The sequence below is a fragment of the Poromitra crassiceps genome (assembly GCF_964638095.1).
Source record: "Poromitra crassiceps genome assembly, chromosome: 14".
NCBI lineage: Eukaryota > Metazoa > Chordata > Actinopteri > Beryciformes > Melamphaidae > Poromitra > Poromitra crassiceps.
In genome coordinates, this window is record NC_139633.1 from 25,691,187 (window position 1) to 25,835,365 (window position 144,179).

General features: G+C 44.0%; 5 protein-coding genes and 4 pseudogenes across 12 annotated transcripts in view; 4 read left to right on the top strand and 5 right to left on the bottom strand.

Annotated features, from left to right (window-relative positions):
* The window catches only part of LOC310789095 (ryanodine receptor 2-like), a gene marked incomplete at both ends in the record, with an annotated part of 94,003 nt that extends 73,163 nt beyond the window's left edge, over window positions 1–20,840 (bottom strand). Inside the window, 27 exons of the mRNA XM_083650691.1 lie at window positions 1–42; window positions 356–564; window positions 873–1,020; window positions 1,339–1,498; window positions 2,007–2,090; window positions 2,367–2,470; window positions 4,200–4,304; window positions 4,537–4,756; window positions 4,939–5,131; window positions 5,324–5,565; window positions 8,414–8,547; window positions 9,286–9,404; window positions 9,656–9,751; window positions 9,864–9,999; window positions 10,091–10,274; window positions 10,365–10,486; window positions 10,636–10,800; window positions 10,908–11,064; window positions 11,788–11,862; window positions 11,948–12,044; window positions 13,557–13,680; window positions 16,460–16,572; window positions 16,947–17,025; window positions 17,151–17,225; window positions 17,706–17,810; window positions 18,296–18,415; window positions 20,793–20,840. The exon at window positions 1–42 is cut by the window's left edge and continues 133 nt beyond it. Of these exons, the coding sequence (XP_083506817.1) occupies window positions 1–42; window positions 356–564; window positions 873–1,020; window positions 1,339–1,498; window positions 2,007–2,090; window positions 2,367–2,470; window positions 4,200–4,304; window positions 4,537–4,756; window positions 4,939–5,131; window positions 5,324–5,565; window positions 8,414–8,547; window positions 9,286–9,404; window positions 9,656–9,751; window positions 9,864–9,999; window positions 10,091–10,274; window positions 10,365–10,486; window positions 10,636–10,800; window positions 10,908–11,064; window positions 11,788–11,862; window positions 11,948–12,044; window positions 13,557–13,680; window positions 16,460–16,572; window positions 16,947–17,025; window positions 17,151–17,225; window positions 17,706–17,810; window positions 18,296–18,415; window positions 20,793–20,840 (3,456 nt within the window). The remainder of the gene's footprint in view (window positions 43–355; window positions 565–872; window positions 1,021–1,338; window positions 1,499–2,006; window positions 2,091–2,366; window positions 2,471–4,199; window positions 4,305–4,536; window positions 4,757–4,938; window positions 5,132–5,323; window positions 5,566–8,413; window positions 8,548–9,285; window positions 9,405–9,655; window positions 9,752–9,863; window positions 10,000–10,090; window positions 10,275–10,364; window positions 10,487–10,635; window positions 10,801–10,907; window positions 11,065–11,787; window positions 11,863–11,947; window positions 12,045–13,556; window positions 13,681–16,459; window positions 16,573–16,946; window positions 17,026–17,150; window positions 17,226–17,705; window positions 17,811–18,295; window positions 18,416–20,792) is intronic.
* Window positions 20,841–22,338: 1,498 nt separating this feature from the next.
* LOC310789096 (cilia- and flagella-associated protein 161 pseudogene) lies at window positions 22,339–23,229 on the top strand (annotated as a pseudogene). Its single transcript has one exon. The product of its transcript is annotated as a cilia- and flagella-associated protein 161 pseudogene (transcript).
* Window positions 23,230–28,953: 5,724 nt separating this feature from the next.
* actn2b (actinin, alpha 2b) lies at window positions 28,954–59,421 on the bottom strand (the record flags this gene model as incomplete). The annotated part of the gene is made up of 21 exons (XM_083650306.1): window positions 28,954–29,541; window positions 30,623–30,781; window positions 30,930–30,995; window positions 32,087–32,233; window positions 32,534–32,713; window positions 33,144–33,278; window positions 34,182–34,364; window positions 37,180–37,320; window positions 38,255–38,363; window positions 39,729–39,879; window positions 40,804–40,951; window positions 41,828–42,058; window positions 42,534–42,626; window positions 44,323–44,408; window positions 45,164–45,245; window positions 49,645–49,723; window positions 51,350–51,437; window positions 52,519–52,605; window positions 52,768–52,887; window positions 53,163–53,277; window positions 59,293–59,421. 21 exons carry the CDS (start codon window positions 59,419–59,421, stop codon window positions 29,383–29,385), a joined length of 2,688 nt encoding a protein of 895 aa, XP_083506432.1. The 3' UTR covers window positions 28,954–29,382.
* Window positions 59,422–60,964: 1,543 nt separating this feature from the next.
* Window positions 60,965–94,083, bottom strand: p4ha1b (prolyl 4-hydroxylase, alpha polypeptide I b). Of its 2 annotated transcripts, none has more exons than XM_083650492.1 (15): window positions 93,885–94,083; window positions 84,090–84,172; window positions 83,019–83,115; window positions 80,778–80,929; window positions 78,560–78,697; window positions 77,780–78,019; window positions 76,573–76,766; window positions 75,071–75,247; window positions 73,099–73,169; window positions 70,137–70,236; window positions 69,845–69,898; window positions 69,688–69,753; window positions 64,231–64,299; window positions 63,984–64,080; window positions 60,965–62,465 (listed from the first exon to the last, which is right to left on the bottom strand). In XM_083650492.1, exons 1-15 carry the CDS (start codon window positions 93,896–93,898, stop codon window positions 62,389–62,391), a joined length of 1,629 nt encoding a protein of 542 aa, XP_083506618.1. In that variant the 5' UTR covers window positions 93,899–94,083; the 3' UTR covers window positions 60,965–62,388. The 2 variants fall into 2 exon arrangements, with proteins under 2 accessions (XP_083506618.1, XP_083506617.1); XM_083650491.1 differs by lacking the exon at window positions 73,099–73,169 and adding an exon at window positions 73,974–74,044.
* Window positions 94,084–95,314: 1,231 nt separating this feature from the next.
* On the bottom strand, window positions 95,315–101,004 carry LOC310789097 (putative rhodanese domain-containing dual specificity protein phosphatase; annotated as a pseudogene). The gene is made up of 4 exons: window positions 100,996–101,004; window positions 97,856–97,992; window positions 97,324–97,462; window positions 95,315–95,971 (listed from the first exon to the last, which is right to left on the bottom strand). The product of its transcript is annotated as a putative rhodanese domain-containing dual specificity protein phosphatase (transcript).
* A 10,902-nt stretch (window positions 101,005–111,906) lies between these two features.
* ecd (ecdysoneless homolog) lies at window positions 111,907–120,916 on the bottom strand. Of its 2 annotated transcripts, none has more exons than XM_083650870.1 (14): window positions 120,798–120,916; window positions 120,484–120,706; window positions 120,111–120,228; window positions 119,893–119,980; window positions 119,618–119,796; window positions 119,269–119,461; window positions 118,599–118,727; window positions 118,313–118,438; window positions 118,056–118,141; window positions 117,826–117,929; window positions 114,221–114,473; window positions 113,442–113,509; window positions 113,162–113,358; window positions 111,907–112,916 (listed from the first exon to the last, which is right to left on the bottom strand). In XM_083650870.1, the coding sequence occupies exons 2-14, from the start codon at window positions 120,686–120,688 to the stop codon at window positions 112,689–112,691; spliced, it is 1,974 nt and encodes a 657-aa protein (XP_083506996.1). In that variant the 5' UTR covers window positions 120,689–120,706; window positions 120,798–120,916; the 3' UTR covers window positions 111,907–112,688. The 2 variants fall into 2 exon arrangements, with proteins under 2 accessions (XP_083506996.1, XP_083506995.1); XM_083650869.1 differs by having other exon boundaries at window positions 111,907–112,919.
* Window positions 120,917–121,662: 746 nt separating this feature from the next.
* On the top strand, window positions 121,663–142,774 carry fam149b1 (family with sequence similarity 149 member B1). Of its 2 annotated transcripts, none has more exons than XM_083650588.1 (15): window positions 121,663–121,849; window positions 127,235–127,351; window positions 128,635–128,779; window positions 129,214–129,362; window positions 132,024–132,158; window positions 133,139–133,303; window positions 134,126–134,304; window positions 134,621–134,766; window positions 136,797–136,915; window positions 137,434–137,667; window positions 138,288–138,417; window positions 139,879–140,004; window positions 140,791–140,872; window positions 141,615–141,752; window positions 142,350–142,774. In XM_083650588.1, exons 1-15 carry the CDS (start codon window positions 121,803–121,805, stop codon window positions 142,430–142,432), a joined length of 1,995 nt encoding a protein of 664 aa, XP_083506714.1. In that variant the 5' UTR covers window positions 121,663–121,802; the 3' UTR covers window positions 142,433–142,774. The 2 variants fall into 2 exon arrangements, with proteins under 2 accessions (XP_083506714.1, XP_083506715.1); XM_083650589.1 differs by having other exon boundaries at window positions 138,288–138,411.
* Window positions 122,669–123,673, top strand: LOC310789353 (L-lactate dehydrogenase B chain pseudogene; annotated as a pseudogene). The gene has a single exon. The product of its transcript is annotated as an L-lactate dehydrogenase B chain pseudogene (transcript).
* LOC310788775 (cysteine and histidine-rich domain-containing protein 1 pseudogene) lies at window positions 124,844–125,824 on the top strand (annotated as a pseudogene). Its single transcript has one exon. The product of its transcript is annotated as a cysteine and histidine-rich domain-containing protein 1 pseudogene (transcript).
* Window positions 142,775–144,179: the final 1,405 nt, after the last annotated feature.

Genomic DNA, 144,179 nt, shown 5'->3' on the forward strand with positions numbered 1-144,179 from the left:
GGGACGTCCCAGGGGCTCGCCTCCCTGATGGTACCACTGGGCCTGAAAGAGAGAGAGAGAGAGAGAGAGAGAGAGAGAGAGAGAGAGAGAGAGAGAGAGAGAGAGAGAGAGAGAGAGAGAGAGAGACAGAGCCAAAGGGGATTTTTTTAATCTACACTCTAAAATAATAAGGGTTGTCATACTGTGCTTAGTTAAATATTAAAGCTGGAGCAGGCAACTTTGCACATTGGTGGCTCCAAATGGCCCAGAAATCATGTAACACTGTCAGTGAAGTGAAATCATGTAACACTGTCAGTGAAGTGAAATCATGTAACACTGTCAGTGAAGTGCACGTAGCACACTGCACATTTCTCACCTTGGAGCCATCAAAGACATAGGCCTGGTCATCTGAGCCGAGCTCTCTGTCTGAGGTACAGCCCGGCCGGGCCCAGCCCACTCTCATGTTCCCTACTGTCACTACCTCAAACTCAAAGTACCACTTCCCCCGGGTCACAGCGTACGACTTATCTGGCCGGAACACTCGCCACTTCTCAGCACAGGTGCGACACGGGTCTGGCAGCGTGGCTGCGAATCCAAGAAAGGGGATACAAATATGGATAACTGATTTGCACAATTCAATTCCCAATGAATAGACTGTATGTATGCGTATGTATTTGCATGTTGACAAATGTTGCAATAGTCTAAACATTCTACCTCATATGTGTAAAAAATGCGGCAGCCAATGCACACCTCATTTAATGTTCATTTCATTACAAACAGAGCTGTAACTTGATTCATTCATTCATATTAGCACAAACTGGTTACAATAAATACAAGAGAAATGAAATGTAAGGTATAGCTGATAAGGGCAGTGAAAGGGTTTTGAGGCATACTCGCTTCCTGGTTGAGGGGCTCAAGACTGTAGCCATAGGCTAGGAGCATACAGACAGTCTCTCTGAGACCCTCCCTCCCCAGCCTCCTACTCTTCTCATCAAGAAGTCTGTAGGGCACGAGGCGTGGGCTCCGCTTGGCCTTCACATCCTGAAAATGTAGGGGCAAAGAGTCAGAACTGGTAGGTACATCTAATGGAGTAAAGTATCAATCTTTTTTGGATGCCAGAGCAAAGTGCTACTGTGTGGACTAGTGTGTTTGACTGAGAGATCATGTACTGGAAATGTATCGATTTGACTCCAGTTTGCTTCAAATCATCTCCTTTCTTTTCCATTTATATTACTGTACCATTGGAAATACTTAGAAGGTGTAACGATACATTTTGAGTTTGGCTACATCTAATGACTGAACGTAAGGACACTTCAAAAGGACAGGGTATATCAAACAAACACGAAATGCAACATAAACCTGTTGAACTCCATACGTCCATCCCTGCCTGATGCGCTCCCTGGCCCATACATTGTGGTCATTCTCAGCCAGCAGGTCCACCACCTCCTCCAGGGCTGGGCTCAGAAACACCTGGCTCAGGTCTACTGGGGCAGGCCTGTAGCCACTAGGCTGCTGATACCTAAGGAAGGAAATGGAGAGCGGACATGAATGTGTCTAGATTACAGCTGGTATTCCAAAATGACTGTGTAAGTGAATACGTGGCGAGGTTGTAGTTTTGCTTTAACAGTTATGAAAGATGAAATGATTGAAATAGTGCTTGTTGTTTATAAGCCTTTGCAGGTCATCTGTTAAAATATCTCATTCAAATATCTGACCCTTTTTTTTAGCATAGTTATACAACAAGTGCAAACCTTTAAGCACACAGCACCACTCATATCACCCTAGCCACTAATCCTATCGCCCCAGCTCTGTACTACAGACTATAACACCATTTGGACGGGATGCATCCTTCTCATAATAAATCTTGTGTCTTCTAAGTTCTTCAGCCAAGTTACTTATTTTGTTGTGGACTTGTGCTTTGGCCGTCGGATATGATGTTAAATGCATCAAATGTAAATTGAGAAAGAGACATGGGTTCAAGACGTGATGTAATCCAACATCATCTTCAACATGTCAATGTTACATACTTGGTGGGAAGCCTCATGAATGTCACTCCTTCGTCAGCGTGGTCATCAGCTAATCCGATGTGGAAACCAAGAGCAAGGAGTGTCCTCCATTGGAAAAACAATAAAACAAGCATTCACTAATCATGGAAAACAGTCCTTACTACTGTACATAGGCCATCACAGACACTGACTACAGTATATAGTTGACGTCTCTCAAGTTGAAAATTTCAGCGAGAGACAGATCATTGTATTGACATGCATCTATGTATCTGAATACGTTTTTAACTGAAAAATGAGAATCTCAAATAAAAAAATGAATAACTAGATTTAAATGACCACCGTGACACTTGTTCATTGCCTGACAGAGACAATGGAGCTCACCTCAGGGTGTCCTGAGCCATCTGGAGGTTCTGGTTCCTGTCCTGCTCTGGCAGCTTGGAGAACTCCACCAGACCGGGCTCCTGCCGCTTACCCTCATCTCTCACCTGTAAAACAGACAGGCCTACAGGTTCTACAACAAAATGACTTAGGACTTAGACTATCATCTGAACTTAGTGGGGGTGCCGATGCACTAGCAACGAGTCTAGCCACAGTGCGGGCTGGCAACAGCAAAGGAAAATAGTGTCGGTGTAGCAATGGTCCCCGATGAACAGATGAGGTCCAAGTTTTGAAAAATGGTCTCACTACAATGAAATGCTACTATGGGGACTTACATCATCACACATGAATACAAATGGACTACTTGAATCCACACGAGTCTCAGCTTTCCAGTTATACCCAATTTATGCACTTCCAAGACTGTTTAGGGACCCCAGTATGCAGAAATATTCTAATGGAATAGGGAAAAATAACACATTTATACTGCATGGGGAAAAAAAAGTTTTTTATTTTTGCCAAAAACTGAATGGGATTAGCATAAAGTGGACATGTCTGTAAAGGGGAGACTTGTGGGTACTCATAGAACCCATTCTCATTCAGCTATCTTGAGGTGAGAGGTCAAAAAAAATTAAATGAAAATGGCGGTGCCAGTTTATCCCTCGCCAAGATTTTGCCTAAATTTGGAGCGAGATATAATATATAGATAATAGATAAGATATAATATGATACCAGTATCTTCACTCTAGCTTTAAAAATGATTCCCGCCAGACTCTGAAAGACGGTAATATCGGCGGCGGACAGCAAGCCTATTATTCAAATTTCAACTGAGGGTGAAAAATATTCAAACTGAGGGTGTAATGCATGGTCTTGCACCCCCGTAGAACTGGGCCTGTACAAAAGCTCTGCAGCCTGTTGCACCAGCTGAACGGAAGTTCTGTCTTAAGTTAGGGTGTAAAGTCCACACTAACTGCTACGTTCAAACTAGTTAGTTTGACACTAAAGTTGTGTCTTTGTTTGGTTGCACCACGGAGACGTAAGGTACATCTTAACTAGTAGACCCTAAAGTCCATACTAACCAAAATAGTGTCGCAGACAATGACGTGTACAGTATCTGTGACCAATCAGTGAAAATCACGGTGGAAACGGTGTTTATTTACGGTTGTTTAAGTAAGTGGAGTGAAAACAGGACATGTTGCCCACCGCAAATTAGTGCTTTCATATTTCATCAACACTAATCAAATGAGAACGTTATTGAGTAACGTTCGTTTAGGTTCATATTAGTGTTAACGTTTATCTGTGAGCTCTTCATCAGTATTGTAGGCTATACCACCATCCTGCCTCACTAAATTGTTGCGGTTATTTTAATTTGTATGCAGTGCTGCAGCTTGTGGGAAACAAAAGCGTGAGTCATAAATATCAAAGGGTGTAATTTATCACGGAGAGCGCGTTGCGGACGCAAAACAACGATGCGCCACGGTGCCAAGTTGCAATCCGTGCCAAATGCTATTTTACAGGGGACTTTACACCTAGTAAGACGTAGGTGTAAATTTTAAGTTCTAACTTATGCCTACGTTGTAACTATTTCACTTGGTGCAACCCAAATATTTTTAGTAGTGCGTAAACTCGGACTTAGTGAGACTTTACGTTCAAACTAGCTTACGTTTCAACTTACGCACAGCTGGTGCAACCCACTGCTGACATCGTTCACACTGTTTAACCAAGCAAAACCCAAGCAAGCTGGACCCGGCGCAGCATGTTAGTATTAAGTGAAAGGGTCAATTGGTACAAAATAAATACTGATTTAACAAAAAAATAGTGTTCCTGCTCTTTTCTTACAGGTCCATGTGTCCATCCAAGATCGATCTTCTCCATCACCCAGCGCTCGTGGATATTCTCAGCCAGTCTCTCTCGGATATGCTCCAGTTGTGGGAGCAATACTACCTATACAGGATTGACAAGTGAAGAAAACGTTTATACAGTTATAAAGTACGTATACTGTTACAAGTATAGTGACATGGTAACATCAGCTGTCCACAAATGGTCAGCTTCAAATGTGATGTAAATTTAATTGGATTAAAAATAAATAAATAAATAATAATAATAACTTCGCTATAAATAAGCAATGCCCTTTCTGTGAAAGAAACAACATCTGTTTAATTGTGCTGATCCATACCTTGCTGATGTCTACTGGTGTGGGAGTGAAGGTAGTCGGTTTGAGGGGTACTGATGGACCAATGAGCTCTTGTGTCCCGTCTCCATAGTCCAGGGTGTATCTCTGACATGGCTCTACCTTCAGCTTGACTCTGGGGAGCAGAGCCTCAGAACATGGAGCAAAGCTTGGCGGGGGCAGGAAGCGGAACTCCCCGTGCCTCCCGCCAAACAGGAAACGAACCCTGGTTTCAACAAATAAGACAAGGAAGTATTGATCTCATGACATGATAGAAATGCATAGGTTCGATGCTTAACTCAACTGGTCTCAAGTCTTTCATATTCAGAATTAGTTTGATGTACTTTGAGAGAAACCAAAACAAAACCATGGAGGAGAGCTAAACACAAACACATCATCGCCACTGACTTGACTCCAGCAGAGAAGCTGACCACAGGATAAAGGAGTCCGTCGCTGTTGAAGTTCTCCAGCATGCCCTGGACAGGCAGACCGTTGACCCGGAAGGAGATGCAGGGAGCATGGAGGTCAAGGCAGCAGCTGACCACATCCTCATCTTTCAGCAGGTGAGGGAAGGGAGAGCTCACTCTGCGACCCACACAGCCTGAGATTTAGGAGGGAGACTCTTATCCTTCAGACATGTTACACCTGTCCTCTCAAACACAGTTTTTTTTAACCTTTATATTCCTACATTTTGAATTCCATTTCAATGAAAGAGTTTCCCAGAAGTGCACGGACATGTAGCACATGCACTGAATCAGCTGTTTAAATGTCTATGGTTTAAACGCACCCTCACCTGACCAGAGGTGAAGCCCATCAAAGCCGTAGGAGCAGAGGTCGTCTCCCACCCCGGCGGACCCCCAGCCGTCTCCTCCCGTGGGCCTGGGCCGGTAGCCCTCTGTGCAGGCCCAGCCAACGCGCAGGTGGGTGGGCTCAGCTGTGAGGAAATGGTCCACATGATCCACAACCAGCTCGTAGTACCACCTCCGATGCTGGGCTGAATCTTCCCCCATAGCCAGGAAGATGTTGGGCCTCATGCTTTGATGAGCAGAGCAGAGAAGCAGAAAGGAGACAAGAGAAGACAAAGAGATGGTGGCTTTCTGTGGCCTTTAGTATTCAGCATTCATGATGGCTATCTTGCTACGAGCAAGATTTTCGATTGTTATTAAACAGTCAAAATTTAATATCGATGCCTCACATCTTACCTCTAATAGTAGACGAGACCAACGCCGAGTAGTCTCGCTTGAACCCCGAGTGAATCGGCCAGTGTTGTCTTGATGATTAGTCTGTCTGCGGCCGCGGCAGATCAGGAAGTGAAATGAAACGGTTTGCGGCAGCCACTTGGGCCATAACCAGAAAATAACAAAATAACTTCCAAACAAATGTTCGCAAGAGTAGCAAGCCCCTTGTTTATGGTCTGTTGCTAGGCAGAGCGAAACGGTTGAAGGCAGGCAGCTGCCATAAACCGTTTCGTTTCACTTCCTGGTCTATCCGGCCCGCCGGACACAGACTCTATAATCATCAAGAGAGCAATCTCCGATTCACACGGCTTTGGTCTCAGCTACTATTATAGGTAAGATGTGATGCATCAATATTACATTTAGACTGTTTAATAACAATGGAAAATCTTGCTCGTAGCTGCTTTAAAGTAAAAACAAGTTGTATTGGTTGTTTGCTTTGTTTACTGTATGTTCTTTAATACCTTGATTCATTTCAAATGAATTTAGCATGATTGTTGAGAAAACCAAATGTTATAAACTTGCTCTTTGAGAGACCAAATGAATTCCTGTTGCAAGTGGAATACTAAATTCAAATCAAGACACATTTACAGTATCAACTCATGTGAAAATGACAGGTGTTCAGGTGGGGAAAGAGGGTTTGCATGACAGGGGTGAGAGAAACACTGATACAGTATGAAAAACTCCACCTGTTAAAAGCAGCTACGGGGAACTTTAACTTTCTGTTTATTGTAGCGCCGCCTGTGGACAAAAGCGGTACTGGAACGAAAACTGCATTTCCTGAACACTGAGTCAGCGAGCTTCACCACTGTTCTATTTACAACATAAGGCTAATGTCACTGCTTAATTTGCTGGCTGGAACAAAAATTCCAACCAGTTTCACATGGAGGTGACACGTGACAGACGCTCTGCCCGGACAGCGTACCAGCAATAACAATATAGAAATCGCCAATCCCCTCTCCAATGGTCTCATTTATTAGTATAGTATTCAATTAAAATGTCCGTTTCATAACCAGTTAAACGTTCCCCCGTGGCTGCTTTGACACCAAGTGCCGCGTAGTCCAGTATTGTTGTAACAAACAGAATCCCTGAGAAAGAAAGAAAAATGCATTGACTTAGCCATTACAGCTGGGAAATCACCCATGCACACACCACCTAATAACACATGATGAAACGGAAATCGCAAAGATAATTTGATAGTAGCGAAGGATGGCTATGAATCAAAAACAGGACAAACAGGTCGCATCTGGGAAATTAATGTCAGTTCACTAATAATAGCAACACTTACCTTGCCCTGACAAGAGGTCTAACAGCAGTGGACATGAAAACAAAAGTAGCAAAATTGAAAGAATGGAGAAGTCGGGAGAGAACTATGAGCTGGTGAAAGATAATGAAAGAGATGAGACCGTATGAGAAGATGGATCAGAAAGAAAGTGACATGTCCGAAAGAGCATCTCGGAGAACTGACCGAATGAAGGCGAGGAGAGGATGGAAGAGGAGAGGATGAAAAATGAAGAGAGAAAGGAAGAGAGAATGAAAGTAGAAAGTAGAGGGATTTAGCAGAACAGGAGGTCAACGTGAGCTGCAAAATGGATTGTGCAGAATGTGAAGAGTGAAAAGGAAAATGAGAGAGAAGGCCTGAGGATGAAAACAGGCTGATGGACAGAGAAAGGAAAAGAAAACACGAGACAAGGAGGCAGCTGGTGAGGAAGAAGGGACAGATGGAGAAAAAAAAGACAAGCTGAAAGAACAGGCCAAAATGTTGAGAGACAGAGAAAAGAAACGGAAGATGATGAAATCAATGAATCCAAAGTTTGACCAAAGAGGAACGGAGAGAAGATGGAAAAAGTTGGAAACTTTCAAAGAAAGGTCGGAGGTCAAAGCAACAGATAAAAAAAACCTTATGGAGACATGATGATGGAGAAAATCCCTCAAGATCATGTGATGATAGAGCAAAGGCAATAAACCATACCTCCTCAGGAAGATGTCAAATTTCTCAAATCCCCCTGGAAGAGGGTGAGAAAAGGACATAACTGCTTTGATATCAGCATTTCTGGTCTGTTAAGAGAAAAATGGAACCGGTACAGCGAACAAAGACATGACCCTGAAGGACAGAAGCAGCTCTTCAACAAAAGGATGAGCCCTATAAGTGCAGAGCGACATCATCACGGATGACATCGACGATAACATGAAATTAAAGATAATAATAATAATTCGCCTTTTGCAGACAGCCCCTCACTTTTAGTTTCTGTGTGGTGCTGATGGACAGCTTCTTTTTATCGTTAAGATAGAAAGTGCTCTGAGAACGCACGATTTGGCCTCCGTAGTGTTTGAGGTCGGATGTGGGACGCGAGCATTTTTTTGATTTTCAGGCGGGCCTCGACTCGGAAAAGGTTAGGAACCGCTGTGTTAATCGTTAGCTGTTTGAGCAACTAAAACGCAAATACTGCAGAAACAAATTGAAATGAATATAAAGAAAGAGACATAAAACAAAGAGAACCACATCTGAAATAAACAAAAATGAATTTGAGAAGCAAAGAGAAAACAGAATAAAACAGCACAGAATGTAACGGAGAGGAATGAATGGCTCAGAACAGATTACGATGGAACAGAGCAGACATATTAATAGACATCAATCCAAAGAGTACCTGTTAACCTTGTTGACCAGGCGTGTTTGGAGCAGCAGGTCTCTCTCTGGCAACAGACTGTCACAGATGAGGTTCTGGTTGGAGCGCACTGCCACACCATGGCACACACACAGAGAGCTCAGCACCTCCAGCACCTGGGACAAAACCAGTCAGCATGGCACACACAGAGAGCTCAGCACCTCCAGAACCTGGGACAAAACCAGTCAGCATGGCACACACAGAGAGATCAGCACCTCCAGTACCTGGGACAAAACCAGTCAGCATGGCACACACACAGAGAGATCAGCACCTCCAGTACCTGGCACAAAACCAGTCAGCATGGCACACACACAGAGAGATCAGCACCTCCAGTACCTGGGACAAAACCAGTCAGCATGGCACACATGTCTGTGGTGGAGTGGGGTACAGTATGGTACACTGTAGGAGTGTTATTTGCGGTGTGTGTGTCGCTTGTAATTTGCTGTAGCCTACTCGATTCTTTCGATTGTTGGGATGTTGATGTTGAGCACTTTGTTGTTAAATGTCTGCCTTTAATTGTAATGTTTTTTTCAATTGTGGTTGTATTTATCTGACTGTTGCCACAGATGCAAAGAATATTTCTGAAAGGATAAATAAATTAAACTATACTTTTGCATGGTTGCATTTTTGGCATCAATATTTCACAGATAAATTATATTTTATCGGTGCATTTCATCAGTGCAAACATTAAAACGTCCCAATGGCATACCTTTATTATTTTCTTAGAAAGCAAAATTTGGGTGAGCTACAGTACTACATGTACATCCCAGTAATTGGTTATTTTTGCTCGCCAAAGACATAAAGCATTTAGATAAACACATACCCTGCATACACAGAAAACCTCGCCTTATTACCTTATGATTGCGTCCATGTTTATCCAGGAGAGAGATGATGGAGTTGATGTGTCCTTCTTTGATGACATTGAGTGCTTCAGGACTGTCTACCAGGACACTGTGCAGAACCTCCAAGACTCCTATACATGACGGACAAGTACGACTGGTAAATAAATGTCCTGAGTATATTGTGTACAAACTATACTGAGATAACGATTGCCACGTACAATCCACGTGAATCAACACATAATAACACAGCTGAAGAATATCTAAATTGCTGCTTCTATAATAACTGACATATATGTCTACTCCACAACTAAATAATAGGGATCAACATTTGTAATAATTTGTACAAATTGTAAATCGGAGGAGTAATTGAAATCCAACCAACCAGTGGAGGCCTCCAGCCTGTCTAGCCTGCTGATCAGCCAGTCTATAGAGCCTGAGAAATGGGCACAGTTTTGACGGTTCCCTCGGATCAGTGCAGCTGAAGGGAAGAAGAACAGCAGATCAATTCACATGGAGTACTATAGAAAACATGACCTGTCTACATATACTGTATATACAATCTGTGTCTGGATATGCATCTGAATTCTCACCCAGTAGTTCATAGAAAGAGTTGAGGATGTTCTCCCACTCCTCCCCTGTGTCTCTCTGAGCAGCCTCAGCCAAATCAGAAGCGCCACTGTGTCGATGTAGACGGTCAATACAGTCCAAGGCCAAACCTATCACACCCTGAGAACAAAGAGAATATACGAGAGGGTGTAGAAAAATGACTAGCATATCACACATAGGACAAATTCATTAATTTGTCCATATTATTTACCTCCTCTTGAAACAGGTTCTGCCGGTTCTTTAGGGCTCCCATGCTGTTCTGCTTGGCCTCATGACTTAGCCCCTCCCCCGGAGGCTGGAAATAGCCAATTAGGTCGTGCAGACTAAATCTCACTATCTCCATCGGCAGACTGACAGAGGGGATGTTCCCTTGTTGGATTAAACCATCCAGTTTCCTACAACAAAAAAAGAAGGTGAATAAAGAATGTAATGTAAATGTAACGTAAAAGAGTGTTGGAGGGTCTTGATGTGGCCTACTACGGTACCTGACAAAGCGAGTGAACAGGAGGACGGCACTGCGGATGAGTCTGGCAGTGTGAGACTCTTCCCTCTGAGAGCGAGATAGGGTCAGCCCGTCGTCCATGTGACCCTCGCTGTGCATAATGGCCTAGAAAGAAGATAATTTTCTGTTTTTATCTTGATTCACACCGTATGCTATACTGTCATTTAGTACATTTACAACATACGACGAGGCAGTCAGTACAAACAATATGCCTTACACCTCTGGTAGATCAACGATGATTCATTAAGGTTCACCTTTCGCTGCGCCCCTCCCATGCGGGCGCTCATGTCATCGATGGTTTGGTAGGTGAGCCACAGGCCAGAGTCTACATGCTGAACGTAGCAAATGGAGTCTCCATACTTGATCTCTGGGGTCCCCATGCCATCCACATCCATCTTTGTGCCATAGTCGAGCTTCTCCTATCGGCAGAATAATATGTCAAGTCAAATCATATCCTATTTTAAGCCTGTATACTGAGCAGCTGCCTTGGAAAAAAGTTGAGCGTCTGTAGCATTTGACCCCTGACCTGTGAGGGTCGGAAGCAGAAGGAGGTTGTGTTGACGTCCGCCTTGTCCCGCTCCACCAGATGCAGGCCTTTCTCCTCCGTGAGACTCAAGTACCTCCCAGTAGTCACATGGTGCAGTCGGAAGGGCTGTCCCCAGCGTGTGTGGCTACCACTCCACCTGAGGAACATCAATAGCGTGGTAGTTTTTGTTGTTGTTAGTGTTTTAAGGAAACTGGCCAGAACCACTACGTTTAGCCAAGAGGAACGCAGAGTAGGGAGCGAGGATTTGATCCTAGGTCAGAGGTGGTAAATATGGTTCCCGAATCTCTATATACAATATTCACATTTTAACATTAGATGTTGAGGACAGAAATTACGAGATTTGATATCAACCCCCTTTCTAACCTTATCAACTGGTACGTTCTTGTTGTTTGACGGTAGGGTACATGATGTGACGATTTGTTATATTTGTGTTTTTGTCTTTTATTTTAAGACCCTCTGCAAACCAAATTTTACTCATGAAACAATGCAAAATTGAATTAATTGTTTTAATGGGGTTTCCACATAATAGGTTTGACCTATAGAGCTTGAACACCTTTCTGCCTATGTAAGGGGCTAAAAGTGATTTGAAATTATTCAGATTCAGATTCAGAAACACTTGATTGCCAAATGCATCACAAGGACACATGGGAATTAATTCTAGCGTAACAGCACAACTCAACAAGATAGAAAAACACAGACAGGACACAGTCAAGACACATTCAGGACATAGAACCTGTACGTAGTCAAATGGACAAACAAATATAAAAAGATCATTTTTGAATAAAAGATACGCAGCTAAAAACACCCCTCTAAAAGTAAAGTGAAAGTGAGCTGATGATTAAATTCCATGTATACTTACACAACACGCAGGATCTCCAGCCTCCAGAGAGAGCGGGCATGGCTGGACACTGCTCCAACCTCATAATGCACCATCCTGAATGGAAAAAGACGTCATTACCACAGAAGAAGAAGAGGATACCGATTTGTCGAGCCTGTACAGACAAGTCTCTTTAACTGACCTCCGTAGCTCGTCCCCCTGCTCTGTGGACGGAATGGTCAGACACGCGTCACTGTGCCCGTGGAGGAGCCGCAGTGTGTCTCCCCCTTTTAGGTATCCTAGGATTTGAGAGACCAGAGAAGATCTCCACTGAATGAAACATTTCATGCAGGAATAACCTTCATTGACCTCTTGGAAACAAGTTATTTGGTGGCTATAACTGCTACCTAAACAAGACTAATTATCGTAAGCCGCTTTCAGACATGCCTTGGAACTCGGGAGTTATCTAGAGCAGAGGTTCTCAAATGTTTTTCAGCCAAGGACCCCTTACAAGCTAGAAAATATACGGGGACCCCCTCATTCTGATTTGTGATTTTGGGCTAAGCTTAATTGTTTCCACGGTAACGTTCTTGTCTTTCAAATTGATAGGTTTCTTAGATTAGAATGGAATCCATGAACCATTTTAGATTTAGCTTTTGCAAAAAAAAAGTTTTTAGTTTTATTTTCCTTTAAACTTTTCGCGGACCCGCTGGCAAAGTGCCACGGACCCCCATTTGAGAACCGCTGATCTAGAGGGCATCCGGATGGCGGTGTATGTATGAACTCATTTTGGTGAGCTATGTGCGCTCCCCCGCGACCCTCCTATTCTGCTGCTCTATGACCAGCTCCGACCCTTGTATCAGGGGCGGATTGTTCCCCCTTCCCCTCCAGAGCTCGGTGAAGTAGCCAGCTCAGTGAGTGCATGAGGCGGGGGAGAGAGACAGAAAGCCAGCGTGACAGATTATTATTATCATATAAATAGTCGAGGTGAATGAGCGAGTGGAAAAAAAAACATCATAACACAGTTTCAGTTTTTCCAAATGAAGCTCAAACCTGCTCCGTGTGCGTCAGCCAACCGGCTACGTGCTTGCTGGATTGAAACGCTCATGGCTTTGATCTTATTTCATTTCTGCATAGCTTCGCACAGCACACACACATTTAATGAGCATTTTCGGACGCGAGGGTCGTCCCGCTTCCCAGTATTGGACATCGTTAGGTAGGGTATCTGGATCTGCTTGCGTCCATGCCTTTGATTTAACGTTTACACAGTGTTTGTGAAGATTCACGTGCAGAAATGCAAATTCCAAGTAGCGTCAAGTCAGGCAGTATAGAGCCACCATGTAACAGTGTTAGGTACAGCTCTTGCACTGAGTACCATTGGCATAACCAAAGTCTGCGTAATAATGATATTCAATAACACCCTCTTATGTATTTGTATTTGCACCAGTGTAGTTGTTCTGTTTGCATTAGTAGAAAGACACTCAACATGGCAGGAATGCCTCTTAGACCAAACAGATTGCTTGGACAGAATAGGATGGAATAGATCAATGGTTTGTCTCTAAATACTAATGCAGTGCCCGGTCGCCCCCGGTGCTGCACAGAACACGGTTTGCCTTTTTTAAATTCAAAGTTTATGAATACTAAACATGTCACGTGTCCAAATTGCGCCAAATCCAACACTGCACGTCCTTGGGTCCCCAGCAACATGGAGAATGGTTCTCGAGATATGCGAAGGACACACAGACACTCACAGACAGAGATTTTGCTGAAATGAGTGGAGAGATGTTGAGATTGCAGCAAAAGAGACTTGCCTTGAGCGACGCCGCCCCCAGAGCAGATAGGAGCGACAGTCCAGAGAGTCTGCTGGAAGGCTGCATCGACCATCAGACTGCCACTGAGGCTTCTGTTGTCGACTGCACTGCCAAGGGACAGGTGCTGCGAACAAACAAAATCACAGTGACAAAAATTGACTTACAGTAGCAACTGTAACCTCAATTCCTAATTGTTCTCCAACAATAGCTTTTTTTTATTATGCTTTTAAACACAAACACAAACACAGACACAGACAATACAAACAATACACAACACAATGGCCACAAAAAAACAAAACCTCTGAATTAGATCCTTGAGATGTATAAGAAAACACTCAGGCCATTACCATCGACAGAATACTGAACAGCCTTCTTTGATGAGAGCCTTTAATGTGAGGGCTGGGTAGTGGTACATGAAAAATGAGGTTAATGTTATCAACAATTTGAGCCCAGTAATCCTCAATATGGATACATGACCACACACCTCCAGCTCACATTCTGAGCACATTTCTGTCAGACTTGGATTCGTCCTGTGTCTAAGTTGGGGGCTAATTTCTAAATGATGCCATTTCCTGAATTGACTTACTCTGGTTCTATTTACATATCAAAATGTCTTTCGCAAATTACCGATATGTCTGCCCCACATACGTTCATCTATTGCAGGGATGTCAGAGATACGGCCCGCGGGCCGGGCAGGTTTCATCCGGGCCACGCGATGTTTTGGAATATTAAAAAAAATAAAAAATAAAATAATTATTATTATTATTAAATTCGCACCCCATTATCATGAACTACGTGTGGCTAATAAGCAAGCTAAGAGTTCATTCATAAGTTAATTAACCTGCACTACAAGGAAGTATGTCAGTAGGTCATCAGGTGTAAACAAAGCCGCCATGATGCCACGCTGGAATTGAATCGCGCATTCGGCTACCTACCAAAAAACAAGAAGGAATTGTAGGAATCAACAAGATGCTGTCGAAAAAGAGAAAGGTTGACACGGAATGCAGGCAGTTTCAAGAGAAATGGAAAGAGCAGTATTTCTTTTGTGAAGTAAATGGGTAAATGAGTCGAATTGATTTTAGTAAAAAAAAAAAATCCGGCCCCCATGAGGTCTCAGTTGAACAAATCCGGCCCTCTACCTAATATGAGTCTGACACCCCTGATCTATTGTGAGATTGAAGTCATTATTCGATCAGAGGATTGGGACTAGCAAGGTTAAGTTCAGCATCCCCCTGACTAAGAACTGATTTCTTGCTTCTCTTAAGGAGTAAAGGTTCTATCTGCGAAGTCGGACAATCAAAGAGGTGACCTTTATCAAATAGGTGGCCCAAAGTTAAAATCCCTCTATCTCTCCAGATATTAAATCCTCCATCTGACCCTGGAGCAAAATCAATGCTACATCGTCTGGGAGCCAGGGAAGAAAGTGTTTCTGAGCAACCATCTAACATTCTTATGGCCTGCCAAGCTTGCCGACTAGTTCTGATGATGATGCTATTATCCATGAACTTTACTGTAGTTACTAGTTTATTCAATCATTGAACACAATACAGGCAGACAGGACACAGACAACAGATTGACAAGCAACTAGGGCTGTCACTTTTTCCAAAAATAAAGTTCGAACGAACTTTAATTGCCCGCAAAATGTTCGAATATATTCAAAGTTTTTTGGTTAATTTTTTTTTTTTTTTTTTTTTTTGCAGGCCAGGCCACCGGGCATCGGCTCGACATGCCCGATTATGCAGTCTCCGCCTGCCGGTTACATCGTATAAATATATATAATATAATATAAAATATTAAAAGAATATAAAAAAGAAATCCTCAGCTGTCATGGTCCAGTCAGTCAGCTCCTCTCCGCTGCTGTGTTAGCTTGGACGCTCACAGTCACAACACAGCCTCACAAACTTGGCTGCATCTAACTCGAGACAATGTTTCAGACCCTGGAGACTTTCTCAGAAGAGACTAACGCGACAAATCTGGAGACTTTTTCTGACATGGGATTAACATTACCAGCAAGCAGCAGTTGGTTAATTTTGGTTATTAATAAAAAAAATAAAAAATAAAAAAATCGAACAGGTCAATTATACATTCGAACATGCCCTCCTCCCCCACATTCGAAGTTAAATTCGAATTTCGAATAAAAAGTGACAGCCCTACAAGCAACTAGGGGTGTCACGATACACTCAGTTCACGATACGATACACGATATTGGTTTCACGATAACGATACGATATTTTAACAATATTTTTTTTGCGATCAATTTGTAAGTTGAGGGGGCATCCTCCACGCTAATTTGAGTAATTTCACCATTTTCATCCTCCGTGTCTGTAACGTCCCTCGTCTGTTCAAACAAACCAATGAAAAGGAGAGCGAGCATGCAATCAGATGCAGATCAGTGCCACCCTGTTCAGCTTCTTTTTCTCGCGATATGAGATTTAATCTCAACGATACATATTGTCACGTTTTGATATCGCGATATATTGTGGGATGATATATTGTAACATCCCTACAAGCAACACATTAAGTCAAAGGAAATAAGAACAGGGAAGTGTAACACGTAGTCTGGTTCTGTGGGTCAGAAGTGAGGAGGTACAGTAGACATAAATACTATATACTATGGAATAAAGACGACAGTCCTAAATGTAATTCCATATTCAAATGATCAACTTCAAATTTAAATCAACATTATTACCGTATGTATTTATTTTGGATGTCATATAAATATGGCATGACAACCTCTATAAATAACTACTATTGTTTAATTCCATGATATAATATTAAATAGGTGACGTTTGAGGTAGTATGTATGTGCAGCATGTTGCAAATGGGACGTACTTTAAGCATGGTTTATCTATCACTAGGCATAAATAACTGTGAACCTTGACCTAAAATATGAACTGACTCACCAGGTATCTCTCTGAGGAAACGTTGACCAGTATGAGGTCATCTCCAACACGCACCTTCTCACCCTCTGACCTCTGTCTGGATGCGGGGTGGACTGTCCACCAACAGGCCTCGCCTGAACCACACGTGCACACACACACACACACACACACACACACACACACACACACACACACACACACAGACACACACACAGACACACAGACACACAGACACACACACACACACACACACACACACACACACACACACACACACACACACACACACACACACACACACACACACACACACACACACACACACAGAGAATACATAGCAGTTCCAAATGCCTTACACATCAGTTATATCACTACGAATGTGGTACTGTATAAGTTGTGTGAATATCTCTGTAGATACCAAAAAGTACACAGCATAACAAAACACAATGAGCTACTGTATTGATATTATGATTTATCGCCCATTTAAAAAGATAACCACACCAAATACCTGTTTTATCCTCTTGCAGACCAACATCAAATGCCAGCTTATCAGTTGAAGACTCGGACGATGATAAGCAGCTGAGATACTGGGATAAAATGTACAGTGGATACATATTTCAACACTAAAAACTCTTATCACATCCCCTATAATGGGAAGAAGACAAAAGTCAACTCTCTCATCTTTATTTGTGGTATATCAAGAATCGCTCACCATGCTACTGTATGAGTGTTGGAACACCACTGCCTGGCCGTAGAGAAGGGTGCGATGACCACCTCCAAGTCCTGCCTGCAAAACACAAGAGCACTCAGCACATTACAGGAAAGCAGGTGTAGTGTGAAGAGTGAACTCACTCAGAGAAGCCCTCAGAAGAGACAGAAATAGAAATGAGTAGAAATACATCTAAAACAAATAGATGTGCATAATCATAAGACAAAAGCCCAAAGAAAATCTATTTCAAATAGGAAAGAAAGGACTGCATTAGATCAGGAAGAGGAGAGGAGAGGAGAGGAGAGGAGAGGAGAGGAGAGGAGAGGAGAGGAGAGGAGAGGAGAGGAGAGGAGAGGAGAGGGGATCAGAGGAGAGGAGAGGAGAGGAGAGGGGATCAGAGGAGAGGAGAGGAGAGGAGAGGGGATCAGAGGAGAAGAGAGGAGAGGAGAGCAGAGGAGAGGAGAGGAGAGGAGATGAGAGGAGAGGAGAGGAGAGGAGAGGAGAGTAGAGGAGAGGAGAGGAGAGGAGAGGAGAGGAGAGGAGAGGAGAGGAGCTCACCCCTGCAGCTTGGTCAACCCTGTTGGCCAGCATCTCCTGCAGGGCTCGGACAGAGAGACACTGGGCCAGGACAAAGGCGCACACAGAAAGATCTGGTGGAACATTCTAGTGAAAAACATAAAGACAGAACATTTTAAGTATAGCCTCCCCATTAGGTCGATGGAGGCAATATTTGTTTGGCCATCAATGACCACCATTATCGATCATCGTCTCTACTGTATGATGTACCATCTCACGTTAAATTGAGGCGATGCAGAAGAAGACTGATAATAATAAACCAATACTGTACAAAAACAAGGCTTTCAGTCCTGCAGGTTTGAACCCCTACAGTACATATAACAAGTAATTGTTGATGTTTTGCCAAATTTTCGAAATTAAGCAAAGATTGGTTGTTTAGTGACGTCTATACAGAAGATATTTCTGTATGGGTCAAATATTTGGAAATTCTTCATTGATGCATTTGCATCATCTTGCATATTGCTTATTGAGACATCATGGACTGTGTTTCCCATCACAAACGTGACGGTCAGCTAACAAACTGCTCTGGTAATGGTGGCGAGTCGAGATGTTTCAGGTGGATCTATCTATACCTTGCAGTTGGAGGTGGGCTCAAGGCAGCAGAGTCGGCAGCCAAAGCCCTCAGCAGCAAGACAGAGCTTCACAAGCTCCTCCTGGGAGGTGACGGTGCTCTGCAAAACCACCTCATCCCCCTGACACACACACACACACACACACACACACACACACACACACACACACACACACACACACACACACACACACACACACAGTTCACAGTAACACAAAAATCACTTGTCCATAGGGCTATTAAAGATTTCAACTTTGACACATTATGTGTAAACGTAAATGGATGGATTTTTAGACTTAAGTCACCCATAACCAATATTCAATACATCTAACCTTTTCCATGCTAAACAATTTCCCCCTGAGTTTTATTCTTGTCAGTAACACACAATTATGTTATGTGGGTTGTAGCTCTTACAGGCAGGGTGACCTGTAAATACATGTAGAGCTACCATGGACTGTATATAATATCGAGCTACACATACTGTAAATACATGTAGAGCTACACAAACACTATGTACAAAAGCACAAATGCAAGCAAAAACACACACAAGCATGGAGACACACACCAGTGCTATCACGCACAACTCACAAATTCATTCTTATCATTATCTCAAATGTCGAATGAACCAGGTCAAAGGAATCACAATCTCCACAGTCTATTTACGGATGGTGTGGAGAGGGAGAACAGACGACTGGTCTCCACTGTCCAACCAGGGCTACTAACACCTCTCTGTACCCAGGCTGCATGCCACCATGCTGGGGTGATACTGCAATGTCTGACCTCAGATTCACCCTCCTCCTGACCACTCTCCTCCATATCAGCAGTGCTCTGGAATCAGTCAGTCACACGCTTCCTGTTAGGCCGGGGTCAGGTGGATTCATTCGCAGACAGACACATGACGGCCGTAAAAGGCTTGCAGGCAAACAGGAGTCAACGTGGACTGGCCATCTTTGATTCTACAATCTGAATGTGTGAAGCTGGCAGAGCTGAACTCTTATAGCCCTCGAACGTGACAACATTACCGCATGACATCATAAGTGAAATCACTAAGCTTCAACAGTGACATGTCAGCCAGGTGTAAATATGAACTTATTATGACAATTATGACATCATCACTGTTGACATCGTCTTCAACGATGACATCATTAAAACCTCCGACAGTGACATGATCACTGTGACGTCGTAACCTTCAGTGAAATCATCAATCATGACATTATCATCATCCATCATCATCATCGGTGACATCGAAGTACAGTCGTCATCATTGGTGACATCATCCAACACTTCCCCCAACGAAATGCACATACATTCAGCTCACTCAGGACTTTCACAGGAACTTCATAGAATTTGAAACTGACAGTCAGTGACTTATGTTTTATGATGCATTTCAATCTGGAATGTTCATGTAACTATGAGGAGATATCTCAATCGTGCAAAACATATTTGCACCGAAACTGGCTGGCACAAAGTGGATACCATCTCTGCTTGGCAAAGTGTGCGTGATCCAGTCTCAATCCCCCCCCCCCTCTCTACCCTGCCCCTGTGTGTGTGTGTGTGTGTGTGTGTGTGTGTGTGTGTGTGTGTGTGTGTGTGTGTGTGTGTGTGTGTGTGTGTGTGTGTGTGTGTGTGTGTGTGTGTTACATCCAGCACTCTCTCCATTATCAGAGGGCAGAGATAACAAGCTGTGTGAGAGGAGAGGACTCACAACTAGGGAACACAGATAAGATAAGAAGAAGAACCTCCGTGATCTCGCAGCAATGATGATAAAAGTTACAAAATAAAATCCATCAGTGAGCTTCCTTTACTGTACCTGGCTGTCTGGCAGGGATTAAACAAAACTATTTCAAACATAGCGAGGTTTAGAGTCTGAGATAGAGGAAATGATGTCGTTATCTGCTTTTAAGGATGCATTTTGTGCCACAAATCAGAACTCAGGAAAATGTTTTTAGATCATCGACAACCGACTTGCCTGCAACATAAGGTCACATTTTATAGGCTACTAGTAAGTTGTGTCACTAAAATGTCTACTGAGTTTCAGGTGACACAATAGTGTGAAAAGTACTAGTAGCTAGTATAGTAAATATCCAATGGCAGGGGTAGGATTAACCCTCCCAGGTCTAAGCCATTTTTTCCTATTTTTGGTGACTACAACCCCATTTTTAAACCTAAACTTAAACCCCTAGCCCAGACATTGAATATGTACTAGTCTAGACTACTTTTCACCTAGCTAAGCTAATACAGCATATTATTATGTATAAAACATCACTTTAATCAATACACATTTAAAGAACTTTTAAAGCTATGACACCATCGCTTCAAACTGGTGAGCGCCATCATCACTTAGCAGGGAATACCCACACACAGCACATGCAACAGGTGACAGGTCCAGCCCTGAGCTACTGTATAGCGTTAGCTCAATTGACTTTGAACGGACTGTAACGTAGTTTCAGGTTCATGGGGGGCCTACTTGTATTCAGTTTAGTAGCTGACTGACTCACCGTTCGCAGAAACTGGATTTCATCTTCGCCCTCGGAAGTGTCGGTCATTTTTTCAACCCAAGCTAACAAAGTGAGGTTGGGACAGACGGTGCGGCGACTAGGAGGAGGAGGAGGAGAGGAGCCAGGCAGGAGATCGGCTCCTCAGGGCCGCCGTGGTGGGCGGAACCTAAACCATATAAGGTAGGCTACTGTATTATTGTGTTTGTTTGTTTGTTTGTTTGTTTGTTTGTTTGTTTGTTTGTTTGTTTGTTTGTTTGTTTGTTTGTTTTTCCTTACATTTACTCAACTTATTTGTATCACTGATTAGTTTAAATTAAAAGAATCAGTCAATAGATAGGATAGAGTAGGCTACAAAGACTGACCAGACTGCACTACACCACAATAGAATAGAATAGAATAGAATAGAATAGAATAGAATAGAATAGAATAGAATAGAATAGACCGATATCGGCCAGGCTTTGGCCCAGGCCGACCGATAAGGACAGCAGTACACACACACACACACACACACACACACACACACACACACACACACACACACACACACACACACACACACACACACACACACACACACACACACACACACACACACACACACAGTGGTCCTTGAAGGGGCTCTAGGGGTGTGTGTGTGTGTGTGTATTTAATAAATAATCTTTCATTTCAACATTTTTCTCTTTCTTTGTGGAGGGCTGGTGCAATATTTTACCACTGGGTACGCTTGATGTATATGTACACTGTAGGAATTTAATGTTAATTGTCATCTGATTGCACTGTCTATATGTCAATATGTATATGTCTAACGCTGTGTCTCTTGATGCCCAAAAATAATTTCTCCCAAGGGAGACAATAAAGGCTTATTCAATTCAATTCTTCAGGAGGTTCCAGGGGTCCTTCAGGGGGTCCAGAGGTCCTTAAGTGTTACCGATACAGAGGTCCGCCAAACTAGATTTGATAATTGTTTTGGAAGACATAAACACAAAGTGCATGGTGTCTGCAGCACTACTGCAAGCTGGTTGTCACACCAGTAGCAATTAATGTGCAGCTAATTAAAAAAGCTGTACAAAGCACGATGAGGTGAAGCACCATAGCCTACCAGTGATTCTACACAATCACAGAGGCTGTGGTACTTAACTTATTGGCAATCATCTAGACTGTTCCTGTTGTGGTACTGACTTTTATGTTTGTGGGGATAAAAGAAAGTCCACTCACACAGTAAAGTGAGAATTAATTTCAAAATCAGAAAGGTAACAGGGATAACACTGAAGACACAAGTTTATAAATTCTGGAAGATTTGTTCCTTTACACCAGTGGAAATGCAGTATAGCTGGGGGAATTATAGATGATTGTAATTGTTCGAGTGACATCACTGGTGGTGACATCATCACTCATGACATCACCAATGATATCACTCACTGATGACATCGATATCACAATTGCTTGAGTAACATCACTGATGACATCATCATCGAGTGCTCAAGTGACATCACTGGTGATATTCTATACATAACACGAATTGTTGCCAGAATTCGCCCTGCTCAGCATGAACACTGCGAGAACGTACTGCCCGGGAGTGCGAGTCCGAAACTGGAACGAGGACCTGTGCCTGGACGAGGCTATACTGAAAGAGTTCCTGGAGAGAAAAGAGAGGGGTGAGCTCACTGTTCAGAGAGTCGCCTTCCTCAAAGAGAATATTTTGAGCCGGGTGAACCTCTCCGTATCCAAGGATGGTGGATTGTGCTTCGGAGACGTTGTGATGTTGGTGAACATGGGAGGGCTGAATAGGGAGTGCACTGCGCTCAGCATCAACGCAGACATCAACAGTCTAACAAAGGCTCCTCACCCTGTCATTCACGCCCCGTGTGGCGTCAGTGCAGGCAGAAGTGTGCAGCCCTGCACACGCACCGCCTTCATCATCACCAGTGTAGACGGCAGTCCCGAGGGATCGGCTCTACATTACGAGCAAAGCTTCGCACTGAGAACCACAAGCGGCTTCGCCGGAGGATTGTATTTGACCAGCGACCTGCGGACTTTTCAGAAGTACGCGAAGAGGTCCCGCCTCCAGGAAGTGAGTTTGGAGGAGGAGCGTTCTTTTTTGTCGTGGTGGAAGATTGTGCACTTTGACTCGCAGGAGAGGCTCGAGTATGAGGGTGAACTTGTTCCCGCGAATGTGACGCTGCTTCTCATGCACTGCAAGACCAACCAGGCTCTGGCTGTTCTGGGAGATCAAGTCCTTTGCACCACATATGGCAGTGAGTATGAGGTGACCGCCCACACCTTCTTGCACCTGGACTCTCACAGTGTCGAGAAGGACAACAATCACTGGGTGCTCTTCACCTCTGACCACGGAGGAGAAGAAGGGATTTTTCTTTTCGACACCCCGCACTCGGCGGCCAAAGCCACCGAGCTCACACAGGCACACACAGGGGTTTAGTGTAAGGTGACCGGACGTCCCTGATTTCCGGAGACAGCCCCCGTTTTTGGTGATCTGTCCCCGGCTGGAGCTGCCCCCCGAAAATGTCGCCGATTTTGTACTCGTCCCCCGAGATTATTGTCTTTCAGAGGCTCTAGTGGGCTAATTTTTAAAGGAGAATTTCGGTATTCAACCTGGACCCTAATGTGGGGTGCAGTAGGGGCATGTGGGAAAAGCAGCTGCCAACTGCAGCGATCTTGGTCAATACTGCACCAATTTCAAATATTTCTGTTCACATTTTAGTTATACATAAAAAAAAATATGAAAATAGGGTCCAGGTTGAAAAATACCGGAATCCTCCTTTAAAGCTATAGTGAAGATACATGAAACTAGAAGACCTAAGGCATCCGTTGGTCCCATGTCATGCTAGCTTGTTGGGGAGGGTCTAAGTAACGCACCAAATCAGGCTACATTTTGGCGAGGAAAAAACTGGCATGGCCATTTTCTGTGAGCACACTTTCATCATTTTTAGCTGCGGCCAGCTATGTCCTTGCTTGGTTGGTTGGTTGGTTGGTTGGTCCACAAGATCTATGTCAGTGGAGTGGATGACATCACGCATATCTGGTCACAGCTCAACAGTCATGTGACATTTCTTGCCCCGGAAGTGAGTTTCCCATTCTTCCCATTCTTCCGAGCATAAGTGTGTGCGGGTTCTATTATTATTTCTACTGAATTTGTATTTAACCCAGCACCCCTCTCAGTGATGAGCGTATTTTTTCACTTTTCATTTAACATAATCAGTGATGTCATAAATCACTGATGATGTCACAATGACAATGTCCAGTGAACTGATGTCAATTGTCCCTTATGCATAGACATTCTAACATCAGTGACATCTTCAGCAATGTCATAAATCACTAATGTCATACCCACTGATGTTGGAGGAGCACGGGGATGGAGATAGCTCCAAAGGAACAGGAATGGGCGAGGAAGACCTCCCTTTTACCTGGTTATATGCAAGAAGAGACATCGGAGACCCAAACCTCCTCAGTCCCCAGTGAACAGAAGACGTCCTTGTTATCTGGTGTCCGGATCAAGCAGGAGACCCTGGGAACGAGTGTACCCTGCCCTTCTGCTCAGCAGCCCGGCAAGACATAGCTGCAACACCCCGGGCAGGGCCTCGGACATCAGGAAACCGTAGTGTGTCCAGTCACAGCAGGTCCAGTAGATGTTCAGTGGCCTCTGCCAGCCAGTCTCTCTCCAAGGTCCGATCTGCACTCTACGAAGTTAGGATGACGCAGTTGAAGCTTGAAGACCTCCGCCAGATCAAGGATGAGGGCGATGCTGATATTGAAGACAAACAGCGAGACAAACAAGCCAAGGAAGTTCAGCGGGCCCAAGGAGTAGCTCAGCGGGCCCAAGGAGTAGTTCAGCTGCGCCAAGTAGAGACTCTCAAAGCTACAGAGGCGGCCCAGTTTCGTGCCTCTATACTTCGTGTTATGACCCTGGGGGTCATTATGTATTATTATTGATTTTTATTTTAGTTTATTTAAAATGATAAGTGACATACATAATATACAATGATCGCATATCATAATAGCCAGTGAACCACAAGCAGCAGTGATGATAAAAAACATCATCATGACCACCCCCCACCCCCACCCCCCCTACCCCAGGACCAATGACTACAACATAAAACAAAACAGGTAAGATATGGCTAGATACACTCTTTCAATTTCTCAGCTGCCAGCACCCACAAACCAATGTGGGATTCTTTAACTCCAAGGACACGATCAGTGGATAACTCCAGGTAAACTACATCAAGGAAAGTGAGAAGCCACACCCAGGGGGTCATATATGTATTTTTATCCCTATACTGTGATCATCTGCATTGTGTTTCCTCCTGTATGTTGAGTAGATAACTGCTGATGAGAGACTGATGCATTCCAGCTTGGGTGAATGATGATTGCTTGTGGTGTGAGTTTGATTGGCTGGGCCCTAGGTATATCCTGGCTGGTGATTGGCTGGGGACTCGGCACCTGGACTATAAAGCTTGCTGAGAACCGGCTATCATCGTCTTCCTCCTTGCCAGCTTCCAACTGGTCAACTTCAGTGCTGTACTTAGTGATGGGTTAACTGGATTAACTTGAGATCTGGGCATGTTGCTAAAGTGTGACAATAAATCACATTTTTGGGGCTTTAACTCTTTGTTGGCTGGTTGTGTTAGAGCTGGGAAGGAGCGGGTCTGCTTTTCATGTTACACCTGGTACCCCTATAGGCTGGGTCGTAACGTAACACTTGAGAGGACCCTGCAGCTTCATTGGCACCTCCTGGTACATCAGGCATTTTCCTGGACAGTAATCAGGCCCTCCAGTACCCACCAGGTTAATCTCTCGAGATATGTTTTATATTGAATAATCATTTTGCCAGGCAGCTAGCTGGCTGCCAGCCTAATCTGGCTGACAACCCTGAGGACAAATTGTCCATCATCAGAGACCAAAACATCCATGTCATAAGTCCTACATCAATTACATCATTAGTGATGTCATAAATCCCACACTGACTGACTGACAACCCTGAGGACAAATTATGTCATCAGTGGCTGGCAGCAAACTGCCTGGCAGTATTTTTGCAGTCAGATGACATCAATAACACACGCCTGGCATATACAGTACTGTAGCGTATTCAGAATCGTTAGACTTGTATTTTGACTTAATAGGAGGAAAATTGTGACTTAATTGTTGTGTTGTTGACTGAGTGAAAATGAAGAAGTGATGGACAATATACAAAAAGAACATTCCTCCTCTTCCTGTGGCAATAAACCACATTAGAATATTTCCTAGGTCAGATTTCTGGGAGCTGAAAGCAGAATGGGCAAGGGTGAGAAATCCTATATACCATACAATCTATTAATACAACAAATACAACTCATTTCAACAATATATCTTCTCCCAGTCATACAGTATTTTATTTTGCAGACATGACTTATCAGGTTGAAAAACTTTAATTTCAATTAATCATGAATACTTTATTGAATGAATTCATTACCTTCAAGTACAAAGTTCACCTCACTGAATTCACCAATAAGAGCCACCAAGTTTCTACAACCATTTCAAGCAAGGTGTATACTGACAGAATAGCTTCCTCTGCCCACAAACATACCACATAGCCAAACTCTCCACTGAAATGGGAAACTATCTTGCAGCAAAAGGGATCAGTATCTGAGGCAACATTGCTAATGTGATTAACAGAATAGAAAAACCTCAGTTCCATTGGGACATTGTACAATGTGGAAATGCCTTGAATGCCATTTTTCATTTCATGCTAATTTTTTTTTATACATTAACATTATGTCAACGTGCCAATTGAAATCGTGCCAATTGAAATCAACCTTCAGCATCTCAAAATCCCTTATAGCGCGCATTCCCAAAAACATAGACATTGGAAGGAAACATGAAAACAAAACATGACAGTGCTGGACTCAATCGGACATCTAATCGCTGCGACTATGTTCCTTTGCTTTATTGATGCTCCTCGAGCTTTTGACAGGATTAATCATGCCAAACTGTTTCAGAAGCTGCTTGATAGAGGCATTCCTAAGCACATTGTGCGTATACTGCTGTTTTGGTACGCAAATCAGCAAATGCAGGTTAAATGGGGTAATGTGACATCTTCCACTTAGCAATGGGGTCCGGCAAGGGGGGATTTTATCTCCCATTTTATTCAACGTTTACATGGATGATCTATCTAGTGAATTAAATGAGTGCAATACGGGCTGTCTTATGGGTAACTCTATCATCAATCACCTTATGTACGCTGATGACCTGGTCGTTCTGAGTCCATACAGTGGAGGGCTACAGCAACTATTGAAAGTGTGCTCAAATTATGGCAATGAACATGACATCATTTACAATGCAAAAAAGAGTAGTGTCATGATAGTGAGACGCCAGGAGGACAAGAAATTGGCTTTCCCAGCCTTTCACCTATCCGACAGTCATCTTTCTGTATGCCAGGAAATTAAGTACCTTGGCCACATCTTCACAGATAATCTCCATGATGATAGAGATATCTATAGACAGTGCCACAAACTTTATGCTCAGGCTAATATGTTGCTTCGCAGGTTCAGTATGTGTTCTGGTCCTGTCAAGTGTGCACTTTTTAAAGCTTTCTGCACTCCCATGTATACAGCTTTCTTATGGTGCACATATAAGAAAGGTAGCATGCGGAGGCTTAAGGTGGCCTACAATGATGCCCTGAGGATTCTACTTGGGGTCCCTAGGTGGCATAGTGCCAGTCACTTGTTTGTGACGTGTGGAATCCACACATGTGAGGCTCTCTTAAGGCATTCTATGTATGGATTCATGTCTCGCCGGGATGAGTCCCAGAACAGTATTATTGAGGATATAGTCAATCCTGGGAAGAGCTGTCTTCGGTTATCGTCCAGGCTGCGTAAACACTGGAGAGTCAGCCTCTATTTATGATCTTATGTTTGTTGTTTTTCTCTTATTTTTTTAACTGTATAATTTGTTGTGTGATGTTGATAATATGTATGTACTCTATGGACCCCCTGTGTGTCTGGAATAAAGTTTAAAGTAAAGTAAAAAAAAACAAAAAAAACTACCATAACTCTTTTGTTGATATACTGTACCAGTACTTCTAAGTGATCTGTATTTTTGATGGGGTAAAATTCTCATCACCCCCTAGTGGCCGTGGCCGAGAATCCATGTCGGGAATTAAATATTAAATATTTATTTATAACACTAATCTTCTATGCCTTGCTCTAGATAAAGGGTAGAATAATTGTGTGACTGACTATTTTCAATGTTTATTATAAAACAATATTATTCTGGTCTCATTTCCACGGTGGGCAGCCGGATGCAACCGCCTGCATGGGCATCTTGCATGCGCACCCATGACAGGCAATTAAATGTAGGCTAAACACTGCTCAGTGCTCAAGCACTCATAGCTCTCTCCTTTTAGCAACTTTCTCTCTTGTTTAGCCATACACGCTTTTCAGATCTGCTAGTTATGAGGCTACTTATCGTTAGTTTGCTCCTCTCTCTCGCTCAATCCTCTCCCCCCACGCATCCTCCAGTCCGAGTCCATGCATGTGGACTCCAGAAACTAACAGAACTACATGTAGCCTACTACTCATCTGTGGTGTCCACAGTGGCCCATGTGTATTCCATCACTCATTGACATACTAGTCGGGATATGAAAATGCACCTTCTGGTATCCTAATTATTAATGTTCGTCTAGATTTTTTCTGCACCCCCAACCTTAAAGTTCAAACTTCGCCTATGATTCTCATCTAGTTTCACTTGAATCACAGAGAACACTACCTTAGGTGTGACTTTTGTATCACACTGCACTGAAGGCTATCTCAAAATATGGAGGGAACATGGCAAATGTCTTTCAAAATGTAATATACTACATATTACTAGTTACTTTCATTTGAAAGTAATAATTTACTTTACAATATTACTGCCTGTGTAGAGTAACTCGTTACTTATTACACTACTTTTTCATTACTTTCACCAAAATAACTGCAGTAGCAGAATGACATCGCTGGCCCAGAACCATCCCGAAAAATAATTTAAAGTCTTAAGTCAGTGTAAACCGTCCAAAATTCTAAATGTTATCCTTTTCCTTTGTGATTGTCATCTACAGTATAGTGGTTGTTTGCATAAAAACACACAATTTGATTAGGAAATGATTGTATCTTTATTTAAATATGGGGTTTGATTTATTTTTTTTACTCAATTTGTAACTTGTGTTACTTGACAAAGTACGGTAACTGGTATAATATTACTGAAATCCTATTGTAACAAGTTATATGACTGAGTTACTGCTAAAAGTAATATATTACATGTACTGTAATACCGTATGTTACTTTTGTAATGAGTTTCCCCCAACACTGACTATAACAGTGTGTATTTCCTTTAGGGGGCATCTTTCATAAAGACTATGAGGAGCGGACCAACGGACATGACAATGCAAAACATGACGTTGACATACGAATGCATCGGGAGACAAATCTATAGAAATCTAATGCTTGCAAGCATATTTTAATTAACATATCTGATCCTCCCCTCATTATAGATTCCTTAAATTCATCCAAAGATGAAGGGGTGGGTGATACACTTGTGGTTGGGTAAAGGGTCATCTTGGGGGTTAAAGGTCGCTCTCTCCGTAGAGGGCGGTGGAGAAGGCAGTGTAGTCTAGCGCCCCCGGTGTCGCTCCGTGGCCGCTGTAGGGAGGCATCCTCATGATGCAGTATTCTGCCTGGTCAGGGGGTAGCTCTCTCCTCAGCTCCTCCACTAGGATGTAGGGCTGTGGTGACGGGGAGTAGAAAATGTTGATTCAGAATGCTGAATGATCTGAGTCTAATGTGATTCAGAATGCTGAATGATCTGAGTCTAATGTGATTCAGAATGCTGAATGATCTGAGTCTAATGTGATTCAGAATGCTGAATGATCTGAGTCTAATGTGATTCAGAATGCTAAATGATCCGAGTCTAATGTGATTCAGAATGCTGAATGGATCTGAGTCTAATGTGATTCAGAATGCTGAATGATCTGAGTCTAATGTGATTCAGAATGCTGAATGGATCTGAGTCTAATGTGATTCAGAATGCTGAATGGGATCTGAGTCTAATGTGATTCAGAATGCTGAATGGATCTGAGTCTAATGTGATTCAGAATAATGAATGGATCTGAGTCTAATGTGATTCAGAATGCTGAATGATCTGAGTCTAATGTGATTCAGAATGCTGAATGGGATCTGAGTCTAATGTGATTTAGAATGCTGAATGGGATCTGAGTCTAATGTGATTCAGAATGCTGAATGGATCTGAGTCTAATGTGATTCAGAATGCTGAATGGGATCTGAGTCTAATGTGATTTAGAATGCTGAATGGGATCTGAGTCTAATGTGATTCAGAATGCTGAATGGATCTGAGTCTAATGTGATTCAGAATGCTGAATGGATCTGAGTCTAATGTGATTCAGAATGCTGAATGGATCTGAGTCTAATGTGATTCAGAATGCTGAATGGATCCGAGTCTACTAGCGCTTCTATTTCAAATGCAGAGCTGTGTTGAGGGAATCCAACAGGGTAACATCGTAGTGCAGAAGTAAACTGGGTTTGTGAAAAGCTGTCTGCTAAAATCATCTTTTTCCAGTTTAAGTTGATGCACAAAGTTATAGATCATAAATAAGATGAGCTGAAAATAATGGCTAGACTAGACATGAGTCCATGTGCCAGTCTACAGACTAACACACACACACACACACACACACACACACACACACACACACACACACACACACACACACACACACACACACACACACACACACACACACACACACACACACACACACACACACACACACACACACACACACACACCTTGTCAGCTGCCAGGATCCGGAAGGATGCCACCACCTGCTCTGCAGTGTCCGTATCGGCGGTCTCTCTGGTCATGAAGTCGATGAAAGACTGGAAGGTGACCGTTCCAGTGGCACTGGGATCCACCAGCAACATTATACGGGCAAACTCCACCTCTCCCTGAGAAAGGAACGGGCAGTGGACAGCGAAGGCACAGTATGTGTCAGGTTAGAAAATAAAACCAAACTTTTTTTTAAGAATTATTTCCATAAATCTTTGCAATTGATAAAGTAGCCCATCCATCAATTTACAGTGCTTAACCTCCTACCAAGTCATAGCCCATGGAGATGAGACAGGCTCTAAAGTCATCAGTCTCCATCGCCCCATTCTTCTTCTACAGGTGGAGACCAAAGTCAGAAGGTAGAAACAGGAGGATATTAGAGGAAAAGGAGGGAAAGAGGAAATTTTTTAGGAGATGTATATAAATGTACTAACAGAAGCAAAGCCTGTTGTTTAAAATTAGCATGTCAAATTTGCATTAAACATGATTCAAGATTCAAGATATTTACTCCGTTGTACAAGTACGCACGTGTGAAATTCTTAAGCTACCTGTAGGGGGCTCCATTACAGGTCAGTGCAAGTTACTACAGTGATGCTAAGACAATGGGGAAAAGATTATTCTACTGCTGTTGGGAAACCAATTATCCGAGAGGTAAGAGAATGGACCACGTCTCCAGGAAGCAGCCTCTTGGTTTGTGTGAGTCAGTTCCAAACTTCCTCCAAGATCTAACATTGACAACTGAGAATGTTGCACCACTGCAGGGTGGACATCATGGGGGATCTATCCCAGTGTTTCCCCTACCATTCTACAGGCCTGGCGGGCCCGCCAGGCCAACGACGCCCCCGCCAGGCCAGAAGAGGAAATGCAAAAAAAAGAGAAAAAGAAATATAGAGATTGTTTTTCCTGCTCTCCCCAAAATGTCAATAAACCTTTATGGCATATTATTACAATACAACAATACTGGTGTTGACAGTCATAGAAGATGCCAAATCATTCAAAACAATAAGCATTTTGCTTTTAGGAGCATCGTGCCAGCGTGCAGTGCTGTTCCAAAACGTGTCAACGCGTGTCGTTGCCTGGGAAACGCACATCCCATAATACAACTGTTCGCATCGCATTCCATAATAGTATGATGATACTTGGGATGCCATTGCGAACATAGATGCAAATAGGTTAGCTAAAAATGTTGCGTCGCCAGCGAGGGCCCCCACCGTTGCGGTCGACGTACGTTCCGAAATCCCTCCAGGCCTGAACAATTTTCTAGGGGAAACACTGCCCTTACAGTTAGCTACAGGATCATCTCTAAATACCAGGCTACCCCCCACTACTCTGCTGATGTTCTCACACTGCATCAGCTGGGCTATCTCAAATGGATCTTAACAGAGTGCGGGGAATGGGGGAACTGTGTGAGTCCATCACTGTACCCGGTCAAAGTGGTTGAAAGAGGATCTGAACTCATTCATCTGCTGCTGGCTGATGCCCTTGGCGTCCCTGGTCAGGATCTGGGTCTCGATCTCGTTGATGGTGCGGGCGATGGTTGTGAGAAGCAGCTCCCAGCCTACACGGATGTGCTGTTGATGTGATGACAAGGCAAGCATATTGTTAACACATGAAAGAAATACACCTTATATACAGAATATTGTATATTGAAATATGAATTGAATATTGTATATCTAACTGCATATTTACATGTGTGAGAGTATCCATTGCGCCGATGTAATGAATAGCCATTGTAAGCACAGTGTCTGTATGTTTTTGAGTCTGTATTGCATGTTTGTACATATTTTACATGTGTCTGTTTGTTCAAATGCATGTCTCAGCATCTATGCATATTTGCAAAACTGTCCGCCATTTTGCCCACGTGCTGTTACCTCCATGGTGTAGTTGGTGTGTTTGTTGTCAAACACCAGTGACTCTTGGATTAGCTGGTGGTCTCCCTCCAACTTGTCAATGTTGGGCTTGTAGGCCACAATGACGTGCTCGCACTGCTTCAGCTGCGTCATCTGGTCCTCCAGTGTCCCTCCTAGCTCCAGGGCACAGCGTCCAACCTCCTGCAGGGCAGCACACACAGGACAGCCAACTTGGTTTTGGACCAGTAGATTTGATCATAGAACATGTTGGTGTAAGGATCAGTTGATTTGCTTGATTTGGGGGGGGGGGTCGATGATCTGTGTTGAAGAATAACTTCTGGAATTGTAGCACTTCATGGATGAGAATTGTATGTACATTATATTCCAATATACATTAATTTTAGTGTTCTATTATCATTACAATAACTGCCATCCTGTTGGCCTTTATGCACGCTTGGACCCCAGGAAGAGTAGTCGTTCACTTCGGTGTAGACTAATGGGGATCCTTATAATAAACAAATAATAAACAAATAAACTTAATGTACAATGAATTTGTATTTTTAGGTCGTTTTTGGTTGACATGGAAATAACCATGTGTCTAATAATTGCTCATGAAGCCTGCATGTCTAACCTCCATCCTGGTCTGTATCCAGGGTCCAATGAGATTGGCCTGGGCAGCAAACTGCCGTCTCAGCCTTTCATGGGCATGCTGATGTGCCATTTCCTCCTGTAGGGAACCATCCCTCTGAGGAACCAGCTTCTTCACCTAGAAAACACACACACATGCAGAGGGGGCCTAGTCAGTATTCAGAGAGGCTAGCGCCTCCTGGAGGGATCCATTTACATCAAAAAGAAAGTCGTACATCGCAACTGTGTGCTGAATACTCCAGATATACTGTAGCATTTTGACTTGTTCCAATAAAAAAATTATAAAAATAAAATAAAGACTAACTGCACCCCAGAGTGTTGGCTTCTAGCCTGGAAATTCAAAAAATGCCTCTAGCAAGTGAAAAAAGTATTGATTTGTGCAGCGCTGGGAGGGAGGGAGGGGGGGGGGGTTGAGACCAGACAACCGCAGAGAGACAGAGAGAGCTTATCAGAGGATTTAAACGTTATTTTATGATTGGTTCACAGCAGTTACATTCTGAAGCCCAAACAAGCGCAGCAAACACAAAAAAACACAAACTCAGTTCTGAGTCTCTTATCTGCTGTGAGATGCAGCGTTTTTAGACTCAGTTCTTCTCAGTCTCTATCCGTATCCGCGTCGCTCAGGAAACTTTCAATTCAATAGCCGGGTTTCAACCAGTAGAAGGCAGTCGCTACGCATATTTAGATATATGTAGAATTCAAATACTTTGCACTAAAATGTCAGGATTTGGACCTAAATCCATCAACACCACTACTAAATTCCCATATACTTTGGTTTTAATCTGGGGGAAAAAAGTGGTTTTGGTGTGCAGTTTCTCTATCTCTCCTAGTTCTTTTTGTGTGGTAAATATTATATGTCCAGAAATATCAAACTATATATTTTTTATATATATATATATATATATATATATATATTTTTTTTTTCTTCTGTTTTTTATAGAACAGTAGAAATGCCAAACTCTGATCTAAGACTTGATTCCCTTGGTGTAAGTGTGTATGCCAGAGTGAAAGCTGTTGCTACCTTATCCCACTTGTTGAGAAGTTCTTCGATAGTGATGGTGCTGTAGGGGTTGCTGATGTCGGCCTTGATCCCGTAGCTCTGGGAGATCTTCTGCACCTCGTTGTGGACTCCCACGATGGCCTGTCTCTCTCCGTCCGCCTCGGGGAGAGTCGCTTTGAACTGCTCATGAGCTGCGATGAGACTCTGGAAGGGACGGTGAGGGTGACAGACAGTGAAGAGAAACCGGACACTTCAACTGCAGTACATCCATTTCCTATTTCCATCAATCTGTTGAAATTGTTGATTGTTGTTTAGATTTCTTGGCATACATCACAGACACACATACACACATCACAGACACACATACACACATCACAGACACACATAGACACATCACAGACACACAGACACACATCACAGACACAATCACATGGTCTCTCAACACCAACTGCATCCTCAAGAAAGCACAGCAGAGACGGTGCCATGTCAGATTTCAGATTTCAGATTTCAGATTTATTTCGCCCCCCACACACACAAACAGTTGACATGTGGATCAACATCAAGATACAATTGTGTGGAGTGCCAGGTCTCCAAAGAAGCTACTTAAAGCTTATAGCAGGAGCCTGAGCAGGAAGACTTAACACAACTTAAATACAAGTTACTGCATACAGTATAACACAACAACAATTACACAACAGGACAATTAACAGACAAACAAAACAAACAAAACAATCCCAGATCAATGGATAAGTATAAGTATACTTATAATACATATTATTACTATATATTATATTATATATCATATACATTATATATTATATATACTATATATTATAATATACTATATTATTATACATACAGATTAAGCAGTTGTTCTTTCATTTTTTTCTTGAAAACAGAGATGGATGGAGATGTTTTCAGGCTCTCATCAAGCCCATTCCAGATCCGCGGCCCTCTATTGGTTATACTTAGACTGGTGCATTTCAGTCGTCTTTTCTTACCATAAATAAGATGTGTATTTCTGGTATTGAAAGAATGAGCGGGACGGTTGACTGGGATGAGCTTGGAGAGTCTTGGATTTAAATTATGGACAACTTGATACATCATTGTTGCGTTTTGGTGAATATTAAACTCAGCAAGCCTCAGAAGATTATAGCTATGGAAGAGGGAACATGTGGGTGCGTTGAAGTCCGACCAGGATATGGCTCGTATTATTTTCTTTTGTAAGCTTTCTAATTTCCTCAGATAACTGGGGAAGGTGTTACACCAAATAATGTTACAGTAATTAATGTGTGGCTCAAACAGGGTTTTGTACAAGATCAGGAGAGCAGATAAAGGAAGAAAATGACGGAGTTTGAAGAATAGACCAACATATTTAGACAGTTTTTTTAACAGGTGATCAATGTGACATTTGAAGTTGATTGACTCGTCTATGAGGACCCCCAAGAATTTTGTTGACCTTGCTCTTGTCAACTCCCTTCCATCTATATTGAGATGGATATGATCCACTGATTTTTTGTTAGAGTGGAATATAATGAAGTCACAAGTCCGATACCGCATGAGTCCAGAAAACGAAGCATTGGACAAACGGCTCAGTCTGACAACTCGTTGGTCCGAAAATATACATAGTTCTGCATGAGAATTAGCCATGAGCTTTTTTTTTTTTTTTTAAGATCATTCTGCATAATGTGTTTGTTTGAGAGAAACTATGGAAGATTCAATGTGAGCAATGGACAAATAAAGAAAGACAAATTTGCCTCAGACTATTCATTTCATTCTAATTATTATTTTTGAATATTAGTTAACCAAATGTGTTAATTGTTGCACATAATAATGATCAGATTTTCATTTAATTTGTTTTTGATTTTGCTTATTCATTGACTTCTTCTGTTTATCTCTAGCACAGAATTCATTTTCATTTTTGTTCCCCACTCAGGCAGAGTCCATTTTAAAAAGTTCAAAGATTGTATTGTGAATGTTGAATCAAGGCAGGGGCAGACAGCACAGGCAAACAGATAGAGATTGATGGATGTGGCTGTGTGATGACTTGACATGGTTTCTGGAATGGTTTTCTCAAACAAAGATTGAAATCTTTTCTCAAACAAACAGAAGCTCATGGCTAATTATCATGCAGAACTACGTGCATATTTTCGGACTAACGAGTTGTCGGAACAACAAGCTTTTTCACTGTCGGAATAACGAGCAGTCGACCAGCCGTCTGTCCAATGCTTCATTTTTGGGACTCATGAGGTGTCGACTAGGCCACTAGGGGGCAGTCCCCGCAGCGACTGTACTTTCTGTACACCACTCGCTGTAAAAAGAAAGCCCAGAACATCATTCAGGACACCAGCCACCCCCGCCCATGTTCTTGCTCCTTCCATCTAAAAAAAACAAAACATTATTGGATTCTGGACATCCAATCACAAACCACCCATCTCACTAACCGTTATTTCCCCACAGGCAGTCAGGTTGCTGAACAGAACCATACGCACCACACTTTGTTACTGTATGTTATCGTGTGCTCTATTTTGTGTATTGTGCTGTGTGTGTGTGTGTGTGTGTGTGATCAAGGCAAAATGTGGTCCTGGAGACACCTATTGTAGGGGGAACTACCACAGAAGCAGTTTTGCTTACTTTGCGCCAGGTGTTGTTTATATACCTGTCTGTGGACAGACTTTTGCGAACGTGATAGCGTCAAAACCGTGCAAGACGCAGTCACGAAATTTTACAGGTGTGGAGGTGACGTCAAAATGAAGGTTGAGTTTGAAAATGGGTGTGATTCGAGCAAGGGCCCCACCCACATTGGGCCCCCCACTTTACGCCCACACTCGTTTTACAGTTAGTGGCAGACACGCGTGTGTGTGTGTGTGTGTGTGTGTGTGTGTGGAGGGGGGGGGGGGGGGGGGGGGGGGGTGAGTGTGAAAAACCTATTGTATAAAATTACGTGGACTTTTCCCACAGTGTGCCAACATTACTGTGAGAAGTCAAACTGTGTGAACCTACTGTGGGCGGGGCCTACCTGGACTTCTTCGATGGTATGCACTATAAACATATCCTGCAGGTCCTCCATGGCTCCTTCCATCCAGTTGTTGAAAGGCGCCGACCTTTTGGCAAACTCCAGGAACAGCTGATCGATGGTCTCCAGCAGCTTCTCTGTCCGCTGGGAAGACCGAGCAAAATGGAGTTACATCAATCAGATGTTTTCGCTTCATAGTTCACTCTGTTATTGCTTATGATGCGACTGTTTATTATTGAATGTTATGTGTGTATGATTTGTGCTGTTTGTTTCTTATCCATGCTGGATTTTAAATACTGCACAAACACACGGCTTACTGGGAATTGAACCCAGACCTCCAAACCCAAAGTTCAATGCTTTGCTCTACTCACACTGACCTACAACAGAATCATATTCATATAAACAAACCGCGCCACCTGTTTGGATGGCTAATTCCAGGATGCAACACATTGTTATGGGGACTTGATTAGGGAGCGCCTCCCCCTCAGGGGTGAGGTGGAGAGAACACAGATCCCTGTCCCTGTCATTCAGACTAATCCCTGGCCCTCTTCCCAGGCCCTGACACAGTCACAGGTCCGGAACGCCCAGCGCGGATCAGAGGAAGTGGCTCGTCGGCTTTCTGCCAGACACATCCAGACACAGAACCTCTTACATCTATTTCCCCTTCATCCCCTCCACGCCTCCATTTTAGCCTGTTATCTGGGTCAGGGATCTTACAGGCGATCCAATTACCTCTCCCTCCTCATAAATCAGTTGTGTCTCCGCTGCTCAGATGTCATCCACAGACATTCAAACATGTACGTTTACATTAAAATGTTGATTCAGGTGACTATGGAGGCCACTTCATTGCTGCATCTACTCGTCACTATGGAACTTTAGCAACCTCTTGTGGGAGTTTACTAACATAGCATATTCAGGAAAATCATCCTCAAATTGAATAACCAATTGAGCAGCCTATGCTGGTATGGGAGATTTGAGGGAAAGTGGACTTGAATGCTTTTCCATCTTAACCAGTTCACTGACAAGAGCCCCATTTTCTTCTGATGTTTTGTGAACAACCTCGACGGTTGCCCCTCACCTCCAGCGCCTCTCTCCTCTTCTGAGTCAGGGTTCCCAGACTGTCCCACAGGTCACAGATGCTCTGGCAGCGCTGGTTCACAGCAGCCACATCATGGTAGTCCAGCTCACTGGAAAGAACAAGGCACAGACCACAATTTGTTTCAACTGTAATATTTCTTTCTTTCAAGCACCATTTTCAATGCATTTTAAAGTGTCTACCCTCTGTCTCTCTAGGCATTTGTGGTGGACCACAGAGCCAATCTCTGAGCCAGAGAAAAGTGGTGAATGTTTTCACTCTTAACATTGTGACCTTTAACTACAAAGGTCAGTCAATGTAAACTCAAGTTAAAGTAGGAACACCTAAAGGAGAACTTTAATCAAAATGGACATGCTCACTGTTTGGCACCTAGTAGTGCTGATGTCTTTGGGCTAAATTGGCTGAGGAGAAACCATGCTGTTGTTGAGGCATCTGGCCAGAGCCAGTCACCGTCCGGGGGCCTCCTGGGTCTCACTGTGCGGATTTGACAGCTATCTCATAGTGGTCATCTTTCCATTGGTTTCCCGCCCTGCTCGTAGTCAGACTGATGACAGTGAGTGATTGTGCCAGGAGGAAGCTGACCAGTCAGGAGGAGGTAGTATTAATGAGTTTCCTGGATATGTGAGACTGGCATCGACTGCCTGAGGGCAGCGCCAGACGGCTTCAGGTGAGCTGGCTTGCTCAGTGGGCCTCCCGGGCAGGGGAGAGCAGTAACCCCAGGCAGGATATTCTCGACATCCTCAATTTTGCTCTCATAAGCTCCATGCTGGTAGCTGGAGTCGTACTTGGCCGACACAGCAGACTTGAAGCCGGGCTTACGAGATCCTGGGAAGGGTGGCAGTGGGGATTTAAGGGTGAAATTAATTCTGCCGGTGTGATTTGGAAGGGTGAACTTCATTCTACTGTTTCACTTTCTGAATCTCCGCGCTCAGAGCTTTCTCCGATCCAGCTGACCCGACTCGAACCCGTGAGTGAGGAGGAGGCGGGGAACCGGGGAGGTAGCTGGCAGCAAGCAGACATACTTGAGGGGTGGTGAGCAGGGTTTGTAGCCTTGCTGCATGAGCCTCAGTTTTAGCGAGGAACTACTCCCACATGCAAATCACACCGCAGACAATTGAAAGACAACCACTCTCATTCTCATTCATCACATTTAGTTTTGTCCTTCCACCGTCCCAAGTGTGGAGATAAAAAGCAGCATATAGGAGCAGTGGTGTGGGTTGGAATCTGCTATGTGTCCTTTGTTGGCTCTATCTCCAGTCCCCACTGTATGCTGTGTACAGACACTGTATAAATTATGTATAAAGCTGAAATGCCATAAAAAAATAATATTTATAAGAAAGAAACAGAAAACATCACTGTAATTTGACTAGTTAGTTCCCCCCGTCTCTGGTGTGAACTTCTAGGCCTCCTTCATGGCACATGAGTGAAAGGCTCCGCTACAGGGAGTTGTGCGTACTTTAGCTCCTGTGCGATGGCTGCGATCTGCTCCACTCGGTCCTGGTGGGCTGCCAGGTCGCTCTCAAAAGCCTCGTGTTTCCGAAGCAACGCACGTATTTCTGTCAGGCTGGCCGTTTCATAGTCCTTCTGGGAGAGGATGAGTTCTTTACCTGAATATCACGCGCGCGCACACAACCCACGGACAAGCAGAAGGAAGAGGAGGTAAGAGAGATAAGCTAGCCTAGTACATTCCCACACATTTTTACCAATGAATTTTCTAAACTTTTCCAGAACTTTTCCAGAATATTTTACCCATTTCCATGACATTATTTCATATTTTATATAGCGATCATAGCTCTTACTCCAGTGTGCTATGCCCTAAGAAAGGGCAGTGTAGCATGGAATTGGGAATGGAATGCTTTTGTGTCTACACATACAGTAGACTCAATTCCAGTCTATATTCCGTGCCACATTTTTGCTATTATATTCTTTTATTTTCACTAATCTTGCGTCAATGCGTGAATGTCAGCATTTGCCGCATTTATCAATTTAAAAGTAATGATGCGTAGTAAAGTAGTCAATTACATTTACCCTTTCAACAGTTACCTGTGCAGCGCACTTTAAATTTGTAATACAAGGAACATATTTCACATTATTCGTTAGACATGTTTTTGAGATTAAACGAACATATTTTAAACAATAGCCAGAAACAGTGTATAATCAAACATTTCCAAAGAAGTCTGTTAATTCCAAACCATTTCCAGGGCCTGGAAAACAGTTTTTCTAATTGCATAACTTTTCCAGGAATTTCATGACTGTGGGAACCATGTAGTACTAACACAGCTTTTCTTTGGGCAGGAAGGATTATAATCTGGAAGGATTAAATATCATTATATTCCATCTCATAAGGGACACATCTGCACAAACCACATGGCTAAAGGAAACACAGAACAGAAACAGAGTGGACAGATAAGCGCAGATAAACCGAAAACTAACAGACGTGCAGACCTTTAGATCAAACAGAGAGAGATAGTAGACAAATAGAACGATGAAGCACACAGACAGCCAAACAGCCAGATGCATGCAGGACTGACCGCTGGCCCAGCTCTCATGGTTGGTGGCCTTCTGGCGGAACTTTTCAGCCAGGTGGTCCAGTCTCTCCAGCCTACGGATCTCTGTGAGAAGCCACTCCTCGTAGCCCTTCTCTGCCTGCTCCAGGCCCTGCCATGCAGTGGCTATGTCCTGTACACACACACAGAACATCAGTGAGAAATAGCTGATGCAAATTAGATGGTGGCGAGTCTTTAAAAAACATTTGGATGGGGGGGCGGGGCGTCTGGGTAGTGTAGAGGTAAATGCACTCGTCTACCACTGGACCCGGGTTCAATTCCCGGCAGCAGTACTTCCTGCTCGGTCAGACGTTCATACAGGCACAATTGGCCGTATCTGCGAGTGGGAAGCCGGTGGGGTATGTGTCCTGTCGCTGCACTAGTGCCTCCTCTGTTCTGTTCGAGGAAGAGGGGAACTGGGGGGAATAGCGTGATCCCCCCATGCGCTACGTCCTGCCCTCGCTGTCAGGTGAAAAGAAGCGGTACATGTATCGGAGGAAGCATGTGCTTTCCCCAATATCAGCAGAGGGGGTGGAGCAATGGCTGGGACAGCAGGGGGAATTTGGCCAAGTATGGTACAATTGGGGAGAAAAGTAAAAAAAAAAAAATATATATATATATATATATATATATATATATAACGACAGTTTTTTTGTCACAACCAAGACACTTTTAGCAATATAAAAACTTCACATCCCCCCCCCCCACTAATATTACAGTTTTTCTGTTCCTGTTTATTTTATTCAGATCAGTGTAAAAGATCTCCCCAAAGAAAAGAAAAAAGAAAATAAACCGTCATTTCAGGGGGAGAACCCAAACATTTGCCCTAAGATGAGACATAAACAATTATTCATTCGATAACAAACATGAATACTCCTTTGATCGCTCAATTGGGAGCTGAGCCAAAAGTGATACTCAAAACGATAACGACAGTATAGGAAGAATCTGGAGTGACTTACAGATATACTCAAAATGATAAAGACAGTAGGAAGAACTTGGAGTGACTTACAGACACCATCTTCCCCTCAGAGGGCATGAAGGCAGGGCGATTGCTGATGCGCAGCTTGGTCTGCAGGGTGTTGAAGTTGATCTCCAGCTGGCACTTCTCCTGCACCTTGGGGGGCTTGTGCATGCGCCTGTAGTCCCTGAAGTCCTCCAGCTTCCTCTGCATCTCCGTCATGGTCTTCTCCGGGGTCCGGTTCTCCAGCCAGGGAGTGGTGCGGCGGATCCACTCCAGAAGCTGGGGGACACAAAGGGCCACTCGGTGGTAAGTGAGGTGGCAAGATGGTGTCATTAAAGATCACAATGTGACCAAAAGACTGCAATGAATTATTATTATTATTATGATAATGAATAATGAATACATTATTTATTATTATTTATTTGGGAAATGGGTCTAAGGTATAAGCAGCAATGGGATACGTGAGGAGGAGATTTATGACGTTTTTGGAGTTAAAGTACTTGTTCAAATTGAACTCAATTACACCTGTATTGGGTTGTGGCTTTGAAACAGTCATTAACTACTTCAAACTAACTATGTGTGAAGCAGAGTACTGACTCTAGCGTAATATTTATAGTCTACCACACTACTACAAAATGTTCTGCAGTTTAATCTCTCTTTCAAAAGTCAAAGGTTTCAGCACAGTGTCATCATCTCACAGGAGGAGGTGCTAGTTTCAAATCTTTTTTTAAATGGGAAAAAAATAAATCTTTACCTCACTGGCCAGTCTCTCATACTCCTGCATCATCTTCTCATTCTCCTGGTTCACGCCCAGCACTTTAGAGATCCTGTTTGCAGCCGTCTCCGCCTGAACGTGGGAGAGGGAAGACACGGCAGCAGGGGAAAAGAAAGTTATATTAGCAAAGTATGGCTGGACGATATGGTTGAAATCAGTATCATGATAATCATGAGGATATTTCTCGATATCGATATATACAACGATATGGTTCATGTATGCAAAATCACATTTAGTATTATTATTATGAATACTACTACTACTACTACTAATAATAATAATAATTGATTAGATTTATATAGCACCTTTGTAGATACTCAAAGTGCTTCAGGGAGGGGGAGGAGGGGAGGGAACACAACTCATCCACCACCGATGTGTTCAGCCAGTTTGTGCCAGAAAGCACACCACACATCAGCTATCACAGTGGAGAGTTGAGAACTGACTGTGCCAATTAAGTAATGAGGATTGAGTAGGTGGCCATGATTTGAGGAAGGCCTTTGTGGGAATTGAGCCAGGGCACCGGGGTCACACCTCTACTCTTGTGAACAGTGCCAATTGGATCTTTATTGACCACAGAGAGTCAGGACCTCGGTTTAACGTCTCATCCGAAGGGTGGTGCTCACTCACAGGACAGAGTCCCTGTCTCTGCCCCCTGGGGGATTGGGGAGATTATTCATGAGACCAGAGGGAAGAGCACCTCCTACTGGTCCTCCAACACCACTTGCAGCACCAGTCACCCATGTCCCCTCCAGGTCCCCTCCAAGAAGTATCCTAGGCCAGACCTGCTTAGCTTCCCCATGAAAGCCAGTAATGCAAGAGCCACTGGTTCTAATCAAATGAATGTACATCTCATTGAACCGAATAGTAATGTTAGGCGTGATGTCAAACCAAACTGAAAATTTTAAATAATATTCTACCATACCAAATTTTATTTATTATTATTATTACCCTGTTATTATTGTTATTATCATCATCATCATCATCATTATTATTATTATTATTATTATTATTATTATTATTATTATTATTATTATTATTATTATTATTATTATTATTATTATTATTATATGATACCACTGAAAAACAATAAATAATTGAATTATTGTCCAGTAAAACAATATGCCATGCTCACAATCCATCATTCATATACTGAATCTCTAACATGATCCTCACAATGCAAAGATTTGCATATAAAAACCATGTCAAAAATGAAATTGACTAAATAATTCTACGACTAAAACTGCTAAAACTATTCTCAAAACCCAAATGGACATGAGAGAGACATATAGAGGCCATTTACATATGCGTTTTCTGTGATCAGATTGCAATCGGATTGTGCTTGACCCCTTGAAAGTACAGATGTAAACGCCCCCAAGACACATGAGGACTGATTGCGATCTGATCAGTCAAACCACCTCCGGAGGTGGTCAGGGACGCATTGTGACCAAATTGAACACAAGTGTAAATGCAATGCGTCCTCTCAATCCACATACAACAGTCACCGCTGTTTTTCTGCTGCTCTACGCTATGGAGCTTGCCTGATCTGATCGCAACAGATCTCAATATGGAAACTGGAGACACATATTAATACCAGGTGTAAATTGAATCAGGTTAATGTGGTCAAGGACTATCCGATCTTTTAAAATAAAATATATATATATAAAAAAAAATACTATCCAATCTGATCCAAAAAACGCATGTTGGTGTCAGGTGTAAACGGCCTCTAATAGCTATGTGATTTTAAAATTCAAATCGGTAAATGTCATACCTGCTCAGCTCCAGCAAAAGCATGGTAGAAGCAGGAGACGTAGGTCATGATAGCTCTCTCATCAGGCTTGGGGGTGTTGATGATATCTGTAGCATGGAGGGAGGAGGAAAAGGCAAAGTTTTACACGTTTTCTGAAGGAAAATGGAAACAGCACATCCATGTGGAGTCTGCTCTTATTCTAAGCTGCTTTTGGGAATAATGGTTTGTTTTCGATTTCATTTCAACACAAGGGCATCATCATGGCTGACTGACTGAGGTGGCATTCAGTTAGTGTTCAATGAGGGAAAAGCAAACCTTCTGGCAGGATTAAATGGAGCATCCATAACTTGAAATGATCAGGAGTGACATTTGTGGGCGTTATTATTTAAAGTCCCCATTGTATCTAAGGAAGGTGGCAGAAAAGCTTTTCTGTTTCGGGCTCCTTCTGATTGGAATAGGTTACCGTTAAATATCTCTTCTCTATCATCATTTCACTTATTTAAAAATGTTTCGTTTTCTATTTTGTCGCGTGAGCATTTGTTTGGCACCCCTCGAAAACGAGATGATACATCTCAAACGGGGGTTATCCCCCACAATACATTTCCTTCATTAATTGGAGTAAATCAATTGTTCTCAGCTTCTGTAACCCTATGTGAAAGCTGGACATATAAGTCATAATAGTCGTTTGAATTTGCTGGCTACATTTGTGTGACAAGAGACCAGTGCAAAAATAAGCCCTCCAATAATACACACGTGATGTTCATATTGTATCAGTTAGACAAACACATATCACACAGAGATCTATGTAAGAAAGTTAAAATCTTTCATCCATGATGGCTCTTGTTATTCCATACAACATTACCTTCTGCGTCCAACATTTTGGGAATGTCCAGGTGTTTCTCCGCAATGTCAAAAGCCAGGTTCAGGTTCCCCAGGGGATCATCCTATATAAAGAAACACAATGCTACATCACTGCACAGCAATGGCGGACTTAAAATGCCTCTGTGGTGACCTCTGCGCTATGGTGGACACTGGACACATTATACACCCTGACCACCTAAATGCACTTTTATTATGATATTACACATTTCAAATGTCTATTTTATTGTGTCTATCTATTTCCCCTCCCCACATGAACTGTTGACACATTTGTCATTCCTGGACCAACATTATTTCCTAGTACTCATTTGATTGGTCGCCGCAATTGTTTATTCCTGAAAACATGCGACAAGTAAAAAAAGATGTGGTTAAGATTAGGGTTAGGGTTTTCTCATCTAACCATGACCATAACCAAACCATAAGCACATTGTTGTACTTGCCTAAACCTAATGTCTTATAAATATGTGGGTGGTTCTACCAGGAATCGAACCACAGTCCTCAGATTGGAAGGCAAGCACCTTACCCATTTAGCCATAGGACCAAGCACATCCTCTCAGCTGCACTTTTTTCACACCATAACCCTGATCTTAACCACATTTTTTTCCTTGCCACACGGCGACCAATCAAATGAGTTTAGAAGCAGGATTTTCCCGGCCTATATTATGAAAAAATGTTGATCAGGTACGACACCAGGAGGTGCTGTTGATTGCATCCTTCACATGCTGATTAAATATCATCACTCTAGGACCCATGAAACCAGATTAAAACCTGTATGCATATTTTTGAAAAAATGCATTGGGTTTCAATGGGAAAATATTGTTTTTTTTTAACAATGTTTTTTTTTCCCAAATCAAGTTTCCCCCGCCGCATTCTCCCCAATTGTACGTGGCCAATTTCCCCTGCTGTCCCGGTCATTGCTCCACCCATCTGCTGATCTGGGAGAGTTGTAGACTAGCACATGCCTCCTCTGATACATGCGCAGTCACCAACCGCTTGTTTTCACCTGACACCGAGGAGTTTCACCGGCAGGAGGTAGCACGTAGAAGGCTCACGCTATTCCCCGCAGTTCCCCTTTCCCACTGAACAGGTGCCCTGACCGGCCAGAGGAGGCGCTAGTGCAGCGACCACAGACACATACCCCTAAACCAGCTTCCCACCGACCGATCAAGCCGGAGGCAACACGGGGGCTCGAACCTGCGACCCTCACAATGATAGCCAGGGAATCTACCACTCTACCGCCCCCCCCAACCAACCATTTCTCAATTATATCTTCTTCTTCTTTTGGAGATATCAGGCTTTAATCTGACAGGGTATTTGAAATTCTCGAACTTTACACTAGCGCCTCCTCTGGTCAGTCGGGGGCGCCTGGTCAGGGCGGAAGGGAACTGGTGGGAATAGCGTGATCCTCCCACGTGCTACGTCCTGCCGTCGAAGCTCCCCACTGTCAGGTGAGAAGAAGCGGCTGGCAACTGCGCATGTGACGGGGGAAGCATGGTGCTAGTCTACGGCTCTCCCCAGATCAGCAGAGGGGGTGGAGCAACGACCGGGGCAAATTGGCCAAGTACAATTGGGGAGAAAATGGGGGTTAAATCAGAAGAAATAATAAGAAAAGAAAAGAAATTCTCAAACTTTAATCATGGACGTTTGTTTTTCTCACACAAGTGAATGTGACAGGAGTAATGGCCAGCGTTTGGAAACAGTGGGAGAGGTGCTTTAGGCCAACAGCTGACAGTAAACCCTCCCGCGCTCACGGGGCAGCGTGAGTCAGTGAGAGTGCTTAGGGTGCATGGGGGGGGGGGGGGGTACAGGGATCATGCTATCATGCTGCTGCTATTGTCTTCAGCTCGGTCTCCACTGGGGCAGGGAAGGGCGACACACAAGTGACAAGGCCAGCTGCACACAGGCCAGATAGACGATGGATGGATTGATAGATTGATGGCAGGATGGATGATAGAAGGATACCCCCAAGGCCTGTGTGTGTGGTGTGTGCGCGCGCGCGTGCGTGTGTGTGGTGTGCGTGCGTGCGCGTGTGCGTGCGTGTGTAGTGTGCGCGCGCGCGTGCGTTTGTGTGTGTGCTGGTACCTCCCTGTTCAGTGGCGTTTTAGCAGCCTGTAACACTCTGAGCTTAACGTACACGCTCACCTGGAGCCAGACTCAACAGCTGACTGGCGCACGACGCAACTGTCGAGGTGTGACTGAGTGTGTGTGAAAGAGATAGAGTGACAAATAGTAGTGCAGAGAGAGAGAGAGAGAGAGGGGGGGGGGGGGGTGAGTGAGTGTAGTAGCCTCCCTAACTAATGCTTGGCAACAACCCGTGACAACGACCGCTAAATATCACAGTTGCCATTTTGTAGGCTTGTCATGTCTATTCCCATTATTCTCAATCAGGAGGGGTACAGTATGTGACAGCAGAGGTAACGCTGACCCCCGGGGCTCTGCAGGGAATAGGCTCGGGTTTCTCTCTGGGTCTATTCGGGGTCAAGACCACGTCAGGTCAGTGGGGAAAAGCACAAAGGAGTGAGAGAGCTACTCTGTTTCCAAAAACAGATGGAAATGTCACTCCTCGTTACCAGCTATAGTGTTTATATGCTATATGCATAGTGGACGGGCCCCATCTGGACTGCGTCAAGTTGGCAAAGCGAGACTGCGATCCAAACAACTGAGATTTGTGCATTCGAGGTGAACAAGCCCTTGAAGCCCACGACTAGTCAGACATTTCTATATGTTTGCTATTAGGATAGATAGTTTATTGATCCTTTGCATGGAATTGACTTTGTCACATGATGCAGCTGCATTCAACAGTCAAGACAATTGGTATGGTGAAAAAATCAGGCCGTGACCTCTTCTCATTTCTCACGTCTTTCTGCTGGGACGTTGCTTTTAAACGCCATGTGCTTTTAATTTAGGTTTTGGTGAGGACAATAATGGCACACGATACCTACCTACTGTAGGTACCTTGATTTGCTTTTGCAACATTAAGTGAATAAAAACATAATAAATATCCTTTATCAAATCTGAAATCTAGTCAATTGGGAGTTTTTGCCTTTAAGAAATCATTTAAATAATTTGATACTACCAAATCAAAGTTTGATATCAAAAGGACTTTCTTTATGACGAGTGCATCCTACTCGCCATAAAGACAAGCCGCCCTCAAATTGCATTAATCACTTGTTATGGTCACGTCTGCATCACACTGCATGCTGATTGAATATTCATGAAATGTCGTCTCTTCATATTTTAAATAGATAGTTTGTTCCTGCCTCCTGATGGTGACAAGTGTACAGTTGAAGGGATCTAAGGCGTCGGGGAGGCTACATGATGGATTCTGTCCTTGCACTTCAGTGTCTGGGCAATATATCAAGCTATATTATGGTCATCGTTATTAAGAACTATGCGGGGAAATAGAGGAGAGAGACTTGAAATATTCATACAGCATCCCTGGCCAGCCTGTCTGGCTGACACAGCACCTGTCAGTCACCAGGATGGTACCTGTAGAGACACATGACAGCTGTCACACTCCAGCCCACTGCCATGTCTGTGAGCACTAGTTTACATCATTTTATGTATTTTGCATTTAGTATTATGCAAATATTAGATCATGATCTGATGAGAGTGCTAAATCAAAAATCTAAATCCATATATCATAATGTGAAGGTAGACACACTTTGATTTACATATTATTCATCACTTCAAGCCTTTTATCTTGCAGGAAGCGTGTTTCCCCCCGTGAGTAAATCAAGCGTGGAAAGTGCTGCAGGGAACATAAAAACGAACTTGAGTAAAGGTCTGAATCAGGCTTATTATGATGAAAGGATACGAAAGTAATGAGGGAGGAAAGTTAAACTATTTGAATGCAACGATTAGGAGAAACAACATCTTGCAGTGAAGTAGACACGTAATATCCATAGAGTACATTAAGAATCTAGGCAACATCAACATTAAATGCTATTCTAACTACAGCAATCCACACTACACACAGTAAACTGCTGCACACTACAAAACATATGGGTGTGAGTGTCTCTGGACTTCACTTCTACAAGCTGTGGACCAAACACGATGCTGCACTGTTGCTACAGTACCATCCGACTCTGGTACAGCACTTGATGCGCTCTGTGTTTCTGGTTTAAGGCACAAGAACGCCAGTCCACCCTTCCTCGCTTAGAGAGTCCAAAACAGACAAACCAGGTGAGCATTGCAAAATGTAAACGTGTGCGGCGGAGAGAGGACGTGAGTCAAAGACGGCGTACGACTACTAGTCCTACAATTTTCTTCAATGTTTCACAACGCAGGTAAGACGACTTCATCTACGGCAACGGAAGTCATTCTTCTGATTCCAGTTTGTGTTCATTTCTGTTAATTGACACTGTGAAAGGGAACAGGAATGTTAATTGTGTGGAGATCAATCTGTTAGTGTTTGGGGTTGAGACACAGCATCCCGGTTACAAGTGAGGCCACACTGGACACCTTGTTGAGCTTAGAGTAGTCGATGAGGTCGGGTCTGTGTCTGTGAATCAGGGCGCAGAAGGCCAGGCCGTCCTTCCAGCTTCACCGGCCAATGAGCAGAAAGAACCAACATGTCAGACTTCAGAGGTCAAAGAGGCAAATCTGCTAGACTCAGAGGTGAGGTTGCCTCTGAGTGAAGAACTTCCCATTAACTATTTGGGCTAAAGGTGCCACAGTAACAATAAGTGTTTTGCTGGTCAGCTTCATGAAGAACTGACTACTGGCAAAATGCTATCTGATTATGCTGAAATTATGCTAATCTATCTGCTATAGAGAGCCGCAGTAACAAGTCCGGAAATCATCGATGCTAACAGTCCTGGTTCTTCACAGTTTTCGCCTATGGGAGTTTTGAATGGGTTTTTGGCGCGATGCTTCTAATAATCTCTCTGGGCAACGCTGGCTTAATCAAACGCGAACCAGTGTTTAGTAACATCATCTTCACACATGAAGACCACTTTTATGAGTTTTGAAGCTTTTATGTGCCGTAAAAGGGTGGCTAGCTAGCAAACGGCTAAATGAGACTACACTGTTGAGTCGATGGAGATATATACGTCAATAACGTCACCACTCAAAGGACGAACACAGAAATTCTCTTCCCTCACCTGGTTCAGCCCCGTTCAGCCCGGGGTAATCAGTGCACACATCCAACAACAGTCCAGGTTGAGTGCTGACGTGACGTGGAAGCCTATGCGACAGTGTGTAGTTATGGATTAGCTTAGCTCGAGCTTTTTACTTCTAGGGCTCGCATTTACGCTACAAAACTCATGAAAGTGGTGCTCATGTGTGAAGATTATCCCGCTGAACCTTGGTTCGCGTTTGATTAAACTTGCGTTGCCCACAGACATTATTTGAAGCATCGCGCCAAAAACCCATTCAAAAATCCCATAGACAGAAACAGTGAAGAACCAGGAAGTTCGGGACTTCCGCATTCAGCCTACAAAAATACGTCATCCCTGCGGCTCTCTATTTCCTTCTCCGGTGTTGTGGCTACCTTGCCGTGGCGTAGAGGCTTGTATGTCTCTGTGACTCTGAAAGCTATACCGGCGGGGGTCTAACCCCTGGCAGGTCCTACCAAGCTGGGAAGGTTTGAGAGTGGAGGCCAGACTAAATCCAGCACCTGGTCCTCCAGGTTGGGGGTTGGACGTGGGGCCAACAAACAAACCCCGTAAAAAAAGATCTTGTTACAGAAACTATGAGGATGACAACTCAAACATAGATGAATGGCGTCAGACCGTCACAGCCTTATTTCCCAATTGGGAAGAAGACGCCTAATAAGTAATCTGCAATTTTGCTAAATGTGATGCGACATCATATGAGGATGCCATTCAATTTGATTCACACCATGGGAGAGTGTCGTTTGATTTATTTATCTGTGCAAATGCTTTTCCCCTCAAGGTGTCTGGCAAGACAAATTATCATTTTACTTGGCATTTCTGACTGCTCAAAGCTAAATATCCATATCGCTGTCTCTAAGGCATCAAAGTACCATTTATGTTATCAATCCTGAATACAAATGCCCTTTTCTCTGTCTCTTTATTGAGTTGGCCTTTACTAATCATTAATTTACTTGAAATATGTCATTGACTTGTAAATAATGAGATGAGAACCTGAATCTCCTATCAACCACATAGCATGTCACTGTAATTATTCAGCATTTAACACTCACCTGACATGGAAGTTTTGGACATTGACATTCCTGTAGGGGGCAGTCTTTCTCTGGCACCACAAGAGAAGACCTTCCTTGGCAGATGTTTCTGAGGAAAGAGTGGATGACCAGAAATGTAAAGAGGTGTACACCATAGAGACACTGCATGAAATAGGCCACGCCCATCACGGGGGAAAAGCTCCATTCATTTCCACACGCCAGCGTCATTTTCCTTGAATTAAACATAGCTAAAAGCTGTGGGCTGCGCAGACAACAAATGTAAAAAATCGTCAGTTAAAGTTTTTTTGTACTCCCGAGGAAAACAAGGAAGCCATTGAGAATTGGCGAGAAGAAAAATGTGGATGTTGTCAATGAAGTAAGTTGGAGTGTTCATCTTCCGTATATACGATCTTTTTGTGCAACACCCGACCATGCACGCGACATAGGAGAACGCCATGATTGGACGGGAGTTTTGTTTCCCCCCATTTTGGGTGTGGTTTCTGAATGATGACGCACCCCGCAGTGTCTCTATGGTCTATGATTTGTTTTTCTACAATTCCCTGTTTTGCTGTATTCCAAGACGTGTCTTTGCTCAGGTGGTCACAGGTTGCATGAGACCTAAATGTACATTGAACAATTATCACATGTTGCCATTCAGCTATTGTAATTACCACATGTGGTTGCATGTCCCACACATCCTGTGGCCACAACATCTTATAGAGAGGCAAAGTGAACGTCACTTCCTGCTTCAGCACTGTACCAGAGATTTTCTTCTGCAATTTATTTTCCCATAGACATTTCGTAAAATGCTTATAAAAATAGTTTTACTTGGTCAAACCAAACGGTTCAGCTATATTTAGAATCGGGGGAGACCATAGAACATTTCACTCGGACCAAAACTTAAAAAAACAACATTAATTTATTTTTCTCTTTAAACCTGCATTTCCCCCCCGTTTTGGTCTGAGTGGAATGTGATGCAATCTCGCCTGTTTCTAAATATATCTGAACCGTTTGGTTTGAAGAAGTAAAACTATTTTTATAAGCATTTTACAAAATGTCTATGGGAAAATAAATGGCGGATGAAAATCTCTGGTACAGTGCTGAAGCAGGAAGTGGCGCTCCACTTTGGCTCTCTATAGAAAACCTATCAGTGACACCTGTCTCCCTAGATTTGAATCTTAGAATGTCACCTTCCACAGAAATGTCCTGAATAGCGAAGCGAAGGATGATGGTCCAGATCATTCCGAGAGTCATCTTTATATTACCGTCCACAATCTCTGAAAAAGGAACAATCTGTTAGCATCAGATATCACCGAAGGGTATAATAAAAAGATTAACTCACAGTCGGCCAACTGCCTTCATAGATATTATTCTATGTATTCTATGCATGTACTCTACTACCTGGAATACGTTCTTATGTGCAGGAAGGGTTCAGGTACCTTCAGCTCCAATGGAGACCAGTTTTACTCCTTTGCTTGTGATGAAATCCAGCGCTTTGTTGACGTTGGCAATCTTATGAAAACGCATCTTCCCTCTATCTGGCTTGGGTAACCGCTCTCCTGCAGATGGACCATAATGTGGCAGAGCCAATTAAGTCATTCCATACGCTCATTATTACAATATAAATAAAATAAACCACAGCAGTGACGACTACGGTGATGAGAGGGTAGGATAATGTCCACCTTTTCAATTCACTGGTACCGAGTGAATTAAAAAAAGATTGACAATAACCTATTGGCATAACATCACAAGTGATCAAGGATAGATTCTATATCAACTAAGAGTTATGATAGAAATGTCTCTTTTAGCAGGTTGAGCCGACATGCTCTCTGACCTGAGATCACTTCCAGCAGCAGCATGAGTTTGAGTCCATTCCTGAAGTCCTCCTCAATATTTTCAATTTGAGTCCCTGCTTTCCTAAGGTGGGAGTTGCACCAGGCTGTGAAGGTCTACCAGGGAAGGGAAGCTCAGGTCAATCAAGTGTGGAGTTGACAATGACAACTGTAAAATGTCACCATGCCAATCAATATATTATAATATTCGGTGTTTAAAAATACTCTGCAATTCCTGTGAGGTTTGGCTGAATTCTATGAAGTTGAGAGACCTGTAACTTCTGTAAAGCACAGATATGAGAATGAGTGGCAGAGAACAGAGCAGACAAAAACAGGTATTCATTCAGACATGGAGTGATATCCTTTCACCGCTACGTTGTTATGAATGTATAAAAACATTTTGAAAAGCTAACTCCTAAAAACAAGTTGGGCTTTTGTTCTACTTTAACTGAACATCTGTTTATACTTTTTTTATGGAGTGACAGCGTCTAGAAATCAAAGTCGAGCGATGATGGAATGTTGGTGACTTTTTCGCGATCATAAATCGTTGTGTAGTAGCCTACTATAAACTGCCCTTAACAGTACATGGATTACTTGATAAGCATTATATCCTTCTCTGCAGTGGATGTAAAACAAGCTGAAGTAGATATTAGCTTAACAAGTCTTTGCTAAAACACCACATATCATAGCATCGTCACATTTTGAGATTAACCTATGTGTAGAGGGTAGGGCTGCACGATTAATCGTATTTTCATCGTCATCGCGATATGAAAATGCGCGATGAACACATCGCAAAAGTCAGGTGTTATCGAAAAAAATAATAATAATAATAAAAAAATTACAGTGCACCTGAACGCAACATGCAAGATCCCGGCTGAATAAATGTCCAAATGTTCATGTCATTCTGGCAAATACATTTCAGTCTGGAATATGGAATATCTTTCAATAATCGTTATGACTAAAAGGCTAAAAGTAATCTCATGTGTAAGAAATTGCTGTTCTACATTGAAGTAAAAATGTAAATAATTAACTTGTTGGTTTTGGATTTCTTTTAGCTTCGAGTGCATTTTTGTTCGTATGACCCTCAACACAGGCTTTGAGAATCCCGTGCCACTTACTGATACGTATGCTTAAATTAACACACTCATATTGCAAAATGAATTTAGGCCCTCACTGTAATACTTCAGAAGTTGAATTTGAAGTTCAGCATTAATACATTTGTCATTTTTTGTCTTAGATTTACCTTTGTGTGTTATTGCAATATAAAACTACATAATTGAAAATCGATTCTCGATTCTGGAATCGAGAATCGTTGGAATCGAGAATCGATTCTGGAATCAGATCGTGACCCCAGGGAAACAGATCGGATCGTGGCTTAGCCCCTCGGAGCACCCCTACCCATTAATATTTTTGTTTATAGCATTTTTTTTATTTATCGCAGGTCATATCGTCATCGCAATATTGAACAGTGTTATCGCACATCGCAGCTTTTCCTCATATCGTGCAGCCCTAGTAGAGGGTCTGCTGACCTCTTTGTGTTCGATTTAAACTTTTTCCTACAGTGGCATAGTATACATCCTGTTTTAACATGCCAGTCTTTCCCAAGCGGACGGCGAACAATCATCAGAGCTACAGAGTTGTAATATGTGGTCCATCCATGTCTAGTACTGAAATAATGTAGACGGGTTTAGATATAGGATCATTGTCTTTTCCTCCTATTTTTACACGTAAGTCTTTCAATAGCCAGCAGGGTTCACGGACGATCAGCACTGTACCGATGGAAGTGGCCAGCAGACCGCAGAGCGCATTCCGACTGATACAAGGTGTTAAATTTAGACCGGGTCTGGTCTGCCTCATGATAAGAGACGGGAAGGAAAACGTCAAAACGTCTCGCCGTGTCAGGAGGAGTGAAAATGTCACGTGGATACGGACGCGTGCTACCGCCCTCGTGTCACTTTCGCTCACTGTTTTGGCACTCAAAATATTGTCAGCTGCAAGCAGATAGCGTTATCACAATACTTGTAGTATGCTGTTACACTCATTACTGTGTTAAGGTGCCGGTGTTGGGCAAGTTACTTTCAAAATGTAATATACTACATATTACTAGTTACTTTCATTTGAAAGTAATAAGTTACTTTTCAATATTACTGTCTGTGTAGAGTAACTCGTTACTTATTACACTACTTTTGCATTACTTTCACCAAAACACCAGCAGCAGCAGAATGACATCGCCGCCCCGGAACCATCCCGAAAAATCATTTCAACCGTCTCGAAGTCAGTGTAAACCATCCAAAATTCTAAATATTATTATTTTCCTTTGTTATTGTCATCTATAGTGGTTATTTGCATTTAAAAAAACAGTTTGATTAGGAAATGATTGTATCTTCATATAAATCAAATATGTGCTTTGATTTAAAAGAAATGCACTCAATTTGTAACTTGAGTTACTTGACAAAGTAACTGGTATAATATTACTGAAATCCTATAAGTAATAGGTTATATTACTGAGTTACTGCTAAAAGTTACATATTACATGTAATATGTTACATTTGTAATGAGTTACCCGCAACACTGTAAGGTACAGTATGGACAAAGGTAGGCCTGGATAACGGATGGGAATATAATCCCAAATTCCAATAAATAGGTCATTTCACAGATATAGCACATAGGGGGATGAATAGAAATGTCATATCTATATTGTTGAAAATGTTAAGCATAACTCCTAGAGAGCCGTGTGACTAGGCTGCAACACATGCCATCTCTGTGCTTCTACTGTAGGTGCCCAAAGCAGTGAGCTAATCAAACACATACAGCAACAGCAGCAGAGCACACAACAATGTAAAAGACATTGATCACAGTCACCACACTGTAAGGTGGTAAGCTGCCTTGATGACATTGTGCTCTGCTCACCCTCACACAGACCGATGGTCTGACTGACTGAGAGAGTGTTTCCAATTTCCACCCTGCCGATCCCTCCACACACCATCATTGAGCCGGTCCCTCCACACACCATCATTGAAAACACATGCTGCATGGCCATGCTTTGTAGTAGCCTACAAACCCACAGAACTTTATTTTAAGATCCCAGCTTTCCAAATATACCAAATTATTTATGTCACGTTGAATTACATGGAAATATGAATAAAATGATGGGGAGGGGGTGGGGGTATTGCATTTCATAGTGTTGGGTCTTGGGTTGGAATGTTTCACTCAATATAAATTATAAGCGTGATGTAAATCCAATGGAGTGTTGAAGTGAGCAGATACAGTACAGAAGATGCATGTGACATACTTTTTTTTCTTCCAACTTTGAAGCTAGTTAAGGGCCAAATTTAAGGTGGAAATCAGAGTTCAAGGGGTTAAGACCTTAACACCTTCACAGTTCTTACACAGCCTTGCACCCAGGAGGGCCGGCGTGCTAACGGGTCACCCAGCTGCCTGCGCACGCTTCCCCTTTGGAGGTCCTGCTGTGCAACAAAGGGAATATTTGAGGCTTTGTCATATAAAGGCCATCACATTCCAACCTGAGAGAGACCCCCGGCAGGGCCCGGGTGTGTGTGTGACATTGAACCGCTGCCCCTCCTGTCCTGGCTGGCCTGCTGCTGGCTCTTCATATCTGACCCTGGCTGCTGCAGTCACAGAGCCCTGCCGCCCACTTTCCAGCACGCCCACTCGCCTTTAGCAGCACTGCTGACCCCCCCCCCCCCCCCTTTAGCAGCACTGCTGACCCCCCTGACGATTACAGCTAAAAATATGTATGAATCACATCCAGAGAGGACCATCACCCCTGTCACTGAGCAGGCTGATGCCTTTTCATTGCCTTTGCACTAGGTCAGAGTCTGGCTGTATATATATACGGCATCCAGGGGATGGAAAATAAACGACGACTGAGTGTTTGACTGCAATTCCACCGTTATGATATATGAGGGGATATATGACATCAGAAAAATGCATGTGTAAAGTGCTTTGAATTGAATTTGTGTAGGAAATGTTCTGTAATAAACTCGCCTTGCCTTAATGAAATATACATCCATGTCACACTTTTTACTTGATCATTTATCGTAGCCTGGCAGCACAAACTTGGCTGAACTCTCCTCTGAGTTTATCCATTACAATTATGACTCTCATTTACACGTTTACAGCAGTGGAGGCTTAACTTTTAGCAATGCCCTTGATAAACCTGTCAGGTAATAAAAGCACACCTGATCGCATGCACTTTGGCATAATAAGAAGCAACGAGAACTACCGCAGCCAACAAGACAATAAACGCTGCATGATTCCAGTCCTTTGTGTTTATAATAGGACCACACCCCTCAGAGGTCATTTAACACAAGGATGTCATTTATCGGAGGACACAGGGGACTTTTTTCAACTCCTTGGCTCACAGCCGACTGTATTTCAGAGGCTGTACCGGGCTCATTTTTTAAAGCCAGGATGAAGATCCTGGTATCATATGAAACTAGAAGACCTAAGGCATCCGTTGGTACCAACCATACCATGCTAGCTTGTTGGCAAGGGGGCTAAATAACGCTCCAAAGTTAGGTTACAGTTTGGCTAGGGAAAACTGCCATTTTCAAAGGGGTCCCTGGACCTCCCACCTCAAGGTATCTGAATGACAATGCATTCTATGAGTACCCACGAGTCTCCCCTTTACAGACATATGCTACTCCCATGCAGTTGCTGGCAAAAACCATGCAGTTTTTTTGACATGCATTATAAATGCGTTCCCCCCCGCTCTCACTAATCTATTCGGATATTTCTGCATCCTTGGGTCCCTAAACAGTCTCGGAATTGCATAAATTGGGTATGACTGGAAAGCTGAGATATGAGCTCATTTGGGATTCATGTGTGATGATGCTAGTCCCCATAGTAGCAATTTAATTTTTTTTTTTTACTTGACCTCACTGTATAAAATGACCTATTTTGACGTGCAGGGTAATCACAGCCTGATGAAACTTTACAAGCACAAACTAGAGACATTCAGAGGATGTATGGCTTTCCTAGGGTTATTCTATAAATATAAATAAAAAATCAATAAATTAGAGAATGAATTGGGATATATCAAAATGATGAAGAAAAAAACATGGTCCTGTTTAGTTCTACATCGGATAGGGGTATCTAAAAAAATGAAAGCCCTTTTCAGGGCCTGTAGCTACTAATTGTGCATCTTTGAAATCTCCAACTCTCCAGTCATTTTGCTGCTGTGTGTTACCAAAAATACTGTTGTTTGTTGTCATAGGTCATGGAGCTCCAGTTGTTTAAAGAGCTGCAGACTTGAAAGCCCTAAAACCAACTGACAGAGTGGCTGGCAGCAGTGGCAGGACTACTAGGCTAGGCCTATATTCATCAGACGGCTGCTGCTGCTGCTGCTGCTGCTGCTACAATATTTTTGCGCGGTTTCTATAAACAAAAGAATTCCGCACCAAGGACACTGGATTAACCCTACTATAATGCCTTTTGGTCCCGAGGTTAAAATTAGATATAGCCTCCATTCTAATCCCAAGAGCGTCATCATGTGTTAGGAGCATCTGTTGACAGCTCGCATTCCGGGCGTATCAGTGGAATGGCAACAGTTTGGAGAGATGCACGGCGCGCAGAGCTATTTTAGCTGGTACCCACCGCATCCGTCCGTCAAGTCCTCTGGCTGCGTCAAGTCAGCCACACGCAGCCAGAATAATACCGGAAGTTAGGCGTTTTTGCCTTCAAAGTAAAATCGAAAAAGTGTGTTACTTGGTGAAGAAAGGAGAATGTATTTATATTTACATATATTTTTTTAATGTACGCATAATCTTTATTTTCAAATTGTATTCGGCTACTCAAACAAGTTTGTCAATAAGACCTTTATTCTGAAAATCGTTGCCAGAAGTTCTATTTTATTATTCTGGTCGGCTTGACACTGGTCCCAAGAGAGCTGTGGCGCGCCTGGCTGAATCCACATACAATAAACTAGAAGCTCACTGACACTGACAGTTTATAATATCATGTTATGAGTTCAACAACAGGAATGACGCCTAATCCAATTAATGTATTTCTAGTTCATACAAATAGCCTAAATGCAGTAGGCTAGGCCAGCTACCACATCTCAGGCTATAATCTGGTGCGTAAAGTAAATGTATTCAGTAGTTTTCTTACTTTCCTTTGCTGTTTCTCCCAGGCGGGGTCCAGCAGCATGTCCCTGTCCCACTCGTCCTCCTGGAGCATGTACTCGTACTCGTCGTAGCCGTTGTCATAGTGAACCACGGTCTCCACCTGGGTCATCATTGTGCCAAACTTTTTAATTCCCCCGAAACTCTCAACTGTATTATCCTTCAGGACTCTTTCTTTATGCTGGACGGACGGCTGGCTGGTTGGCTGTAATGTTACGGGCGTAGATCTGCTTCTTTTCTCACGCTTGCCCTGCCTTGTCCTCCCCGACCTGAGAGACGTCTGGCCCAGTGGTCTGGCCCCGGTTACCACAGTGCAGCAACGTCACCAGCAATTAGTACTGGCCAGTCACGTGGTGGCACCATCATACCCCTACCAGCTCTGCCCCTTGACTCTGACTTTTCTCTTTACTGGGAAAATGTAGCGTTTAGTACTGTTTGGTTTCTTCAATAACAATAGCAATACAATTAAAGAATTATATAGCCTATCATCAATGATGATTTTAACAAAAATCTATTCATAATCATAAAAATTTTGCCATTCTAAACTTTTACATACACTCAGGGCCGCCCAGAGAGATGGCAGTGCCCCTGGAAGGGTGGTGGCAGGCAGCCACTATGCCCCCCCTTCCCCCGCACGCGCTTTACTCATATCAATGCTGCAGCTTTCGGAGCTGACTGAAAAGTTTGTTAACAGATTATTATTTGGGTCTAAAGCCCTTGCCTGCTCCCGCTTTTTTTTGCCTTGCGATTTTGGCATCCTGAATTTTGTTTTGCTCCTGGCATTTTGCTAACCTATCACCGGTCTTGTTTTCTTTGCTATCACCTGTGTGTTGTGTGTTACACCATAAATGCTGCTGCCCCAAGCAAAATGGTCCGCCCCAAGCCTGCCTTGTTCTTCTTCTTCTTCTTTTGGCTTTCCGGCAGACTAGATGCCTTGCGGCACATTGCTGCCTCTCACTGCACTGGTCGGATGGGGGATTACATCAGAATGGCACTATTTTCCACAGGAGCACTCCTGCCCAAGCATGCCTTGTTACTGCTGCTGTGTTTTGTGTATTTGTTCGACTCCTTGCAAAAAAATAAATGAGTTGCCGCATTTTCAGGATGGGAGATATATTTTAGTGTAAAAAATTTTTTTTTGGCCTGGCTCCAATGCCCCCCCTAGTGGCGATGCCTGTGGAAGCTTACCCCTTTACCCCCCCTTATGGGCAGCCCTGCATACACTAAGAAGTTGACTGTCCCCATGTGCTCCAAAAAACAATTCTGCTCTGAAAACGGTGTCATAACATAAATACATGTGATGTTTGTTATCTAGCTATGTAGCTACTGTCTGTCGGTCAGGTGATGGATCTGTTGTTGGTCTGTAGGTCAGTGTGATGGTCTGTTGTCTGTCGGTAGGTCAGGTGATAGATCTGTTGTTGGTCTGTAGGTCAGTGTGATGGTCTGTTGTCTGTCGGTAGGTCAGGTGATAGATCTGTCGTTTGTCTGTCGGTCAGGTGACAGATTTGTTGTTCGTCAATCATATTTTTCCAATCACTTGTGGAGGTTTAAGGAAAAATATATTTCGGTCAGAGAAGGGTCACAGCTTTTTAATTCAGAGTGCCCCAAATCCCTCCAGTGACCCCACCCCCTTCTAAATAACGAACAGTCCCTTAGCATCACCAAAACAGACTTTATTGTAGAAAACAACAATTTCAGAGTTTCAAGACAAAAACCAACACAAATATAAATAAAACGCTTCTTCCATCTTCCCTGGAAAACCCATAAAGTCTCACACAGAAATGCATTGGTCATCAAACAATGGATCATAAGGGACTTTGATAAACCTACCAGGAGTTTCTTTGGTAAAACCATGATCACTCTCCGTAAAACATACTTAGACTTGTTATGATACAATGTAGAATATCCAATCCACCCTTTCATTTTCTATTGTTCCTGAATTTATTTTGCTGGTTAAATGAAAGCAAACGCCCACTTAGATCCATAGACAACACTGGACAAATAAAAAAAATTGTAAATATAAAAATATGAGCGTTTCTGTGCAGCATATGGGAGGACTTGTGTTCCTGTATTTGTGTTCATGTGTAGGTGTGTGCCCATACACCGCAGCATGCATCTGTACTGTACATGCTGGTATGTGCATGTATGACAAACATAACAATATGATGTCATGGTGTGAGCAGTCACAGAGGAGTTACAAATAGAGACTATGGCTTTGACGATGGCAGATAAAAGATTTGTGATATGTAATAATAATGTATTGCATAGATTTAGACTTAGTTGAACACCCATGTTTGCCATTTCCCCCCTATTTTTGAAGAAGTCTGTCCATTTAATCATGGACTGGGAGTCTATTCAAATAACACTTTGGTGTTTTATTGTTGAGTTATTAGAAGCAGAGGTTAACATTCCTGCGCCATCACTGTGAAATCAATGAACTGAAGCCCGTTCTTTGGGAAGTCTATACGTGCAGCAAGTCCTTCTCAATAGTAAATTGTGTTCTAAACAGTGAACAAACTGTTTTAAAGGCACTGCATGTGATTATTATTAATATTATTATTTTTTTTTAGTTTACCGTTCGAACGACTTTAACTCGCATTGCTAACATTCAACCAAAACTCCATTTACTTTCTGGATGGACTGAAAGGAATATGATGAATCTGACAGGCTTCTTTAAAAAGAAAAACTTGAACTGTTCCTTTAAGGTTCAAACTGACAGTGAGGAAACCGGTCCCTACTCACTAGTAACCTACTTCACCACAGAGCGAGAGGTTCACACAGAGTGCAAAGAAAGACACACGGGGGAGGTGGACAGGCCCATCCGTCCAACATCCTGAAGAACATACTATCTGTCACGGCAAAGCTAATACTGTCCAGGGACTTGACATGAACCCAAACAATCTCTGGGCTCAGAGCACAACCGCTTGTGGAAGGAAGAGAGTGACTGAAGAGGAAGAGCGAGCCTTTTGGACCACATACAGTATATATCTGATCTGTCCTCTGTAGCAGTGTTCTTTGGTCCCGATGGTTCACTGAATGGCCGAGGGGGGACATGAACAGGAGGGGGCTTTCCACTTCCAGATCAGATCCCATCAGATTCGTTCAGGCCACAAGGCCGCCGCCACTCCTGCCCTCTTTCATGGATCCATTTGTTTGAAACTACAAGCAGAGAAAGAGACAATTATCAGAATTGTGATCTAGTCCGTTCGCTACTTTTGTCACATACAGAACAAACGTTCACCTGTCACATAAACCCAAGGTAGATCTTATAAATGGTCAAATGGACTGCATTTATATACTGTAGCGCTTTCATCCAAAGCGCTTTACAATGTGCCTACATTCACCCATTCACACGCCGAAAGCGGCAAGCTGCCACGCAGGGTGCTGGTACAGCCATCGGGAGCAATTTGGGGTTCAGTGTCTTGCCCAAGGACACTTCGACATGCCTGGACTGGAGGAGCCGGGGATCGAACCACCGACCTTCTGATTGGTGGACGACGCGCTCGCTCTACCTCCTGAGTCACGGGCGCCGCCATCTTATACTTGGTTATGAAGCACTTATGCCACTCAATAAAATTTGGTGTTTTGGAGAGTCTCCCAGGAGAGTCTGAGCAGCAGTGGTGGAAAAAGTACTAAAAACCTTTACTTAAGTCAGTAAAAGTAGCAATATCATAATGGAAAAATACTTTATTAAAAGTAAATGTTCCGAGTATATAAGTATTAGCAGTAAAGTATACTCAAGTATCAAAAGCAATAGTACTCAGTCTGAAGAATGGTCCCTTTCAGGGTGTTAAATGATTGATGCATTAACCTGCAAGAACTACTTCAATGTCCATATTCACCGTATGTAGCCCCGCCCACTTGACCCAGTTGTGTTATGACTTCCTGTTCAAAACACCATCTTTTGTTTTACCTGCTCACTAGTGCTGTACTGTCACAGGAAGTGTAAACACAATAGGAAGTAACTGGCTGACCCCTGTGTTGGAACGTAAGGTGAATACTGTTAACTCTAACAATGCGACATATTTAGCAACATATGAGCTTATTTTTTGCAGGTAAAACCTTATTAAAAAAGTGTGTGTGTGTGTGTGGGGGGGGGGGGGGGGGGTAATAAATGGTGTCCAGTGGGTGCCGGGCCCACCCGCGTGCCCGGCCAACACACACGGGCGGCGCAGCAGGGGGGCACGACCGCACGACCCAGAGACAGGAAACGAGAGGGGCGATCAAACAAAACGGGACGACAAGGAAGGACCGAGAAGGGGGGGGGGGCACGGGTCAAGCTCTAAGGACAGCAGCTGGAGGCAGGATAGCGTGGTCCTGCCCGGAGGTGCACTCGTTAACTCATTAGTGAGTTTTGTTATTTTTGAGGAGAGTGAAAAGAGTGAAGGTGTTTTGTGGGGGATGCCCCAGTGGATCACCCCCCCCCCCCCCCCCCCTTCAATTTGGTTCTCCGTTCGACCAGCCCAATCCCTGTCCCTCCCTGCTGCTCAAAATTGTACTTAAGTACAGTTCTTTAGTCAATGTTCTTAGGCTACTTTCCACTTCTGCTGATCAGCAAAAGACTGTTGGGCCACAAAGGTGCTTCTAAAAAGGTGTCTGAAGTCCGTTTTATGCTTCAGAGAGATGTAGTCAGGTCCTCAAACATCTTCACGGGGAACCGGACAAGGAGGAACTCACCCCACTTGTTGCCCACCAACACTGGGCAAGCCGCGTGTCGCGTGCTGTAGTCTCCCTCTCCGCTGGGAAACAGATTGTACCAGAACACCGCAGAACCCTGGAATCACCACACAACAACCAGCACCGATTAGTGGGAACAATTGCTCTCACCTGTCATCATAAAACAGGCTTGGCCCACATACACTTAGGTCTCAGGCCCAGAATGTAATATCACTGAGTCCGTTTTAATGAGTCATGTAGCAGGTACCTTTTTGGGATACACTGCTGCTCCAACATCTGGGAATACTGTGGCTCCACCTGCTGCTACATCGCTCATCTGCAACACATCGAGAGGTAAAGACAGATCAACATTTACATAACATCAAGGGCAGGGGTGGCCAAACTGTTTTGGTTGTGGGCCACAAACAGAAAAATATAAGGAGTCGCGGGCCAAATAATATTAAGTTTTCGCGGCAAAAAAATTGGACCAGAAAACCCTTGTGCCATCAAAAATTTAATTTCTACCTAAATAAATATATGACACATAGTTTATTGATGCGCTCACCTATTACAATAGGTATTTCTGTATGTTATCAAATTTTCTTTTCCTGTGCCGACAGGTTAAGACAGAGATAATTTAACATAACATTAGTATTAAACATTAATTCAGTATATATATATTTTTTAATAAATAGACCATGTCAGGGTGCCCAAGTATAACCCATTTTCAATGGTTTTAAATTGAAAAAACGAAATGGGGGGAATCCGTTTTTTTGTTTTTGTTTTTCAGTTTCTTTTTCTTAATGTTTTTGTTTTTCCGTTTTTTCCCCCGTTTTCGTTTTCCGTTTTAAACTTTGAAACAGAAAAACGGAAAAACGTTTTTAGCAACAAAAAAAAAAAAAAAAAAAAAAAATCTAAATTCATGGCGAGCCACTTAAAAACGGGCAGCGGGCCGCAGTTGGCCCGCGGGCCGTAGTTTGGCCACCCCTGATCTAGGGTGTTCATCATCATCTCCCATCAAATGCTTTATTATCATAGAGGAGGTCCTACCAAGCAAAAGTGTGTGAAGCATAGGAGGCTTCAAATGGTTGCTAAAGGGATAGTTCGGTTTGTTTGAAGTGGGGTCTTATCAGCTAATTCATACACTAACTGAAATAGGTACAGTGTTCTAGACGCTGAGCGCACCGTTTATCGAGACCCGGCACTCTGAAGCAGCAGCCTCCAGAGCTCTCTCTCTCTCTAGTTCAGGCGGCCAGGAACTAAAACGTAATTTAGCCACCTAAAACAACGCCCATCTAAACAAATCAATATCAGTGTACATGTTCGCTCTATTTTGACAATTTTCAGCGCTTTACTTTTCCGCCAAACAGCCCTCTCATTCTGCACTACTTTTTCTCCCAACCGTACAACTGCCGTATTCCTCCGCTAAAAGCCTGCACAGAGCCGCGGCGTTGGATTACTCCGCAGATCAGCTGTTATTTTGGGTTATTTCTCCCGGCTTGTTAGTGAAGACAACAAATAGAATACACGAACGAAAATATGAGTGATTTTGATAGCGAGGACGATATGCCATTCACCTTGGTGACAAGAGGATACAATTATGAACCAGAGAGAGTAATATACAGAAGAGGAACTTTTGCAGAGAGTGAACAGGCAGAAAGAGAGATACGAGGAACTGCCATACTATGCTGCCTAAATGCCGGGGTGTCCTGCAGACCTTTTTCACCATTCCCAGGATAAATTGGGGAAAATGTCCCAGACCAGAGAGGCCAGGTGACTTGTCTCTAAAGTAAGTCCATGTTTTGTCTCTCTTTCTAAGCCTTCCTGTTTTGTAAACCGCGGCTCTGTGCTCTGTGCTCTGTGCAGGTTTTTAGCGGAGGAATACGGTAGTTATACGGTGGGGATGGAAATAGTGCCGAATGAGAGGGCTGTTTGGCGGAAAAGTAAAGCGCTGAAAATTGTCAAAATAGAGCGTGCATGTACACCGATATCGATTTGTTTAGGTGGGCGTTGTTTTAGGTGGCTAAATTATGTTTTAGTTCTTGACCCCCTGTACTAGAGAGACAGAGCTGTGGAGGCTGTTGCTTCAGAGTGCTGGGTCTCTATAGACGGTGCGCTCAGCGTCTAGAACACTGTACCTATTTCAGTTAGTGTATGAACTAGCTGATAGGACCCCACTTCAAACAAACCAAACTATCCCTTTAAGGGCCCATAGAGAGCCGCAGGAATGAGTCCGGAAAACATCGATGCTAACACTGGGTTTTTGGCGCGATGCTTCAAATAAGGTCTGTGGTTAACAACACAAGCTTATTCAAACGCGAACCAGTGATCAGCAGGATCATCTTCACACATGAGGACCACTTTTATGAGTTTTTAAGCTTTTACGTGCCGTTAAAAGGGCGGCTAGCTAGCAAACGGCTAAATGAGACTACACTGTTGAGTCGACGCCGACGGGGATATTATACGTCAATAACGTCATCACTTCAAAGGACGAACACGGAAATTCTTTCCCTCACCTAGTTCAGCCCGGGGTAATCAGTGCACAGCAGCGCACACATCAACAACAGTCCAGGTTGAGTGGTGACGTGACGTGGAAGCCTATGCGACACTGTGTGTAGTTCTGGATTAGATTAGCACGAGCTTTTTACTTCTAGGGCTCGCATTTACGCTTCAAAACTCATGAAAGTGGTCCTCATGTGTGAAGATTATCCCGCTGAACACTGGTTCGCGTTTGATTAAGCTTGCGTTGCAGAGAGACCTTATTTGAAGTGAAGAACCATGCAGTCCGGGACTTCCGCGTTCCGACTACAAAAATACATCATCCCTGCGGCTCTCTATTACACTGAAAAATACCTTCTAGCTTGCTGTGAGGTTTGAAGGCATTTGGTTTGTAAATGGGCAAAATAATAATAATAATAGTGAAAGTAGGGGGGTTGGGATATTTTAAATAAACTTTGCATGACCAAAACCTACGCTTGGTCTTCATAGATTCATAATCGGCAAATTTCATTGGCTGCATTTCTGTCCACCTTTCCTCGTCCCAGCAAACACACCGCCCTTGTTTTCTCTGTGAGACTGTAAACAGATGCTTGTGACTCCAAACTAGAGAGTGACTTTTGAGAAGGTAATGATTAGCAGCCGCGGCGCGACAGCGGCGCTGGTATGTGTGTGTGTGTGTGTGTGTGTGTGTGTGTGTGTGTGTGTCATCAAGGCAAAATGTGGTCCAGGAGACACCTATTGTAGTGGGAACTACCACAGAAGCCGTTCTGAGGACTTTGTCAAGCTCATCATAAATTGTCCTCTTGGTCTTTGTGCAAGTTGACAGCCTGTTATTACACAGCGATGACTATCTGACATGTTTGATTACCGTTTTTTTTTACAATGTGCAAAACAAGAGACCATCTTATGATGGGACACAACGTTACACCAGTCACAACGCCCGTCTGCCTGTCTGTGGACAGATTTTGTTATTGCGATAGCACCAAAACCGTGCAAGATGCAGTCACGAAACGTTACAGGTTTGTAGTTGAAATCAAAATGAAGGTCGACTTTGAAAATGGGTGTGATCCGAGCAAGGGGGCCGTCCCCCCCACATTGGCCCCTCCCCTTCACACCCCCTGGGTCACATGCATTTTAAGTCGCCGACGTTGCGGTTGCACCTTGTTAACACTTTGAGTGCCACGGCCCTTGGGCAAAAGGTTGCTTGCTGTGCCACATAGGCCGCAATGCATTTTAAAACAGTCATATAATTTTTTTAATAATTACTATGTAAACACTGAACACGCACAAATAACGATGAGACTCTCTTCTATCACCTGCAAAAACAAGTTTATTGATCCCATTTTCCGTTCTTTAGTTATGAGCCGGAGAAGATAGCTTGATTGAAGCAAAAACATCCCTTTTTTTCTACGAGCTGAGATAATGAGCCTTTTGTGAAATTAAACATTTCAAGCACATCACTGACTCTGAAGCTAATTTTCTGATGTCTGGGTCTGTCTGGGTGAAGTGTATGCTGCTCTGCTGCTCTGCGTGCTCCCCCCCCCCCCCCCCCTCAACTGCACACGCCTCCTGGGTGTGTCTTATGTGTCTGGTGGCTCTCAGTCTCTGCTGAGTTTGCTGCGCACACACAGTGAATGGTGCGCGACATTCAGCTTTTTGGTTCCGCGTGTGTTTGTCACGGGCTGGCATGCTTCCAGTTCGGAATAATAAGGCTGATTATGTGAATGTGCTGTTGCAGCGTACATGGAGGTGCTCAGTTGTGACAGCGGATGCTGCTGCTGGGGGCACAGCTGGCGTTGTGCTCGTTTATGGAGGCACGTCGATGCATACGGACGGATGCGATGCGATTTCCTCATTTTCCCCAGTGACTATTTCTGTGTGTTTGGCTCCTTTTTCTCTGATCAGGAGAGTGCTGTCGCCACCTAATGGGTTTGTAAAATAGGTTATCGACCTCCAATAGCTACAATATTGTTAGAGGCGACGTAAGAAGCTTAGATCGACACCCCCCCGTCAAAAAAACAATTTGGAGTTATGACGCCATTTGGCGTCGCTGGCACTGTACGGTAAATTTCTAATGACGCCATATGGCGTCGCTGGCACTGAACGTGTTAAAAACGGTAATCAAACATATTCAGATAGTCATCGCTGTCTACCAGGGTGTCAACCTGCACACACAGCCCAAGAGGAACACTTATGGTATTTCATTGGCAAGCGTGGGTCTGCTCAGTTGACATTCTTATGGAGTGGGCATTTCCACAGGGACAGCTTTCTGAATTTGACACTCAAGTTTGCCAAGTTGACAGCTGATGCCGTTCCTTCAACCGACTCAAATAAGCTACAAGCTGCAATAAGTCACAGCTAGATAGTGCTATCTTTCACACTAATGGCTGTATGCCCTCTCTCATCTCACACCTAACGTTGTTTACAATTTACACGCCTGGTCGACCAGTTTGGCCGTCAACTTGACAATCAAAGCTGTTATGAAATGATACGTCCAGGATTACTGTATCAAGGCAGGTGCTAGATGTTGTAAAAATTAGAGCATATTATCGGCCGATATTGCCGATAACCGATATATCGGTATCGGATATTGCAGATATTTTTTTATTTTACAATAAAATAAAATAATTTATTTTATTATACAACATACATTAAGTTATGTTGTGTATATTTGATCTTTTTTCTTAACTCAAGTTACCGGTATATCTTATATTTGTTCTATTTGTGTTGTTTTTTTCTAGTTATTTATAATTATTAAATTCCCAGTGAAGTTTACCGTTTCATTGCATTGATGTCTTTTTGGACAATAAAGTTGATTGATAAGCTGTGAAATATCCTCCCTGCATTACATATCTCAAGTCATGTCAAGTCATATCTTTGTCAAGTGTTTGATATTTGAGGGATCATTGCAAAAAGGAATTGTAATATAATGGGTATTATATATAATACATGAATATCAGCCGATATATCGATATCGGGATTTTTTTAACTCCCTAATAATCGGTATCGGCCTCAAAAATCCAGTATCGGTCGGGCCCTAGTAAAAATGTGGGTCCATGAAACAGTATTGTTTTGGTGAACATGAAGGCAAAAATGTTTTAGTGAATGTATTGAACTTTAAAAGGTGATTTGCCAACAGATCAAACCGGATTTAAAGTCACCAACATGGGTCTTTAAGTGTAATTAATTAGAAAGCGTGATGGGAGGGAGCACAAAGAGGACTCACATAGAAGAGCCATGTTGCTATCCGGTTCCCAGTGCCCAGCTCTTTGAAGGCATCTGGCTCATCTTTCTGTGAAGAGAATAGCTTTAATGCCCTGCCCTATTAACACAACAACCTGCTATAAAAGTAACGGGGAGGTTGTGGATGACAGAGGTCCTACCCTTCCAAAGTCAAAATGAGGTTCATATTGGCCTCCGACGCCGTAATTTGCAACCTACAGGGAGCAAAAACATTGAATAAATGGTAAATCTCACAACAGAAATATCACTCTCACCCAAAGCCATGCACAAATGTGAGCATATAAACACATGCACTAACAAAATACATTTATGTTAGGACACACTCTTGATTCAATAAGTGACAGAAAACAAAGAAGATGAAATAGACATGTCTGGTGCATGATATAATTCAATTTGTGAATTCAACGCCACAACTCTCAATAGAATATTGACCTGCAGCTCTTCTGCAGTGTCCATCTCCAGTCCAGTGAGATCTTCAATTCTCTGGTTGATCGTTTCAATCATTGGATCTTCATACTCAGTAAGCCAAGCGCTGGAATGCAGGGGAAGAGCAGAGAGATTGATAAAGGAGGGGAATATGTCAGTGTGTGATGTAGATATTTGTCCACTAGATGGTAGTAAAGAGATGTCTTCTGAAAGGGACGACGGAGGGCGATATCATGCTGAAAAAAAGCTGAAAAGTGCACTTATGTGTTAAGATCAGATGAAGAAGGGTAGAGAAATGAAAGTGAGGCTTAAGGAAATTGAAAAACTAGGAAAACGGCCAAGATTCAGAATCTCCAATCAGCTCAGGGTACAGAGATTGTCAACGTTAAGCATTGAAGTGCATTGTTATAGTTGTTCTGCTTTTCAAACCGAAGTGTGCACTTGCGTCTGTGGAGGTTGCAATAGGGAGTTGGCGAAGTAACAAGAGCCTGGTTGACGACTACGGGAGGAACCTCAGGAAAAAGTGTTTTCGTAGATTTAGCGCTCCTCCCGACACACTACCTGCCTTTCACCACGCTCACACTCACCGACACACCCACAGCCAAGAGGGCGGCGCTGTTACAAAGAGCTCTTGACCGTGCCAAAGAACTCTTTCATGTCATCTATTCAAACTAGTTCTGCACGCCACATCAGACAATTTAAGTGGCCATTTTTTTCTGGGTCGAGCACTACAAAGCACAGCATCCATATAAAAAGGAAACTGTCAAACCACACAGTAAAGTAGCAGACAGTATCTGGGCTAACATGGCGTTTCCCGTTTGAAGGGAGAGACGGCGACAGCAAGTGAAGTTCAATCTTATTGCTACAGGATCAATTCCAGGCATCTGTTCTCGACTTTTTAAAGACGTCGCTCAGCCAATGGGATCACTCCCAATCTCCCGTTGCCTCATTGGAGTATTTCCTGAGAAGTCCTGTGCAAACACTTTGAGGCAGAGGGACAGGAATTCAGGAGTCAGGATTAAACGTGCACCAACAGTTCTTCTCATTTTCTCCCCTCATGCGATAATGGCCTGACTGTGTAGGCAGCTCAAAGAGAGATCAAGCCCTTTGATTTCATTTAACCTCTAACACTTAAGTTTGTCGCTACATTTTCACATTTCGTACGCAGGATTTTTTTTTTATAAATTTTTTCTCCCTTTCTTTTTTCTGAATTTCCTCTCATTTTCTCCTCAATTGTACTTGGTTGGCGCACGCTTCCTCCGACACATGCAGTCGCAAGCCGCTTCTTTTCATCTGACAGCGAGGAGTTTCACCAGCAGGACGTAGCGTGTGGGAGGATCACGCCATTCCCCCCAGTAACCCCTCCCCTCTGAACAGGCACCCCGACCGGACCGACCAGAGGAGGCACTAGTGCAGCGACCAGGACTCACAGCCCACTGCTTCCCACCCGCGGACACGGCCAACTGTGTCTGTAGGGAACGCCTGACCGAGCTGGAAGCACCGCTGCCGGGAATTGAACCCGGGTCTCTGCGGTGGTACGCGAGCGATGCGAGTGCTTTTACCTCTGCACTACCCAGATGCCCATAGACAGCCAAAGTGGAACGTAACTTCCTGCTTCAGCACTGTACCAGAGATTTTCATCCACCGTTTATTTTCCCATAGACAGACCGCATAACATTTCACTCGGACCAAAACGTTAAAAAAATGCGGGTTTAAAGAACACATTTTTTCGATGTTTTTTTTTTTTTTTAGTTTTTGTCCAAGTGAAATGTTCTATGGTCTCTCCCGATTCTAAATATAGCTGAACCGTTTTGGTTTGACAAAGTAAAACTATTTTTACAAGTATTTTACAAAATGTAAAACCACAGAAAACGGTGATGCTGTGCTGTTATTTTCTAGAGTGTGATATTTACGTTCTACGAGAGATTTAACATTCTTGATTTCTGCTGATATGGAAGTGGAAGAAGGATAGAGCAGAACCAGAGCAGCTCATACACAACACATGAGCCTGGGGGGGGGGAGATACAGATTCATTCCAGGAAAGAGCGATGGGCCAGATAGAGGTCCCAACCTCGGACCGTCAAAAAAACCTGGGAAAACCTGGGAACAGTGGGAAGGCCGTTTGAAGGGAAGAAAACAGTCGGTCACAACCGTGCAGTACCATCAAAATGACTGAAACATCGGGCTAAACTGGAACAATAAACGAAATGTACAGCCACACACACAAAAACAACAACAACAGAGGATGCTTTACCTTGGTTTGGCTCTGTTCTGTGTTCTGGCAGAAATCCAATGGAGGCTTACAGAGAGGCAAAGTGACCGCCTACTTCCTGCATCGGCACTGTACCAGAGATTTTCATCCGCCATTTATTTTCCCATATACATCTCGTAAAATGCTTATAAAAATAGTTGTACTTGTTCAAACCAAAGGGCTCAGATATATTTAGAAACAGGAGAGACCACATAACATTTCACTCTGACCAAAATGTAAAGAATATACGGATTTAAAGAAAATATTTCTTCAACGTAGTTTTTTTTTAAAGTTTTGGTCCGAGTGAAATGTTCCATGGTCTCTCCCGATTCTAAATATAGCTGAACCGTTTGGTTTGACAAAGTAAAACTATTTTTATAAGCAATTATACTAAATGTCTATGGGAAAATAAATGGTGGATAAAAAATCTCTGGTACAGTGCTGAAGCAGGAAGTAGGCGGTCACTTTGCCTCTCTATAGTGCACAACAATTACAGAAAAAAATACATTGGTTTTAACCAAATTAAAACATCCTCTGATGTTTGTTTTCCAGATGTGGCATTTTTCATTTGGTTTCCATGGTGTTTGCTGGGTGCAGGGCTGAATGTACAGGTGCTGGTGCTTCAGCCAAGGCACAAGAGGTGAGGATGGAGAGATGGATGGAGGAGGAGGAGGAGGAGAGGCGAAGCCCCATCCAGTGAACCCTGTGACCCCTTACCTCTTGGAGACTCTGTACAGGGCCGTGGTCAGTTTCCCAGTTAGGGGGTCATGCACCGTAGCTCGCTTTAACTAGCTCCCCCCGGACCACGAGGACACCGGTGATGGAGGGAAGGACGACAAAAAAAAAACACACGGAAGGAAAGAAGGAGGACAGAACGTGAAAGACACAACAAGAGGACGAGTGGGAGAAACGGTGGAAGTAAGAGTCGAGAGAGGAAGAAAGAGGGAGAGAGAAGAAAGGGAGATCTGGTCACTAGTGGTCAAGGATGGCCAAGAGAGCGTTTACCCGAGGCAATGGCCGAAACCAAAGTTCCAGCACAACCTCTAAGGAATTGAAGACTGCCTCTGATACACCCCCGGTTGGCCAAAAGCAACGCTAATATCAACTAAGTAGAACAAGTAACACCTTAAAACGTCTCCCTCGTCTCTCTCCTTGTGTTACCTTTCTACAGCAGAGTAGCGACCCCTGAGCCAAAACCGTATCAATAAACAGATGTGCCGGTAAAAGTTCCAAATGTTCCAAGGTTCCGATGTGCTTTTCAAAGTTTGAAAACTGGAAAACTTTGATTCCTCGTGCTCCAAAGCACTAAATCTCAATTTGATCAAAGACTGCATTCTTCTCACTTCCGCTGCAAAAATGCCACAAAAGTACAAACTAACAAGTATTATATACAGAATAGATGATCATAATTTAGATGTTGTGTTTCTGCTCAGGAGTCGTTAAGCTATGGCAAGGAGGGGGGAGTGGAGAGAGGGATGGACAGGAACACAGAGGAGGAATGGGGTGAGACTGAGGGGGGACAGGGGAGAAGACCTCCTCTGTCCCCCCCCCTCTCCTCTTAGGCTCTGCGGTGGCTCCTGGCTGGGCCTTACCTCTTGCTGATCCGGTATGAGGCGGTCTCCAGCACGCCAGTGATGGGGTTGGAGATGGTGGCCCTGCGCAGCTGTGAAGCCAGGGACATGTTTTACGTGCGTCTGTGTGTATGTGTGTGTTAAGTTAAGTTAAGTTATCCTTTATTTATCCCCATGGGGAAATTCATCCTCTGCATTTGAGCCATCCTCTACTAGGAACCTTCCTAGAACTAGGAGCAGTGGGCAGCCGCTGGGCAGCCGCAGTGCAGCGGCCGCGGACCAACTCCAGTTCTTTTGCCAGTGCCTTGGTCAGAGGCACTGACAGGAGTATTAACCCTAACATACATGTCTTTGATGGTGGGAGGAAACCGGAGCACCCGGAGAAAACCCACACAAACACGGGGAGAACATGCAAACTCCACACAGAAAGGACCTGGGACGGACCGGGGTTCGAACCCGGGACCTTCTTGTGTGTGTGTGTATGTGTGTGTGTGTGTGTGTGTGTGTGTGTGTGTGCGGGAGGGCGTGTGTGTGCGTGTGGGGCTAACTCAGCCTCAACTCGATAAACAAATAATATCCCATAATGGGGGGGGGGGATGAAAAAGCAGGAAAGATTCAGAGTATTTACAGCCTCCTTCATAACTTATCTCAAAATTGACAGATTTGATAGATATCTATATACAGTATATATATATATATATATATATATATACACTATATGTCATAGAGCAGAGGTGTGACCAAGTCTACTTTTCTCGAGTCCCAACTAGTCAGTTTCCTGAGGCAGAGGTCTCAAGTCTAAATGTAGAACACCGAGTCCAAGTCAATTTACACAAAAGTATTTTCTCAAGACTTTAGAAATTGTTTCAAGTCATCAAAGTTACAAGTCAAAGTCAAGTTCCGAGTCACCAAGTCAAGTCGAGTTCCAAGTCACCAGAACCCAAGTCGAGTCAAGTCTCAAGTCTTCTCTTCATGCAAGTCAAGTTTCGAGCAAATACAATTGTGACTTGAGCGTGAACCGAGTCCACGTCACGTCATATGACTTTAGCCCCCAGCTCTGTCACACAGTCTAGCTGTATTGGAATTAAGACACACACAACAAACACAGAATAACTCACTCTAGGTTTTGCCAGCTGCTTGACCTTCTCGACCTCTTTGTCGGACATGATGTTGTGGTAGCGGACGATGTACGGCCGGTCCCACTCGTCCTCCTGCTTGACCGGACCCAACAGGTACTTGGGGTGGTGGTTGTTGTCGTAGTAACGGCAGAACAGCCGGCTCTGCCTGCGCGGAGTCTGCACGGGTCGAGAGGGAAGAGAAATCAATACGGCTTTGACCAAGATGGATGATTTTGGAACCTACCATAAATAACTGGACATCTTCATACGACACTGGGGAAAATGGCTGCAATATTGTCAAACCTCTAAGACCTGATTTTGTTACCATAATGATTTGAAGGAACATCCATAATTGTATTTTTGATTTATTTATTGTTTTCCTTATTACATTCTCTTTGGTGTCCAAATATGTCACTGTGACATGTATGGAACTGTATAAGGCCAAACTGCTACAACCATTTTTATTTATTGTATCCCCCCGTTACCTAGTCTCTTAAAACAGACTGTCTTATCTACATCCGGCAGATGCAGCTATATACAGTCTGTACTTCGTGGGGGAGAATCATGCACCAAACGGAAGAGGAAGTTGAAAGGCGGGACTTCCGCTCATTCGTCCAATCAGAATTTAACATTAGCTAACTAGCTGTATACTGCTGTAGCTATCGTTAGCTAACGCTGATTAGTAAGACGAACGATAAGCTCAGTAACGTTAGCAACTTACCTCATCACTTTCGTTTAACTCTGGAATAAGTGCACGTCTTGCACGAGGTTCCTCCAAGCCGCGGATACATCGTTTACGTCTATCAGGGTCTTATTTCACCGGTTTCGTCGGCGTAGCTTCCATGGTAATTCTAAAGCACTGCTAGCATTAGCAACCTGCATCGGTTTAAGTTTCCGGGGGGAACATATTTTTCGTGGACACGCGTGTCGTGATTGGTCAGATTCCGTCGAACTTCCTTCCGGTCTGAAGGTTTTTTTCACTACTTCCTTGTGCATGTTCTGGGGGTCTGACGTACAGACGGTATGGCGAGAGCATTTGAAAATTGCGGAAGCCAACTCGTCTGTTCTAAGAGACTACCCGTTACCTCTCTCTCTCTCTGGATGTATATAGCTATGTTATGTCTCATTTTCTCATGCTTATCCCTTGAAAATGAAACGAAATAGACTATGAGTCATGCTAAAAGATAATAAGGCAAAGAGAATATACTTTTAGTTACTTTCTTGCTGCATTTTTAAAATTGTATTCTTGGTGTTGAAAAAGTACCATATTTCTTTTCTCTTATTACTTGTATATCCGTTTGTATTGCCTGTGGATTGTAATGACATTGCACTTTGAAATAAATAAATAAGTAAATAAATAAATAAATAAATAAATAAATAAATAAATAAATAAATGAACAAACAAACAAACAAATAAATAAGAAATACGGAGAGGGAAGGAGGAGCTCCAAGTGAGGTATCTTGTGCACTTGTGTTTCTGTGTATCTGAATGTGCATCTTACCATTTTGATGCCTTCCCCTCGACAAAGCATCTCGTACTTCTTCCTCTCGGGGACGGGCTCCTTGAAGCTCTTCTTCGTTTCTCTCTTCTCTCGCTGCTTCTCATCTGGAGGCATCGCCTCTTCTGCCTTCCTCAGCTTCTCCAGCTGGAACTCAAAGTACTTCAGGTTGCCCTTGGCGCGCTGGTGCTCTGGGTCTGAAACGGGAGGAAGGGAGAACACCATACTATATAATACATATATACACTATATATATATATATATATATATATATATATATACTATATAATACATATATACACTATATAGAGCAGGAAGTGACGTTTCACTTTAGCTCTCTATAGCAGTGGTTCCCAACCTTTTCCAACTCAGGGCCCACTTTTATGTCTCAAAAATGTTCGCGGCCCACCTCCGACCCCATAAATACAAAGGCCATATAATGCGTTCTCAGAGCACTTTTTTATTGAAAATTGAACATAAAGGACTGAACTGAATACAGGAGAAACATGTTGGAAGCTCCACAGTCACTAACACAGCACCTGTAACATGTTGTAACACCTTCAGTATTACAGTTTTCAAGGAGCTGTCCACACACACACACACACATACACACACGCACACACACACAGACACACACACACACACACACACACACACACACACACACACACACACACACCAATCATTCAAGGAGCTGTCCATCAGCACCACACAGATGTCAGAAATGACAAGCAAGGGGCTGTCTGTAACAGGCTAATTAACAAATGATTAATAAATAACGGTATCCTTCAACAATGGAAAAATGCATTCTCATAACAATTTGACATCCAATATCAGATCCAAACAAAATCCAAATATCAGAAGAAAGCCCATTAAATCGATAGGGTTACAAATAAACACAAACCCAATATAAAGATGATGTAAAGATGAAACTTCAATTCAAGCAAAAGCAATAACATCAAAGAAACAAAAATCATACTTTTTCAAGTATGATTTTTCAAAATCTTTAAAAAAAAAAAAAAAAAAAAATCTTTTTTTTTTCTTCAAAAAATCATACTTTTTTGGAAATGATTTGGCGGCCCACTTGCAATACCTTCGCGGCCCACCAGGGGGCCGCGGCCCACAGGTTGGGAATCACTGCTCTATAGGAAAGACAATTCAAAGTGCTTCTTTGCTCAGGTCCTTGTAGTGTGGAGGGGCAGGGGCTCACCCAGTGCAAGCAGCCTCTTGGTGAATTCCAGCGCTCGTTCTAGGTCCCCCTGCTGGTAGATGGCGTAGCTGAGGTAGTCCAGCACCGTCACCTTGTCTATGGAGGACTCCTCTCCCTGGTCCAGCTGCCGCAGCGCCTGGGCCATCCACAGCTCTGTGTGGTAGTAGTCCACCTCCGAGTACGCTATCTTCCCCAGCTCGTAACAGTCCTCCACGGTCATGGTACTCTTGAATGTCACTCCTAGTACGCAGAGAATACAGGAGAATATAACGGAACAGAATAGGATAGAAAATAATAGAACAAAATAGAAAAAGATATTAATCCATCAGTGAAATTATAATCTAAGTTGGCTGTCAAAGAAACTGACGCTTAATGCAATGAAGAATCGTGGAAGAGGATGTCAATTATCTCTCATCCCTTCAGTCATGAAAAAATTCTGTTATCAAAAAATATTCCCTTTGTAATGTAAATAGCCATACCATAGCCGTATGTAACAGACATACTGTACTACTGCCGTTTCACGAAAACCTTGCAATTTTAGGTTTTCAATGATTGATAATGTAACTGAAAGCACACATGGTCAACTATGCAAGAAGCAACTTTCATGGCAGCGAATCCCATTAAACATGTCCAAGAACCAGTGTTTCATTTCAGAGGGCATCAAAGTAAAACATGGAGTCAGTTATTGCCTTCCTTCCTGAAACAAATAACAACAATGCTGGAGATATACATTTCCCATCAGGCAGAGGTGGTGAAATGCAGTGCTTGCGGGGTCCTCACCTGGCAGGTTGCCAGTGGAGATGGTGTTGGCGTCCAGTCTGTAAGTGTCCTGCAACCGGAGGAGAGCCTTGGCTGCCCCCGTCTGGTCCTCGTCTGTGGGGAAGTGCTGTCTCTGGATGGTCAGGTTGGAAATGAAGACTGAGAGAGACAAACAGGACAGGACAGATAAACATGTGGATGCTTGAGATGCATATGGTATGCATAACAAAAAGACTAGTAGGCAGTCAATACTATCTACTCTTAACAGTCAGTGAGACTGGTTGGAGTGACTTCAATCTTGAGTGACAGAAGAACTATAAAGAGCCAAGGACACAACTGGACTAATTGCACATCTGGTTCAATTATTAAGTTGACTAATTAGTTGGGAATATGTAGGATGGTATTGATGTGCAGCAGATAATTATTTGAAAAGAGCATGCGTATTCAGACAACTTTCCCTGGATGAGTAAAGCTTAAAAAGGTGTCATCCTTTTATAAGCATCTGCTGCAGCCTGCCAAAGTGTAAGTGCAGAATTGGCAAAGGTTTCCACACAACAGTGTCCACCTGTTCCACTGATGAATCAGCTGTAAGATGAATCAAGGAAAGGACATTTTGGGCCAGACCTGAGTCAAACATTATTGGAGATGGAGAATCCTTCTTGTGTTTGTTTTCATCTCCTTAGATTACCAAATCATCAGGACAATTCTGATAGTGTCAAGCAAGTTGTCAGTCACAGAAATGTTTACTAAATTGAAAATCATACTTTCATATGAATGTGTAAACTGTGTGGCACTAACTGTACCACTCCTATGTGGCAAACCCAATACTGCCATGATGACTTCTTTCTTTCTCTCCCGGAAGGGAGGGAAGTCTGGCAAGCGAGACTAATTTGCCCCTAACCTTGTGAGGCAGCGAGATCACAATCATAGACATAAATAATATGGACGTATCTATCCAATTAAATTTCGTTTTCCTGGCAAGAGTTCAAACGGTGGGTGTCACCATCTAGATTTTTCGTCAGCAGAGTGGGAGGGAATGGGTTGAGTGCTTACGCACTGCTGTTGGTCTGTGATCGGCAAGCTGCGTGATCACTGGACAGGCGATGTGTCAATCACCCCCTTTTCTATCATCTATTTTACTCCAAACAGGCGAGTTATATAAAAATGTACCCTCCTACAGGTGTTATGAAAAGGTGAAATTAGCTATATAGAGCAAAACCGTGTTTTGCCCCTCACTGGAAAGATGTTTGTAATCATGTTACAAAGTCGGGCATTTTAACATGGGGGGAATACCTACTGCCCCCGACGCCTAGTGGCCATTCGAGGAACTACAGCTTTTCAATTAACTTCCGCATCCTCAGAGGGAAGGGGGTGGGCTCGCCCACTGATCACGATCATGCGAGAAATCCATCTTGCCGTGTTCCAACTACTGTAGCTATTGAGTAATCAAAAGTAGCTATTGGTTTAACTCCGTCCAAGCAGTTGGACGGACCAATCGGCATCCAGAAGCCGCTATGGGCGGGATTTAGGTGTGACAGCAGCGAGACACGAGCCCATGATAAACGGGGATAGACAGATGGTTCATCCAATCACCCGTCAGGTATTTTTTGGATGTGTCTGCCCCTTTTCAAAACGGTTTCAAAAAGACGCCGTCGCAGACAGAGCATGTGAGCGGAGCGGGGGGATTTTGGCTTGAGCGGTGAGTGGGGACCAAAGCGGTACCGGAGCGAAAGTTGGAGCGGTACCGATCACCCGCTCAGTCCCACTCCAGTTTCGATCACAACATGTTCGAACCAGAATGCATCGGTGCGTGGCCATGTGCACGCCCACTATTTTCTTGCCAGCTGCTGCGAGACGAGAAGGAAGAGAAACGAACATGCAGCCGACTCTGCTGAGCTCATGTTATTTGTAGTGAGCAATGCCCATTGCCCAGGCATTTAAACGCAAATTAAAACACCCTGGCCTTTTTATCTTTTTGATTCTTTTGAGCGGAGCGGAGGGGTGAGTGCGAGCGGGTGAAATCTGTATGGAGCGGGGAGCGGTCTGGAGAGGAGCGGTCGGGAGCGGCCGTGGCCGTGAGCCCTGGAGCGGGTGGAAAGGGCTGCTCCGGGAGCGAGGAGCGGTAATTATCACCGCTCCACTCCGCTCACATGCTCTGGTCCCAGATGGTTCAGTGTAACAGACCATCTGGCAGCATCAGGTGAATTTGCCCCAGGTCTGCTTTGGACTGGATCCTCACCATCAGCGGTGTCCTTGAGCACGAGGCTCTCCAGGTCTGCCCACTCTGTGTTGAGCCTCTTCATCAGCTTGAAGGCATTGACAGGATGCCCCACGAAGCCCTCGGGGTCCTGCGTGGCTATGACTGACAGAGAGTCCATCTTATCAGCCCACCTAACACAAGGGAGGAGGATACAGAGTTAGTTACAGTTACACTGAGGAGGATACAGTTAGTTACACAGTTACACTGAGGAGGATACAGAGTTAGTTACAAGGTAGGAGGATACAGAGTTATTTACAGTTACACTGAGGAGGATGCAGAGTTAGTTACAGTTACACTGAGGAGGATACAGAGTTAGTTACAGTTACACTGAGGAGGATGCAGAGTTAGTTACAGTTACACTGAGGAGGATGCAGAGTTAGTTACAGTTACACTGAGGAGGATACAGTTAGTTACAGTTACACTGAGGAGGATGCAGAGTTAGTTACAGTTACACTGAGGAGGATGCAGAGTTAGTTACAGTTACACTGAGGAGGATAGTTAGTTACAGTTACACTGAGGAGGATACAGAGTTAGTTACAAGGTAGGAGGATACAGAGTTAGTTACAGTTACACTGAGGAGGATGCAGAGTTAGTTACAGTTACACTGAGGAGGATACAGAGTTAGTTACAGTTACACTGAGGAGGATACAGAGTTAGTTACAGTTACACTGAGGAGGATACAGAGTTAGTTACAGTTACACTGAGGAGGATACAGAGTTAGTTACAGTTACACTGAGGAGGATGCAGAGTTAGTTACAGTTACACTGAGGAGGATGCAGAGTTAGTTACAGTTACACTGAGGAGGATACAGAGTTAGTTACAGTTACACTGAGGAGGATGCAGAGTTAGTTACAGTTACACTGAGGAGGATGCAGAGTTAGTTACAGTTACACTGAGGAGGATACAGAGTTAGTTACAGTTACACTGAGGAGGATGCAGAGTTAGTTACAGTTACACTGAGGAGGATGCAGAGTTAGTTACAGTTACACTGAGGAGGATACAGAGTTAGTTACAGTTACACTGAGGAGGATGCAGAGTTAGTTACAGTTACACTGAGGAGGATACAGAGTTAGTTACAGTTACACTGAGGAGGATGCAGAGTTAGTTACAGTTACACTGAGGAGGATGCAGAGTTAGTTACAGTTACACTGAGGAGGATGCAGAGTTAGTTACAGTTACACTGAGGAGGATACAGAGTTAGTTACAGTTACACTGAGGAGGATACAGAGTTAGTTACAGTTACACTGAGGAGGATACAGTTAGTTACAGTTACACTGAGGAGGATACAGAGTTAGTTACAGTTACACTGAGGAGGATACAGAGTTAGTTACAGTTACACTGAGGAGGATGCAGAGTTAGTTACAGTTACACTGAGGAGGATACAGAGTTAGTTACAGTTACACTGAGGAGGATCAGAGTTAGTTACAGTTACACTGAGGAGGATGCAGAGTTAGTTACAGTTACACTGAGGAGGATGCAGAGTTAGTTACAGTTACACTGAGGAGGATGCAGAGTTAGTTACAGTTACACTGAGGAGGATACAGAGTTAGTTACAGTTACACTGAGGAGGATACAGAGTTAGTTACAGTTACACTGAGGAGGATGCAGTTAGTTACAGTTACACTGAGGAGGATACAGAGTTAGTTACAGTTACACTGAGGAGGATACAGAGTTAGTTACAGTTACACTGAGGAGGATACAGAGTTAGTTACAGTTACACTGAGGAGGATGCAGAGTTAGTTACAGTTACACTGAGGAGGATACAGAGTTAGTTACAGTTACACTGAGGAGGATACAGAGTTAGTTACAGTTACACTGAGGAGGATACAGAGTTAGTTACAGTTACACTGAGGAGGATACAGAGTTAGTCACAGTGCTTCATTTGAAGGGTTTAGTGTCCCTGACAATGCGGCCCTCCGGAGGTGGTTTGGCCGATCAGATTGCAATCCGCTTTCAATGTATCTTCTTGGGGGCGTTTACACCTGTACTTTCAAGCAGTCAAGCACTATCTGATTGCAATCTGATCACAGAAAACGCATGTGACAGGGTGTAAATGGCCTCTGTGTTTACCCTGCATTTTCGAGACAAAATGGCCCCCGTGAAAAGAGTCTATAGAGGAAATCGTGAGTAGCGTAGCGTCTGTGTGTAGTGTATGCTTGTGTACGTGTGTGTGTGTGTGTGTGTGTGTGTGTGTGTGTGTGTGTGTGTTCAGACACGTACCGTTTGAGCTGCTCCAGCTTGCTCTCCTCTGCTCTGATGTAGTCCTTTAAAGATGTGACTAGGTCCTTTTCTGTGTAGAGCAGATCTGTCATGTGGCCTGAGGGGGGGCGCATCACAAACAAAACATCATTGCTACTTTGGTCCTACAGGACATTGTTATTCCTAGAGAGTACCGCAGGAATGAGTCCGGAAGACCGGGATGTTAGCACTTCCGCCTCTCGCGTGTAAAAGTCAATGGGATTTTTGTATGGGGATTTTGGTTACATGCTTGAAATAAGGTCTGTGGTTAAGAAAAGTTTAGGAAACAGCTAAGATTGTGTTCAGCAAGATAATCTTCACAAATGAGGACCACTTTTATGACTTTCGAAGTGTAGAAATGTGCAGATTATCTTGCTGAACACAAACTTTGCGGTTTCATAAACTTTTGTTAACCACAGACCTTATTTCGTGCATTTATCCGACATTTCCATACAAAACTCCCGTTGTTGAATTTTACACGTATTAAGAACCAGGAAGTGCAGGGACTTCTGGGTAAGCCTACAAAAATACATCATCCCTGTGGTACTCTGTGGAATGAGGACCTGAGCTTCTGCAGGTAAGTGTGTTAAAAAGTAAAAAGTGTGAAAAAGAATAAATGGGGTCAACATAAAACAGATAATTTATTGCATGAGAAAACTATGTTTCATTAATAATAATAACCAAATAATTAATAATATATATAGACCTTACACAGCAGATTAAACCTGCTCTAGTCATCAGCCTATCATAACACAGCAGATTACCCCTGCTCTAGTCATCAGCCTATCAGAACACTTTGAGCTTGTTGAAGCAACAGATACCCACCAATGACAGGGAGGGAGAAATCAGTAGTATGTTTGATTTTTCATTAAGAGAAAGCAGTGCTGATATTGATACTGTTGCAAACGAGAGTTGTATCCGTTTCAAGTTTTTAGTATTGATATACTTATCGATACTATCGATACCTGTTGCAAATTAGTATTGTATCAGTTTCAAATTTTTAGTATTGACTTTTATCAATACTATTGATACTTTTGACACCCCTAGTCTTACCTATGGAAGTGAAGAAGCTGTCAACTGACAGAGACTGCTGCAGGCTGCACAGCAAGAGGAAACACCAACACTGTAGCTCCATGCTGAAGGAGGAAAAAGAGTCAGTTGTTGGTAGTGTTGGGGGTAACTCATTACAAAAGTAACATATTACATGTAAATATATTACTTTTACCAGTAACTCAGTAATATAACGAATTACCGATAAGATTTCAGTAATATTACACCAGTTACTATGTCAGGTAACACAAGTTACAAATTAGGTTACTCTTTATTTTTATTTTTATCAAAGCACATGTTTAAATAAAGATACAATCATTTCCTAATCCAATTGTGTGTTTTTATGCAAATAACCACTACAGATGACAATAACAAAAGTAGTGAATAAGTCACTTTTTACTTTCAAATGAAAGTAACTAGTATGTAGTATATTACATTTTGAAAGTAACTTGCCCAACACTGGTTGTTGGTACACACTCCCTGATGCATCACAGCAAACTTGAATACTGAATACATAATGTCATCAGAGTGTTTCTCAGAATTCAGTTCATGGAACCTGCGTTGTCAATACAGCCTGCATTGACAATGTAACTATAGTGTTGTTCTGCTGCCTGTGTGCCTCACTGGAGATGAGAAAGGCCGGTCAGTCAATATGTCCTTCTCAGTCTGCCAATTTGTTAAGCTGAGGAGAGAGATGTCTTTCAAGGCAAGTTGAAATACACAGTGATTAGAAGCTTAAAGAAGGATGGCCCATTCTACTCAGATTGTGCTTTCACTGAAGCACTCCACTCTGCTAGAGCTTCTCTCTGTTCAATCATCATCCTCCACACCTTGCTGCCTTTGACACCTTCAACCACCAAACCTCTCATGCTTTTGCTCCCACCGGTCGTTCCATGCTTATCCATTACTGTGGAAATGAACTCTTAATATCTTCACGGTGCACTCTCTTCACTGAGGTCCCCCCCCGGCTGGGTAAGTGCTGAGTTCCTCCTCCTCTTCTCTCTCTACACTAGAAAACTTGGCCCGAGCATAACATCTTCTCAACGTCTCCTATCACTGCTATGCCAATGACAACTGTCGTTTTTGCTGATATCCAGATTGAGGTACGCTATCTCTGCCTGCCTCACTTACATCTCCAGCTGGATGTGAGGCCAGGCCACCACATCAAACTCAGAACATGGCGACTCCTACCTAGCCTGGGTAAACCCAGCCTCCATGTGACCTCTATCTAGACTAGAGGTCACGTGGAGGCTGGGTTTACCCAGGCTAACTCCTACCCACAGTGTGTGCAACTCCAGACAACTGACTGTCAGATCAGGTCAAACTCAGACCATGGTGACTGGTGACATGGTGACTCCTACCCACAGTGTGTGTAACTCTGCAGAAACGGACCTTTCCTCTCCAGGGACTAAGACATGAACATTGTTCCAGCTTTAGCCATCTCCTATCTGGACTACTGCTGCCCTTTTCTGCTCCTCACAAAACACACGAGCACCCCCCCCCCCCTCAAACTCACCCAGAACCCCACAGCCCCCCCCTACTCGACCTCAACCTCGCCAAATTCTCCTGTGTTGTTCCCCTCCAACTCTGCCTCTAGTGGCTGTTCATATGCAATGCGTGCGTACAACACTGTGAAGTGATTTGCTAAATAGACCCTTCTCACGGGGCCCATTTTGTGTCGAAAAGGCAGGGTAAACACAGGTGCAAGCAAAACACTAATGAGGGTTTCCAACTTGCACGATTGGAATTTGGAAACCCTCATTAGTGTTTTGCTTGCACCTGTGTTTACCCTGCCTTTTCAGCACAAAATGGCCCCTGTGAAAAGGGTCTATTGTTCTACGGGTTATCTTTTCCGAGCACTCACTCTTACCTGGTCATTCAATAGTCACAGAAATGGGGACTAAAGACATTAAGGCCGCGACATTTGCAGCAAAAATTTCGAACTTAAGTTTGTTTGCGTGCACTTTTGGTTTACTTAGGAATTGAAGCTTATTCTAGAAATAATAATAATACATATGACTTATATAGCGCTTTTCTAATTACTCAAAGACGCTTTACATATAATATAACATAAAACGTACAGACACAGAACTAAAACAAATATGGGCTGTACAAAATGAAAAAGGAGGGTGGAGGCAGAAGTCAGACATTGTAGGCTTACTTGAAAAGGTGGGATTTGAGTTGGATTTTTGAAATCTATCGGTGTACCCAATATACCGGTAAGTCTCTCGGCAAAAGAGCGCCAGCTGTAAAAGCCTAAAATGGAAATGGAAAGCTACGGAGGCAGCTAAAGACCAAAAAGGTATGGATACATGTGTCTGAAACAGACACAGAGAAACAGAAAGAGAGAGAGAGAGAGAGAGAGAGAGAGAGAGAGAGAGAGAGATAGATGGACTGTCATGAGAGACGACTGATAATAATACTGTAGTGTGATAGTGGCCTTCAACTGGTGAAAGTGACCTAACTTAGAGGATTTCCTTAATCCTTTTAGGACCAGCCTCCCACCCACCAGCCACCACACAAGGCCAAATATAACTGCGTGGTTGCTGGTTGCTACCACGGTGTCCTGTCTGCCTCTGGAGCTGGCACACAGCATCACTGCTGCAGGCAAGGCAGCTGGCCTCTGAGGCAGAGGTGGGTGACTTGTGACTTGAGTCGCACACACAGTCACTTGAGACTTGACCACTTGAGTCACACACACAGTCACTTGAGACTTGACCACTTGAGACTCGTCCTCAAAGGACTTGAGACTCGACTCGGACTTGGGATTTGGGACTCGTGAACAATCTTTATTTATTTATTTTTGCCATTAAGGACATTTCTACTATTCATTTTGCATTCATGGGATGGAAAATAATTCACTTTTTGTGCTTTTTACACTATAAAAAAAACAGTGCCATAAAGTAAACAAACTGGCATTTAAAGGGTTAAAATACTGAGTAGGAATTAAATGTTGGACCCTATGATGAGGAGATTGGTAATGAAGGAACAAACAAAAATTGACCTTTGACCTGTACATTTTGCACACTCTCGACCTGTTAGAGCACCCTTTCTGTCCTCTAGAACAAGTGTAGAAAGAATTCCGATGGTGTTGCACATAATGTCATCTAATCAATGCTGATACTGTATGCTAATAAATGTAGATAAAGGTTTGCTTTGACTTCCTTAGTCTTAGCTATACGGTGTTCCAAGCAGACCAGACGGCATCCAGCAGATGATAGAACGCTCATCCATAAGAGACTTGAGACTTGACTTGGACTTGTGACCAAAGACTTGACTTGGACTCTAGCTTAAAGACTTTTGAGACCTGACTTGGACTTGCAGAAAATGACTTGTGAGCGTCTCTGCTCTGACCTTGTTCTCTAGCCATACAGAGAGCAGGATGAAGAGAGACAGACAGACTGACAGGAAGAGATATGTAAATGTCATGTTTGTGTCCACATGTCCAGGATCATGTATGCATGTGTATTTGGGCAGTAGCAGGGGGACATGTGTGGACAAACACAGCCAACCCGTTCTCATCGCCAACTCTCCCTATGTTGACTATTTGTCATGTCCCTTGGCGTCGCTAGAACAACGCTAAATCCTTCTGCGACTGTATTGATAGATTGGTAGGAAAATAACAGGTGATTATAATCAATTAACAGGGTGATTACAATTAAGTGACACAAACAGCCAATGAGCTGTGTGTATTGTCCATAGACCACGGAACACAGCCTAGCGTACATTTTCTGACCAATAAGGCATTCTGCTTTGATGGATTTAGCTTATTAATTAAAAACAAATAAAATAAAATAAACGCTTGCATTTACCATTTGATGTCACCTGCTAGATAAACAAATAAATTTGGCTCATAACCTATATACTGTATTTCAGTGGTAATAATAAACTCAATCAACTCCATCAAATATAGCACTTTATAATATCTTTATCATTAATAATAACCAAATAATTAAAGGTCCCATTCCGTGCAAAAGCTGTTTTTACTTGTAAATGCATATATACTGCTGTCATCCCTCCCTGTAATGAGTGGTCACAAGCTCAGAACTGCCACAGTTGGATTTGTCCCTATCCAGCTTCCCCCTGCAGTCTCCTTCAAGCCACACCCCCTAACGCTCTGTTTCCCAGACGGGGTATCGGGACGTCACGATGGTCCTCAAGCATACTGCGCGCGTCTCTCTCACACAAGCTACCTGCACCATTTTGTCTATAGCCACAAAATTAACACTTCTAGCTGGAGCGATGCCAACTGTACGTGATCCAGCAACTGCAGAGGTGCATTCGGTAAGTCTAGGCATTTTGAGATGTCCTCTTTAGCGTAGCGTTGCTAACGTTAGTTGTGGACACAACCTAGCATGCTGGTCCACAGACGCTAATCTGATTCAGAACTGTTAGTTCTGAATATATTATAGAAACAGACCATTCTTGGGACGCAACGAGATGAGGAAGGGACAACTCCGTCACAACAAACGGGGTTGCTATATTTTCGACAAATTAATCCAGAATCATGTTTTATGGACCAGAGACACACATTTTTAAGAGGTTACAGCTGCACGAATTGGGACCTTTAATAATATGGACTATCTGGGCGGGACTGCATAGCGATATGACATTTTGGATACGGGCCCAAGCCTATATAGTCAACATGGAATGAGAAGGGGTTGACACAGCTGCTTGCGTTGCCACAGGGAAGAAAGACGAGGATTTGGAACTGATGAGAGGTAGAGAAGGTGAAACAGAGGACAGGAAATCGGAGGGTTGGGCCAGGAAAAGGTCATTAACGGATATATATTACCTTTGTACATTGTACTCCAAATACACAGCCCTATTAGTCGAGAAACTTAAAAACGATGATTAGATACTAGACAACACGCTCCATCAACATCTCTTATGTATCCACACACAGTAAGCCAAAGTTTTACTCAATTACACCTGTAGCAGCACTATAGAGAGGCAAAGTGAACGTCACTTCCTGCTTCAGCACTGTACCAGAGATTTTCTTCCGCAATTTATTTTCCCATAGACGTTTCGTAAAATGCTTATAAAAAACAGTTTTACTTGGTCAAACCAAAACGGTTCAGCTATATTTAGAATCGGGAGAGACCATAGAATATTTCACTCGGACCAAAACTTTAAAAAAAAACATCGGAAGAATATTTTCTTTAAACCCGGATTTTTTAAAAGGTTTTGGTCCGAGTGAAATGTTATGCGATCTCTCCTGTTTCTAAATATATCCGAACCGTTTGGTTTGAACAAGTACAACTATTTTTATAAGCATTTTACTAAATGTCTGTGGGAAAATAAATGGCGGATGAAAATCTCTGGTACAGTGCTGAAGCAGGAGGTGACGTTCCACTTTGGCTTTCTATTCTACAGTGTGACAATATATTATATACATGACTTGCTGTATTTTGCAAACAGCTGAGGCTGAAGAAATTCTAGTTGAACTTTTGTGCCACGCGTCTGTGATGAAACGTGTGTGCGCTTCCAATAGAAACACCAAAGCAATGATCTCTGCAGTAAGGTGGAGGGGAAATGTATTGCAGCAGTGTCAGAATTTTCCTAATCAAACAACCCAGGTCTGAAGCAGTGTACTGACGTCAGAAGAAAAGCTCTCTCCTGGAAGCGGCATTTGGAAATAGCAGGTGCGTTAGAGAAATGCAGTGGAGATGAGCCATCTATGAGCACTGGATGTTGTATTTTGGTTTTGGATATTATGTATACAACACTAGCAAGATAATGAACAAGGAATGGATGTTCTCACGGTTTCTTGAAAACTCTGCCTAAGCCTTGTTGAGGCTTGCACTGTACCGAGCGGTGAGCAACTAGGGCTGTCAAAGAATATTCTATATTCGAATATATCTTTGAATATAAAAATTAAAAGAATATTTGAATATGAAAATTAATATTCAAATGTATTTATTTTTACATTTAACCAGGTAAAAAACCTGGCCAAGAGGGCAACACCTCGTTTTGCCTGGTTATTTAAAAACATTACAAAAGTGTAGGCTACTACTGTATTAGTACTGACTGAACAAATATGAAGAAAAAAAAAACAATGTTTATGTTGAGTTTTTTTTTTATATGTTCAAATAAAAATACCAAGTAGTTATATAAGCTCTCTGGTTGTATTGGTTTGCCTTGCCACGCATGCAAAAAAATCAAATCAAATAAAAAAGTATTTGAATATATTCAAACTAATATGTTTTGTTTAGAGGGAATATTCAAATATGATTTGGGGCCAATTTTGACAGCAAAGCACCTCCAGGTTGTGTCTCTAGATGACATCATCACGCCCTGGTTTCTTCTGTGGTGTCCAGCTTTTGACATGAGCTTCTCATGTTCAAAAATACTGCATGAACCATTTCTCTACAGATGGAGAAGAGAGCACTCTGAGGACACAAATACAATCTGTCTATAGATTGGTATCTGTCTATAGACTGGTATGAAAACAGTGTGATATCTGATTGAACTTGATATATGGTGTAAAATACAGATGGAGGAATGCATAAACACTAGTGATGCCAGCCAGGTGAAGCTCATGCATTAAAGGGTGCCTACACAGCCACTGGCACATTGGCCTCACTGCCTTGCTGCACGCCGTCTAACAGGCTCAGGCAGGTCTTCACTTTGCCACCAGGCCAAACTTAATGAAAATAAAATAAACGGCTTCATATGGGATTTCTATTTGGGTCACCAGCAGGGACACAATTAACCGTTCACGTCACATTAAACTGAATTCAATTATATTTCAATTCAAACCAAATATATATTTTGAGAAATGGCAGCCACATTACAGTGTATTATAATACCTATTAAGTTTTGGCTCTTTCCATAATTTGTAATGCCATCATCCAGTCCAAAAAGCCATAATATGATAGACAGACACTTGGATCGGCATTTGCATCGTAACATATAATTACCGTCGTGACAGGGTGCCACCCACAGTGTCACTGTGGTAATGTTCTGTTTTAATGTCAAGATTAGTTAATAGGGTGTGAGATGAGATGTGTGCCTCACACTCATAAAAGTAAGACTGGCATTGAGGGTGTGTGTGTGCACAGTACTTGCATAGTTGTGATATGTCTATACACTCCAAAGACACTTCCTGATTGCCCTTAAAACATTTTAGTCTGCCAAAACACTTTGTTTAGACTTGTTGTAGAAATGTTCTACAGTGTTCTGCAAGAAAACGTTCTTTTCCCTGACCTTTTCTACTTCTGAGACAATCGGGCCGCAATCTGTTTGGGCATGCATGCCATGTAGACAGAGATAGCCTCGTCTTAAAGGTACATTCAGCGATATTTTTGCATTAAAATAAGTGTTAAATGGCTCGATATTCCGACAGCAATCACAGAAATAGATTGTTTGGTCAGTGACTTAAAACACCCAAGGCCCTGTGTAACGGCGTTGTGTAGGTGGTACTTGCAGCAACCCATGTTACGGGCTTGCCCAGGGGTGGGTACGAACCGCCGACCTTCGGCTTGGGAGTCCGACATGTTAACCACTGCGCCAAGAGAGCTAGCTCCTTTTGTCGGAGCTGATTAACATGCCTTTATACTGGGGAGTGAGTTTAACCAATCCACTCGCTACCACTCGGGACTCACGAGGAATCCGCGCTGATTCACCTCGGTTACACCCGCTGTCCTCTATCTCTCTCCTGTAGTCCTGCAGGCAGGGCGGACGTATCTCTGCATCCCTAACTCGTAAAGACTCATGGATGGCAGCATTGGATTCGGGGTGAAAAAAAAATATAGTCCTATATAGGCATCGCGATCGGACCTTCCATTTCCCAGAAAATGTCAACTTTTCTCTGATTGGATCAAAATTGCCGCCGACCTCGAACTATCCAATCTCTATGAGAGACAGTCACCAAACACAATTCTTCACTAGCTCTATTTTTTTTTAAAGATCTAGCTTTTAAATAGGAAAGGAGCATCATTCTTTCCTAAATGGATGATGTACACTGTACAGTGTTTTGGAATGAACCTGTTCAACTCTGCACCACTCGTACTCCGTCATCAAACACATGGGAGCTTGTAAAGTAGCTGAGGTTTGAGGTTTAGTTTGCAGCATCACTGAGTCCTGCCTTGACCCTGAATCTGCCACCCACAAGGAGGATCCTCCATCTTTAAATGTATAATCTCCCACGATGTGATATGTTGAGATACTCTCCTAAACAGATACAATGTTTACTAGATACAATGTCACATTGTATCTAGTAAACATTGTATCTGTTTACTAATGTTTTATTTGATGACAACTGAAATGTTTCATTGGAAGCCCATTCAAGAGCCCATGGGGAAAATCATCATCATTATTGCTTTTTTTTTTTACATGGCCATGTGACATACAATCATTTTATTTATCCTACTGTGCTCCTGAGTGCTATCTTTTAATTGTTATATGTGTGTGTATGTTTTTTTTCTATGGATTATGTGTCCATTAATAAAGTTGATTGATTGATTAATTGATTGATTGATTGATTGATTGATTGATTGATTGATTGATTGGCTAACTTTTATTAACAAGTCTGACTGTTCTCCATACTCTTTGATAAGATGGTCATTAATTAAAAGTCTAATTCATTAAACAGGTTTGATTTGCCCAGTGATTACAGTGGTAAATAAAAAGGACAGTCAAATGTAATGGCATCAGGTGGCAAACAAGCATTTAATTAGCTATAATAATGATATAAGTTCCAATGGGAATAGTATGACCAAGATCACTCTAGTCTAAAACATGCCAACACTATAACGTTGAATCCCTCCTGGAATTATTACAGTGATTTGTTTGTATTATGGAAGACCAAGCTGGCTATTTTTATTAGTGAATTAATTGTGACAACTTTACTGCAAATTGCCTACTAAACTAAGTAGTACAGCAGCTCTCTCCCACGTCTTTTGCCGTACATTTGAGCAAATCACTGATACTGTGATAGCCTGCAAATATGTTCTCTTCCAAGTGAAAGTTCCACAGTCAGAGAGGATGTGGATGGATAAGACTGCCACGTCTTCGCCCCTCCCCGCCGAGGAAACTCGTGGGAAGACTGCAGCAGCTCATGGAGTCTGAAATGGCTTTACCTGCAGCCCCCTGGACCGCCAGCAGGGGGGGAATTCAATTCTAGCCCGTGTTATTACTCACTTTCTACCAGCTTGTGGACCCCGTAGTCGCAGTAATTAGTGCAAAAGCAATCACTCATTAAAAACAGACTACAATGAATACCAGCGCCTCAAATAACAGTAGAGGCTATAATAGGCTATTGACTGTCAATTGTGACTCTTACAAACTATTATAAAATAACAATACATCCAATATATGCCGTAAAATGAATGAATGCAATGTCGAAGCAAAGCCAGTAGAGAAGCTATGAGAAACAGTAGCAGCAGCATCCCGCTCCACTGGAATGTCACAGTTGACGTGGGGAACCTAAACGCTACTAGTATAGGCTCTCGTTTCATTTCAATCTCGTCGGCTTTTTCCACTTTTACTAATTGTATTCGTCAGTACGTTAGACTCCATATTTGTCTTTGTTTATATTCCCATAATATCTAGCCCATTCTGCGGCTGCTGAAACGACTCGGAGATCATTCAAAATGTTATCTAAATTAGGCTAGCCAAGTTATTAGCAGAGCTTGAATGAAACTTGCAGTGTGCGACACAAGTTTGCAATATTGAATGGCTGTTGTTGTTGCCGAAAGAAACATCAAAAGAAAAGAAAGGCAGAACTTCTCAGAATGTCATGATCATCATCACCAGTATAAAGTAGACATGCATTTATCAGGATTCAATATTTACCGAAACGAGAGCATCTTGACGCCGAGAGGTAGCCTAATATGCCCGCCGGTCTCAGTCGCGCTTCTAAACTCTCGGTCCTCCTAGTCCTCCTGAAAACTGACTCGGTACCGACTAAAAACGCGGTGTCTCTCTCGTCCTGTCCGCCGGGTCCTTCAGTGCAGCGTACTACTCGCCATCTGGTGGTTCCGTTCCGCCTGCTTTTCTAACATCCAGGCTGAATGGTATACGTGCAGTCTCTCACACATCCACTACTAGAGATACTTTTTTGGGGCAGGCTCTCGTAGATTGTGAGGGGAGGTGCTAGTCACTAGTGTTGAGTCAGCCATGCATGCTTATTTTGGGGTTTTTTAAAAGTAGGGATTCGGCCCTTCTTTTATAGCTTGTTGTAACGTTACAGGTCAGTGCCACGTATTGTAAATGTAAATGCACTCATTTTCTTCTGGGTTGTTGGACTGAAATCTCTAGGCTGAAATCACATCCCCTTGTTTATTTTTCTTTTATAATGTAACATAGGTCAAATGTATATATCCCCATATAAGACTATTTGAAGTGTAGTTTTAAAAGGTCCAAAGTTGGCGCAACAACCCAACTTTCCACCCCCTGTCCTCATCGTATCCCGCCACATTCCGGAAACTTCCTAGTCAAACTTCCCAAAGAGTGTGACCTGAGGGAGGGAATTCCTGCTGCTGTATGCTGGTGAGTTGAACGGGGCGGGGCGGGGCTTGTGTGTGTGTGTGTGTGTGTGTGTGTGTGTGTGTGCGTGTTTGTGTGCGTGCGTGTGCGTGTGTGTGTGTGTGTGTTTGTGTATGAGGGGTGGAATGTGCCAATGATATACTCACTAGCCACTCGTGTGTGTGTGTGTGTGTGTGTGCGCGTGTGCGTGTGCGTGCGTGCGAGAGAGAGACAACAGTTTGTTGTAAATAGCCAGCTGTAGTGTGTAAACACTACATGCAAGCCGCCGGCCGCAATGCAGTTTGGAACTACTCCTCTACATAAATACTGTTAAACAGGATACATGGCTGCTCAGCATTATCATGGTCTCATGGAATAAAAATGAAGCCGGAAAATCTTTTATGTTATCAAATTTAAATAGAGTTTATTAATGTACATTTTCTATTATATAGCCTATATAATAGTCAAGCAAACTAGTGATCAGTCTCAGATGATAAAAAGTCATACAGAAGTCAGAAAAGCATACATCTGTCTAATTAGTGTAGCCCAGGAAACAGATAGAGGTTTGGGTGCGGTGAAGATTATATCAGTGATAAATACCAAACACGTAGGCAAAGTATCCTCTTCCTATCCAGTCTTTTACAAAGGCTTCCTTGGATCCACCCTCCCTTTGTTTAGTATCATGTTATTTGACACGTCTCAATGTTAACTGTAGAGAAAACACAACAGGATATCATGCACTCTTTCCATCCCCATCCTCACAGGCGGATGTCGTCCAGGGAGGTGAGTCTGCGCCCAAACAGCTGCTCCTCATAGGTCAGCAGCTGGCGCAGGAAGTTGACGTTGGGCGCGGTGCACGCCCTCCTCTCCTTCAGCCAGCGCAGGGCGTGAAGCAGCGACCAGCGCCGGTGCTCCATGAGGAAGGCCAGCGTTAGCGCCGAGCTGCGACTCCGGCCCAGGCTACGGTGGACCAGCACGCGTCCGTCCGGCCGGATCCTCCCTCAGAGCCACGCCGATGAACCTGGACGCCAACGGCAGAGTCTCCAGCAGGTCCTGCTGGTGGTCGTCGCTCAGGCGCAGCCTCAGGTAGCGCAGCGTGTTGGGGAAAGCGTCGGGGCAGTCGGCGGTGGCGTTGACCACGTGGGTGATGTGTAGGTTCTGGATGATGCGGTAGTCAGAGGCCTGGCGGGCCGAGCCCTGGTAGAGAGTTCCCTCCAGGATCTCTGAGGGGTAGATGGTGAGGGCGCGGCGCTCGGGCTCCAGCAGCACCATGCGTGGGGTGCAGAGGAAGGGGTACAGGGTGTGGAAGGCCGAGAAGCCCCCCTGCAGGATGACCGGCTTCATTCCCAAAGCACTCAGCTGCAAGAGACAGAGCTGGAGGGCAGGGGGGGCGGCCCTGTCCGCCACACTGGCCACTGAAACACACACACACACACACACACACACACACACACACCAAGACACACAAAAAAATCACATGGACAGCTAAGACACACTGCCCACTGAAACACACACACACACACACACACACACACACACACACACACACACAAATACACAGACACACACACACACACACACACAAGACACAAACAATCACATGGACAGCACATGGACAGGCGCGCGGGAAGCTATCTCCCACGAGGGGGTCTGAAGCATATACTCGGACTTGCGCCGAGCACTTTGCGCGTGCACGTGTGAGGTGCGTGCGCGTGCACGTGCGAGGTGCGAGCACACGCAAAGTGCGCTGCGCGGCGCGGCCTTGTGCGAGCATGCTGCGTGAAGTTGGCACTTGTAATGCACAATTTATTGTCTTAAAACTTGAATGGAATCAGGGGTGCCGATTTATGTCTGTGCCAGTGCGTGCCCATGCTTGCGCATGCCCGTCGCCCAACCCATCCCCCGATAAAGCGATAAAGCTGACGCAAACGCACCATAGGAGATTTAACAGCGACCTACACACACACACACACACACACACACACACACTTCACACACCACTTCAGTTCGACAGAATAGGAACAAGCGACCGAAGCATGCTGTAAACCACACTCATCTCAGCAACATAGAAGAACATGAACAGCGTCAGCATGTGTCAGTCTGTCTCTCTGATACCGCTCAATGCACAAGTGTGTTTACTCACCACGTCAGCAGGGTAGAGTGCACTGACTCATGCAGCCAATCAGATTGGGCTATGTTTTGATCAACTCGTTTTGTAACCCGGGGCCGCCAGCGGGCCTCGGGTGGAGGAGTTTGCTATCAAATCAATGTAAAGAGACTCGACCCCGCCCAGCATAGCCTAGAGCCCAGAGCAGAGCACCCACGGGGAAATGAGGGGAGAGAGAGAGAGAGAGAGAGAGAGAGAGATGCCTGTGACAGTCACTGAAGTTTCGCCAAATGAGGGTGGGGCTGCTGGGGGGGCTGGGGGGGGCTGCGTCAGGAAGGTGCAGGGGCTGAGGCCGCCACCAGGGGGGGCTGCAGCCCCGGCAGCTCCCCCTTTCCAGCGCGGTTGCACATGGATCATCCTGGGTCTCACGCAGCTCTCATGAGACCAGGGGTTTAGATCATCCTGGGTCTCACGCACATGGGGGGAGGGGGGGGGGGGGTCAATGGGGATTTACTCGCTTTTACAGCCAGCCTCAAGTGGCCATTCGAGGATCTGCAGTTTTTGGCATTTCCACATTGGGCCAATTTTTCACAACCTGGAAATCCGTGGAAAAATGTGTGTATTCCTGTGCCTCCTGAAGGCTGAGTGTGGAGGGTGGACCTGGGCTGCATCGCCCCTCTACGTACAGCAGTATGGTGGAAAAGTCCTGCAGCTGTGCAGAGCTGATCAGACAGCCCAGCTGTGGGTGGATCACTATGTCACACAGGCCCGCGCTGTGACCAGGTGGTTCTGCTTGTACCTGACACACACATTCACAAACATCCATATGCACACACACACGCACACACGCACGCACACACGCACGCACGCACACACACACACACACACACACACACACACACACACACACACACACACACACATGTTAACACAAAACTTGCACCTTTCTTGGGTCATCTGATGGCTGAAAACTGTGTAGAAAGTATTGCAATTAAACCATATGGAGTTAAAGTGACTGTCTACAACATACAAATGCCACCATCTAAAAATATATATAGGGTATATATATATACTTCTGGGATATTCCACACCTGAGAGTTAAGTGAACCGGAACCAATTTCCTTGTATGTGTACATACTTGGCCAATAAAGCTGATTCTGATTCTGATTCTGGAGAACCCTGGACCACCCACCTCTCTGTACTGCGGCAGTCCAGGATGAGAATGTAGTAAGGGTGGTCTGCCTCAGCGTTCAGCAGGTTGTACACCTGCTGGGGGGTGACGTAGCCTCGCTCGACATGGGACGTCACCGGAAGAGCAGGAACCAACATCTCCTCGGAGGGGGGGGGGGGGGGGGGGGGTTATTTTATTGTAGTACAACAAAATTATGTTTGCATGCCTCCATTTGCATAACAAACAAAACAATAATAAACAAGTAAATTAAATTAAATAAATAAAATTTAGTGCAAAAACACAGTGGGCAAAGTGTATTGTCACCTAAGCGTGGTTAATTTAAAAATAATTTGCGTAAAACTTAAAAGTAGTTAGTTCAACATGTAATAAAGACAACTTGTTTCAGTCCATGTGGACTGCACTACTTGAATATTTTTTCTGTTTTTCTATCATGTAAAGAGTCAGATACCAGATCAGTAACGCACTGTCCATATTGCACCGATCATATTGCACCGATCATATTGCACACTAGTGTGTGTGTGTGTGTGTGTGTGTGTGTGTGTGTGTGTGTGTGTGTGTGTGTGTGTGTGTGTGTGTGTGTGGAAGAAACAGATGTGAGAAACAGAAGAATACACCCCTTACCTTTGGTCTGGACAGCTGTAATGAAGGAGTGACCACTCTCTGTTTGGCATGTGTGGTCAGGCTCTCTGGGTGCCCCTCTACACCTCACTCTAACACACACACACACACACACACACACACACACACACACACACACACACACACACACACACACACACACACACACACACACACACACACACAAGGCAGTGATACAGAAACCATCCAGAAGACAATCAAGTAAACACCATTGCACAGTTTTAGATGTTGAACAGAACAGCAAGCAAAGTCCACTTTACCTGGACAGTGCTACGCCCATCTCTTTACCTGGACAGTACTCCGCCCATCTCTTTACCTGGACAGTACTCCGCCCATCTCTTTACCTGGACAGTACTACGCCCATCTCTTTACCTGGACAGTACTCCGCCCATCTCTTTACCTGGACAGTACTCCGCCCATCTCTTTACCTGGACAGTACTACGCCCATCTCTTTACCTGGACAGTACTCCGCCCATCTCTTTACCTGGACAGTACTACGCCCATCTCTTTACCTGGACAGTACTCCGCCCATCTCGCTTAAGCGTTTCCCACCCGGCCTCCGTCAGCAGAACATGCTAACACACCACTGAACAACGCCTTAGCTTTGCTGCTTACTCGGACTTAGCCTGGCCCTTATTTGAGCTCTTTGTCTTGGAAACGCTGTGATGGTGAAGTGCTCTAGAGTCTAGAGTGGGCTGCATGGTACCTGGCTGTGACAGCTGAGAGAGAGAGGAGAGCTGCATGGTACCTGGCTGTGACAGCTGAGAGAGAGAGGAGAGCTGCATGGTACCTGGCTGTGACAGCTGAGAGAGAGAGGAGAGCTGCATGGAGACAAATCCTAGCTCACCCACACTAAACTCCCAAGGGCAACACTGAGATAACAGCAATGAAGAAGAGGAATGTGGAAGGCATATAATAGAAGTTGTTGGCAAAAGCGCTCAGTTCATTCTTGACTAGGGGCACTCTGTGCTGTCAGGCTGAGGCATTCCAACAAGCCTTATCAATCCAGATGTAGACACATTCATCATTGGATGGTTCTGGTTCTTCCCCATGCTTCTTTTTCCCACTGTTGTAGAAAATATAAGTTCCATTGGCATTTCCTAATCAATAAGCTAATAGTTGCCTAATAATTGCATACGCATAATTAATGCTATGAGTTACCATGACATGACATCTCACACATATAGATTCACCGCAGTGGCAGAGGACTTCTCTCTTTTGCTGAGACCTTGGGCAGTGCATCGTGTCCCATAACAATTGATAACAGTCTCTCGGTCAGACTGCACGACGCACACACATTTACAAGAGATCATCCCATTCCTCTCCCCCCTCTTTTCCTCCCTTACAGTATAAAGCGTATGTCAACTGTCAGTCATTACTGAATATTTGGACTCTGTACATTGATCAGATGGTACATTGAGATTCAGTCTCTCCTATAATGCAGTTTATAGGAGAATGTTATGGCTTTAAATATACTTTCATAAGACACTTCCTGGACTCCTGGTTTCAATTCATTTGGTTTATATAAGCTGTTGTAATTATCATATAGCGGATGAGGAGTGGTCAAATTCCATTCTATAACACCCACTGTCACTTGGATCCTCTCAGATCTTTGCATTAGATTCAACCAATTCAGAATTCGGAAAAAATAATTTCCAATGTTTTAAGGCTTAATATATTGTCATTGTACAACCACTGTTTATTTGTTCCCTGAAAACATCCAATGAAAGTTGACAAAATAAGAGATACGGATATTATGTATCTGGTGTTTGACTTTCTGTACTTGGGAACGCAAGCCTCATTTTCCATTATCAAGCACTAGAAACATAGCATACTCCCCCTCCCCCTCCTTCACAAAAGTATTTCTATCTTTTCAACAGGAAATGACAAATACATTGTGATTTTTGTTCTCTGTATTACCCACAACATGATAAGTAGGCTATAACACGTATAACAAGTATAACATGATTTATACTATCTGAAAGTGTACATTATCCTCTTTAATATGCATAAATTGTATTGTATGATATTGTCTCTGAGCACACAGAAAGCAATTATACACACCAACCCCTCCTAGTGGTAGATTTTTGGAATTTTAAAGGGATCATGGAAGTTTTGAATCTTGTGTTTTGTGTCTCTTTGTGCTCACTCCCAGCCAAGTCATCACCTGTCCTCTCTTGTTACCAAAGACGATGCGATTCAAGCAAGACGGCCTAACTTCAACTCACTTCCTGTCATTTTGTCACGTGGGTTTTGCCCACGATTTCCCACGCACACGCCCACTTTCGGCAGGTCTGAGTCAATGGTTGACCACGCCCATTTAGGAGACTTGCTGCTACCATTTGTTAGAATTGACGGAGCCTGCGGTGACCCATCTATAGTAATATAATATCTATGTTGTTACCCATCACCCCCTTCCTCACTTCCCTCTCCCTTAGTCACAGCTTCTCCACCTTTTGCCTCCTGGCTTGTAATCCACTGTCACATCTGTTCTGTCTCACCTCCACCATTTTTCAAGCCCCCTCCGTCCTCCTGCCCTGTCCATCAGCTGTTCTCAACTTGCTGCACAATGTGCACATGATCATTTATAGGAAGTGTTTTTATGTGAGTAGGGGGGGGGGGTGTTGATGTTGGAAATGTACTGATTATGGATTATAAAAAAAAAACATACATTATCTTTTCTTTTCTTTAGACTTGTAATTCTTGCAAACATATATGCATGTGTGTCCAAAGCATCATGGGAGGTGAAGGCTATGTGGCTTCCCACAACAAAACAGAGCATGACTGCCCCCTGTTGTGCTCCTGAGTGATCTAAGGTGATACATCAGTGAATCAGTGAATTACATTACATAAAGTAAAGTACATACACACATTATTTCTAAGATGATAGAGTTAAATAAATCTGTGTAAATTGATTTCTTGTTGTTGATTTATTTTGAGTTCATCATTAGTCCGCCCCTCAATCACAGCATCACATGACCAGGTCCATGAGAGCAAGCCGCCTCGTTGTCATAGTGATCCAGGCTGGATCAATGCTACTGTGTTTGTTTGAGCTCCGGGCTCCAGAGCGCAAAGCCCCCCCATCATCCCCTCAGTCTGTTGACTTAAACAGCCTCTCTCATACAACCACACGGCTGAGCTGACGGACACCATGGTGCTGTGATGGGCTATGAAAGCAGCTAGAAAGAGGGCCAGAGAGAGGGGGTGGTGGTGGTGGTGGGGATGGGGGTTGGTGCTGAACGTTTGAAAAATCTGGGGAACGACTGTTAGGAATGTCACAAACAGAACTGATAATATACTACTACTACTACTACTACTAATAATAATAACAGTAACAATACCTTTATTTATATAGCGCTTTCAAAACAAGTTACAAACCACTTTACATACAATTCAAAATAGGCAAACAGTACATAAAATTACATACAATTAAAAAGACGATATAGGTCCATAAAATGTACACAGAATAAAATGTAACAATAGGGTACAACAAAGGTGAATAAAACAATAAAATCACGAAAAAGCAAGTCTAAAATAGTATTTTTAGACATGACTTAAAAGAAGACAACGTGTTCGCTTCCTTGATCTCCTCTGGGAGGTCATTCCATAACCGAGGGGCCCGAACAGAGAAGACCCGGTCACCTACAAGGTTAGAGGGAGGAATGGCCAGGAGTGACCTGCCAGGAGTGACCTGCCAGGAGTGACCTGCCAGGAGTGACCTGCCGGAGGATCTCAGGTTGCCATTCTAAGACAAACTATGAAGTGATTTTAAAACCGGCGAGATACAGTATGTTCTCTCCTGTTGTTGTACCTGGTTATGAGTCTAGCTGCGGCATTTTGAATTAACTGAAGTTTATTGAGCTTTTGTTGTGTGAGACAGGAGAAAAGTGCATTGCAGTAATCTAACCCGGGATGAGATGAATGCATGACTGTTTCCAAGTTCCTAGCGGCTAAGAATGACCTGATTTTTGAAACATTTCTTAAAGGGATACACCACTTTTTTGGAAGTTTACCTCATTTCCCACATCCCCCCCACATAACCAAGATACACCATGCCTTACCGGCACTGTCCGCTCAGTTTACAGTGAGCTACAGTCGTGAAGTTAGTAATTATCGCCATAGAATGGAGGCTAATGGTAGTACAGCTGTTAAAAATCTGCCAAAACACACATCTCACTGCGCCAAAATACATGTGTACTCACCACATGATGAAATATTAATCCAAAATGCACATAATTGGTCTTTTTGGAAGGAAAAGAGGTAGCCGGCACTACTTTCCAAACATGGCCGCCGACCTCTTTTCCTTACTAAAAGACAGATTATGTGCATTTTGGATTAACATTTCATCGTGTGGTGAGTACCCGAAGCACAACATGTATTTTGGTGCCGTGAGATGTGTGTTTTGGCAGATTTTTAACAGCTGTACCATTAGCCTCCATTCTATGGCGATAATTACTAACTTCACGACTGTAGCTCACTGTGAACTGAGCGGACAGTGCCGGTAAGGCATGGTGTATCTTGGTTATGTTGGGGGGATGTGGCAAATGAGCTAAACTTCGAAAAAAGTGGTGTATCCCTTTAATGGGAAAAGACATGATTTGACAACAGAATTTACAGTATATGCTGGTCCAAACTGAGATGGTTGTCAAATAGATACAGAGGTTTCTACAAGTGAAAAGCAGCACTTGCCCCTCCCTCATTACCATGAGGTGCCCTTGAGCAAGGCCCTTAACCCCAACCGCTCCAGTGGAGCTGCTCAGTGGCCAGCAGAGCAGACTGTGGTTGTACTGGTCAGCTTCCAGGTGTGATTGTTTGTGTGAATGTGAACAGGGTGCCGCTGAAAAAGAGAGCATTGCTCTCAGTGAGACTCTCCCTGCTTAAATAAAGGTACAACAATAGGGCAATAAGGCAATAGTTAAATATTAACGTACTTACTCATACAGTACTATATTACTTTCGCTTCCAAAAAATGTACAATCTATTTAGCCAGCTCCTTTTAGAACAACAACTTGCGACCAAATGTATTATTGGAACATCAATTAACCAATCAGTCAACAATCAGCCAAACTGCATACTTTTTGTTTATTTGCATACCTAGGACAAAAAAACCTAATAACATTCTGGCAACGCATTAGTCTCGCTTAGCCAGACCTATCTCCCACACTTTGTTTTAGTGCTGGAAAAAGTAATGGAGTAAGTGTAACTTGAAGTTACTTGGATTAGTAACAGTAATATACTGTCTTGTAAATTGTAATCCCTTACATTACTCGTTACTGGAGAACGTAATAAAATGACATTAACGTGTTACTGAGTAATGCGTTACTGCTCAACACTGATGAGGAGCACATTACTGTCCACTAGAAGATTGCTTCTTTTAACAACTGTATGGGAAGACAAACAAACTAAGGCCAAAGTCCACCTGGACATCAGTGGGGAAGTAAATGAGTTGAATGCCCTCAGCTCAGACGGCTATGTGAAGAACTGAGAGAGAGGCACATTGTTATTTCATCGGAATGATAGAAAAGGAGACTGTTACAGTAAGAAGATTTATCAGTATTATTAGAACATTTTCTCAGGGTTTGCTGTAGATTATGGAGATTGTGGTATGCAATTTCTGCGGACCAAACATGACTTTATGAAGAAGACTGGATGGTGAGTACACTTTTCTCTCTTGCTTTTTCATGTTTACCTTTCCCTTCTATCTCAGAGGCCAGGTGCAGAACTAAATATATATTCAAAACTTATCATATATTCAAACCACTGTTTCAACGTCAACGGAACAGCAAGTTGTTTTAATATTTGTATGCTATTGGCTTTTGACTGTTATCAGTTAGCACCGGAGATTTACTCATATACATATTATTCTTCCTTTTGTTTGTTACTTTTGTATCTTTGTATTGTGCTTTTGTAAGTCGTTTCTTTTATAAATGAAAGGCGTCAACATTAATTATGGATTCTGCTTAAATAAAGACCAACAGAATAGCTTGCCGTGCACCTTTTCAGTATTTTAGTATTCAATTGCTATAGCTGCTGTGCAGCGGTGTCGGGCATTTTGAGGAGGAGGAAGAAGAAGAGGAGAAAGATGAGGAAAAGCTAGGATTATGAAGAAGAACAGGAGGAGGAATGAGAAATACTGAGGGTCCATCAGCAGTTACTTCCCGGGCCATAATTACCATTAAAACACATTTGAAATCATGTGTCTAATCCACATAGCACAATGCCTGAGTAGGCATAAGGATGTTCATTTTCCTTCCCACTATGACTTACCACCATGCTGTCCATGCATATAAATGCAGATATCAAACTAGTGTTAAAAAAAGATCAACATTCAAGATAAAGTAATGACAATTTGGTAGGCGTTCATAGACAACATAGAGATGTCTGTCATTTCTTTTTACAAAGATTGATTGCTCCATAAGTGGAAAAGTTGACGTTTAAAAATGCTCTATTTCCATTGATTGCAATAGTTTACTTGAGGGCAGAATTAAAAATTGTGTATTTTTTTAGATACAATTATGACATTTTACACACTACATCTACCATGAGATTTTTTTTTTAATTTAATTTCATGAACATTGGAGATTCATCTATTTTATATTTTCTGACATCCAGATACTTTTAGGTCAGAAGAAGAAACAGCGGAATAATAATCCTTACTATATTAGTGCCACTCTCAATCTGGAATAGCAGTGACATCAATTTCATTCTAATTCTGCAGACAGACCATTTTGCTTGTATGTCTCTGCAGCTCGGGAAGGAGGTGGGGATGGTGGACCTCAACTCTGAAGAGGCTTTCCTCCAGTCACACATGGAAGGCCCTGGTGCGCTCACTGTGTTTGGTGGCTGTGGTGATATATAGCCAGGCTGACAGCCTCCGCAACTTTGTGGCAGGCATCTTCATCCCTCAGTACCACTACCCATATGCAGTAGCTCTCTGCTTTGCCCAGGTTGGTGCCTGCCTTGTTTGTTTGGGCAATTCACACTGCTAGCACGGTGGCTCAGTGGTTAGTACTGATGCCTCAAAGCAAGAAGGTCCCGGGTTCGAACCCCGGTCCGTCCCAGGCCCTTTCTGTGTGGAGTTTGCATGTTCTCCCCGTGTTTGTGTGGGTTTCCTCCCACCATCAAAGACATGTATGTTAGGGTTAATACTCGTGTCAGTGCCTCTGACCAAGCTACTGGCAAAGGAACTGGAGTTGGTCCCCGGGCGCTGCACTGTGGCTGCCCACTGCTCCTAGTTCTAGGAAGGTTCCTAGTAGAGGATGGGTCAAATGCAGAGGATGAATTTCCCCATGGGGATAAATAAAGGATAACTTAACTTAACTTAACTTAAATCAAATTAAAATGGACCAAAAAGGAATATTGTTCTGTTCTTGTTCTGGTTACATAGGCTATTCAACTGAGCATTATATTAATATCTTATATTATATATATCTTATCTTATATTATATATCTCATCTTATCTTATTTCTACTCTCTGGATAGTATGGTGGTGATAAAGTGACAACAGGTCGCAACAACCTTTCATCTACTGCTTGCGTTGCAATTTTATCCATTAGCAAAACATGTAGGCCTAACTATTATCCCAAGAATATTCTCAAGCGAATATATCTAATATGAACATAAATCACAAAGGATTGTTGTTGATCATTATAAAGGTTCAAGGTTCAATGGTTTTTATTCATGCTTTCACATGAACGGAATTTGTCCTCAGGACCAGCAGCATACAATAATAAATCCTATAATAAAAGTGATAAGCTAAAATGAACTCAGACCTAACAATAATTAACTATACATAAAAGAATAACTGTAGGGGTTAAACAGTTCAAAACTGATGGAGCAGCCTATTAAAAGCACAGCAGCATATTAAAAAGACAGCAGCATGCAGGGCAGCATATTAAAAAGACAGCAGCATGTATGTTGAGTAGCAGCACAGCAGGGCAGCATGTTAAAAGCATGCAGTATATTAGGTGCGTCAGTGAGGCATAGAGTTCACCAGTCTTACAGCCTGTGGGTAGAAGCTGCGTTGGAGCCGAGTGGTTCTGGTCTTAATGCTCCGCAGCCTCCTGCCCGAGGGGAGGGGGGGGGGGGGGGGGGGGGGGGGTCGAACATCTTGTGTGCCGGATGGGTGGGATCCTCCACGATGCAGGCCGCAGTGCTCCTACACCTACTGACCTACAGTACCCACCTATACTAACATGATGTTAATGATGGTAATAATGTTGGAGTTATTATAATTTTTTATAGCTGTGCACTTGAGCATTGTAAGAAGGAGTGTAAGAAGGAGCGCTACCGCACGTCCTTTGTCCCTACGGCTGTCAGACTTTTTAACATCCAATAATAGTTCAGCAGCACAATATAGCACTGTTGTTGTTGTTGTCGTTTTTATTGGTAACTATTGTTATTGTGTGCTGCTGCCTATAGTTTTGCACTTTATAGTGTTGCACTTTACATTCTAATGCCTTTGCTGCTGTTGCTATTGTTAGTTGTTGTTGGTAAGTATTGTTGCTGTTCTTATCTTTTAGTGTGTATTGGATTTATCCTTGTGTTTATTTTTAGAGCTGTTTTTATGTCTTCCTTGTGAGAGCTGCTGTAACGAGTACATTTCCCCACTGTGGGATTAATAAAGGCAATCAATCAATCAATCAATCAATCAATTGGCTATAGCGATTTCGTATCATCAGTTTTTGGGACTGGTGTAGAGTGTGTGTGTGTGTGTGTGTGTGTGTGTGTGTGTGTGTGTGTGTGTGCTAGCTTGAAGAATAGGGAAGTTGGTTGCAGTAGTGGTGGTCTGTGTGTGTGTGTGTGTGTGTGTGTGTGTGTGTGTGTGTGTGTGTGTGTGTGTGTGTGTGTGTGTGCGTGTGTGTGTGTGTGTGCGCTAGCTTGAAGAATAGGGAAGTTGCTTGCAGTAGTGGTGGTCTTTGAACAGCGGATGGGGTTTAGTGTTAATAAATACTTGAGCGTGTTGGATGTTTAACCAAACAGCTGACCAGCTGAAGGGCTGTGTGGTAGATATGACCCTGTGGGTCCCAAGGTTGAAACAAAGAAGTATGAACGTTTGAGATGAGCTAATGACATTCTTGTCTGTTAAAAGGGTCAACCTTGACTGTTCATGCATCTATTGTCGGTGTTCATTTTGGAAAGAATTTCTGTCACTTATACTACAAAACCAAAATAGTTACGAGCAAGTTTTGACATTAAGTGGTGGCCTGCAGAAACCCTTCAGACGAAGGTTGGAAATGAGTTTATGCAGGGATTTTGACTGATTTGGTTACTTTCATCTCCGTAGTACATCATCACACAGATGTAAAAAAAAAAGACGACCACACATTTGGGGTAAAAACACAGCATTCAGATAAAGTATGTTATCTTTCTGAATTGTGCAAGAAGAACACACAGCATTTATGGCTCCATTTGTCTTGTTTTGAGGCAGAAAAATTGGGCTGGGCTGACAGGTAGAATCATTAGTGGACACTAATGCACGACAGACCTTGCAGATAAAAGCAACCTGTCCAGGGGTTAATGTGGCTTTTATCTGCAGTGATTCTCAACCTGTGACTCACAGGATTTGAAATCTACTTCATATCCAATGTAGGCTACCTCCTGTGTCTTTGTCCTCTATTTATTAGCTGATTTAATCTTGAAACATGTATGCATCAGATGAATAGATTATGAGGCCCAGTAGAGTACCTCATCCAATCCTGAACCACAACAAAACCAGATATTGTCTGTTAGGCAAGTATCTCCTAATGTCAACAATATGTCTTGTATTACGCAGGTTCTGGTCTCTCTGTTAGTCTTAAATCTCCTCCATGTTGTGGGTCTGGTGCCTCTGAAGCGTTACTCCAAGTCCCTGGGCGAGAGGCTGCTGGTGCCTGCCATCTGCGACAGCACCCAGTCTGTGCTGGTCCTGTGGGCCAAGTCCAGCAGCTCACACACCGCCCTCTTCCCCATCACCGTGCGTCTGCTGCCCCTGCTGGCTGTGGGCTGGAGCTACGGCCTGAGGCTGGCGGTCCCTCCGTCCATCCACAAGACTGTTCTGATTGCCACCCTGAGTGGGGCATCTATCGTCATCACAGGTAAACCTGTACTACGAAAACCAAACCCCTTGATTTTATCCCTGAAATGTCCTTAATTTCTCCATTAGATAAACATGTAGTATCGTGGCTTTTTAAAGGATTTATTCATGGGTTGATTCGTGGAGAAATTTAGGGGATTTTTCATGCTTTTTATCCATGGTTTACAGCAGGGGTGGGCAACTATTTTTCATGGGGGGGGCCACATGAGAAACCCAGATTGTTGCCGGGGGCCAGGATTAAGAGGTACCAGGTTTCAGGAGCAAGTTAAATATTAAGTAGCCTATTCATGTTATCTGTATTAATCACTAAATGTCAGCTATTTTCATCAACTTTGCTTGACTATAGAGGATTGCACAGTTGCCATGAATTGTAATGCACAGTTACAGACAGTAGATTTGATAATGTGCTTGATGGTAGCTGTGATAACCCTACATGAGAAGGTGTAATTCTTTACACTAAAAGAAACTGAAAAAAGTGGAGGTTTTGACATTTATAGGTTGTTATTGATTTTCTTTGTCTGGCCCACTTGACGCCGAATTGGGTCGCATGTGGCCCGTGGACTCAAATGAGTTTGACACTCCTGCTTTAGTGGACCTTCACCTTGAAACAAGGTAACCACTCAATCCCTAATCCATCCACCTCCACTCTCTCCCCGCAGCCTCCCAGGGTCTGTCAGGTGTGGAGCCTCTGGAGTACATGTACGCACCGCTGGCTTTAACCCTGCACAGTCTCTCCCTCACCTGGCTGGCCAAAGTATCGGAGGTGGAGCACCAGCGCTCCCCTGATGCCCAAGCCTCCATTTTTGACATCTACTACACCCAGCTGGTCAACCAGAGCGGAGTGCTGGGCGTCCTGTGCCTGCTCCACCCAGACGGCGCCTGGCGGGGGCTGAGTCGGGGCACTTGGTGCAGCCTGCTGTTCCACGGCTACCTGCTGGCCATCCTCCTGCTGGGGATGCTGCTGAGCTTCCTGGTCGGCATAACCGCGATGCGTTTCTCACCGCTCGCTGCCGCACTGCTCCACTCGGCACGGGAGCTGATGCAGCCGTTTTTCCAGCTGTTGTTTCACTTTTAAGGACTGAGACATTTTACCGTATTGGCCCGAATATAAGACAGGCAGGCTTATATTAGAGACAGGCCTTTCTTTTTTTTAATCACTGTAATACCTTTATCGTAGCACACTGAAGTACCGTAATCCACTCATTCGAGCGCAATCTGGGTGGGCTAGTGCCAGACCTGGCCCCAGAGCTGGGTCCCTAAGCCCAGGACAGGCCCCTCACCCTACTACAGCAGAGAATTGGATTTTCTTTTTTTTCTTTTTTACATACAACAGTTTTTACATAATACACATTAACCCTGAGGAGTAGCCGGGATTGGGCCGTTTTTCTTTCAGATGCTGCAGCAGGCTCAGTTTTAAAGCCAGAGTGAAGTTTCTGGTATCATATGAAACAAGAAGACCTAAGGAATCGATTTGTGACTAGCATGACAACCATGTCATGCTAGTTTGTCAGGAAGGTAGCTAAATAACACTCCAAAGTTAGGCTAAATTTTGGCGAGGAGAAGAAAACATTTTCAAAGGGGTCCGCTTTTTCACAGCCTAATGTTGGCAGGTGTGTATGTGTGTGTGTGTCCATGTGTGTTTGTTTTGAACCAGCTAGTAGCCTTATATTGTCATTTAGCCTTTCTGCTGCTATTGCATGGTTAAATCGTCACATTTTATTTTACGTGTGGGGGGGGGGGGGGGGGGGGGGTTGGTATATGCCATAGACTGTATAAATAGGTATACGCAGTGGAAGTGGTCCCTGGGAAATTTGGTTTGTAGCCTACGTAGTGGTACTTGGACGGAAAAGTTTGGGAACCCCGGTTCTAATCCAACAAAACACCGGTGAAGGAAGGTTGCTACTTGATGACCCCTCACCTACACTTACTCCCAGACAGCTGGTGAATGTTGCTGCCTGGGTAAAGATCCTGTACATTTATGACGGTACAGAGTGATGTTTGTTAAGTTATTTGCTCTGTAGTATATTATTCTGTTGAACTCATGAGTCAAGACTCTGTATGACTCACTTTGGATTTATCATCATCATATCCTGGTGAAGAATATTAGTGACTCATCTATATTAGTTGGTGTGTCTTGTCTACATTGTTCAAGAGCTTTCATGGGACAATAGATGAATTTCTAATCAGATCATTGTGGAAGTGGCCCCTGAATGACTCTAAGCTTTATTAGACGAGAGGGGGTCAATGACAAAGAAAGACTATCCTGAATGACTAAGCTTTATTAGACGAGAGGGGGTCAATGACAAAGAAAGACTATCCTGAATGACTCTAAGCTTTATTAGATGAGAGGGGGTCAATGACAAAGAAAGACTATCCTGAATGACTCTAAGCTTTATTAGACGAGAGGGGGTCAATGACAAAGAAAGACTATCCTGAATGACTCTAAGCTTTATTAGACGAGAGGGGGTCAATGACAAAGGAAGACTATCCTGAATGACTCTAAGCTTTATTAGACGAGAGGGGCTCAATGACAAAGAAAGACTATCCTGAATGACTCTAAGCTTTATTAGACGAGAGGGGGTCAATGACAAAGAAAGACTATCCTGAATGACTAAGCTTTATTAGACGAGAGGGGGTCAATGACAAAGACAGACTATCCTGAATGACTCTAAGCTTTATTAGACGAGAGGGGGTCAATGACAAAGAAAGACTATTCTGAATGACTACGCTTTATCAGGCGAGAGGGCTCAATGACAAAGAAAGACTATCCTGAATGACTAAGCTTTATTAGACGAGAGGGGGTCAATGACAAAGAAAGACTATTCTGAATGACTCTAAGCTTTATCAGGCGAGAGGGCTCAATGACAAAGAAAGACTATCCTGAATGACTCTAAGCTTTATCAGGCGAGAGGGAGTCAATGACAAAGGAAGACTATCCTGAATGACTAAGCTTTATCAGGCGAGAGGGGGTCAATGACAAATGAAGACTATCCTGAATGACTCTAAGCTTTATCAGGCGAGAGGGGGTCAATGACAAAGGAAGACTATCCTGAATGACTCAGCTTTATCAGGCGAGAGGGGGTCAATGACAAAGGAAGACTATTCAAGGGTTAGACAATCATTATGTGAGGCAGCTGCAGGATGTACCGCCTAAACCAATCACCTGCATCGGTTCGAACTTCCTCCGGTCTGAAGCGTTTCCCCCCCACCCAACTTCCCTTTGTCCATGTTCTGTGGGTGTGATGCTAACGCTGATTAGCCACCTGACTTTTGATTGCAGATTTATTTTTTATCCAGCGAGATGACTCAAATGGTTCACACATGGTTCACGCTTCACAACATGTATAAAATGCCACTTTATTTCCAAACATCTACTGATTTTATTTCCAACAAGGTAATTTCAAGTGCTGTCAAAAACCATGACAAAATTGACTCTTCCATCGTGATACTACAGAAAACAGCATAAATGTAAACATTTGATGTAAACCTGACAGAAATGATGTTTCTAGAACTGCTTTTGACTATTTCACTTTCATAATATGATTTCAAACCAGACTCAGTCCTGCCTCATCCTGTCATAACATTACATTTTTTTTTTTTTTTTTTTTGTTACAACCTGGAACTTATTTTCATCTTATTTTATGTTAAACTAGCATCACAGTATTTTTCTTACACTCAGTGTATATCTCTTAGGTTGTGAAACAAGGTGGTCAGTGGGATCTGGTCTGGTATCTTACATCAGTACACGTACTGCCAATTGTGTATATACATGTACAGTATAATGCAACAATTTTCAGAATAACAAAAATGAATATTGATCAGTCAAGCAGAATACCTTTGAGAAATAAACATTATGTAAACCATGATAGGTTTGATTGATTGTGTTTTGTTGTTGTGTGTAACTGTGTTTAATTAAACTTATTCTTTTGAAGTATATTTGTATTCCATAGTACATGTATATTTGCTACTTGTGTACATTTAATCTTAATTGGTATTTAATTGTTAATGATGCTAACAAAGGTATTCTGATGATGATAGGAGTGCTGGCTCTGGTTGGGTGTTGCTTGATCACCTTTCAGAAAGAAGAGAGGTGCCGATTCATTTCCCCATGCTTGTTCTTTAGGAGGGATGGGTGTTGGGCGGCAGGCGGAGGCCCAGGCTCTGCAGCAGGTTGGAGGCTGGTCCGGCCAGGCCGGCCTGCGAGCTGAGGGACTCCAGCAGGTTGGTGACCAGGTTCAGGTCCACGTCCAGGGGCTGGATCTCCTCCTCTAACTCTTCTATGCCTCCTTCTCTTGGAAGACCAGTGGGATGAGGGGAGCCGTTGGTTAGGCCTTCGTCGTCACGCTTCTGCTGAAAATGATTTTGGAATATATCAACGGATTACGGATGAAGTTCACAAGCTGATACAGTGATATACATAATATGCATGACTTGTTATTTCATCTGAGTTTAGAGCCTCCATTTAATTTTTTATTCAAAGTAAAGTCATTCAAAGTGGGGGATATTGAGAGTGAGGCTGAGCAGAAGCAAGGGGCTATTAATATATTCCTCTCTCAGATATGATGAGGGTATATTCACAAACACAGTCTTACCTTCTGAGTAAAGCTTTGTCCCACATGAGTACTCATAAGCTCCTGGTCCATCTGGTCCATGTATCTTTTGAGACTGTCCAAAGTCTCTGCCCCCTCCCCCCCTCCAGGACTAGACAAACTCTCTTCTTCCTCTTCCTCTTCCTCTTCCTCCTCCTCATCATCTAGATCATCTGAATCCAGCTCTTCATCTTTGCTTCCTGAAACAATTGAAAGATATTTTCTTTTACATGTCTCAGTAACATAACTATTGCAAGTATTTAATCATGTATGTCTTACATACCTAGTAGTCTGTCCAGTGCATTGGCCATGGAGTCTGGGTCAAAGCTGAAAGGCTGATTTGAATGGGCCCTGGAATATAGAGGAAAACATTTGCATGACATGGTGGGGGATTTCCTCCACTGGCATTTCATGTGCAAGAAAGGATAGAGGGAGTATTACAGTAGCATTCGTGGCAAGCTTTCAGAAAGTCGGCAAAAGAAAATGTGAAATAATGCGCGTTTCCAATCCGTTGCTATTATGCGAATTATAGAGCTGTCGATCACCTCGTGTTTGAGGCTGTCTGCCTCTGCTGCTCTGCTGCTAGACCCGATAGCCTACATGCGTCATCTTGCAGGCAGGCAGCGACCATGCAGCTCTATTAAAACACATCTACGTTATTAATTGAAAGTGTCTTGATGATCTACAACGGTACAGGACCATATGATGCAATTTCTGGATTACCAGGCGCTACTCTTCAACTGCAAGCATAACGTTATAATCCATGGAGCAATTCTAGAAGTGAGTCGCATTCACATTAAACCCAGTCTTCTGTTTAAACACACCACGGCGTTCTAAAAATTGTAGGCTACTTTTCCACCTTCCCCAAGCGTGAAAACGTTTTTTGCGATATTTGGTGGGGGTTTTTCCGCATTTTGCAGCGTTTCCACTCAGTTTTTTGATGCGCAAATTGAAAATTTGCATAAAAACAGGTGGATGGAAACCCAACTAAAAGAAACCATATAATTTATTCTAAGCAATGTACGGTATGCACTGTACTGAGAAATCGTCAGTCCATCTCACCAGGGCAGTTCAGCACCCTCGTGGGAAGAAACAGCGTTGAGGAAGTTCTTCATGCCCTGGGTGACTGCCACCAGGCTGTAACTGGCCTCTTCTGCCTCTTCATCTTCCTCCGTCTCCTTCCTCTTCTCCTCTGCGCCCCTGCCATGCTGCGTGGTGGAACTGGGCTTTTGGCTGCCAACACCAATGCTCGGCCCACTTCTCTCCTCGAACATGCGTTCCAAATCCTGAGCGCTGATATCCAGCCAGCTATCACCTGGAGTTCGACACAAACAAAACGAGAAATTAGTTTTGAGCAGAGGTTCAAACCGCACTAGGCGAATGGACCCGGCATGCCTAGGGGAATGTGCCATTCCTGTCTCAAGCACCACTATAGAGAAGTGGAAACGTGTATTTTTTGCACGTTCGATGCCTAGGTGTGTGTGTGTTCAAGTTCAAGTTCAAGTTTATTCATAATGTCCCAGAAGGGCACTTTGGGTTGCAGCAAAGCATAAAAACATAAAACAGTCATAAAATCACACAAAGCTCGAGATAAAAACATGAAAACAAAGTGCAGACACAAATAGACCATAAAAACAAAAATGGAGACACAAATAGACCACGAGGTAGTACAAAGTAGCAGTTCAAAGTGCCAGTGTAGTTTAAAGTGGATTAGAGGCCATGGCTGATAAGTGCAAGCAAGGCAGTCCAAGAAGGACACTTAGCCACACAGCGCTACATATTATAGAAAGAAAAATGCTACAATATTACTATTGTACAAGAGAACGTAAAATTATACAGTTACATTATATTCTCTTAAGTAGCATTTAAAGCTTGAATCGAAGCAGGCACAAAGGAATTCCTATATCTATTTTTCTTAGCCAAGGGAGCACGAAGACGAAGGCCAGATGGAAGCAGCTCATATTCAGAGCTCAGCGGATGGGCATTGTCTGAGCAGATAGCCCTTGCTTTTTTCAGCACCTGCAGGTTGAAAATGTGGTCTAGGCTCCTAAAATGGATTCCGACTATTTCTGAAGCCGTTTTCACAATTCTCCCTAGGGAGTTCTTATTCCTGGTGTTGAGGTTGCCGTACCAGCAGGCAATAGAGAAGATGATAACAGATTCAATAAAAGCGCTGTAGAACAGTTTCATCAAGGTCTTGTCTACCTGGAAATGAGCAAGTTTCCGGAGACAAAAAAGGCGCTGCTGACCCTTTTTGCACAGCGACTCTGTGTTCAGATCGAACTTCAACCTGCTATCAATTATAGTACCCAGATATTTGTATTCAGTGACCAGGTGAACTGTCTGACCATTAACAATACTACCCTGGGCAACAGGGGGGGAGCGTCTGAAATCAATGCAAATCTCTTTCGTTTTTGAAACATTGAGTTGCAGAAAGGCATCTTCACACCAGGATACAAAGCCATCAATGACTTGGCCATGGCCGACTTCATCATCGTCAAGTGTTGCTCACTAAATGTTAGTGCATCAGTGATGTCACAATGCCTCCTTGTGTGTGTGTGCCACATTATATCACTGATGACATTATCAGAGTGTGTGTGTGTGTGTGTGTGTGTGTGTGTGTGTGCCCCCCTATGACATCACTGATCAGTCTTGTCACAATGCCTCCTTGTGTGTGTGTGTGTGTGTGTGTGTGTGTGTGTGTGTGTGTGTGTGTGTGTGTGTGTGTGTGTGTGTGTGTGTGTGCGTTCGCCCTTATGACATCATCACTGATGGCAGCACATCATTAGCTAATTAGCCTATTAAAAAGATCCGGCTCCGTCAGGTCACCTGCCCGGGTGCCCTTTACACACCCTGAAGGTTTCAGCCCGATCGCACCTAAAACGGCATAGCTGTGGCCGAACACACAGACATCGCCCACATACTCAATTTTATATATAGATAGATAGATTTATTGTGTGTAGCTATTTACAGAATGTAATGCACACTTTGCAGGTGCCCCCTATGGCCTCTGTTCCAGGCCGTTTCACAGGCCGTTCTAGCTTAACTCATTGAGTGCCATGGACGTCCTTCGACGTCCAATTAAATAGTGACGTAGAGTGCCACGGACGTCCTTCGACGTCCAATGCGTTTTTTGACGGTGGGACGTCGATCAAAGCCTTCCGCAGCTCCTGTACAACTATAGTAGCTATTGGAGGTCTATAACCTATTTTACAGAACCCTTAGGTGGCGACAGTGCTCTCCAGATTACAGAAATGTCAGGAATACACAGCCTGAAATAGCCTTGATCAAAGAGAACCCGCTCATGCTGCAGTCCAGAGCCATGTAGATTGTTCTGGCTGCAACTGACGGTGCGTGCGAACACAGTCAATCCGCGCACACAACTGAGTCCTTCTGCCTCTGTCTGTCTGTCAGCATAGTTTCTCCACATGATTAGCCGCTAGAAAAGCAGCAGCGCGACACTGAAAAGCCAAACCTTTCACTGCAGTCCGCGTGTGGCTTCTCCATGTTGCGCTGCCTGGGAGGCGGCGCACCAAAAGCATTCCGAAAATAGACGCTTGGTGCGAGGCTGTGTGTTACTAGTGTGGGGAGGAGTTTTCAGCTGAGGGGGGGGAGGGGGGGAGGGGGGGTGGGGCACGCAGGGCAGGACACAACTACACCACATCACTACATCAGAAAATATTATCTAGAGTCAGTGAATGTGCTTGAAATGCTGCATTTCACAAAAGGCTGAATATCTCAGCTTATAATTTGAAATGCCTGAAAACGCTGAAAACAACCTATCTTCTCCGGCTCATAACTAAAGAACGGAAAATGGTATCAATAAACTTTTTTTTGCTGATGATACAATAGAGTCTCCTTGTTCTTTTTGCGTGTTCGGTGTTTACATAGTAATATCACACAATATTCTGTGGGCCTCGAGAAATCACTGAAAACGCTCTGAAAACTCTGGCATCCGTGTGGAGCGTCCGTTCTCCAAAAGTGGCTGGCACTCAATGAGTTAATAGTGAATTGTTTTCAGAAATTTCTGTTCAGGGTGAATTGTAAAGCATAAATACTGCAGCTTGCGGTGAAATAACTCTGTCTTACCTAAAGATAACACCAAGTGAATCCATAATCTCCATAGCCTTTCTGATAGTATCATTACCCACGCAACCACTCCCTAACTTCTGTGAAAGAACTATCTATCTATACACACAAAGGGACTGGTAAACAGTGCTCTTGGTCCTTTATTCATAGTATTCCCATGATGTCATGCCTTTCCTAGCAACCTGGCACTTTTCCATATACACAGCTCACTGACTGCAGCCATCAAGGATTACAATCACCTGCTATTTTCCGACCAAGCTGGCCGTGTGGCTATGAATAATGGAGCATTATAGCTTTACTACTGTATGTGAATATGTCAAATTTAGATTGAGATTGAAATGTTATCCACTGTAGGTCCTTATGTTACTCTTAGTCTCTTGATTAAGGGAATGGACTAAGTAAGGAGCACCAGTAAAATCTCCATATATACTATCATTGTTCTTGTAAAAAAACAAAAGAAAAATACGATTGCTTGATTATGTACTCTGCTTTGCAAGAAAAAAAATCTCCTCGTGCACTAGAAAGTATACACACATTATGCCTTCATGGTTACGCATAAAGCTAGCGCTTTCACTCACTGTCCTCTTGGGGGAGCTGTGACTCCTGTCTCCTGAGTTCCTCCAAGTTGTAGGGAGGACAGCTCTGCAGCAGCCGGAGAACCTCCTCACCTGCCGACTTACCACTGGAACCACGCACGCACCCACGCACACAAAGTAGTACATTCAGAAACACAAACCTGGATGGCATAGACAGCAATGTACATACTTATTCATATTAGACACATGTGCATGTAACCACCACTCCTCACCTTGATGCTGAAGAGACAGACTGTTCGAAGAATTTCTCTGCTGATGTCTTCAGTTCCCTATAACGACATGAGCCTTCCAGCTCCCCCTGCGTCAACAATAACCAAATTCACAATGTTCAACTTTTCATGCGATAATTAACACAAAACTACAATATTTGTTATCCGTTAAAATAAGTTTGAATCACAAGATGTTTGCTTGCAAGTGGCTAATTAGCTAGACATCCACTTGGCCTTCCCATTCAAAATGTGTGACTAACCCGGAAGTAGTCATTGCTTTTTAGACTCTCTAGGAAGCCTTTCCACTGAGGATTACAACAGACGGGGGCATCAGGCTCTGAAGATGGCGGCCTGCACCTAGAGCATAGGATCTCAAAGCCATGGGCCTGGGAGAGGGACACACATACGCACGCAAGCAAGCACAGATATATAAATATATAGAGATACATACATTAGTCAAAACATCATTATGTTCCATCTTACACCCTCCCAATGCCAGAATCAGAATAAAGGTGTTGGTCAGAGGGAATGCAGAGGCAGGCTCACCAGTTTCATGCCCAGCTCGTAGGCTCGGTACTGGGGGTGAGAGCGGGCGGGCAGGGTGAAGCCGCTCCTACGGTCTGGGGTGAACTGTTGTTGCTGTAGTTGGGCGTACAGGCAACGGGTGAATGTCACCTGGAAATGGATACAGTAATATAAGGTCACGGTTCGCTAAGGGTCTGAAGACTTTTGTTCTTTTGTCCATGAATATTATCCTCCGAGACATGCGGAGAGCGGGAGCTTCACCGGCAGGACGTAGCATGTGGGAGGATCACGCTATTCCCACCAGTTCCCTTCCCCCCCAAGCAGTGCAGCGACCAGGACATAATACCCTCGATCCGACTTCCCACCCGCAGACACCAGCCAATCGTGCCTGTATGGACGCTCGACCAAGCCGGAGGTAACATGAGGACGCGAAACCTGCGACCCTCGTGCTGGTAGGCAGGGAATCTACCGCTACACTACCCGGACGCCCCCTACACAAGTCTAAGTTTAAAAGCAATGCTGATTTCAGAGAGGCAGACAACAATATTGTACATGGGACATACTCATACTTGTGAGCCAATATGTTGATAAATAAATAAATAAATAAAATAACTATTGTGGTTTTTCGTGACTGGACAACCTCTCCCTTTTGACTACGCTATTACAAATTCAAATCCCAGAGTGTGTGTACCAAGGTGAGGACTTGTGTGTTAGGAGGAAAGGTCTTGAAGCTTCGGCAGGCCTGGAGATCCACTGGATCCCGCAGATAGAATGCTGACACTGCTGGAGCCACCATGTCTGGTCGCTGAGCCAACACCGTGGCAATGCCTGCAGGTAAGAAGCAGTGGACACGGTGCAGGCCCGCTGTAATCTTCTCTGGGTACCTAAGTGAAAAGTACACACACAACCAAGGATGTTAGGCTTATCATTGACATAATCTGGCAACAATACTGTAGTCAATTGTTTCTATATGAATTAGCGAGATTATCCTGATAGTCCCGCATTGACTTGACTTCTATGATGCCAAGCAGTCCTCTCACCCCTCTAGTCGCTTCCTCAGTGCTGTACAAATCTTAGGGCTTGCCCGACAGGCCTGTGTGTGGGTGGAGAGAAGGGCTAGAGCCTGTCCCACACTGGGTACCACATCCCTGGAGAGCCCAACTGTACTGGAATGGGAGGGGCAGGGCAGGATATGCAACTCGCCCCTGTGGAGGAACACCTTGGAAAGGGAATGGGATGGACAGATGAAGACTGAAGACTTCAGCTCAAATGTTGTCACTGAAGCAAAAACAGGTGTTTAGAGTTCAAATCTCACCCTATTCTCGCTGGTCTCTGGATTCAGCCACTTGGGAAGAGAGTCTGCTGCCTCAATCAGAAGAAACTCTCCATCATTGTCCTCCACTCTGTGTAAACATAAAATGGGAATTAGAAAGCAGAGAAGCTGCCATGAAAAACAAACAAAAAACAACAACACCGAAACAGATCCATGTTTCAGCACCAAAATACAAGTCTTTAATAACAATTCTGTCTCACCTGGCCGCTAGCTGTGGGAACGCCTTTGTGATTTGTTGGAGGAGGTAAACGATGAACCACTCGTCCTCCACATTGTCCCCAAACTGAGTGCTGCCTCCAATGTGAGCAGGAACATCTCCTATCAATATTAAGAACAATCAGCCCTGCTTCACGACATAATACACACTAGAGGTGTGTGTGTGTGTGTGTGTGTGTGTGTGTGTGTGTGTGTGTGTGTGTGTGTGTGTGTGTGTGTGTGTGTGTGTGTGTGTGTGTGTGTGTGTGTGTGTGTGTGTGTGTGTGTGTGTGTGTGGGTGTAACAGGAAACTATATTCTTCATTCATTGGCTGAGGGAACTAATAGAAATCGTGCCAGCAGCCCTCTGATGTGTTACCTTTCTCAGGTTGGTACTTGAGGTTGAAGGGCTGATGCTGCCACATGTATTGCATGAGGAGCGGGGCAACCTTGGCCAGAAGCTCCTCTACTAGATGTGTTAGATGTTCCTCAATGGTTTGTGACCTGGAACTATCCGGTTGAATCAAGAAAAGTTTGTACTGCACCACGTCTTCTTGCACCTCTCTCCTCGATAATGCGTCCATCGTGGCACTTATAACGACCTGTTAAATAGAGACAACAGATATGAAGATTACGTCGCCATATACAATAGAAAGTAATGTAAATCCAGAAAATTACAAATATATAACTAACCTAGTTAATTCGTGATGAGTCCTCCTATGGATAATATCCAGCAAATTATCTTGGGAATGTCAAGTCAATACCTGCTCGTTTTGGATTTGAAGGAAAAAATGTAAATGCAGGAAATCAAATGCTGTGTCGTTAACACGCCGTTTATTGTTTTCGCCCTGTCACGAATTATTGTCGACTAGCAACTAGTATAGCAAATACTAGTTCCTATTTCGTTGTTCTTTGAGTGGAAAAAAATCGGTAACGTTACCGATACTAAAAATAACGAACAAAAAATCCGCCATACATCGAATAAGTCCTATTGACATCCAAAGTTCAAACACTTAATTAGCTACCTGTTTATTGTAGTAATATCTAACGGACACATTTCAGAAGCGCACCTCAGCAAGGGAGTTGCATCCCCCCCCCCAGGATGGCGAAGGCATGTACCGCCCTACTCTGCCTCTGATTGGCATACCCTGCTATTAGACCCTAACCCAAACCAATCGCCCTAACCGGCTGTCCCTCGTGCCTAAACCCAACCAATCATCACTCCTGGGCGGGACACGCCTTCGTCGTCCTGCGAAAAAGAAAAAGAAATCTGCGAGCGGGCGACTTCCCAGGAGGCCATGGGAATATGAAGTCGCGTATCCATGACAGCCTTGTTATTGTTGTTGTGGTGCTGTAGCTCATAGACATATGTATTCAATACATTGGATCGATAGACACCTTCTCGGCGACACACAATGTCATCTAGTTTTGCGAGGTTATTTATAGCAGTAACGCTAATTGTTCGTTGAGCAAAGAGTCAATGTTATATTTAGCCTCCTAAGAAGCTGTGATAGGTAGCAACAGCCTTAGCATCGGTAGCAATTAATACCCAGTCCAACTATTTTACAAATGGTGCTGATGTGCGGACTGGAGGAAATGTCAGACCTCAGTCTCCGCAGGCATCAGCGAGTCCATGAACCCCGGAGGCAAGCAGCATGAGAGCGGAGGGCTTGAGCCTTTAAAGCGGAGAACGGGAGAATGATTTCGCGATACAACAGAAGACCTGTATCGCACAAACTGGAGATGTGAGTAACGTTACTGTACTAAGTTGTGTGAGCCCCCAAGGTCAACAGTGATCTAACGTTACCAAGCCAGACTGTATATACCGTACACTGTCTGTCTGTAAACAACGTTTTACCAGCTGACAGAATGTTGTTGATCTACTCTGCTGGGAGAAAGGGAAATGATCTGACGACGCTGTCCACCGCGATCAAATGACAGTGTAAAAGGATAATTATATTGATCTCATTAGAGACAGTCCATCTGTCACAGCACTAAGGTCAGTCAGCTGGCGTACACTGACACTGGCATATGATATTGTTCAGCATTACATTCGATTCCGATTTCAAATTGAGTGCATTCTTCTAATTATTATTAAAATAATGCATCTTGTTGAAACGACTACACCTATCTTCTAAAGTAGTTCTCAGTGGTCTGGGCTCCAGGTAATAATTTGTTTTCACTAGAATTCAAACCATAAGTACCACAATGACAGAATGTATGACTATTTTGGTCATGGGTTTCATACACTTTCTGTAGTAAAACATAAAAGTGTGACTGACGACCCTCCCACACTCCTCACGCTGTCTGGTGTTGGACAGCATCAGTTGGACATTGTGACATCAGTGTCACTGGTGATTTATTTCATCAGTGATTTATGACATCACTGATTATGACAATGATGATGTCACAATGTCTATTTATGATGTGGGAAGAGGTGGATGGATAAATCCAGAAGGAGGTGGTAATGCAACATAAAGGATGCCAATGCCATAAAACACCACAGAAGAAGAAGAATGCTGTTGTGGACCAAAATAAGGTTAATACCTGCAAAGTCTCTGATCATGTCGTCAGTGTGCCAGAAGCTGATCACCACTCTGGCCAGTGGATCGGCTGAGCCTCCAAGGAACAAGGTGACGGTGGTGGGGGTGGGCAAGGTGGGCATGGCCTGTGCTGTCAGCATCCTGCTCCGGGACCTGGCTGATGAGCTGGCTCTGGTGGATGTGGATGAGGATTGTCTGAAAGGAGAATGTATGGACCTGCAGCATGGCAGCCTCTTCCTCAAGACCTCCAAGATAGTCGCAGACAAAGACTATGCTGTGACGGCCAACTCGCGTCTGGTGGTGGTGACTGCTGGCGTTCGGCAGCAGGAGGCAGAGAGCCGCCTCAACCTGGTGCAGAGGAACGTCAACATCTTCAAGATGATCATCCCCCAGATCATCAAGTACAGTCCCGACTGCACCCTCGTCGTGGTCACCAACCCCGTTGACGTGCTGACCTATGTGAGCTGGAAGCTGAGCGGTCTGCCCAAGCACCGCGTCATCGGCAGCGGGACCAACCTGGACTCGGCCCGCTTCCGCTACCTGATGGCCAAACGCCTCGGCATCCACGCCACCTCCTTCAACGGCTCTGTGCTGGGGGAGCACGGGGACACCAGCGTGCCCGTTTGGAGCGGTGCCAACGTGTTGGGAGTGAACCTGCAGAAGCTGAACCCTGAGATGGGAACGGATGGCGATAAGGAACAGTGGAAGGCAACACACAAGGCCGTGGTGGAGAGTGCCTACGAGGTGATCAAGCTGAAGGGCTACACCAACTGGGCCATCGGCATGAGCGTGGCCGACCTGACCGAGAGCATCGTCAAAAACATGAGCCGCGTGCACCCCGTCTCCACCATGGTCAAGGGCATGTACGGCATTGGCGAGGAGGTGTTCTTGTCCCTGCCGTGTGTGCTGAACAGCGGAGGCGTGGCCGGCGTGGTCAACATGATGCTGACCGACGGAGAGGTGGGCCAGCTGAGGCAGAGTGCTGACACGCTGTGGGCCATCCAGAAGGACCTGAAGGACATCTGAGGTCCGGGGCCAGCGCAGCCGCACACACGTACACACAAGAGCCTGCATGCGTGTCGACATACGTTACAAAACGAGTCCCCATTCCGTTCGCACAAGCCAGTTTTTGCAAGTCAAGTTGCCGCCACCGATTGTAAAGGTGAGAGAGGATCTCCAAAGCCCATTGTCATTGCTGCCATCTGCAGGTTGGTGAGCTGTTGTTGCTGATGGGCAATGGTCTGCTTCACCAACACACTCTTAATAATACTCTGTTCCATGGCATACCTCTTTGTTCCATGTCATACTTCTTTGTTCCATGGCATACTTCTTTCTGTGCCTTGTCCATTCTCCATTGTCAGAGCTGCACCCATGGCTGTACCTCCCGCAGTCTCCGTAACCGCCATGAAGCACACCTTCGCGACCCACACAAAATAGCATCACTGAGTGATGTCATCAGTGAGTGATGTCATCAGTAGGGCTGTGAATCTTCACTGGCCTCACGATTTGATTCGATTACGATTCAGAGGGCTACGATTCGATTCGATAACGATTATCGATAAATTGATGCATCACTTTTTTTCCCGAATACATGATTTTTTTTCTCACTTTCTTTTTTCTCACTGTGTGGCTACTTTTAAAATAAAAGTGCATTTAGAATTGCATTGTATTATGATCCATAATTAAAATAAACAACTGCATGTACTTCCATTATATATATATTTTTTTATTTTATTTTTTATTCGATTTTTGACATTTGTGAATCGATGCAGAATCGTGCAGGTCCGCATCGCGATGCATCTTATAAGCGATTATTTTTGACACCCCTAGTCATCAGTGATGTCACTCGAGCAATTGTGATGTCATCAGTGATGTCACTTGAGCAATGACTGTTGACAGTCGTCATAGTGACATCATCAGTGATGTCATAAATCACTAATGATGTCACAATGTCAACAGTGACATCATCGAGCATGATGTGATGAGTGACGATGTCACCAGTGATGTCACTCGAGCAATTACTCTTACTACTAATAATAGAGCAGCGACCTGCACGGGGAAAACATTGAGACCAGTTTGAGGTAACCGTGGCCCTCTTCTGTAGCTCACAAACAAGCTTTGTCACTGTTTTTTGTGTTTCTTCCTCCTATTTAGCCAACGGTTTACCTTGTTTAGCCTCCACCCGTTTAAAGTACCATGTCATTTTTGTGTTACAATAAAGGATGTGGACAGAGATTTGATCCAGAGAAAAACCCTGATGAAGCGTGCATCTACCATCCAGGAGTCCCAGTATTCCACGATGCACTGAAGGGTTGGTCCTGCTGCAAGAGAAGAACTACTGACTTCTCCGACTTCCTCAGCATTGTTGGTTGCACAAAAGGTCCCCACAACAAAGAGAAGCCCCTCGAGCCGGCCAAACCTGAAGTGACGTCGGAGCAGAAAGACGCAGATGACCAAAAACCAAACGAGTACACCATCTCCACACCAAGGCCTCTGGAGTGTATAGGCAGACCGAGTGCCGATGCGCCCATGGTGAGAATGCAGCATAAGATCTCTGCCTCTCTGACGCAGGCTCTGGAGAAACTGACTGACAATACAGCGGAGAGCAAAGAGGAGGATAGCCACGAGATCAAGATTGGAACATCCTGTAAAAATGGAGGGTGCACTAAACGTTTTGATGGACCTGCAACCAATTCGGACGTGTGCTCTTACCACTCTGGATTCCCTATCTTCCATGAAGGGATGAAGTACTGGAGCTGTTGTAAGAGGAAAACATCTGATTTTAACGCCTTCCTGTCTCAAGAGGGCTGCACCAAGGGAACGCATGTCTGGAGGAACAAAGATACGGGTCAAAGAGTGGTTCCGTGTCGCTTGGACTGGCACCAGACCGGAGGGCAGGTCATTATCTCCATCTACGCCAAGAACTCCATCCCAGAGCTAAGCTACGTGGAGGCTAACGGCACCACGCTCCACATCCACATTATATTCGAGGGAGAGAAGGAATTTGAGCAGAAGATTGGTATGTGGGGAGTGATTGACATGAGTAAGAGTGTAGTGAACATGATGGCAGCCAAGATCGAGGTGGTCATGAAGAAGTCCGAGCCCATGTCGTGGGCTCGTCTGGACCTCCCTACTACCCCCGCCCAAGGAGGACCAGAAGGAGAAAGAGGAGCCTGATGGTGAGGGGGATGAAGACGAATGACGAGGAATTAAATAAATAGCGTACCGAGAAAAGTGTATATCAGCTGAAAGCAGGGCCACACAGATTGTTCTTTACCTCCAAGAGTCCCACCAGCCTTAAAAGTTTGTGGATTTGAGAGAAATGCAATAAACGTTTGGCACTCAAATTCATCAGTATGTCTCAGCTCTCTGGAACTCTGTCCTAGCATCAACACAGAGGAAAAACCCTGTTAGCAGCAGTTTGAAAATGAATGATTTCACCATGGTTCTTGACTTGACAACCATAAGTATAAAAACAAGCCGCGGAGTCATAAGGGTGTGGCTTCGACGCCGTCAAAACGTGGCCACTAGGGGCTGATGACATCACAAATGCTCTACTGACATCACTGATGACATCACTCACTGATAACATCACCGATGATGTCACAATTGCTCATACTCCCAACATTCTAACATCATTATGACATCATCTGTGATATATGACATAGTAGTGGCCACTACCACCAAGTTTTACAGTATATTTGGAAATTCCAGACCCGAAACGTACTGTTACACTCACTCAAATAATTTCTTTAAGGCCTGTTGCTAACTTTGGTTGATGACTAAAATTTGAAGCGTTAATACCAACCGCCAGAAATTTCATCACGGTTCATTTATCATGCCAGCTGCTGAATGTAGGGGAAACATTGCATGATAGTCTACTTTCTGTCAGAGGATGACAATTTATATTGCGCTGTAATTCTCTGGAAAATAATAATTATCATCATCCCATCAGATGATGTTTCAGCCGTGGTCGTGCCTGGTTTCAGGTTCCATTTCATGGTGGACTGCTCACGTCAAGTCTTTGTAATCAACCAATGCGGACCATTTCTATTTCATCCACGTTTTGTAAAAAAATTCTGTTTGTTTGTTTAATGTTGAGCACATTTGAAGTGTTGTCACATTTTTGATCATCTCTTGCATTCCCCCTTTTGGTTTCATGTTTGTTTCACATATATCTGAATAAATGATTGCATTGTGTTGTCCACCAGTGTCATGTCGGACCAATCTTTACCCTACAATTCCCCCCGCCAAAACGTTGGCCTGGCGGGCCCGCCAGGCCAACGCCAGCCCTGAAAAAAATGACTAATAACATAAATGACGAATATGAATGAAACAATGGCATCACAACATTCTAATGCTAATGTTAATATTCTCAAAATCTAGCTTCAAACGGCCAAAATGTAAGGTAGGAAATTTGAACCTCTGACATGTCCACAGCTGTAGTGTAGCATATGGATTTTGAATAAAAGGTGCAGTGTTTATAGTATTATAGTAGTAAGGTTGCGAGGCTATCACCGATACTAAGCAAACTGCTGCTGCCACACGCTGATAATTATTTTCAACATTCTCAATCCTGTTGGGCAGTCGCGGGTTATCCCGGAGCAGCCTTGACCATCACCCGCTCCCAGAGGAAGCAGATGATAACCAGACCCATCAGCGGTTCCTCCATGACCTCCAGGAAGCGGTGTCCACTCACAACAGGTACCTGGGGGGACCTGGGCAGACAGACAGAGAGGATGGTTAGAAAACAGATAAGACCTGGGCCATTACAGATTGCCTCGATATAGACCTGGACTGTGTGCAAACAGTCCAACGAGGGGTTTAGCCTACTCAGCTAATTGAAACATTAACACATCTCCTAAATACACTTGCTGCCTAGACCAGGGGTGGGTAACCCCCCGACCTCACTCAGTGGTGGCCCTGGAAGTGCACGGTCACAATCTGGCCCTCTGGTAGCGCGAGGGCATTTTTTGTGACCCTCTCTATCATCAAAGTTGCCCATCCCTGGCCTAGAGTAATTCATAAGAGTTTAAATGACTCCAAAAGATGGCTACTTACCCCATTTAATCCCACCTGTGTTTTTTACCCATTCTTACCTGCGTGTTCTGTAATGTTACACCTTCAAACCGTGGCTCTCAATATGCGAAAGCAGATACCTGAAAGCCATGGATTAATTGATATCACATTGCCTGCTTACTTGGATGTGCAGCTAAAATAATAAATATTCAATGACTTTGACCTTTGCTCTTTGCTTTCCACTTGGAAACCTGGCCTGGAGATGGTTGTCAACAACCAGTGATAAGATCTCCTTTGCCGCATGACAAAATCCTGGTCTCATTGGGTTCCTCCTAATGGTCATGGCAGGTCCATGACATGGATTATCCAAGGATTTTGAGAAGTGTATTCCAGGGAGGGAATGTCAAGGAATTTGGTAAATTCTTAGGGAATTTTATAAATATAAGGTCACCGTACAGGAATATAGCAGAATGTATTGTACAAATTGTTTCACACATTTATGGCATTAGATGATCTGATGGTTTTCAGCTGTTTTTCAAACGTTGCATTCTCCACAGCAAGTCCAACTGAAATGGAAACCAGACATGTTGACCCTTTTAGAACTTTTCCAAGCTGAAAAACAACATTAACAAACCAGTAAGGAATAACCTTTTTTTAGGTCATGGAAGGGCTCCAACTTAGTTGTGGAAAATCATGGGGTGGGGGGGGAGGGGGGGGGATCACATATGGGCCAGAGCCACAGTCGGAACCCTGATTTAATATTGTCTCTCTCTTGACAGTTGTTATTGAAACACACTGACATGTCAAGAGGGTATTGGCAACAACGAAAATCTGAATTGCATCCTGTACATCTGAATCGATATAAAATATACGTACATCACTTGTCCTCCCCAGCATCCCCCTCGGTCTAAAATGTAACCCAACTGTATGTAACCACACCACTTCCCTGTCCTGTCCTGTTCATTTAGCTCAGACACGTCTGCTGCCTCGGCCCATTCGGACTGTCCCACGGTCATCACAGTAGACTCCAGCCAGTCCTGGTCGGGCATCCACAGCTACACGGGTACCGGGGTCTCCACAGAGAGGAGCTCCGTCTTCTCCTGGGGCTACGATGTGAGGAAAACAACCGTCCTTCATTGTGTAGAGAGGTCGATCATGTCTTGTTTGCTCCCTCTTTGTATAGGTGTATCGGTATGGCATGGTTCCACTGGCCATTGTATTGTCCTAACAACGCTACGCTTTCTAGCTTCAGCCGATCCCATGCAACTTTGCTATAGCTCCATCATTTATTTAGTTCCATGTCCTCAAACTGCCTCTGTAAAAACAAACAAAAAAACGATTGCATATGCACTCACTGCCCTAGCTCATCTCTCTCTCTCTCTCTCTCTCTCTCTCTCTCCCTTGTTCTCGCTTGCTCTCTCGCTCCCTGTTATAGCACATGCAAATATGTGAATGACCCAGCTTGACCCCAAACATATGCAGGGAGCCATAGGAGCTCATCATTATGCACGTTGTATGTTTCTGTGTGTGTGCGTCTCTCTCCATAGGAGTTTGACAAGGCAGCGTCACGGCAGGTGCAGCAGATGTTTGAGGAGATCGACCGGGAGCTGTACGAGGGCCGGGGCGGAGGGGGAGGGGCTCTCCGGGGGCTGCAGGATGAGTGTCAGCAGTGGGCCGCGAGGTTCCCACATCTCCGGTAGGTCATCCTCAGTCACACCCACCAACCTCCTGACCAGTTACATCCTCAGTCACCCACCACCAACCTCCTGACCGGTTACATCCTCAGTTACCCACCAACCTCCTGACCAGTTACATCCTCAGTCACACCCACCAACCTCCTGACCGGTTACATCCCCAGTTACCCACCAACCTCCTGACCAGTTACATCCTCAGTCACACCCACCAACCTCCTGACCGGTTACATCCTCAGTCACCCACCAACCTCCTGACCGGTTACATCCTCAGTCACCCACCAACCTCCTGACCGGTTACATCCTCAGTCACCCACCAACCTCCTGACCGGTTACATCCTCAGTCACCCACCACCAACCTCCTGACCGGTTACATCCCCAGTCACACCCACCAACCTCCTGACCGGTTACATCCTCAGTCACACCCACCAACCTCCTGACCGGTTACATCCTCAGTCACACCCACCAACCTCCTGACCGGTTACATCCCCAGTCACCCACCAACCTCCTGACCAGTTACATCCTCAGTCACCCACCAACCTCCTGACCGGTTACATCCTCAGTCACCCACCAACCTCCTGACCGGTTACATCCCCAGTCACACCCACCAACCTCCTGACCGGTTACTTCCCCAGTTACCCACCACCAACCTCCTGACCGGTTACTTCCCCAGTCACCCACCACCAACCTCCTGACCGGTTACATCCTCAGTCACACCCACCAACCTCCTGACCGGTTACATCCTCAGTCACACCCACCAACCTCCTGACCGGTTACTTCCCCAGTTACCCACCACCAACCTCCTGCCCGGTTACATCCCCAGTCACACCCACCAACCTCCTGACCTGTTACACCCTCAGTCACCCACCAACCTCCTGACCGGTTACATCCTCAGTCACCCACCAACCTCCTGACCTGTTACACCCTCAGTCACCCACCACCAACCTCCTGACCGGTTACATCCCCAGTCACCCACCAACCTCCTGACCGGTTACATCCTCAGTCACACCCACCAACCTCCTGACCTGTTACATCCTCAGTCACACCCACCAACCTCCTGACCTGTTACATCCTCAGTCACCCACCACCAACTTCCTGACCGGTTACTTCCCCAGTTACCCACCACCAACCTCCTGACCGGTTACATCCCCAGTCACACCCACCAACCTCCTGACCTGTTACACCCTCAGTCACCCACCAACCTCCTGACCGGTTACATCCTCACTCACCCACCAACCTCCTGACCGGTTACATCCTCAGTCACACCCACCAACCTCCTGACCTGTTACATCCTCAGTCACCCACCACCAACTTCCTGACCGGTTACATCCTCAGTCACACCCACCAACCTCCTGACCTGTTACACCCTCAGTCACCCACCACCAACCTCCTGACCGGTTACATCCCCAGTCACCCACCAACCTCCTGACCGGTTACATCCTCACTCACCCACCAACCTCCTGACCGGTTACATCCTCAGTCACCCACCAACCTCCTGACCAGTTACATCCTCAGTCACACCCACCAACCTCCTGACCGGTTACATCCCCAGTCACCCACCAACCTCCTGACCGGTTACATCCTCAGTCACCCACCAACCTCCTGACCGGTTACATCCTCAGTTACCCACCAACCTCCTGACCGGTTACATCCTCAGTTACCCACCAACCTCCTGACCGGTTACATCCTCACTCACCCACCAACCTCCTGACCGGTTACATCCTCAGTTACCCACCAACCTCCTGACCGGTTACATCCTCAGTTACCCACCAACCTCCTGACCGGTTACATCCCCAGTTACCCACCAACCTCCTGACTGGTTCCATCCCCAGTTACCCACCAACCTCCTGACTGGTTACATCCCCAGTCACCCACCAACCTCCTGACTAGGGATGCACGATATATCTGCAATCATATCGGTATCGGCCGATGTTGGTCATTTTTTAACATATCGGTCATATCGGTATCGGTCAGATGTTGCAATGTTAATATCGGTTATCATTATCAGCCAAATTCTTCACATTGATATGAAATAATGCAGTAAATCTATGATTTATGGGCTTTTCCAAAGGCTTTGAAAATAAAGAAATGCATAACTTTTTCAAATTCAGTGTTAACATGTGTTTTTCAGTATGTACAAATAATATCGTTATCGGCCATAACAGCAATGTTAATATCGGTTATCGGCATCGGCCAAAATTTTCATATCGGTGCATCCCTACTCCTGACCGGTTACATCCTCAGTCACCCACCAACCTCCTGACCGGTTACATCCTCAGTCACCCACCAACCTCCTGACCAGTTACATCCTCAGTCACCCACCAACCTCCTGACCGGTTACATCCTCAGTTACCCACCAACCTCCTGACCGGTTACATCCTCAGTCACCCACCAACCTCCTGACCGGTTACATCCTCAGTCACCCACCAACCTCCTGACCGGTTACATCCTCAGTCACCCACCAACCTCCTGACCGGTTACATCCTCAGTCACCCACCAACCTCCTGACCGCTTACCTTTTATCATCCTCAGTCACCCACTCTCAGAGCAGCTGTGGCCTTCAGTCACACACAGAGAGAAGGCTCATAATTACTCTTTAAACGTTGCTTAAATGGATTTGTGGGTTTAGTTGATCACTGTTTGATCGGTGTGGGTGTGCATTCCAGGATCCTGGGGACTCAGGTGGTGTGTCCCAGTGATGAAGGCTTCCAGTGGTATGCTACCTCAGGGAGGAGCAGCCCTGATAGCCACCCATCAGCAGGCACTGTCAAGGCCCAGGAGAAAGATACAGGTGGCACAGAGTAAGCAGCACCTCCACTGACTGACTGGCTTTCTGACTGACTGACTGAAAGTGGAAGGACACCAGCACCTACGCTCAAAATGATTAGACAAAATTCCCAGCTCCAAGGTGGAATTAAGCCTTAATCTTGATTTGGTTATAATAAAAGTCAATTTAAGAAGATCAAAATGTAAAATTAATTTTCATGTTTTTGTCACATCCTTCTTAAAGTATAGTGATTTGAAAATGTGTCATGGTTTAACAGCTATTGCGCTTAATTAGTGCATGAAATTTACAAGAAATCTTTCCACCCTGACTGGCTGGCTGGCGGGCCAGATGACTGCTGTTAGCGCATCAATTATACAGTAGATGCGTGCTGGCTGGCTCTGTGGATTTGTGACCTAGATACTCAAGACTTGTCAAACGATCAAGTCAGCTCAAGTCCGATAAGTGCGTTGGCTGTGATAAATAGTTGCTGGACTGCCGCTTTTCTGGTAGGCCAGCACTGAATGTCATTGACTACTGTGAGAGCAAAATTATGGATTGATTGCTTATTAATTGGTCATTATTACACTACTTCTACTCAAACAGAGTTGACATGGGGATTTAATATAGAAAAATGTGTTTATTCTATTATGCAAACCCAATGAGTCCTCTGTCAGCTTTTTAGCTCTTTTTGTAACTGCTGCACCTGTCGCTTAATGCACTTTTTATGCTCTTTCTTAAAGTTTTAAATGCCTATTTTATTCTCTTCTTTTATTCTTTTATTTTCTTGTGTCAACCATTTTATGTGAAGCACTTTGAATTGCCTTTGTGTATGAAATGTGCTATACAAATAAACTTGACTTGACTTGACTTGACATAATGGAGATGACACAGAGTAAGAGAATGGCAAGTGGTATTTGTTGTTAGCCAATTTGTAGGTATCATGCGTTCAGGCTTGTATGTGTTTGTGTCAGGGTGCTTAACCTGTGTCTGTGCTCGTGTCTGTGGGGGTTGAAGGTTGAATGTGCAGGGCAGGAGAGCGGCGTTGGTCAAGTCCTCCGCAGCAGAGGTGGACGACGGCCCCCCTGGCTCCCCTAGTGGCACCAGGAGTCATGACAAGCCGAGAGTCATTGAAGTGGAGGGCCTGATGGAGGAGTACCTGGCCTTTGACGGCAGGGAGCTGTGAGTTACCGAGGTTCCTCCTTATGCTACAACCATTGTTTTTATCCCAGGACTCTGGGCTTTTTTCAACATGCAACTCTTACTTATTTCTAATGGACAATTGCTCTTTTCCTGTCTTTTCATAATTGTTTGTTGCTTTTGCTGTTTCCATGCCATACTCCTTTATATACTGCACATGACTTGGCTAAAAATGGCACTACTGTTGACTATTTAAACTTGGCCACCCCCAGCTGCTGTTATTATAGTGTTCAGTTAAGTTCAAATGTGTACTGTAACTATCTACTGTATGTGAGAGAACTTGTATGTTAGAAACTTTTTTTTATTTTTCCATGGCGGAGCTCTTTGGATATAAAAAAAATATGAATGCCCAGAGCGCTTCCAAAACACACAGATCATTGACTGGCAGTGCAACTGGCTAGCTGGGCTAGCTAACATTGGCTACTAACTGTCAGTTAGTAGCTAATGTCTCACAAAAGGACATCTCCCCAGGCTTTGCTTTTAACGTTTTAGTCGTGGTTGCCCTTCAAGGTAAGATCGTAGATGACTGGATTGTTGGAAAAAGGTGACAATGATGAACAGCGCTCCTAGTGGCGTCCAAGTGTGTCTTTACCATAGAAAATGAATTGCAGAAAGGCGCTGGCAGCTCAAAAAACGGTTTCTGTGGACACATGCGCCCCCTTATGTACTTCTCTGTCTGTCTCAATCACACACACACACACACACACACACACACACACACACACACACACACACACACACACACACACACACACACACACACACAAGACATTTACTGAGCCCACTTTGTGGGTCACCCTGCAGGGATGACGAGTGGGAGCAGTGTTCGGAGTGGAGTCGGAGGCGTCACTGCCTGCCCCCCGTCTCGCCGTACCGCTGTCGCCGTCAGGCGGTTCTGGACCTGCTGTTTGACGACGTGTGGCGGCAGCTGGTCGGCTGGACGGAGGAGCTGGTCCAGCGCCACTGGGAAGGCTGCAGCTCAGGTTGGGCTGAAATCTCAAAAAGTTTCCATAAGAGTTGTGTCGCCATGCAAGGGCTAAACCCTACTTCATATACACCAGGCAACTACCACCTCAAATTCATATTGCACAGAGAGACGGATGATTTTAAAATGTATGACTGAATTCATAAGCAAAGAATGCCTTCATGCCGTTAGAAGCGACAATATTTAGAATGTAATGTGAACGTAGGCCACAGAATACACTGATTTCATTTTGGTTCCTGACATTCCGTTAATAAGCTCCATTCCTATTGGAAAATGCGTACTCATCGGAAGTGATTCTACCTTGTGATTGGCAGATGATGAAAAAAGCTGTGCGAACTTCAGCCCCGCCCAGCAGGACTCCCAGGGTCCCTTCATGCTGCTGTCCGCTCTGCCCACGCTGCTGCTGCCAAAGCTGGGACACCCCAGGGTGCCCCAGCTCACAGCCGGCCTGCAGGCCCAGGTCAGTACCCAGCTCAGAGCCGGCCTGCGGGCCCAGGTCAGTACCCTGCAGGCCCAGGTCAGTGGTGTGGAGGTGGCCTGAGGGAACGTCCCGGTTGTGGGGAGTGGATTTGGGGGATTTTTGGGGGATTTTTTTAATCCACTCATTTGGATTTGTAACAGTTGTGATGAGACATACTTCTTGGATTAATCTGAAATTTAACAAACACCATCCCTGATCCCATATCTCACTTAAAGTTTTTGTTCGCAAATACTAGTACAAATCAATAAAAGTGATGTTTGATTGGCTTTGAATTTAATCCTGTTTTTCAGCCTATCCACCTTATTTCTAGCTGCCATGATGCCTGATGGGTGCTTCTTCTGCTTCCAGTGTAATAGACTGTTTTACAGTCTATGGTTTTAACTTGACAAAAAAAACGTCTATGAGGATTTTACAGCAGAGCCATTCTGCTCTACAGCCGTGTCGTTCGGGTGCTGGGATAACGTAATGCATTGTGGGTAGTCGGCTACTGTGGCTAATGCTAGCGGCTAGCGTAATAGTTACTTTACATGGCAGTAAAACGCCACTGAATGACCAAATTGATTTAACTTTCAACCATTTCGAGTAACACTGTTTCCATACGGACCCCCAGCGTTGGTTAGTTGTTTATAACGTGACTATATTTATAACTTTTATAATCTACTCCAGTTTCCGGTTTATAATTCAGATCTGCAGCCGAGTATAACAACGGAAATGGCAAGCTGCAACAATAAGTCACGTTAAACCGGACCTTGTACCCACAATTATTTTTTACAGTGGGGCATTCAAAAACAAGGTGGATAGAAGACATGTTTTACTCAAGCTGTACAAAACCTTTTAACCCTAAGAATAGTATAATTATTATAGTTATTTGCTCAGCATCCATAACTTTTAAAACTTATTTACAAGTCGCTGTTCCACAGTCCACACTTGATTGCCAACTGTTTTCACTCCTGCCTCTGTAGCTCTTTTAACTCTTTCAGTGCTGCCAGTTCATTAACTTGTATCACTTTTTTCTTTCTTTCCCTCTTTCATTTCTGCCCTTTACCTTGCCAGTATTTTCTGTCCACCTAACTTCTTTCTTTCTTTCTTTCTCTTTCTTTCTTTCCCTCTATCCTTTCTTCTCTATCCTCTCTTTCTCCTTCGCATGCCTCCCCCCTCTAAGAATACAAAGTCAAGAGGCTCAAAGCACAAGTCCAGACGGAAATCCAAAAAGCAGAAAAGGCCGTCCGCTGTATGTAACTCCCTCACTTAGAGCCTAAATGGTGGCGTACTTTGTGCACACCATCCATAGAGACACTGCATGAAATAGGCCACGCCCATCACGGGGGAAAGCTCTCCATTCACTTCCACCCACCAGCGTCATTTTCCTTGAATTAAACATAGCTAAAAGCTGTTGTGTGGTGGGGCTGCGCAGACAACAAATGTAAAAAAAAAAATCACCAATTCAAGTTTCTTTGTACTCCCGAGCAAAACAAGGAAGCCATTGAGAATTGGTGAGAATAAAAATGTGGATCTAGCTGTCAAGGAAGTAAGTCGGAGTGTTCATCTTCCATAATATATGATCTTTGTGTGCAACATGTGACATAGGAGAACGCCAAGATTGGGGGGGAGGTAGTTTTTGTTCCCCCCCCGTTTTGGGCGTGGTTTCTGAATGATGACGGCACGTGTTCCGCAGTGTCTCTATGGCAGCTCATTATGTTTCTCTCTAGAATAAATGTGCTTGTGCCTGTTGATTAACACAAAAGCATCACCGCCAATATATTATTAATATATTATTAATATCTTTTTCTTTTCACTTTTAACTACATTATTTTTTTTACTTTTTTTGCCCCCTCACAATGAGAATGTTGGATTGGCTTTGTTTAGCTACTTGTTGTTGGCTTTGTCAGGTTTTTGTCACCTAATTTGTCTAACCATGTCTCTTTTCTCATCCTGTGTACCCTGCCCCCTCTGTCTGTCTCTCTGCCTCCCCCCCCCCCCCCCCCCCCCACACTCCTTCCATCCCCCAGGCTGGACGGGTACCGGTACCGGCAGGAGCAGCAGTGACCCACCACAACCTGAACGACCTCATCGTGATCCACGGCATCCCGCTCCAGCAGAGGAACCTGGTGGTGCTGGATAGAGCCCAGTACGGACACACACACTTTAACACACAACACACACCAACGAGCCTTTTGTTGGATAGGACCGCAGGGTGCCAAGACTGTGCCAAAACAGAAAACCAACAGAACAGTCTCCTGCAAAATCACGTATACAGCTAACTCGCACTCAGATATTCCTAATACAGTACCCGGTATGTTACTTTAATCTTTGAATGGGAATGGAAAATAGCATAGGTGTCATCGTTGTCATTCCCTAGTAATTAACAAGTACACTACATGTACATCATGTGATGAGATGGGATGCAGTAACACACTATACAAGAAGGTAATTGTTTTATTTTTTTTATTCATTTCATTTCATTTCATTTTTAAAAGTAATGTAGCACAAAAAGACAAAGACAAAAGGGACCTTGCCTCGCTCATGCCATGTTTCTGTCCGTGGTCACGAAGCATTGTTTTGGCAGAGTGGTCATCCAGCTGGCAGCAGGTGGAACTGCACCAGGTCACCACTTGCGTGTGTGTCACTGTTCTCTTCCCCTGCCAGGGAGCCAGAGGAGAGGATCGAGCGGGCGTCCCAGAGGCCCGGCTCCAGCGTGGTCCCCTCCGGCAGACCCCGCCCTCGCCGGGCCCTGGAGCAGAGCCTCTCCTCCCTGTCCCGCCCGGCCCAGTCGGCCCGACGCAGAAACCCCCCGCCCCGCACCCTCCTGCCGCTGGCCCCCAGCCTGACCCAGTCCAGCGCAGCGGGGTCCATGGACGAGGTCATCCGCGGGACGCGTCTGTGAGTTCAGCATCAGGGGACCCCCCCCTGCCCCGCCCCCCTATTTCTGCACCTCATTCCATCTCCTTCCCGACGCTCTCTGAAGTGCTGCGGAGCCAGAAAGAGATTGCTTTGAATGCAGCCTCCCTTTCAACTGGCGCCTCGTGGCTCAGCAGAATAGCGGGGGGTGAGAGACGAGAGGAGTTTCGTGTACGCGACCGACTTAAAGCGTGAACTTGTCATGAACCGCGGGTGAAGGAGTAACGGGGTGTGCCAGTTAGTTTCTTCTTTCATGTGGAATATGAATTCTGCTCTAAAATTCAGTGTCTGTGTAAATATTAGATAACTCATGATAGGCTCATTGAGAGCAGTCTTGTCATGTCTAATGAATGCAAAGTGAGCAAGTCCTTTCCTCAAAGAGGTAAACATGATCTGGCTCTAATTGCCAAGTATCTAATTAAGCATTGGAAGAAAATGTTAACGTCTGACTGAGTCCAAACTTTAGCTGTGAATTTTCATACGACTTCCACAATCATATTTTTTATTTTCAGGAAGATACTATATCCTATCGCCACAAATGTGCCGCGGGACAACGCAGAATCTGTATTTGTGCTCTTTACTGAGGTGTGCGTCTTCCACAGGCCCACGGCCAGCGACCGGCTGACCTCCCCGTTGTTGCCTCTGAGCAGGAACACACTCCTCCCGCCCATCGGCACCGGAGAACCGGAGTCGTCCCACTCAGGGCAGCAGAGCAGACCTGCACAGGTACAGGTAACAGCCCCACAGAAACATCTTACACACATATCAATGAACAAACCTATGTATTGCTGTGTCTCTGTTTCGTTTTCCTCGGACACCGTCGGCCTGACAGCCTTCGTATTTGGCACGGGTACGCGCAGGGCTCCCCGAGCAGACGGCGACAGGCCCAGATTTTTGAACGAGGTCATTAGGGCCGGCGAAAATGGCGAATTAATTAATTAACAGCGATCATAAAGGCACCATGGATTATACGGACATGTATTGTAAATATCTGCCATCTGGTGAGCCTTGCTTGTTCTACAACACTGTACTTTTAGTACTGCTAGAAGTGCTAACATTACGTTATGGTGGTTAGTGCGGCTAGTAAGCTAGCAGCAGGCGTTATCATCCGCTTCTCATCACAAAAAGTGCTCCAGGCAGTGCCTTTTCCACACCAGGAAGACGCCGACAAACGCTATGTCGACACGCAGCCTAAGTTCCACGATTTCATTTTTAGTTTCCAGGTGGATTCAGTTGGGCTCATACGTCTACCAGCAGACGCAAAATGCCACATAAACTATAGCGGCGTTGAAAGATTCTACAATAGCATTAATAAAATATTGGTCGGTTTTTAGCCCACTGGAATGTGTGGAACCAGCTGTAAGCAATTGTCGGAAATCAATATGCTAACATGAATGGTGGAGAGACAGAACCTCTGTACTTCATAAACACGGTCACATAGAAAGTCGCGTTGCTGTTGTGAAAGGCCTGAGGTAACCCCCTTTCTGTGTGCAGGGCCGGCCCTAGCCATCTGGGGGCCCTAAGCAGGATATAGATCAGGGGCCCCCTCCCAGGGGCGGGGGTTTGGGGGCATCGAAAATTTGACGTTTTTGGACTTTTAGCCATATTTAGAAGAATATTTAAAACAAACAAACATGACAATGACGCTCGTTTGTAGCCCTATCAGTGTCAAGCAAGCGTGTAGAACCCAGCAGCCATAGGGGTTGCCAGGTCAGTTAAACCAGGGGTTCCCAACCTTTTTTGTGCCAAGGACCGGTAGATACATGCAGGACCGGTTGTCAATTTTAATGGTTTTAGTTGCATATATATTTACTCACCAGGTGGCGACAAAAGGTAAATAACAGCCTTTTGTGTTGTATGTAGCCTACAGTATTTATGTTTTTGTTTAAACTACAAACATAAATAAACGTCAACCTATGTTTTAACTACCACACACAGCCTATAATATTATAGCCTATGTTTATTTAAAAAAAAAAAATAAAAAAATTGGGGGCCCCCCAGCTCCCGGGGCTCTAGGCAGCCGCTGTCTGTGTGCCTCCATCTTTTTTTTCTTTTGTATTTTACCGTTACCTGTATTTATTGATTGATTGGTTGTTTTTGTATTCTAATCCTGTGAAGCACTTTGTGAGTTTTCTCTGTGAGAAGTGCTATACAAATAAAATTGACGTACTTACTTACTTCCCCTCTGTCCAGCGTCAGAGAGGCTCGTCCAGCCGAGCCCACAGCGCCGTCACCGACGAAGCTGGCATCTCCTTCCCAAGGGAACGTCACCACCTGCTGGACATCTTCTCTCGCCCCAACACCACTCACACATACAGGGTGGGAGGAGGCTCTTTATCGTGCTAGATTACTATACTGTATACAGTAGATAAGCCATAGGAGCTTTAAAACTTGTTAGAACACGGCTCTCTTGAATACTCGATTCTGATTGGTCAATCAACAATATTCACCGGTCATTATTTCTCGACAACCGACCGCTGCTCTGCCACACCTGGATTAATCAGTTAAGAGCTTTTTGTCAGCAAGACACTACTAATTAGGCCAACCAGTTGCAGCTGTGGTGTCTTGTGTGCCAATTACGAATGAAACCGCTTTGTCGTTGAAAACGCTATTAAAAAATCTATTTGAATAATTATTTTTGTCAGATTATTGAATGATTTAGTTGTAGGCCGTGTTCTAAGCGGGATAATGTATATTGAGGCGGTGATTACTGGGAAATAATGACCTTCAGGTGAACGATTAAGCCCTCCGCTGGCGCGTCGGGCTCAATCCACCTGTCGGTCATTATTTCCCCCGTAATCACCGCCTCAATATACATTATCCCTTACTTATATAAGGATTTTTCGAAATGTCTATAGAGAAAATGAAGGGGGAACTCACTGCTGGGGCAAGAGATGTCATGTGACTGTACAGCTCTATACAATTGGGAAGAAAAATATGAAAAAACTTGATTAAAAAAGAAGATCCGTCGTTTTTATGAGTGGCTTTTTCTGCCCATCAGGTTTGGTACTTAATTAATAGAGCTTTTATGATTCCAAGTAATTAGTTGCTCTAATTTAGAGGTTTGATCATTGATGGTAGTTTTTTTTTTGTCATTGTTTGCAGTCGGACACGCCGTACCGTCGCTCCTTCACAGTGTTGGACAACAGCGGTCAGGGGCGTCCGGGCCGGGCGTCTGTGGGCACAGGTCAGCAGCTCTGCTCCGGCAGCTTTCATCTTCATACGGCACAGTTTAAAGCAAGGATGCCTGAAGAGGGATGACAGACACATGCACCAGGGTTCCCACTGGTCCTTGAAGGGGGAGGGGGGGGGGGGGTCAAGGCCTTGAAAGTTTTTGAAAATGGACATGAATAGACATGGAGCTTGAATTTATTTTGTGCAAGAATACAAATATGAATGCAAGTTTTTTAGGTTTTAGACACATTCAAGCCTCTCTCTTTAATTCTTGTCTGTGTGAGCTTCTGTACAGCCTGCTAGTTCTCATTATAAAAATGATCAGTGTTGTAAGTAACCATAATGAACCTCGATCCGTGTCTCAAACTACGCCATGTTGGGTCCTCGAATTTGAGGGAATTGGCCCTGGAAAGTCCTTGAATTGGATGTTTAACCCGTTGATACCTGATGCAGCATTTGCGTGTATATCCCTCATTTGTGCGTGTATCCCTTTAAGACCGCGAACCGCGTCAAATGCTGCATCGGGTATCAATGGGTTAAGGTGGTGTGGGAACCCTGATACACAGAACCTCTGTCCTTCATCAACAACACGGTCACATAGAAAATCGGGTTACATTTGTGAAAGGCCTGAGGTAACCCCCCTGCTTTTCCTCTCCCCCTTTCTGTGTTGCGTTATCCTTCGCTTGCACTTTACACAAGACAGACTTTGTTACACATCTTAAATTCTGTGTTCATTTCTTCATTGATTCCATCAGACTCTCTTGGCATCGGTGTGACCGGCATCAGCTTTGGCATCAGCAGCTCTTCGTTCTTGGACTCGTTTTCCCACCATCCCCTGGGCCACTCGCCCATCGAGGACGAGGAGGAACCAGACGCACAAGCCCCTCTCCCAGGTCGGTGCAATACATTGGTTGACGAAACATTTTCCAGACCTACTTATTAGAGAGACCGTTCACGCCAGAAGGACTTGAGCTGCAGCGGCTGCTTTCCAGTGAGCTAATTGCTGTTATTCGCAGAGATTTTACCTACTGGTGCCGTGACTTTTCCAACTTCTAACTTGAAGGGAAGAATGCTTATGTTGTTTTTGGGGATTCTTTTTAAACTATTTTTCACATTTTCGAGTCCTAGTAAAAACATCAAAACTATGAAACAACACAAATAAAATTATGCCGTGATAAAAAAAAAAGTTAAAACAAATCAAAAGGATCTTTTAATTATTTAAAGTAGCCACCCTTGATGCAAAGGCTTTGGAAAATAATACATACCAGTCATCAACTTCATGATTTGCCAAAATAATAATAATAATAATAATAATAATAATAATAATAATAATAATAATAATTTCAAGCATTTAAAGCAAGCCTTTTGATCAAAATGGCTTTAAGATCATGAAAAGCATAGTATATTCAATCATGTGTGGCAGCTTTTGACTGGTAGCTTAGTTCAGCATATCCATTAACTTTGCAATTATCCCTCCTCTTTTCCCCCAGCTCCTTTGGTGCCTGTGTCAGTCCCACCACGGTCTTACACCCGAGGGGGCATCTCATCGAGAGGCGGCAGACCTGGCCTGTAGTCCCGTCCCCCGTCCCGAGGGGGCATCTCATCCAGAGCCAGCAGACCTGGAGCCGGTTGCACAAAGCACCTTAAGTTAAGATTTTCCGAGTTAAGGTGTCCATAAAATAGAATCGGCTGCACAAAACACCCTTAAATCTTGCGCTTAAGTTTTCCTTCAAATGTTTAAGGAGAAGATATTAAGTGTGTTTTGTGCAACCGATTTTATTTTATGGACACCTTAAATGGGACTCAAAGGAAAATCTTCACTTAAGGTGCTTTGTGCAACTGGCCTGTAGTCCCGTCCCGCCTCTGCACCCTTCAGCCATTCTCGTCTCACCTTCCGGCGCGGCACAACGCAGCGCAACACAACACTTTTGTTTTACAGCAGTTAACTGTGATTTTTTTTTTTTTTGTATTATACTATTTTATTGACCAAAGTTTTTTTTTCTAGAGGCCTATTTTTGTATGTCTGAAATTCAGCTTATGCAGCTGCCAAAGACGGTAAACTGTCTACAGTAACTCCCCATCATCATGTATGTGCTGTATGCGTGTAGATTTGTATTGCGTAACCGTATGTATGATTTGAACGTGTATGTATATATATCTTTATATGTGAATGTATTTCTCTGTGGTTTGTCTTCCTACTGGTAAATGACTATGCAGGGAATTAATGGCACATCCACCCAGACAGGGATAGAAAGAAAGAAAAAAAGCACTTTTTACTCTCTGACAATACATCAGGCTGTACTGTATCTTCTATAAGGATGTGATTTCTTTAATGGCCGCCTGTGTATAAAAACAACACACGACTCAGAGCTTCTCATCGCATACCGTTACACGCAGGAACAAGAACATGAGACGACATCTAAATGGAAGGTTGTTCTGGTTGCTTTTCCCACCCAACGTCCAACGTCCTTCACAACCGCTGAAACCGTGGGTTTTCAAAATCTGAGACTGTGGGCCTCCCCCCCCCCCCCAGACAAAGCTTGGAAATAGGTGCCGCGACCCCACCCTCGCTCAGTTCCTGGAGGCCTATTGGATCATGATACTGTATGTTATTTGATACCATAGACACACACAACCATTGAGCCAAGATAGCCCTGATATCGCTGTTTGACATACTTCAGACGACACCAAATACATAAAAAGAAAGGTCTATCTGATGGCATTTATTAGTTTCTGACTCTGGGAAAGTGGGAAAAACAGAATTCCACAAAACTACTGTACCTCAGTCTGAACTATCTTTAGCCTAATCACACTCATTTAGGTTATTCTGTGATCTCCTTTTGATAACCAATTAAGCCACTAGTTTAAATCATACAAGGGAATTTGTTGCTGTATTAGCAGTCATCTCACAATAGTAGAAACCATGTGCCTGCATTTACGACAGCGCCTCAGTCTGTCTGACTGTAGAACTACAAGAGACGGATAAGGAACTGACTGTTTTGTGTTTTATGTAGATAACCGAAGGAATTCAGCTTTGCTCTGTAAGTATTTGCTGTATGTACTGTTGCACATTTTAAACTTCTCTTTTGTGCAATGTCAAATTGGAATGGCTTTGGTCTCTGTACAGCAAATTCTATATTCATGCTTGTGGAACACAGGCAACATTAGGCTACCTGCACAAAAGGTGGTTTTCCTCATTCACATGGCTAATACATTTGACAGCCATGCTACAAATGTGACAAAGCTTGCAATGCAAAGAAGTTCAATGCATTTTTCTTTTCGGTTTAAAGCTGTATTTTATACAAATGAATAAAGAGGTG

Excerpts from the sequence above, each read along its gene's own strand:
- p4ha1b (XM_083650492.1), bottom strand. Across the intron at positions 75,248-76,572 it reads GAGGGGAAGGCATCAAAATG|ACTCCGCGCAGGCAGAGCCG; the intron begins GTAAGATGCACA and ends CGACCCGTGCAG. Across the intron at positions 69,754-69,844 it reads CTCATTTTGACTTTGGAAGG|AAAGATGAGCCAGATGCCTT; the intron begins GTAGGACCTCTG and ends TTCTCTTCACAG.
- ecd (XM_083650869.1), bottom strand. The coding sequence starts at position 120,688 with ATGGACGCATTATCGAGGAGAGAGGTGCAAGAAGACGTGGTGCAGTAC. Across the intron at positions 118,728-119,268 it reads ACACACAAGTCCTCACCTTG|GTGACATTCACCCGTTGCCT; the intron begins GTACACACACTC and ends ATCCATTTCCAG. Across the intron at positions 118,439-118,598 it reads ACGAGCTGGGCATGAAACTG|GCCCATGGCTTTGAGATCCT; the intron begins GTGAGCCTGCCT and ends TCCCTCTCCCAG.
- fam149b1 (XM_083650588.1), top strand. The coding sequence starts at position 121,803 with ATGATTTCGCGATACAACAGAAGACCTGTATCGCACAAACTGGAGAT. Across the intron at positions 134,767-136,796 it reads CAGCCGGCCTGCAGGCCCAG|GCTGGACGGGTACCGGTACC; the intron begins GTCAGTACCCAG and ends TCCATCCCCCAG. Across the intron at positions 137,668-138,287 it reads GTCATCCGCGGGACGCGTCT|GCCCACGGCCAGCGACCGGC; the intron begins GTGAGTTCAGCA and ends CGTCTTCCACAG.